The following is a 129,692-nucleotide window of genomic DNA, read 5'->3' as shown; positions in this document are numbered from 1 at the left end:
CCTAATAAATTATATACTAAAACATTCCTCTTGAATCACTCTATCTATTTAAAAAAACCGCTTCAAAATCCGTTGCGTAGTTTTAAAGATTTAAGCATACAATCACATAGGGACAGAGAAATCGACTTTGTTTTATACTATGTAGTGATGATAGTGATATACAGATTTCATCAAATCAAGTTTCTCTTTACAAATGAAACTCAAAAACGTATTCAAGGCCGTAAAATCACTTAGTGTTCGTGATATATGTAACTCAGTGTATTACGTTTCTTGGATCTTGTAGTGTTTTCGTGTTCCGTTATAGAAAAAGCTAGACTCGATGTTTTTGTGTTCGTTCGTAGTTATATCCCAAATTCGCGTGCTTAGGAATATTGTTTTGGAACACAATAAAGTGAAATATTTTTTGAGATTTATAGTAATGGACGTGTCTTGTCCACTTTGTAGTGTTATGTTCGTACATTTTTATTTTGTGTAAATTGATGTTATTAGATGTCCTTCGTGTTTTAATGATATTACATATAACGTAAGATTGGGCTTAATACTGTTCTTCTTCATTAATAGATTCTATTTTTAAAGTGAAACTTTTATTACATCGTCTCAAACTTTTTGGTCTGTGTAGCGCATGTCGCGTGACGCACGATACGTACGATAAATATCGTACAAATACGATAATTTTTAGTTAAATGTCTATAGTGTGAAAAAAAGTTTCACTTTTACCGTGGTTTCATAAAACCACACAACATTTTTTTTTTTTTCATTTGTAGTAGTTACTTAATTAAAGTTAAAAATTTTATTGATTTTGCCTTTGAAAAAGGTCCTTCATACTATATTTTTCGTTGTATCTATTTATGTGCTAATTTAGTAGTTGAAAATTATTTTTGTTAGTTTTAAACTACTATATACTCTACGAATTCTACCTTTTTGGTAAGTTGTTCAAAAGGCCCAAACTTAAAAAGAACTGATTTTTTAAAAATCGTTAGAATTTTATATGTAATATCATGACTCTATCATTGTTTAGTGTATCTATAAATTATACTCTAGGTTTTGAGTGAAAATTGATGATTGGATGAAGATGAGTCTTATAAAAATAAAGATGAAGGAAAAATACCAAAGATCTTAAACTTATAACTGTTTTTGAGGATACACTTTTTTAAACTACTTCAATTAATTTAATTATTTCTACAAGTTCAGAACAAATATTCCTTAGATGACTGGATATTTTAAATAATAAATAATAATAAAATAATAAATATTTCATGACAATTTTCACACACGGCACGATCTGATCCCATACTAAGCTTTCGCTTGTGTTATGGAAACCAGATGGCTGATAAACATACATATACATATAAAATGTGATTTCAAGCTATTGCATAGCTTCTATCGCGGGCCTTGAGCGCGGGGACCGAATCCAGAAATTGCGTAACGAAAAACCTCACGCTCCCCACTCTGGCGGGCGGAGGTGTGGCTTGAAGGCATGCAATAGCTTTACCGCGGCAGTCCCCGAGTGCCACACGTCTTTTTCATTTTATGATTGAGTCGAATCTTTCTAACGATTACACTGTATGCTTCATTGACTTGATGATGTTTTAACTATAGATGGTTTATCGAACAAAAAATCCATCAATTTTCACATCAAAAACCACATGTAACACACAGCAATAATAATGCAATAGGTGTCGTAGTGTTTGATTTCTTGTACCGCTAGTATAATGTTTACGATAAAAGTTTATCTTTTATCATTTTTGTTCTTGTATTGATAGAGGTTGAGAAGTATAGAGGGCAGATGCAAACGTTTAGTTTGGTAATAAACGGGTTTCGAATACCGGTGTCCAGATATCGGTATTTTGACCGGAAACGGTTTATTATCAAAACGATATCTATAACCGCGATTTTGATTTCGTTCCCGACCCCCCCTTCTTTTCTACCGTCCATGGATGTTGTCTAATAGATTAGATTAATATAATTTGCATTATTTTTTCAACAAAACGCACATTTTTTGTAGTTACCAACCGAGCTTTTTTTTAATAATAAAATAAAAAAAACAAATGAATGTGATTCTTCGAACTTAACCTTCGACCAGAAACGTGTTAGTGATTCCCTTTCCGAGGTTTCTATTTTTTATTATATCATGCATAATATATAACACGATGTATAAAGCTGTTTCTATGTAGGTCGGTACAATGGGAACCCATTACCAGCCATAGAAGAAATCTTTATTTTTTCTACCCCCGTTTAGTTGGTTATTTGGTTTCTTGCATTAATTAGAATGATTGTAGTTTAAAAGAAATAGTGGTTTAAGTGAATAGAATAAGTCTATTGCTTGGTTTTGTTAAAACTATTCTTGTTTATGTTTTCTGAAAACAATTTTTATGTTTGTACTTTCGCGTTTTGAGGAAGCGGCCAATGTTGTACCGCCTCGTTGACTTCTCGAAATCACTGGGATCAATTTTAGTTACATTTAGTTGTATCTGTACGTGTTTAATACAATTTATATTATCTATGTTTACCAAAACCGACTCCGTAGTGTTTTTTACGTTTTTTAATTGGTCGCTTCCCCAACGCGCGGCAAGATTGTTAAATTTGACATTTTATAGTTACGCGGGTTTTTGACAACTTGGAAATGTGTCATTTTTGACGTTGACGTTTCGATAAGTTATCTGTGCTGCTCTTGACAATTTCAAATATTGTTTGTGATCTGATGTTGAGGCAAGAGAAATAACTGATGTGAAATTTATTTTACATTTCAAGTAGTCTAAAATTCGTATACTGTCGCCTGCGTTCGTAACAGTTTGTATCAGCGGTAGTTCTAACAATACTACAGATAATGTAATTTACGTAGTACAACAACAGCTGTACCTATATTTTGAGTTACATTTTTAATTCAATACATTATTTCTTTTTTTTATTGTAACTAACTATTTTTAATAATATATTTTTGTTATAATTTTTTGTATGTACTGTATGTATTTTAAGTCTACACTTGCAATAAAATGACGTCACTAAAGTAACAGGTTTCAGTAACAGCGATTTTGTGTAACATGTTATTTCACTGTGATTTTTAGAACGCTGATATAAACTGGTAAAGAACAAGGCCGTACCCTTTTAGGAAATACTCCGTACCTACGTAGTATAATATAGTTAAAGTTAGTTTAAGTTATAACAGATAAAGACTTGAATAAAGTCAGAATTGTGTTTTATTTTACCCTTTTTTCCTTTAATTAAGTAAAATATATTTAATGAATACTATGTTCACTTTTTATTACATGAAGGTTTTTACCTAGAAATCTTTATATTCGAATTTAAACCACATATAATTACAATACTTACTTTAACTACCTACTAGTATTTGTACACACCAACATAAAGTGTACCTAACTACAAGTTTCATCAAATTAATTCAAAAAGTTGGTGTCTCTTATCGTATACTAGCTGCGCCCCGCGGTCTCACCCGCGTGGCTCTGCTCCTGTTGGTCTTATCGTGATGATATATACCCTATATAGCCTTCCTCGATAAATGGGCTATCTAACACCGAAATAATTTTTCAAATCGGACCAGTAGTTCCTGAGATTAGCGCGTTCAAACAAACAAACTTCATCTTTATTAATTAAATTAGAAAAACGTTGTGGTTTCCAATACTATGAAATCTAATATGGTTTATAAGTATTTACTGCCACAGATGCATGAATATACTACCAGTATCATCAAATTAATTCAGAAAGTTCGTGTCTCTTATTGTACAGTGACTTATTCACAAACGTTGTTAAACATGAGAGTTTTCATAATATACTATGAAATTTAATAAGTTTTATATTAACGTTCACAACTAGAAAGGTAAATAACCACCAATTTCAGCAAAATAAATTCTATTCGATATCCTGTTAGCATAATATTATGACACATGCGATTTCTGAAAGCTCCAGAAATAAAGTTCCAGAAATAATAATTTTATATATAGTACTAGCTTCCGCCCACAACACCGTCCGCGCGGAAAAATTAAGATTTAATTTTTTCTACGTATTTTTCCGGGATAAAAAGTATCCTATTTTATGCCTAGGATAATAAGGTATAATTATACCAAGTTTCATCGAAATCGAACCGTTAGTTTTCACGTGATGCCTGAACATACAGACAGACAAAAATTTTTTTAATCACATATTTGGGTTTGGTATCGATCCAGTAACACCCCCTGCTATTTATTTTTTCAATATTTTCAATGTACAGAATTGACCCTTCTACAGATTTATTATATTATGTACCTATAGATAGGTAAGAAATCTTTCAATAATTTGACTATATCGTCTTATTCTTCATTGATGTTTCTCTTATACAAACCACAAGCTTATTAGATAATTTTTATAAAATATACTGCTTATCTGAAAATAGCTGTGCCAGTTTCAAACGCGGACGAACCAGAGGACAGTGTGGCTAGTGTGAGTTTTCATCGAGTACGAAACGTTACCATCGCGTCTACGTCACAGCGAAATTTGTATGGGGAATCAAAGCTTCCCCATACGTCCGCTAGGGGCGCTATTCGATTTCCCATACTAATTCGGCTGTGACGCAGACGCGATAGTAACGTTTCGTACTCGATCATAGTACTCGATCAAACTCACACTAGGGGTACAGAACTAAGTATTTCAATAGCTCTTGTATTACTCTGATGCTTACCTATATTGCTGTAAAGTTTCATCCAAATCCGTCGTTTTTGAGCCAATTTATAATATTAGTATAGATAGTGTCCAGCGGACAAAGCCACCGATAAAACACACATTCTTTATTTCACCCTATACATTAAATAACCTGGATCCAGTTTAGCAATCCAAATTTCATTAAAATCAGTGCTTAGTAACAGAAAGAACGTTTTTTATATTAATATTAATTAATTTTCATATATTCCGTTAATAAGCTCGCTGTTGATTACGTGATCATAGTAAATTAATAGATGAAACATTCTTAAAATAGTCACATTTTTAATACAGCGCCATCTATCGTAATTGATAAAATTCGAAGTGTTTCATACGCATCATAATCATGGGTACCTATATTATGGTCTTATCGCAGAGGACTCCCCCTAGCCCCTAGATAGTAGGTACTAAAAGGTAGGTATAAAACTATTTAGAAGTCGCTGTTTTAAAATTAATCATAGCAAAAACTATACAGTTTCCTTTACATAATAATATGTGCTTTTGTTCTCTGTAGAAACTACCTAGTAAATATTGTTAAGTAATAAGCTTGGTTGCACCATATTTTAGTTATATTTAAGATAAATGTCATATTTAACAGTAACTAACGGTCACATACAGTGACTTCGAAGGTTTTTTAAATCAAATTACATCTCATTTTTTTTTTTGACGCTTGACATAATATTTAACGTTATTAACATTAAAGTTAAAGTTAGTGTTAAAATCTAGACGTCGTCTATAAAATTGTCAAATGGGGCAACTCATGATATTTTCCCGAACTATTAATAATTTTACATGTTTGTTCTCGCTAAAGTAACTTAATAATGCATTTTGACGATTCAAAAACGCTCCTGAAAGAAGTCCAGATGATTGAATAAATGTTAGACTTACAGTTTTCGTTTTTAATTATACGGCATGATTTTAAAAGAGCAACTACCTATGTAGTTTCTTGCCGGTTCATCTCCATAGATACTGCTTTCCGAATCGGTGGTACCTACCTAAATGTAAAAAAATATGTAATGACGATTCCAAAGCGCTTCTAGAAGAAGCCTTATAAATGAATAAATGTTTGTAGTGTAATATTTAGTAAAGCGTTTAAAGCTCGAACTAGTTGCCTATATTTCTGGGAAATGACTTGACCGATTTTTATGAAATTGTATGTTACCTAAGTAATAAGTATGTATATTTGTCGCAGTTATATGATTGAATCTACTATTAAAATGACTAAAGTGGTTTACTATATCTTTTATCTTGATTGAACGTTATTTTAGCAGTCATTGGTTTGGATAAGGGGCCATCCCCTATTATTTTGTTAGGTTATTTCACTGTTAGATAGTCCATTTATCGAGGAAGGCTATAGGCTTATTAGGCCAAGATAAATAGGAGCGGAACAATGCGGGTAAAACTGCAAGGCACAACTATTGTTTAAATAAAACAAACAAATTGTACAAATTAATTTTTATTTACAAGTTTATATAAAAGTATAAATTAAGTACAATTATTACAAATTATTCATCACTCAATCGACTTCCGGTGACTGTCAAAGTAATACGTACAATTGTTGTGCTCCGCTATTTAAACCTCAATCATCTGTATAAGTTATCCATATTCAGTGAAAAGTGTAATTATTCAAAAATAAACATCGAAATTGCACAAAAATCATCGGGAACTAAGAAAAGATAAGTTTTCAACAATTGAATTTACTAATTAATAATTCCATAATTCAAAGCATTTCGATAACCAACAGCTGTTATTGACAGATGTCACATATTTGACAAGTGTCAAATACATACTGCCAACATAAGGAAAATATCGGGAGTTGCCATTCGAAAAAGATAAGGGAAAATATAAAAGTCGGGTGACACGATATTGACCATAGACTAAAACTAAATTTTTTTAAAATGAATAATGAAGCACTTTTTGACAAACTTAAAACCGAAATGCAAAACCAAACTAAAGAAGTCTTAAATAAAATGGATGAAAAACTAGCACCTTTCACACGAGAAATTGAAGAATTACGATTAGAAAATAAAATTTTAAAAGAAAAAATAGCGAATTTGGAGAAAAACAGCAGATCAAACAACATTATTATTTATGGTCTTAAGGAAACAGAATCATCCCAAACAGATCTTTTGGAAAAAGTAACTCAGAAACTTACTACCCATCTGAACATTACGGTTGAACCTAAAGATGTAAATAAGATTTATAGAATCGGAAAAAAAGATACTGTTGGAGGGAAAACTAGACCAATACTCATGGCATGTGTTAATGGTTGGTTGAAAAATACAATTATGAAGAATAAGAAGAAACTTGGTGATGTTTACGTATCGGAAGATTTTCCTAAAGAGGTCTTGCAAAAAAGAAGAGAACTACACGAAAGGGTCAAAGAAGAACGAGATAAAGGGAATTATGCGACTATTAACTACGATAAACTTATTATTAAAGATTATTCTACACAGACAAACAACCGGAAAAGGGATCTATCCATATCACCAAGTACCCCAATCCAGCCAGAGAAAAACGTACCGACAAAAAATAAGAAAAACGCATTCACACTAATGAGAGGCCGATCCAACTCTACAACATCTCTAACTGGAAAAGTAGAACACAACGCATAGCAAATACCTATCAGCCACCGGAACAATATAACACAAACCACTATAGAAGAACTTAAAAATACTTTCCCCAAGCCGGTTGGTCACCGTGGGGACAACGACCAACACCCTCACCCCTCAAAAATGAAGCGCAACCATCTGTTAAAAATCTGCACCTACAACGTAAGATCCTTAGCATCACAAGAACGATTAATTGAACTGCTGCATGCACTGAAAAGCGTAGACTTCGATATTATAGGACTGAGTGAAGTAAGGAGAATGGGCTGCAAAATCGAAGAATTACAGGAATACATACTCTGCTATACAGGAGAAACAAAGGGACTATATGGCGTAGGATTTTTAATCAAAAAGCATTATAAAAATTGCATAGTAAATTATAGTGGAATATCTGAAAGAGTAGCGGTATTACAACTTAATCTAAACAAACAACTTCTTACACTTGTTCAAGCATACGCACCTACCGAAAAAGCGAGCGAGGAAGAACTTGATAGATTCTACAACGATCTTAGGACGGCCCAGGAAATCGAAGGCAAAACCGTATTCGTTATGGGAGATTTCAACGCCCAAATAGGACAACCATCTAGTCATGAAAATTTTGTAATGGGTAAATTTGGATATGGGAGACGGAATGCTAGAGGTGAAAGATTAATTCAATATGCTTGCGAACAAAAACTGTTTATAATGAACACATATTTTAAAAAGAGGCACAATAGGAGATGGACTTGGGTGTCGCCAGACCATAGAACGAGAAACGAAATTGATTTTATAATGTGTAATGAACCTAAAATTATAAATAATGTAGAAGTTCTGAATAAACTGTCCTATCCGTCAGACCATAGATTAGTACGAGCATCTCTTTCATTAAAAATACCGAAATTGAGCAGGAAAACTTTCAGATCGAAACATAAGTTACCTTCAACTGACCAAGAAAAAATGTTCTACATAAAGCTACTGAAACAAAATTTAGAAAATAAAATAAATCTCAATCATGATACAAAAAACATACAATATTTCTACGACAAATTAGAAAACATAATCTCAACAAGCGTTATTAAAAAACCTACAACTAATAACAGAGACAATAAAACTCACATACTAAGCGAATCAACAATAAAACTACTAAACAGGCGAACAGACTTATTAAAAACTAAAAATAAAACAAAAGAAATTAAAGAGGAACTTAAAAAATTGTTTAAATTATCAAATAAAGAAATAGCAAGAGATTACAAAAACCATAGAAGCAAAATTATAGAGAAAAACTTAGACAAATACAGAAGCATCAAACGAGCTAACAAAGAACTTATTACACATAAAGACTGGATACTTAAACTAAACAAAAAGCAAGACACAACTAAAACACGTCAGGATATTATTAACTACGCAACTTCATTTTATAAAGAATTATATAAGAAACCAGAAATAATGATACAAACTACACAGAAAAAGTCCTTGAGTACGCAACATAAGGAAGATATTGTAAACGAATTTGTTAGTGAGGACGAAGTATTAAAACATATCAAAAAACTAAAATATGACAAAAGTCCAGGCCCAGATAATATTACCAATGAAGCTTTAAAGATAGGTGCACCAGTACTCACTCCATATCTCGCACAACTTTATAACTTAGTACTTCAAACCGAAAATGTACCTAAACAATGGTACAGCTCAGAGATAGTTTTGCTCTACAAAAAAGGTGATCCATTAGATATTGCTAATTATAGACCTATTAGCCTTCTATCTAGTATTTATAAACTTTTCACATCCATACTTTTGAGTCGGTTAACACCACTAATAGATTCCCAACAACCAATTGAACAAGCAGGCTTTCGTTCAGCCTTTTCAACTATAGATCATATCCACACGTTAGACCAAGTACTAGAGAAATATAAAGAGTTCAATCACCCGCTTTATGTAGCTTTTGTTGACTACTCAAAAGCATTCGACTCCATTACTCACTGTTCAATTTGGAAAGCGCTCGAATCATGCAAAATAAGTACCACATATATAAACATTCTAAAGAACATCTACTCTCATAGTGTAAGCAGAATACGGTTAGAAAACAAAGGAGAAGAGATACAAATCGGACGAGGAGTTAGACAAGGCGACCCCTTATCGCCAAAGCTGTTCATCGCAGTATTGGAGGACGTCTTCCAGAGTATTGACTGGAAAAACAAAGGGCTGTGGATTTCAGGCCGATATCTTAGTCATCTAAGATTCGCAGATGACATAGTTCTATTTGCCAACTCAGCCAACGAACTAGAACAAATGCTACAACTGTTATCGAACTCCAGCCAGGAAGTAGGCCTACATATGAACCTTCAAAAAACTAAAATAATGACCAATTCTCGAACTAAACTAATACAAATATCCGGTAATAAAATCGAATATGTTAACAGCTACATATATCTGGGAAAGCTAGTATCATTTAACGAAAACTGTAATGAAGAAGAAGTTGATAGAAGAATTAATGGGACATGGAAAAAATTTTGGGCTCAAAAAGAAATTTTAAAAGGAGACTACCACATAGGATTGAAGAGAATAGTAATGGATACCTGTATTTTACCTAGTTTGACATACGGGAGCCAGACATGGACATATACAAAGAAAATTAAAAACAAAATTACCACATGCCAACGTTCAATGGAACGAAGTATATTAAAAATAAAAAAAATACAGAAGATTAGAAGCAAAGACATAAGAAATAAAACTAAACTAACAGATGCTCTCCGCCAAGCTCTACATCTCAAATGGCAATGGGCGGGGCACATATCGAGATATACAGATAACAGATGGACATTACTGACAACTAAATGGGCAGGACCAACAGGAAAAAGGAAAAAAGGTAAACCAAGAAAGCGATGGGCTGATGATTTAATAGAAACGGTGGGCAAAAACTGGATGAAAATTTCACAGGATAGGATTACATGGAAGAGGAGAGAGGAGGCTTTTACCCAATAAGGGGTCCGTGGAAATAAGAAAAAAAAAAAATTAAACTAACATTAGATACTAAAATAGATTAAGTTAAACTAACAACTAACAAAACATTTGAAATGTAAATTTTGATTTATTACACGGAATAAATGAGCTTTATTATTATTACAAATTATTGTAAAATACATGTCAGTACAGACAAGATGGGCCAGTTTCACGATTTGTTGATAAAGTGACTGCTAGCTACACTTTTTGACATAAATTTTCATACGATAATGGTATATTTAACTGACAGATAACTTTAACAAAACATATACATTAGTTGTGAAACTGGCTAAAATTGATTAAAAATTGAATACATTCAGTCAAATTTTCGGTGTCTTATTATTTAAAATTTTGTGTCATAGTTTATTTATTTTTTTATATTCGTGATGGTTTACAAACTCAGGTGGTTAGGTGTCTCAATAGATACTAAAATTCATATTATCTACTTACCTTTAGAGTTAGCGCGCAAGAGCAACTTTTGTCTCCTTCACTATTTAGTCTCTCCCATCAACTCTATGGGGAGTTGCGTCGCTACGTGCGCGCACTTTCTTACTAGCCCATAGAGTTGATGGGAGAGACTCAATAGTGAAGGAGACAAAAGTTGCTCTTGCGCTCTTTATTTTTTAGAAAATCTCATAACACAATCTACATAGTACTAATAGAACTTGGAGTAACATACTTTAATAAAATAATTCTTTGAGTGATGTAACAATTATTTTTAAAAATTGTAAAAATAAAGAGCCGAATTATTTAGGTGCCGAGCACACGTGTCAGAAGTGAAACTTCTTTGACAAGATTCAAAGATACTAAAATCGTCGCCTTACTCCATGACGTGACGATATTGCCATGACGCAACCTTGAAAGTTTACACTCAATGCGCCTAAAGAAGTTTCACTTCAAAAATACATTTTCCAACTTCATTGGACGCTAAATATTGTGTGTCCAGTAAAAATCATTTATTTATAATAACAAATACATATAAAATGTAAAGTTTGTCATTCAGGATCAATGACCCTTTCAAATAAATAAATATCTAAGTACCTACGCACTATGTTATGTTCACTGCACAATTTAATAAACTTATAAAATTATCAAAGTCTTTACAGATACTCTAGAAACCTTTAAATAAAATTGCAATATACCTGTCTTGTTTTTATGATTGACGTTTCATGTGAGCAAGAGCAGGACACAGCTATGGTAGAAAATGGTAGAAATTTATCTATGTTTAACTTTTTATTAGTAAGTCCGTAAATAACTAGGGTCACAATACTGCCCAAATTGTCCAATGCAAAACTCTGCCCAATATATTAAGCAGAGTTTCCTAATGACTAATACAAATTTGAACATAACTGCCACGAAATAAGGTGTTAATTTCAATGAATGTTTTATAAAACTTACGGACATTTTTAAACGATCTTTTAATATTTTCTCAGTTCTTTATATTATGTCACTACTTGGCACAGGGTTTTTCAAGTGATTACTACACTTTTTTTTAAGTGAAACTTCTTTATCGGGGTTGGAAAAAAATTTAGTGTAAGATTTCTTCGTTACGCGTGACATTTTTCCGTTACGCGCCATCTTTTTCTTATCCCTACCACGCGTGATTCGACGTATTTCTGTAAAGTTGTATATAGTAAATTATTTTTTGAAAAATAAGGTCATAAAGAAGTTTCACTTCTTACGTGTGTACACTAGTACACGCACACATTTTTTTTTATTATTATTATTTGAGCAGGAGTTATCATGATGTCTTATAGCAGTTTTATTTCTAGTGTGAGAAAGTGATGGCGATATACAACCTATATAGCTCTGTCATTTTTCCACACTGTCAATAATACTGCTAATCTATACTAATATTATAAAGCTGAAGAGTTTGTTTGGACGCGCTAATCTCAGGAACTACTGGTCCGATTTGAAAAATTCTTTCAGTGTTACATAGCCCATTTATCGAGGAAGGCTATAGGCTTTATATCATCACGCTAAGACCAACAGGAGCGGAGACATGCGGGTAAAACCGCGGGGCACAGCTAGTTAATTATAAGTCTAAGACTGCCAACTATGTCCACCAAATCCTGCCATCATCCACATTTGCATTATGATCATCATACGGTCTTTTTTCATAATTATAACCCTCAGTAGTATAATAGTTATAATTATTCTGATTCTGATTCTGATTCTGATTCTGATTCTGATTATAATAACCGTTGCTGTAATATTCTTTATTATAATCGTTGGGATATCTATTATTGGTATCTGTATTATAATTATTATAATCTGGCTTATTTGTTTCCTGTCTTTGTGGTCTATATTGTCCACTGTCACTATTCTCACTCTTTTTATCATTTTCTGCGTTATAAAATCCAGAATCGTATTGATTCTGATTCTGATTATTGTAATTATTCTCTCGATGATTGCTACTTGGATTTACAGTAGTCGTAATAATATTCTGTCCTCGATTATTGTTATTAGTATATTGTTCATTATTTCTATTATTCTGAATATTGTAATTGCCGTAGTTGCTTGTCGTTGTAGAAACTTGTCCACGATTCTGATCATTATAATCATTTTGATTATAACTATTATAATTCTCTTGATATCTCACTGTAGTTGTTTCGCGTCGATTATAACTTCCAGAATCTTGATTCTGATTCTGGTTTATGTTAAATTCTCGTTTGTCTGTCTGTCCGTTGAATACTACAGACGCGATGAACACGGGATATACTTTGGCATATAATGCTGGTGTGTTCGGAGCTCCGCAAGATCTACCGAGTGACGTCACAGCAACTACGCGCCAAACGCAGCCATCTTGGATTTGTGCTGGACCGCCTGAGTCACCCTGTAAGATAATTTTATATGAACAATGGATATAATTGTTTTATTTATATTAAATACACACTTATATGTTTATATTTATGATAAATAATTTTCGTTGATTAAAGAAAAAGAAAAAAAAAATGTTGTTTTATTTAGAATATTAAAAATCCTAAACCTGACTAATATTATAAATGCGGCAGTAACTGTCTGTCCGTCTGTTCTACACTTAACCACTGAACCGATTTGAATGAAATTTGGTACAGATATAGTTAGAGACCTGAAAATGACATAGGATAGGATAATCTCGGATATACCACGGAAACGGGAACTGTGCGGGTTACGCGGGTGAAGCTGCGGGCGAAAAGCTAGTACACAATAAATCACTACATAGTATAAAAGAAACTTTAGTACATCTATACAGGTTGTCCCACTGTTGGTATACTAAGCTCAAAGGAGTACGTAAAAAATACTTATAAAATTCCAGACACATTTTTTTTTTTCAAATAGATGAATTTTTAAAACCCTATGTTTGTCGTTTAATATTATGTTTCCATAGACAAAATGCTCACTTAGATAAGCGGTATATACCGGTTGCGCGAACTCAGCGAAGTTAGAGAAGAAAACATGGATTTTCAGGAAAAATTAAGCAAACAATTTTTGACGTAATTTTGTTGTTTTAAGTATTTTTCGTGATCAGTGTATGCAAAACTACAAGTACCTTCGCGCTTAGTATACCAATAGTGGGACACCCTGTATATAAAACATAATCTATACATATAATAAATCTGTAGAAGGGTAAATTCTGTACATAGAAAATATTGAAAAAATAAATAGCAGGGCGTGTTTACTGGATCGATACTAAACCCAAATATGTGATTAAAAAATTTTTTATCTGTCTGTCTGTCTGTATGTGAAGACATCACGTGAAAACTAACGGTTCGATTTCGATGAAACTTGGTATAATTATACCTTATTATCCTGGGCGTAAAATAGGATACTTTTTATCCTGGAAACATATGTATAAAAAAATTAATCTTAATTTTATTCTACGTAACTATGTTTCCTTAATATAAAAATTCAGAATATTTTAAGAACTTGTTTATTGTCATTTAAGTTAGTGCCGCGGTAGCGCCGGCGAATATCAGAAGCGAATGGTTTTTTCAATAGAAAACAGTTAGGTTAGGTAAAGGTTAGACTTTAATAAACAACGCCAAAAGCGAATCGCTTTTTAAAAAATAAAATTGATTTATTTCAGGAGTATTTCCCATAAAGAAACAAACTGGTCGCATTTCGTGAAACGTTCACGATTTAACGATCTGGCCAAACTAAATTGGCCATTTCAAATGAGCAAATCTACGATGGCCTGGCGCGCGGAAAATCTATACTAAACTAGCTTACTGCCCGTGGCTTCGCCCGTTTTCTTTAAAACGATTTGAGATTTAAACTATCCTATGTCTCAAGTTGGATCAAACTGCAAATGGTGTGCGAATTTTATTATAATCGGTTATGTGGTTTAGGAGTCCATTGAGGACAAACATAATGACACGAGATTTATATATATATTATAAGATTAATTAATTCAAAGCTGGCGAAGCCGCGGGCGGTAAGCTAGTTTCTAATCTACACTAATATTATAAAGTTGAAGTTTGTTTGTTTGAACGCATTAATCTCGGGAACTACTGGTCCGATTTGAAAAATTCTTTCGGTGTTAGATAGCCCATTTATCGAGGAAGGCTATAGGCTATATATCATCACGCTGCGACCAATAGGAGTGTAGCCACGGGGGTGAAAGCGCGGAGCAGCTAGCAACAAACAATACCTGACAGGTATCCTTCCTGCCCCGCAGCCTTACTTACTGCCCGCGGCTTCGCCCGTTTTCTCTAAAACGATTTGAGATTTAAACTATCCTATGTTTCAAGTTGGATCGAACTGCACATGGTGTGCGAATTTTATCATAATCGGTTATGTGGTTTAGGAGTCCATTGAGGACAAACATTGTGACACGAGATGATACCTGACAGGTATCCTTCCCGCCCCGCAGCCTTACTTACTGCCCGCGGCTTCGCCGGTTTTCTCTAAAACGATTTGAGATTTAAACTATCCTATGTCTCAAGTTGGATCGAACTGCACATGGTGTGCGAATTTTATTATAATCGGTTATGTGGTTTAGGAGTCCTGCATTGAGGACAAACATTGTGACACGAGATTATGGGTGATACTATACGAGCGGTTTTCCCGCCGCGGGATTCCGCTTCTGAACCGCACTAGTCACAATTTAATATGAAAGTTGTACGCTGCATACTACACTGCGCGGTTTCCCGTCGCGGTTCACAGGCGGGACAAATTCGACCGCCGCATGCAGCGTCAAACCGCCGCTGATAACCGGCGCTTTAAACTACACGGGCGGTTTCCCGCTACGTTACATCATTGTGATGTTCAAATGAACAGAAAACAGCGATAAACCGCGTCCCGTGCAGTTTGATGGTCTGCGGCAGCTTTGGCGAGCGGATTCCCGCGGCGGGAAAACCGCTCGTATAGTATCACCCAATACCTGACAGGTATCCTTCCCGCCCCGCAGCTCGGCCGCACATATGTGCGTGTCGGCGCGCGGCCCGTCGGGCAGCTTGCGGGACGCGCCCAGCACGCGCCGGCACTCCGACATCTCCCACACTGGGATCGATACACTGCGCAGTTCGAACGATTGCTCTCCTCCTGGATCAAATCCATACTTATATTAAAAATGCGAAAGTAACTCTGTCTGTCTGTCTGTCTGTTACTCAATCACGCCTTAACTACTGAACCAATTTGCATGAAATTTGGTATAGAGATAGTTTGATACCCGAGAATGGACATAGGCTACTTTTTACCCCGGGAAATAGGATATAGTTTTATCCCGGCAATCCCACGGGAACGGGAACTATGCAGGTTTTTTTTGACTGCGCAGGCGAAGCTGCGGGTGAAAAGCTAGTTGAATATATTTAAAGATATAAATTTTTAAAAAACTAGATTTCCGCCCGCGGCCTCTCCCGCGCAACGAAAAACCCGCATAGTTCCCGTTCCCGTGGGATTTCCAGGATAAAAAGTAGCCTAATATCCTTTCTCGGATATCAAAAATATCTCTATAGAAAGAAAGAAAGAACTATATATATATATATATATATACATACTAAATTTCATGCAAATTGGTTCAGTAGTTAAGGCGTGATTGAGTAACAGACAGACAGAGTTACTTTCGCATTTATATAATTAGTATGGATAGAAAAATTCGATCACTCAGCGGGACTTGAACCCGCATCCTTTCGCGCCATTCCGGGGCGGATGCCTCACCAACTCAGCCACTCGTGACCCGCCTGAGCGATCGAATTTATTCTATTCTTTCAGTTTTTTCTATTCTTTAGAGTCCCGCCTCCTGATTGAATTTTTTTTTTCTTTATAAATTTATATTTTTTGAATGCCATAAAACCAAAAATATCAAATTCAACTATAAGATTGTATGTGTATTTAGTTAGTGAGGATGTTTGTCACAATTGGGCTGCAATAAAGGACGAATAAATTAGATATATCCTAGTATTTTCTAGTGTTAGATTTTACGCGAGTATACATATTTTAGAAATTAAAGACTTTTTAACGGATTTAAAAAAAATGCGTCTGAAATTTTTAAAATATTTTTTTCGTACTCAGTATATGTAAAACTATAACCTTCTTTGAGCTTAGTATACCAACAGTGGGACACCCTGTATATACAAAAAAAATTAACTGTGATGAAAACTTACGGAACTCAGTTCTACCCCATCCAGTCGCAATTATGGGCTTGCCTGGTGGCGGCGGTCTGCCCAGACAAGCCGGTCTGATCACTTCGGAAAATCTGGAATAAATAAATTAATAATTTATAATATAAAAATGAGGCATATATTATGTAGTTACATATTATGTAAAATTAAATTGTAATATTGACATGATTTTAAAAGAGCAACTATGGAGTTTCTTGCCGGTTCTTCTCCATAGATACTGCTTTCCGAATCGGTGGTAAATGTTAAAAAAATGTTATGAAGATTCAAAAGTGCTTCTAGAAGAAGTCTTATTGAATAAATCAATGTTGTTTGAGGTTTTGAGTTTTGATGCTAAGCGCAAAACTCGAGAACGGCTGAACCAATTTCGGAAATTCTTTTATAATCATATTCCTTTGTTATTAACGGATTTTGATACGGTTTTTTTATAGTTAAAGTGATACTCGGAGAAGGTTTTAGTATATTTTTCTTTTTTATATTTTATTTATATAATGTACTAGCTGTTCCCCGCGGTTTCACATTGCTCTGCTCCTGTTGGTCTTAGCGTGATGATATATAGCCTATAGCCTTCCTCGATAAATGGGCTATCTAACACCGAAAGAATTTTTCAAATCGTTCCTGAGATTAGCGCGTTCAAACAAACAAACAAACTCTTCACCTTTATAATACTAGTCTCTCTTCAGCTTTATAGAGACAAAGCGGACGAAGCCGCGGGCCGAAAGCTGTTTAATTAATAAAATTTATTATTAATATTTTATTCACTTTTACTTACGTCACAGACTTCTCCAACTTGACCAAAGCCAAATCAAAGTAAGACTTCGGCAACTTATACTTAGGGTGTCTAGTTACAGACGCCACTTTGATCACTAACGCCCCAGGGTCGTTTAGATACGAAGACCCTAATTGTACAGCACGGGGTGGACCTCTGAAATAAGAATTTTAATTGTTATTTTTATTAATTAAGGATTATTTAGAACTAGCTTTCCGCCCGCGGCTTCACTCGCGTTTTCAAAGGAAAACCCGCATAGTTCCCGTTCCCGTGGGATTTCCGGGATAAAACCTATTCTAAGTAATCACTCTATATCATACTCTTTCATGCAAATACTACTGAACCGATTACAATGAAATGTTGTGTGTAGCTGAAGACCCAGAATGGTTATATAAAATTAACACAAGCGAAAGCTTAGTATTGGATCAGATCGTGCCGTGTGTGAAATTGTCCTTTAATTTTTATGTATTATTATGTAGTTAGGTATATAATATTGTTCATTATCCTATTAGTTTATATTACAGTATATCATTATCTATATAAAACGGGTTTCATTTTTATATGTAATAAAAATGAAACCCGTTTTCCTTGGTCACGGCATCACGCGTGAACGGGTGGACCGATTTCGATAATTCTTTTTTTATTATATTCCTTGAAGTACGACGATGGTTCTTATGTAGAGAAAACGTAAACATGTACCACGGGCGAAGCCGGGGCGTACCGCTAGTAAATAAAATAAAATTATTAATAACTTACGTAGCAACCGTATTATCCTTATCTTGATATGCACAGTGGGCTGCTGTCAGAACATATCTGTCGCTAAGCAGACTGCCTCCACACTTCCAGGAATAACCACCAGACTGTAAAAGAAATAACAAATTATTGTTTATTTATAATTTACAATTAGAATTTTTTCTATCTATCTTATATATATAAATCTCGTGTCACAATGTTTGTCCTCAATGGACTCCTAAACCACTTAACCGATTATAATAAAATTCGCACACCATGTGCAGTTCGATCCAACTTGAGAGATAGGATAGTAATTTAAACATGTGGGTACCACGGGCGAAGCCGGGGCGGACCGCTAGTAGGTATATATAAAAATGAAACCCGTTTTGCGTTGTCACCGCATCACGTGTGAACGGCTGAACCGATTTCGATAATTCTTTTTTTATTAGATTCCTTGAAGTACGAGGATGATATAGAGAAATCGTAAATATGTACCACGGGCGAAGCCGGGGCGGACCGCTAATTCTTTATAAATTTAAAGAAATAACAAAGATTATAAAAGAGCGTGTGTGCCGAGCACCCGTGTCAGAAGTGAAACTTCTTTGGCAAGATTCAAATACCAAAATCGTCGCCTTACTCCATGACGTGACGGTATTGTGATGACGCGATGAAATTTTACTCTCAACGCGCAAAGAAGATTCACTTAAAAATATTATTTGTAGTAAATATAACTTCACGCTATATGTATAGACTGCTGCAAAGAAAAATATTGGAAAATAAATAAATAAATATTTCAGGATAAATTTCACACACGGCACGATCTGATCCCATACTAAGCTTTCGCTTGTGTTATGGAAACCAAATGGCTGATAAACATACATATATAATTTTAAATAAATACTTATTTAGATAATTAACACCCAGACACAGAGCAAACATCGATGTTCATCACACAAATATTTGCCCCGGGTGGGAATCGAACCCACGACCTCTGGCTTGGAAGACCACTACCAACCAAGCCAACTTCGAATTAATACCTAATTAATAAAAAGCTGTATAAAAACTTACTATACTCTTCGGCCAGCCTAGAAGTGCCATGTGAGGGAACTCCTTCACGCTGACCACCTTACCTCCAACTACCAACGGTACCTATGGAAATAATCCATACTAATATTATAAATGCGAAAGTAACTCTGTCTGTCTGTCTGTTACTCAATCACGCCTAAACTACTGAACCAATTTTCATGAAATTTGGTATGGAGATATTTTGATAACCGAGAAAGGACATAGGCTACTTTTTATCCCGGAAAAATGACGCAATCCCGGAAATCCCACGGGAACGGGAACTATGCGGGTTTTTCTTTGACTGCGCGGGCGAAGCCGCGGGCGGAAACCTAGTAAGTTATAATAACTATTATTTGTAGGTATTTACTACAAAATATAATAGAAAAAAGAAACAAATCAAGTGATAACTGCGTTAAAAACAACCGACTTCAAACTTGCACTTGCAACATTTACAAATACAGACAAAAATGCTCATAAAATTAAAACTACTGGGCCTATCCGAATAAAATTTTTATGGGACGACACCATCCCGCATCCGCATACCGGCCGAATTGATAACCTCCTCCTTTTTTTGAAGTCGGTTAAAAAAACACGCTCTAAGCTGTATTCTCAATGATTCTTGGCAGGTGTACAGGTTCGAATTAAATCTGTCCGTTTAGGGCTGATTTTCCAATCCTTGGTTAAAAGTTATTCGTTGAATAACGTATTAAACTACGATTTCAAAAATGTATTCTAATTACCTGTATTTGACAATTTACAGGTGAAATTTTTATATTATCGTGTAATACTTTATTGGACGGATAAGTTTTAACCAAGGATTGAAAAATCAGAGATTTTACATTAATTCTGTTTGATAAAAAGTGTCTAATTATAAGACAAATTTACGACTTAGATAAAACTTATTCATTTAACTATATTTTATTTTCTTTTTTGATTATTTTAATATAATATAAACTTTAATAACAAGAGAAACCTTTTAAGATAAAGATATAATTTTAATTATTTCTTAGTATAAAAACATTATCTTAAAGTTAAGATATTGTCGTTTATAAATTTAATATATTTTTCATTTTTCGTTGTTTTTTGGACCCTGAAATTATATTATACTAGCTTACCGCCCGCGGCTTCGCCTGCTTTGTCTAAAACCTAATAAATTATATACTAAAACCTTCCTCTTGAATTACTCTATCTATTAAAAAAAAACACATCAAAATCCGTTGCGTAGTTTTAAAGATTTAAGTATAGGCAAAGAGACATAGGGTCAGGGACAGGGTCAGAGAAAGCGACTTTGTTTTATACTATGTAGTGATAGTGATAGTGGTAGTGATAGTGATAGTGATAATGATAGTGATATTAATAGTGATAGTGATAGTGATAAAAAAATACCTCAGAAGGAACGCACGAAGATACGTTGACTCTCACAGGCCGTGGTGATGGTACCAACGGTATAGCTTGTAGTTGCTTCACATCTAGCGATTTGTATTTTTCGCACACTGAAAATATAATGTTCAATAATTGTATCTATACTAATATTATAAAGCTGAAGAGTTTGTTTGTTTGTTTGAACGCGCTCATCTCGGGAACTACTGGTCCGATATGAAAAATTCTAACGGTGTTAGATTTATCGAGGTAGGACAACGAAGTCTCAACTCTCTATAATAGGGTCCCGTTTTACAGTACGGAACCCTAACTAGGGGAAAAAGTCGAATTGATTTGATACTTACTTCGTTCAGCCACTTCTAAATATCTCAGTTTCTCTGTATCACTCATATAGTCTTCGTCTGGTCCAATTATCAATTCCGGGCTAGCATTTTCGACAAACTGCGGCGCGTGTGTTGGCGGCCTATTCGTTATAGGTGGACCATTTACTATGGCTGGTCTTACACCATTTACGAACGGATTGCGTGTTGTATATTCTGTGTATCTATTTATATTTCTATCACTATTGAAGTAAATAGCATCTGGACTAGGTTTCACTGTGTTCTTTCGTTTTGGCTTTTGCGTACTGTAGTTATTGTGTACTGTTGTCTTAGGTCTAGTTTTTGCATGACTAGTTTGTGTGTGCGTTCGTCTGTCTCTTTCTGTTTCGACTGGGTTGTGTGAGATGGAATGATTGCGTTTTGGTTCTGTCTGTGTTCGGATTCGTTTCGTTGTGACGTCATATCTGCCTTGTATTGGATGTTGGATCACAGGTTGGAGCGCTGAGAAGAAATCTGTAAGGGAATTTGAACGTTATTTAGTTTAGAATAAGATCTTATTTTTGAGTGTTTAGCTTGGCTTTGGATTGAAAACTACCTCCTATTATTTTTCATTAATAATATTTGATTGCTTTCAATACTGAATACATGTCACATAAAAATATTCGAAACTTCGACGTTATATTATTAATTAGTTTTACAAGTGTAAGTACCTAAATGATCAGAAATCAGCATTAGAGGAAAATTTATTATTAAATTATTATCCGTAGAAATTAGAGGATAATATTATAAAATAGCTATTTTCACAACCACCTTCTAAATTAGTTCTGTTATAGCTTATACTTACATCACTTTAAATAATAAATGAGGAATTTAAATAGACAAAGTATTTTATAGTTTTGTATGAATTTAATTATTTTATTTATAACTATATAATTAATAAAATAACTTACCAAAGAATTGTCCCGTCGTCTGCGTTATAACGAGCAGAAGTAACGTTGATTTGAGGACCTTACAATCCATGTTGTCATTTTATTCACCTGCAATTGATATATTTTATTAATTTATTACATTTTCTTAAAGATTTTAGGTTTGACAAACTATATGCACCCATTTTAGGGTGCTTGTCCACCAACGTGCGAGGTTGTATAGCGAGGAATGTGTAAATAACCAATCATATCGCTTCATTTAGTATGAAGTTTGAAGTGGTACTATTGGCTATTTACAAACACATTCCTCGCAACAAATACTCCCACATTATTGGTGTAAAAGCACCCTTAAGGTTTTTTTTAATCCACATCAATCGTGTACAAAGGTAAGGTAAATTTAACTTTATTCGATTCAGCTGTTCCTGAGATACGTGCATTCATACAAACAAACTTCAGCTCTATAGTAAATAATTGAATATAGAGTATTGATAAAAGTATATCCACTAGATAATTCATTTAACCGCAAGTCGTAATAACGGCCTTGTTCAATGTTATTGGAATAATTAATTATAAGGAAACCTTTATTTGTAAATATCACTGTTGTTTGTATAGAAATTATTTTAAAAGGATCCCTAAAAATAGCATTGAGAATGCCACAATTATATCTGTAAGATAGGTACATAACACCAATCTTCGAATAGTAAATCATACACTAGATATACACTAGATATTATACATTTTGATAATATAGGAAAAATTAAAACAGACGTTGCAAGCGATCAACCATGTCAGTGTTTAATTATACTAGGTACCTCTCTTTTATACATGATTTTGTTGTTTATTTATGTTGGAAAAAGAAATAATTCTGCACTTTATATTAATTTACTTTGAATTGTATATATGTAGTCAATTTTAAAGTAACGTTTTAATTTTATTTGTTTAGATTTCAATTAATTTTATTTCATTTTGATTATTATATTGTTATTTAAATTTTTGATTATTTTAAAATGTATTTTATTAAGTTAAAATGTATTTAATGTGTATATTTTTTACACGCTTTATATTAGCTTCACCTGTATGTTTGTATGTTTGTAACCGACTTCTTTGGGCGCGATTTTGGCCCACTTTAAACGGCCAGATTTCGTTCAAACTTTGTAGATTTATTGAGGACCGATGACAATACACTAATTTGATAAAATTTTCTATTTTTTAGTTCGGTTTTCTATAAAAAGCGTGTTTTTTAGTTTTTTTAAACTATTAGGGTAAACTTGCATAATTCGTACCTGCGCTTAAATCGTACCTCGTCTATATCTCGGCTTGGGTAATAGTTACCAGCGTCTCTGGTGGCATAAAATGTCAATAATAGTCGGCCATATTGCCATGTGACAAATAAATACCTGTTACGTTGCTCCCGACTAAAATATTTATCAAGTAAGTTTTTTCTTACTTTTTGAGTAATTTTTTCGCACACTTCACAAGAACTGTCTTCCAAGTATACCGTTCATAAGTTGTTTAACTGTTTATTTTATATTTATGCGTATATTTGTGAATATATTTCACATAGGGGAGAGCGGGGATGAAAGTCACATTTTTTTCTTTTTTTATGTAACTTCCAAAATACGTTGTTTAGGAATGATATTTGTATACCAAAGGATAGTGTAATTATTCTGGTACAAAATAAATAAACGTATTTTTGTATAATATTATCAGTTGTAGAAATATTTTGTATTTTCACTCCAAAGAAAAATGTGACTTATAACCCCGGGTCAGGGATGGTTGTCACAATGCCTAGGGTAGGTAGTCACATACTAAGTAGCAGGCAATTTATAAATAGAAAGTCACTTTTTGGTCTTATAATTTTACGGAATAGTTTTTAATTAAGAACTCTTAACCTAATGAAACCGTAGACAGTCTTTATTTCAGTCTGAACATTAAGAATCACAATTTTAGCAAATGTAATTTATTTATTTATTTATAACTCTTTATTGCACAAACTAAAATATGACAAAAATAACATTAATACATAAGAAAGGCATAGTTTGTACAAGAGACGGCCTTATTGCTAAGCAGCAATCTCTACCAGGCAACCTGATGGAAAGGAAATGTATGAAGTTAATGGGATAGTGCAAAAAGAAGAAAAAAATTAGTAGACCAGATGTGCATGTTTCTAGAGCCCAAAATATACAATCCTGGCATTGTACCCAAACCTCTAGATTTGCTTGCTGGGTATGGCGACAAACAGACTAAGCAGAAATCTTCATTCTCTTTCACTTCTTCACTGTTGTCAGATTTCTTCTTGTTTTTATTAGATTTAGAAATCTTCTTCTCTTATTTCTTCTCACTCAATACAAGTTTTGATAATTTATTTTTCTTAGCATCTTGCTCCTTCTTTTTCTCTTCTAAATAGGTCTTTTCCGGTATATCTGTCAGAATGACCGATTTACATTTTCTTTTATCACCTTGCTGTGACTTGCGTGGAGGTGCTTTTGGTAGTGGTTTCAAAATAAGCGGGGATACGTTCAGAGTAGATTTTACACCACTAAGACCTGGTATCGCTAGGGGCTCCCGGGTTCTTACTCCACTTGGACCTGGTATCGCCAGGAGCTCATTGGGAACTTGATTCTACAAAGATTCCCCTAGCATCGGACTTTCTATAAAATTTTCTGGCGTTAGGATAGATGGACTTCCAGCAGGTTCGTTAGGGCGATTTTCCGGTGTTGATTGAAAATTAACGGCAGAAACAAACAACCTCAAAACGCAAATAAAGTCAGCTCGCATACAGGGGGCTGGTTGTCACATGTGACAATCAGCCCCCGAAAATTTGTGACAACGAGCCCCATAACACGTTTTAGAAAAATAACATTGAAAATAAATTCCGATTAATGAATATCTAAAAAACTATACTACTATATTATAAAACACATTTCATCATCATCAAATGAACTGAAAGATTATTACTGTAAAACAAGAACGTATACTTACGAGGTTCGACACAGCAGCACAAAAATTTACTTTTGCTATGCGAAAACAATAAACACTTGTGAAGCCCTCACGGCAGATCGGAGCGGTCTGACGCGAAGTGGGGACAGCGTTGTCACTATATCGCTTTTGCCACGCTGTTCAACAGACTTATTCGATAGTTCAGTTTTGTGTTAAGACCGCTGTGACAACCAACCCATGAGACAACCAAACCCGGTCTCCCCTAGTAAAGCCGGCTTGTTCGTTGACAGTTTTTTTTGCGGCAAATTTGAAATTCTTTTGATACTTGTGCCTATTTCGTACTCGCAGCAACTTCTTAAAACGTACCTGTACGAACGAACGAAAACACCTCAAAAAGGAAACAAGAAAAAGAAACAAGAACAAGATGAAAATGACAGTTGGTATTGCAAAATATGTCAAGAAGACGTTAAAGAAAACATGATTAAATGCGGTAATTGTGAAGTATGGGTACCTACCCATACTTCACAATTACCTACATGAGCTATGTGCAGGGACAACTAAAAAAACAAAATGTTATTACTGCGATGACTGTCAGGATTTGGCAAAGACCATCCGCTGTATTAATAAGATTAATCTAGGTACATTAAAATTAAGAAAAAGAGGAGAAGATTATTAAGATTGTGATTTTTAAGACTGTAAACCAATGATAGGATCTCAAAGTACGATTTAAGAATATACTAGTACGATTTAAGATGAATAGTCTTAAATCGTACTTTTTTTAAGTTTTTGAAAATTGTTTATTTCTCAGAAGTTTATAAGATATATGTTGTTTTTTGTTGAAATACTAATAGAACATTAGTGAAATTATAATTACTTATTATAAATAACTGTGTATCATTGTTCATTTCCAAAAATTTTGAGGTTCTCCTTAAGTGGTACGAATTAGGCAAGTTTCCCCTATTATTTTTTTTTTTAATGTAATTAATTTTTGTAGTGCATGCAGTGCTCATTTTTTATTAGTTGTCCACCATGTCCTATATTTTTTGTGTATTTTTTATGTAAAACAATCGATGTACAGCTGCTAATGAGCCTTAATAAAATAAATAAAAATCTTTATGTATGTATGTTAATGACTAGATGTGCCCCGCGGTGTTACCCGCATAACGTATTGCTCCACTCCTATTGGTAGCTTGTTGATAAATAGACTATCTAACAGTGAAATAACTTTTCAAATCGGACCCGTGGTTCCTTAGATTTGCGCGTTCGAGCTAACTTTATAATATTTCTAGATTTCCGCCCGCCTGCTTTGTCTAAAACCTAATTATAAATTATTTATATAGGTACTAAAACCTTCCTCGAGAATCACTCTATCTATTAAAAAAAACGGATCAAAATCCGTTGCGTTGTTTTAAAGATTTAAGCATACATAGGGATATAGGGACAGAGAAAGCGACTTTGTTAGATAGTTACTACCTATGTAGTGATTTTTTATAACGAGCGAAGCCGCGGACGAAATGTTAGTTTATAATTATTATTTATTACCACGTGTTACATTTGCTCAACGCCCAATTAAGGCTCATAATTGCATTGCTCGTAATTGTCTTTTATGGCAAAGTAATAAACAAGTTATAATTTATTCATAAAAACCATATTATTATGAAAAAATATTGATCATAATCCTACTAATATTATAAATGCGAAAGTTTGTAATGATATGTGTGTGTTTGTTACTCTTTCACGCAAATACTACTGAACCGATTACAATGAAATTTAGCACACAGATAGAAGGTACTTTGATTAACACATAGGATAGGTCGGGCGGAAAGCTAGTATTTATATAAAAATCAATAGAACACTAGTTTTTTACAAATACAATTTGGCGCCATTATTTATTCTCTCCTATCCTATCCACAATATTACCTATGCGAAAGTTTGTGAGGATAATATGTGTATGTATGTATGTTTGTTACTCTTTCCGTCAAATACTACTGAACCGATTACAATGAAATTTAGCGCACATATAGGGTGTTACTAGAATTAACACATAGGATAGGTTTTATCCCGGAAATCCCACTATGCGGAACTATGCGGGATTTTCTTTGAAAACGCAGGCGGGAAGCTAGTACCTACATATGTATAATATAATTGCATGCAGAGATGAATCTTTCCGAATTTTGTTAAAACAATAAAAGGGTAAGATCGTGACCTTTCCTTGACCCATCCATTTACGAGATATTGACTGAAGGTAAAATGGGTTTTACCTACAGACAGGTATATTTTGCCATTTATTTTAATACTAGCGGTCCGCCCCGGCTTCGCCCGTGGCACATATTTCGCAATAAAAAGTAGCCTATGTTCTCTCTCAGGGTCTAAAGATTGTCTGTGCCAAATTTCATCAAAATCGGTCCAGAAGTTTATGCGTGACAACCATACATACATACATACAAACCTTTCCTCTTTATAATATTAATATAGACAACTTGAAGACCGCGAGTTTTTCTAGATTTTTTGGAACGAAGTTCCTTATCGCGCGTTGTGAAAGGGCGCTAGACGGAAAAAATTGTTACGAAAAGTTGTCACGACACTTTTTGCTAGAGTAGTGCGGCGTGCGCGTGGCTCTCGGTCTGTCTCTCTCTAACTTAACACTTCGTTCCATCCGGATGTCCCTTGACATCGCTCAAGTTTTTTTACACGCTTTATATTAGCTTCACCTGTATGTTTGTATGTTTGTAACCGACTTCTCTTGGCGCGATTTTGACCCACTTTAAACGGCCAGATTTCGTTTAAACTATGTAGATTTATTGAGGACCGATGACAATACACTAATTTGATAAAATTTTCTATTTTTTAGTTCGGTTTTCTATAAAAAGCGTGTTTTTTAGTTTTTTTTAACTATTATTATTTTATAAAGAAGTCGCCATAAGTACCTATCTTATGTAACATCATCGACTAAGATCCTACTTTATTACCTCGTTTAATTCAAAAATAAATAACCGATCCTTGATAAGTATATTAAGTTTGAATGAAATCTGTCCGTTTAAAGTGAGACAAAATAGGAATCGGTTACATACAAACTTCATACAAACATACATGTGAAGCTTATTATATACTAGCTGTGCCCTGCGGTTTTACCCGCAGTGCTCCACTCCTGTTGGTCTTAGCGTGATGATATTATAGCCTTCCTCGATAAATGGGCTATTTACACCTAAATAATTTTACAAATCAGACCAGTAGTTCCCGAGATTAGCGCGTTCAAACAAACAAACTCTTCAGCTTTATAATATTAGTATAGATTTATAGACACTTTCATATGCAATTAGCAAGCGTTGATTTGACATTACAAACAGACGGGTCAATTTTTTTTATTCACTCACTTACATAGCTGTAAAATAAAAACAGATTTCCGGTTTTAAAATGATACAGATTGTAACATTTACCACAAAAATACAGACAGAAAAAAACGTATGAACGAACGTGTTTCTTGAATAATTAAGAATTTATATTAAGTAGGTATATTGAATAAATAATGTGAATAAAAAATTGTTTTGCGACAGAAAATAACTTGGTTTTGAATGTTTTTTTGTAACAAGAAGTTCACTATGGCTTCGCTCATTTAAACTTAGTTGAAATAAATAACTATGAGAATATATAAATTATGCCTAACTAGATTTCTGCCCGCTTCACCCGCATTTTCAAAGAAACACCCGCATAGTTCCCGTTCCTATGGGATTTCCGGGAAGAAAGTAGCCTCATTATTAACACATGATTATTTTATAAATTTATTTTATTGAAATTCCCAAACAGATTCGACGCGGAGACCTTCAAGAAAAGGGCATATTTTTACCTCAAAGGCCGGCAACACATTCGTGGTGGCCCTAACATCGCGAATGCATTTTGGGCATCACTTTCCATAAGGTGACCCGCCAGCTCGTGTGCTCAAAAAATTGTCAGAATAAGAATCATCAAAATGAGTCGAATTAAAAACATACAGATAAACAAGTCTTTATTTTTAATAATATATGCGTATATATATGTAAAAACTATGAGTAGAAAGTACTTACAAAACCTGATTGAATTCGTTCTACTAATCTTATTAATTAAAAGCAGTACAGATTAAAAATGGACTGTTATAGAGCGGTCATACGTCCATCTTTTAAAGTAGTTAGAAAATAATATGCCAATCAATAATCTATAAGGTAAATTTTGTTTGTTAATTATTCACAAATTTTGGGTTGAGTGAATCGATTTTGATGATTCTATATTAATCATTATTGATCTTGGGTTTTTTAATTTTATATTCGTTTTAAATTAATAAAGGTTTGGGACAAAAATACTCTTCTCTTGCATTTTCAAAAATGTCGTATGCATTGCGCTATAGATACATGCATCAATGTACAACATAGAAATCGAATACATACGTATCACTACATAGTATAAAACAAAGTCGCTTTCTCTGCCCCTATGTCCCTGTGTATGTATAAATCTTTTAAAACTACGCAACGGATTTTAATGCAGTTTTTTTTCCTACGCTAATATTGTAAAGAGGAAAACTTTGTTTGTTTGTTTGTAATGAATAGGCTCATAAATTACTGGACCGATTTTGATGAAATTTGGCACAGACAATCTTTAGACCCTGAGAAAGAACATAGGCTACTTTTATTGCAAAATATGTACCACGGGCGAAGCTGGGGCGGACCGCTAGTAATAGATGGAGTGATTCAAGAAGGTTTTAGTATTATAATTTGTTATATTTTAGACACAGCAGGAGAAGCTGCGGGCGTGAAGCTAGTTTGTTATATAAAGATAGATCTATTGTAGCAACATGTTTTTTAGAAAAACAAAAAAGCGATATCCCTAGCGACACAGACTATACCAAAGGAAACGAGTATATCCACAGAGTATATATACCTATACAAAAATAAATGCCCCTATGGTGCAGTCCAGTTATTACTCATACAGCATGCATATACATTCTTCAATAATAATTTTTCAAAGAAATAATAGGTAAGTTGATTAACATCAAATATCAATTATATTGAGAACTAGCTTCCGCCCGCGACTCCGTCCGCGCGGATGTCGTGCGTGCGTGTCTTTGCGTGGATGGTTTATTTCTCCATTTTGAGTAACTCGGACAATGACATCTTATAAAAATCTATTGGACCCAAATACGGCTAGGTCTATAATAATACGCAACGTGTGTTCGCGGTACCTACTACAGAACAACGTCTATGGATAACTGAAAAATTGAGATTAATTTTTTTTCTACGTATTTTTCCAGGATAAAAAGTATCCTATTTTACGCCCAGGATAATAAGGTATAATTATACCAAGTTTCATCGAAATCGAACCGGTAGTTTTCACGTGATGTCTTCACATACAGACAGACAGACAGACATTAACGACCTTACATAAACGACCTCCTCAAACCTAACATGTTCGGTTATGCAGATGATACTACTGTCGTAGAGAGGTACCTGTCCAGCGCTCAAGCATCTCAGGTCAGTATCAGATTTGAACGGGAGGCCATGATTTCGCGTATCAACTCAGCCTTGCTGGACGTCACGAATTGGGCCAATGATAATCTGGTTGAATTTAACACTACCAAAACACAGGCGTGTCTTTTTACTGCGAAGCGGAATCCACTTCACCTATCTCCTTCTTTTCATGATGTACCGATAGCATTAACCCCCAACCTCGAATTACTGGGTATGTCGATTTCTGCAAATCTTAACTTTCGTCAATTCATTGAAGCCAAAGCCCAAGTAGCTGCCAAAAAGCTTGGCATATTAGCAAAAGTGAGACATTTCTTCACACCGGCACAGCTCCTTCAACTCTACCAAGCTCAAATTCGGTCGTGTGTGGAGTATTGCAGTCATCTTTGGGCGGGTTCCGCCAAAACTCACCTTGGTGCTTTGGAATCAATGGAGAGACGTGCTTGTAGAATCATTGGCGATCCCTCATTAATTCGTCGTGGCCTTCAAAGTCTTGACCATCGCCGGCAAGTAGCATGCCTATCGGTTTTCTACAGAATTCATTTTGGTGAATGTGCGAATGAACTCCACCACCTGGTTCCATCTTCCCCATTTCTTCACCGCACATCTAGACGGGGAATGGGATTCCATCCCTTCACAGTCGACATTCCTCATGTACGTACGCAGCGTTATGCAAATTCTTTTTTCATCCGAACTGCGAAGGAATGGAATGCTCTTCCATCGTCGGTGTTCCCCGTGGACTACAATATCCAGCTCTTCAAGTCCAGAGTGAATAGGTTTCTTCTGGGTAGACGTGCTCCTAAATAGATCGCATCACTGCTTTACATCAGGCTGGATAGCGGTCAAACGTCTACCTATTTATAATAAAAAAAAAAAAAAAAAAAAGACAGACAGACAGACAAAAATTTTTTTAATCACATATTTGGGTTTGGTATCGATCCAGTAACACCCCCTGCTAGTTATTTTTTCAATATTTTCAATGTACAGAATTGACCCTTCTACAGATTTATTATATACGTATAGATGATTGATTATTCTGATATTGCAATGTTAACAATGTCTTGTTTTTTCTATGATCTATATTTTTCTAGAAAAAAACAATTAAATGGATTTTTAACGATAAATACCTATTCGATTCCAATACGTATCTATTGATAGGTAGCTTATGTCACTAAGGAATAACTAACGGTAGATTTACATCAAACGAACATAGAGATAGAGCAAGAGCATTCTTTTGTGGTCTTTTAGTGATAAACGAAAACTCGAATTCAGTGCTATTCAGAATTAGAACATTGCATAGAATCTTTTCGAACGCAAAGAATGTTCTACGCCTGTTTACACTAAAAGAATTTAACCATAGTGGGGTTAGAATGAGCATTCGTTCGTTTGATGTAAATGCACCGTAACAGCATTTTTTTTAACTAAGCTCAGATACTAATTACTTTTAACTCTCTCCATTATTACTACTATTACATATTATTAAAGTGAAACTTTGTATGTTCTTCTTTCTTTCACGTCAGTACGGAACTATTTTATGATATCAAATTTTACCGCGAAACATGTCAATCCTAGTGGATTTCCTTTGCGTAGGCGAAGCCAGGACGAGCAGTTATCACTACATAGTAGGGTAATTGCGCTGGTTTGCCGTCCAGCTTCTGTTTTCGTCCATTTGACTGACCTGCTACAATCACGTGCGTAAAACTTGAATACAAACCTACCTTCCCGCGCAAGTTTGCACTTTTTACGGTCCATAATGTTTAAGCAACAGTACTATCAACATTAAAATTTGATTTGACAAGAAGAGAGTTCAAAAAATTAACGTAAATGTGGCCGCTTCGCATACGTGCCTTGCAGATGTCATCGCGCGAGAGAAAAATTTGCCGGCGAGAAAAGTTCATGGTAAGGTAAATCACTGTTTTAGCTAGTTTACGTAATGTTTTTGGTACGTATGTTTATTTATAAGCATAATAAACGCAATTATAAGTGTTTATCATACATTTTTATAATACTCTTCGAAATATTAAGTGGACGGATACTAGGTTACCAAATTCTCAAAATATTTGGTTTTCGTCCAAGTGGACGGAAACTCAAACAGCTACGTGAATATTTGTTAGGGTCATTTTACTTTATCGGACCTTTAAAATACTGAATAGTTTCTCCCGAAGTGATCTTTATTGCTATTAGTTTAGTTTTTTTTGGTTTCCGTCCACTGCTATGTCAGTGCTGCCAAAATAAAAAAATATTTAAAGAAGTGGACGAAAACTAAATTTAGCTTTAAATGTTTTAGTTTTCGTCCATGAATGAGTATTGGAGTATCCAAAAATTAAATATAGCCATTCTTTTGCATTACTTCTCGTCTATTTTTACGTATTGAAAAGTTTTCTATTCAGTATCTTCCTTATAAATAATTGGTGAGGGCCAGAGTGTTGTAGGTACCTAATATTGTCATTCATTCAGTCATGTATCATTCTCCTTATGTGAAGTAGAGTCAATTATTCGTAGCATAAATGGGGGTAGGTCAGACATAATACACTGTATTTTTCTTGATTATCATTCACTTGAGTATCATCTTTTATTCTAGGTCTGTTTTGCCAATGCAGTATTTTTTTATTATACTTACTCAACGTATCCTCAGAAAGATCTTATTGTTTTTAGATGGCCTCGAAGGAGTCTAAGAAATCTAGAAAAAAAAGACGCTGCGTACACTGAAGATTCTGTAGCTAAAACTTATTATTATGGCTGTGTGTTTATAGTACGTTTCATTTGATAAACAAAGTATTAGAATGAAAATTTTTGTTGTTAGAATGAATATTTCTGTTTTTTGATGTTATTTCTTAGTCCTGTAATTATTACTTGTTTCATTTACATTGTAAGGAACGCATTCCTTTCTTTATTACGAATGATTATACAGTCATCACTAACGCCTATAAGGACTGCCAAGTGCTACATAGATCTCAGTGTTGACTAGTTATATTGATTATTATTAGTAAAACCACAAGTAAAACTAAACCTGGGTAGTGAGAAATTGTAATGTTAATTAAATAAACGTATATATTTACCTGTAATTGATTTTAAACTTAATAGTTGACCTACCCTCCTTTTTCTACACGGTGGTCGAAAACTAGCTTACACTAGGACGAAAACCAGTTTTTTTGGACGAAAACTAGCATTTACCCTACTTTTGCAGAAAATAATTTAAATAAAAAGATACATCAAAATGATTTATTTTCCCTTAATATTATCTTAAAGAAGACTATATAAGGACTTAAAAAAAAAATTATATGTTTAAGGAAGGGTGCTCCAAAATATTTATTTCGTATCACAAAGTTGGCAACTCCTATAATTGGACGAAAACCAGCGCAATGACCCTATAAAACAAAGTCGCTTTCTCTGTCCCTATGTCCCTTTGTATGCTTAAATCTTTAAAACTACGCAACGGATTTTGATGCGGTTTTTTTAATTGATAGAGTGATTCAAGAGGAAGGTTTTAGTATATATTTTATTAGGTTTTAGACAAAGCGGGCGAAGCCGCGGGCGGTAAGCTAGTAAATTATATCCTAAAACCTGTGCTAAAACCTTCCTCTTGAAACATCTATCTATTAAAGAAAACTGCATCAAAATCCGTTGCGTAGTTTTAAAGATTTAAGCATACAAACGGACACACAGCCACAGCGAATTTGTTTTTTAATTTAGAGACGTTTAAAATATAAGTAATATTATAATTGTCGTGTGAAATCAGACATAAATAGACACGTTTTTTGCTAAGAATTAAGATACGTTGCTTGTAAAACGATTCCGTTAGAAAAATTTCCACACCATCAATGAGAACTTTTAAAACAAAGAAACATAAAATCGAGGTCTGCTGTTTTTATATATTTTTTGTAGTTTTGCCTGGTATGTATCTGGTTTCTGGAAATATTTGTATCAATACCGAATAGGTACCTATGCGAAGAAAAAAAAATTATGCCAATTTTAAGAAAAAAGCGCAGACAGAGAAATATAAAAATTGACACATTTTAGTTTAGTTTAAATGCAACTAGATTTCCGCCCGCGGCGGCTTCGCCCGCGTTTTCAAAGGAAAACTCGCATAGTTCCCGTTCGCGTGGGATTTCCGGGATAAAACCTATCCTATGTGTAAATCCAAGTTACCCTCTATATATGTGCTAAATTTCATTGTAATCGGTTCAGTAGTATTTGCGTAAAAGAGTACATACATACGTACACATACATCCATCCTCACAAACTTTCACATTTATAATATTAGTAGGACTACTACTAGTAACTACTTTTTTGAATACTTTATAGCGTAAGATAATATAAAACTATACTGCTAAATAGTAAATACTATAGTACTTAGTTAGTAAAGAATTTTTAAAATTTATTTCCTCAATGCAATAAAACAGGGGGTGAAAGCCGTTTGTACCATATTCGTACCATGAAAATTTATTTTAACCGCGCAGACGAAGCTGCGGGCAACAACTACCTAGTTGACACACAAAAGTTCATACAAAATATTTATTTTAATTATCTGTATTACCACAGAGTATTACTGCGATTATAACGGAAATAGGACTGTGTGATAACTCATTATTAACAATAATTTTGTTTGAATAAATATACCTACCTATCGTCGATGAAAATACTACGTAGCCGCTTGTCATTGTTTCAATACAGTACACACATATCAATTATCAAAATATATATTTATTTATCTATTAGGTCTTATTTAATCTATATCTATACGTAAAATATTGTTAAATTGATGATGATTGATGATGAAGTAAGTTGTTTTTGAGTGAAGTCAAAAGAGACAGTTCGATTTTCAAAATTCAACATTTGAAAAATGGTGGCAAATTTTTAACCTTTTTTTAAACCCATTTAGAAAATTCTTTCGCCATAAAATAATTATATTTTCTAATATATTTTTAAGCATCTCTTGATTGTACAGATTTTATTCAAACAAACACACATTCTTTATGTTTGTTATTATTGCAAAGTTACGGAAACGAAGGATTGAAACTATTAAAATATATTGTAATATATTCACATACCTAACAACGCAATTTTTTCCTCTTAATTTATCATAATTAAAAAAATCTTGCCTATTTTTTATTTAAATCGAAGACTTGATATGAAATAACGATTCTATCTATACTAATATTATAAACGGGAAAGCCTGTTTTCATTGTTTTATTTCAATGTTTGCTATCTAAAATAATAGTCGAAGAGTAGTACTAATACTACTAACTTTTCGCGTTTTGATCACGGATAAAACCGCAGGGCACAGCTAGTATACATAAAAAGAAACAAAAAGTACCTACTTATGTACATTATGCCAATTACAATTTATAAACAAACAACTTTTTACAACACTTATAAACTAATTAAAATACATGACATTAAAAATAATTAAAATAGATATACAACCTTGTTTTTAAACGCAGCAAATGGTCCTTATAATGCAATAACGAAACATATAATTATTGAATACCCACTTAATTAATAAATAATCTATGTACTTGTATCACTATCACAACACGACTGTTCCCTTCCACGGTTAGATATATACTGATGTAGGTACTGATGTTTTGTCGTCGTTGATTGTGCTTGCGCACGCCAAGGCTAGGGTTGGTAGTTTAAAGTTTTATTTTTAATTTATTATTATTTATTACAGTTAGAAAATGTTAAAATAACTTTAAACTACGGCCCATATGAACTTAAAGCTACTTTAATATTAACTAAACATAAAAACCTATCAAAATCTGTTGCTTTTTTTTAAATATCTAAGCATACAGACGCACAGGCAGCGGAACTCGACTTTGTTTTATACTATGTAATGATTAAAAGCATGTAGTTTTGTTTAACCTAAATTAGTAAAAAGTCTTTGTGTTATTCGAGACTAAGATATGTATCTATCTAGCTTTTGCATGCTGTTTTGCTTTGATGTGTTATACATACATTTTCCTATGTAGGTCTAGGTACTATTTTCTATTTTTGTAGTAATATAATATTTATTTATTATTAAACAAATAGCCTTATTTGTAATGGCTCTGGTAAATGGTACTTAATTCAATTAACAAGTTTTAGAACAGTTTACTCCAATAGACGAAGGAAAACATAGGGAGAAAATAGACTTTCCCAAAAATCAAAGTTTGAAGACATGAACATCTGCCCGCGCTTGGCCAGCGTGGTGGATTATGGCCTGTATCCTCCTATAGGAGGCCCGTGTCCCAACAGTGGGAACATAAATGAACTGATTATGTATTTATATAAAGAATTAAATAAAGTTTTATTATATTATACTTCATGCAACTATTAGCATAAAATACTAATTATATTCTGGTTTTGCTATCCACCTGTTCTATTCACATGCTTTATTTTTTTGCGATGACGTAACTATTTTAGAAGAGCAACAAATATACTCGCGTATAATAATATATGTATTAATTATACAACAAATTAACATAGTCTCTTGAGAAGAAACGATTATTGCCAAATTGAATAATTACCTGACTAGATTAAGATTTATCCAGAGTTATTTTAAAAGAATATTTTGTTAGGTTCGATATGCTCTTTGAGAATTTTTATTAAGTAAGTACCTACAACTATTTTTTTTTTACCTAAGTGAAAACTTCTTTAGCGGCGTTGGGTATAAAATCTTAAAATCGCGTCAGGACACGTGGCCTGATCGAAAAAGCGTAAGACGGATTTTATTATTTTTTTTAGCCTTTATATTCCATGCGTAAGACGGATATCATTCCAAAATATCAAACATGCTGAAATTTTCACTTCTGCCGGCACTCCCGGAGTGCAACCCGTCTTTTTTTTCTAGTACGAATATGTTCTGGGGAAAAACAGTATACCATTGTACTTAATATCTTATAACTTTGTGGATTACAGGAGAAAAATTACAACAAAAAAATTGTGTAGATGTATTAGGCTACGTAGGTTTCAAATATGGCATAACAATAAAACTATGGTAGGTAATGGCAGTTATCATTTTATTCTCCGGACGGTGATATGTGTACATTGCCTGCACTATAAAAATACAGCCCCAAGAAGTCAACTACCGATGTGGTTTGTTATAATAATTATCATCACGCTAAGACCAATAGGAGCGGAGCCACATGGATAAACCACGAGGCGCAGCTTGTATATAAATATTCTTCTACTTTTTATAAATCTGTCAATCGACAGCCCTAAACCGGGCGCCATTAATGAGTAAGTAAGGAGGCTGTCTCTTGTGGTAAGTTTAAGTGATATCTTGTACTTGAAGTTGCAACTTATATGCTGTTATGGTCTTGTAAAATTTTCTGATTTTTATACGTTAGTCATGGGTATAACATATTATATTACTTATATGATAATTGCTTCATTAAACTAGTAGTAGAAGTAGGCTTCCTTCACAGGTTTTTTTTGTTTTGTTGTGTTGTTATTAAGGCTAATTTATCTTGCTTGGTCTGAGCGATTTTTTGTATTTTATTTCTTTTACAAATATTTTTGGACATTCTTTTAGAAATTATAATTTTTTTAGTAGTTACCTTTTAGGTATTTAACTTAAGGGCCCTTATTAGGTGAAAACGGCAAAATGGACAGCTATCTTTGAACTAAAATTGAAAATATTGAAGTTTTTTCGCACTGAAATTTCTAATATTTATACAGAACGTAGATATGTGCGATAGATTTAGAAAAATTCTAAATATTTTTATTCACTTTTTGATAAAAATGTGAATGGCGCTTACGATTTTTAGTTTCGAGCACGTTTATTCCATACTCAACGCGGACCCCCGCACCCTTCACCCTCAGGCCGGAATAGCTGAATTTTCTCTGACCGACACCGACACCGCTAAAACGTAAAGTTTAGAATCTAGTGTGTACGGTGTACAGCTACCTTTTTATTATTTTTTACACATCTTGCATATATTATATTATATACCCAAGGCCTAACCTACTGCATTATATTATCTGTAATAGAACATACAGAAAATAATTTATAGGTACTACTTGAATAAACATAATATTACCTATAATTAGACCATAAAGAAAGCTGTATCATCAATAGGGTTTTCCCGTTCCCTCAACCGGTAGTTATGTTTTTTTGTGTATTACATTATTAACTTGTTATTCATGCGGTCAAAGTTTATATTGTCTATAGGACTGTTAATATTAAACTTTAGCGTAAATGACGAATTAACTTCCTGTAAGTGATAATATGTCATAGTGTTAGTTTCCGTAGTCATCGGAAATGGATTGACCGATTTTTTTTAGCACAATTCAATTAAACACCGATTACAATTATTAAATTTAGCACACACATAGGTTTTATCCCGGAAATCCCTCGGGAACGGGAACTATGCTGGTTTTTCTTTGAAAACGCGGGCGTAGCCGCGGGCGGAAAGCTAGTTAAATTATAATATGAGTTTATCTTAATAATTAATTATTATGTATATTGTGTATAGGTAGGTATTCGTAAGTTCTAGTTATATGGGTGTTTTGTCAGACGAATGTTGAAGGGTCAGCTTTTTGTGAATTTATTCCATCCTACTACAATTGTACTGTTTAATATTATAAATGCGAAAGTTTGTGAGGATGTGTGTGTGTGTGTTTGTTACTCTTTCACGCAAATACTAATTGAACCGATTACAATAAAATTTAGCACACATATAGAGGGTAACTTGGATTAACACATAGGATAGGTTTTATCCCGGAAATCCAACGGGAACGGGGATACATAACTATGCGAGTTTTTCTTTGAAACGCGGGCGAAGCCGCGGGCGGAAATCTAGTGAATTAATATTTGGTTCACAGGGGACATAACGAGTACGGTTTGGGAGGCGCAAATAATATTGTGTATTAGATAAAATCTAATTTCCGGACCATAAATAAAAATTACATTGACCCGCCCAAAATTGCATGCTGCGACCTCGCCTGTGAAAATGACAGTACTATTCTAAATGTTTCTAACTGTTTCAAACAATCATGGAACTATATGAAATTTGGTACAGAAATTATAGTCTGGATTACAATAGTCACAGATAATTTAATACTATAGAGTATAGAGTATATACTATAGTAGTACGTATGGCCTACTTTTTTGTAAGTACCACGCGAGTAACCGTTAGTTTACGATGTTATTATTTTTTATTACATGTAAATATAGACTGCAAAGAGCATCTAATAATTTTCTTTTGTTATTTCGAATATGGTACAGTTAAATTATAAACAATATCCATCTTTGATATTGTTTTTTATAGCAAATCACTACATAGTATAAAACAAAGTCGCTTTTTCTGTCCCTGTCCCTATGTATGCTTAAATCTTTATAACCCACGCAACAGATTTTGATTCGGTTTTTTGAATAGATAGAGTAATTCAAGAGAAAAGTTTTAGTAAGTATAGGTATAATTTTAATTTACTAGGTTTTAGACAAAGCGGGCGAAGCCGCGGGTGGATAGCGAGTCTATAATATAAAAATGAATCACAAAATTTGTTGGTAAGCGCATAACTGGACGGCTGAACGTAATTCGTCAATTCTTTTTTTATAATATTCCTTGAACTAGCTGTGCCCGCGACTTCGTCCGCGTGGAATAGCGACTGCATAGTAGTTACTACTTTACATACAATTATTTAGCAAACACGTACTACCATAAACAATTCATAGAATTGTTAATAGAATTTATAACTAATCTAAGCTAAAAAACTTACGTACTTTCCGCAAATCCGGGGCATTTTCCGGGGATATCCGGAAAATGCCTGTAAAATATCTGGAAAATCCCCCGGAAAATGTGTGAAAATGTCCGGGAAATACCCGGAAAATATCCGGAAAATGCGTGAAAATGTTCGGGAAAAGCGTGGAAAATGCCTGAAAAATCTCCGGAAAATGCCAGGGAAATGTCTGGAAAATATCCGGAAAAAGCGTGGAAAATGCCTGGAAAATCCCCGGAAAATGCCTGAGAGATGCCCAGAAAATGCCCGGAGAATATTCAAAAAATGCGTGAAAATGTCCGGAAAAGGCGTGGAAAATGCCTGGAAAATTCCCGGAAAATGTCAGGAAAATGTCTGGAAAATGCCTGGAAAATCCCCGGAAAATGCGTGAAAATGACCGGAAAAAGCGTGGAAATGCCTGGAAAATCTCCGGAAAATGTCAGGGAAATGTTCAGAAAATGCCTGGAAAATATCTAGAAAATATCCGGAAAATGCGTGAAAATGTCCGGAAAAAGCGTGGAAAATGCCTGGAAATCCCCGGAAAAATGTCAGGGAATGTCCGGAAAATGCTTGGGAAATGCCTGGAAAATGCCTGGGAAATATCTGGAAAATATCCGGAAAAAGCGTGGAAAATGCCTGGAAAATCCCCGGAAATTTCCTGGGAATTACCCAGAAAATTCCCGGAAAATATCTGGAAAACGCGTGAAAATGTCCGGAAAAGCGTGGAAAATTCCTGGATAATCTCCGGAAAATGTCAGGGGAATGTCAGGAAAATGCTTGGGAAATGCCTGGAAAATATCCGGAAAATGCGTGAAATGGTCCGGAAAAGGCGTGGAAAATGCCTGGAAAATCCCCGGAAAATGCGTGAGGAATTGCCCGGAAAATGCCCGGAAAATATCCGGAAAATGCGTGAAAATGTCCGGAAAAAGCGTGGAAAATGCCACTTCAAATTTGCGAAGTAATTAAAGCAGACAACCAAAAAAAGAAAAAGAAAGCTAAAATCTTTCATATTAAATGTATATGGGATATTCATATTTCATATTATGTACTTAATGTATGGGAGGGTTTAAAGATATTTTTTTTGATATTTCTCGATTTATTTAAAAAAAATGATTACGGCCATTATTAGGTTAAGTACTTTCGATATCAGTTTAAAGTTTTTTGTTATCTGTAATACTTACAAAAAAAAATCGTCTGTGCACACTGAACGATTACACCTTGTACATGAATGCCTTAGCAAATGTTCGCCGTGATTATTTAAATGATCATAATTTTTTTTTATTAATGAACCAATTGACATGAATTAAACACTAAATGACAAAAAAATTAACTACAGTTTTGGGTTCGGGATCAATTTAATAATTACACCTGCTAATATTTTTTTACATATTTTCATTGTATAAAATCGTAACATAATTTCCTTTATGTATTGTTCTATTAACACATAGATAATATCTTCCCAAGGTACTAAATTTTAATAAAAAAGTTGTTTTTGTTATTTATATCTAAAAAAGAGTATTTATATTAGACAGAAATAAACATAAAATTTTTATAAGTTTTATGGAAGCTGAATGTAATGCAAATGGGCAAATATAAAAGTAAAATTAGGTATTTAAAATAAATAAATGAAACAACTACCAATTACAGAAAAACTTATTTTTCGGTTGAAAATTGCTGGATCATGAGTATAATTCTTTATCTCTTACCTTGGGCAGTCTGGAAGAGATCGCTATTATGCGATAAGACCGCCTTATGTACATACCGTGTTAATCCATTTGGTATGATTGTAAATATTTTACTTGGTGTGGTACGTATATTACCACACCAATTGATAAATAATATGTACTCTGATCCCAGTACGATCTGTACCGCGATAGCCATAACGATAATAAAACAATCAGATGACAGTAAAGCACGATTAAAAATCATACTTGTACAGTAGTTGTGAGTGCAATATTTACGTTTCAAAATAACATTTTTTTTGGTACTAAAACGTAGGTAGTTTCTCACGCACGCACGCTGATACGTGGTTGGCTGCCGCTTTTCTCATTCCCGAAAAATATCCTCTAAAATTACCCAAGATTCTTCCAATGATTGTACCATACGTTGGAAATTAACTTTAGTCAACAATTGACCACGCGCCAGGATACTTATTTCTACTACATCCTCATGCAAATCGTTAATTTTTATGAACATTGAATCTGTAAATAAAAAAAATGAAAACATTACTTTACCTAATTTTTATTAAAAAGCTATTAACAAATAAAATTCTATCAAGAACTAAAGTGACCTTCTTTGGGCGTTTAATATAGTCTTGTAAGTTATACATAAAAATAAAATTTCATCATTTTCTTATTTTGTCGTAACTTCAATTCTAATTAAAAACATGAGTCTAACTATATAATAAATTAATAAAGAATAAATATAAAAGCTACAACTTACCTTTTGTGGGAACGCAAGAAGGATTTTTTTAAATGTCACAATTAACTGTTAATAGTGTCTTGTTTGACATCAAATAATAAACATCTACCCTCACTTGTAAAATTTTATTTAGTATATTCACATAAAATATAAGCACCTGAAGTGGACTCTGGGAAGACATGGGTTAAAAAGTTAAATAAATAAGTACAATTAAAAACCCCACCAACATCATATTATTTAATTTTTAATTATAAAGGACTATGCAAAAAATCGTCCCATATCATCAACAGATGCCAAACATATCTCATTAAATACATCTCGACATTATGATTATTTTTTACTATGGCGACATCACTGTAGGATATGGGGTTATCGTGCAATAAAAAAAAATATGTTATACTTATACAGTTTTAAAAAAATCGTCCCATATCATCAACAGATGCCAAACATATCTCATTAAATACATCTCGACATTATGATTATTTTTTACTATGGCGACATCACTGTAGGATATGGGGTTATCGTGCAATAAAAAAAAATATGTTATACTTATACAGTTTTATTAAGTATTAAGAACTGAATTAAAAATGTACTATTTAACTAAAAAAAAACTCGAGAGAGAACAGCCGTAAGACGTACTTTACCCTCCCTCCTTGCTCCGTTACCCCGACCGCACCCTTTCGACGCCTGCGCCCGCGCACCTCCCTCAGTCGTGGCTAGTACGTTCTGCTGTGTTCGCGTTGTTTATTTGTGCGTTATCGGCTTGTTTGCGACTATTATTAAGTGTCTACTTGCACAATTGTTTTTGTGTTATTAATACTTATAATGTCTAGTTGAACAATTGCTTTTTGTAATTATCGTCTAAAATGTAATTTTTTATTTTAAAATAAAAATACTTTATTTTTGTCAAAAGTCTTTTTAAAAAAAAAACCCCGTCGAATTCCGAACTAAAAATTGGTACTGACTTTTCATGGGACGTAATAATGATATTGAAACTTGTCCCATGTCTGTTGATGGGATGGGACACTGCCCATACATTTTTTTGCATGGTCCTTTGCAAGAAGCGTTAAACATGTAAATTGATTTGATTTTAATGAAGTCTCATAGATGGCGCTGTTTCAAATTTGTCTTTATACTACTAAGATTCATTAAACTGTTTTTCTGCCAAAATTACGTAAATGACGTTGTTTTTATAGTGTAAAGCTAGATAATAGCGTGGCTTACCCAAAAACAACATTTAAACATGAGTCTTTAGATTGTACGTTGTGTAATACAAGGAATACGTTAGAAAAATAAAGGTTCACAGCTCCTCCCCCGGAGGTGATAGCATGATAATGTGTATATAAAAGCCTCACCCGACCTGTTAGTAATATTCATGCAAAATTTGAAGTCAATCTATGCGGTACTTTTCGAGATTAGCTCGGACAAATATACAGACAAACAGACAAACAGACAAACCGACAAACAGACAAACAGACAAAAATTCTAAAAACTATGTTTTTGGCTTCTATATCCATTATAGATCATGGATTATGTATTCTTTTAAAAAAATATTCAATGTACAGTTTTGACTTTCCTACGATTTTATTAGATATATATGTATAGATTACGAGGATGGTTCTGATGGAGAGAAAACGTAAATATGTACCACGGGAAAAGCCGTGGCGGACCACTACTGCATTATAAAAATACTTTACTTGAACAAATGTTTACGAATATTCAGTTTTCTAAATATATTATTGATGCTAGTAAATATATTATTAAAGTTTGTCATATTTTAAGGTCTAAGTCGTCGAACATAATTATTACGATGAGTTTTTTTTAAAGAGATAAAAATATTGGGGGGGAAACAGAAATTGTCATCAGATCGAACTTTGGGTATTTAAAAAGAGATTATTAAATAAAAAACCATTTAAAAATAATAATCAATTTATTAAAATCACATGTATTAAAGCAGCCACTTTATTTATATATAATATTTACATAAAACTAAATCGAGTTTAATACACTTTTTATAACTTAAGAAATGCTGGACCGATTTAAGTAAAATTTTACAATTTGACTATTCTCTCTTATTAAATAGCCTGATGCTAACAGAATAAGTATTAAAACATTGGAAGATACAGGTATTATTATATATTGCCAGCATTTTTATTAAAAAAATAAAAATACTTATATTAAATTAATAAAAAAGACCTTACACAAATATTTTAAATCGAATCTAGATTATACATGTCTATAATATGTCAAAAATTAAATAAATTACTATGTGAGAATAACATAATTTGGGATTGATTATGTTTACGTATATATAGATCGCCTCCTTGGTACAGTGGTTGACGCGTGAGCGTAACACCGAGGGGTCCTAGGTTCAATTCCCGGTGGAGACGAAGAAAAAAAAGTCTCGGTCTGGCAGGTCACAGAAGGCTGATCACCTACCTGTCTCTAAAGAAAATCGATCAGTGAAACAGATGTATAATGCATCTGCCCCTTACAGGCCGATTAAAAAGAGCTGGAACGTCAACACACTTACACATTGCACATGTGTAGTGTCTGTGAAGACGCGCGAGGCGTGACGTCATACTGCATACGCATCATGAAAAGTCTGCCCGTCTCTCTCGCGCGCAGACTAGCTTATGAGAGTGAAGGGGACAACTATTGTTTTTATTTTGCAATTGTTTATAAATACAGGGTGATGTAATTTAAAGAAAGACGTTAGGTATACTACTAATTATATTCGACGAGATACTTCGCACTTCGGCACGCGGATTAGAATATTTTTTTACTTTACCTAGGTTAAATTATGTAATAATTTTAATAAGTTTTGTAAACAAAATGTAAACGCCGTAAGATTATCAATATTATTACAATTGATTATGAGAATAAATAATTAAGTTCATCGATTGAGTTACTTTCAAATTGTAATTTTACATATAAATTATGAGAGCTTTTATATTATCTACAACGCACTCATTTAACAATTCAAGTCTACACTTAAACTAGAGTCGCATTTATTTTTGAACATACTGTATAGTAAAATTGCATAAGTGTGAGTACTGTGAAGATGCCAGCTTTCCTTAATCGGCCTGTACCCCACTACGGGGACATGGGACTTAACTTATGTTTATTTAGAATATGGTTTTTGTCTCAAAACCTTATAGGATATGAATATGATTATAATAAAATGATAAATTAGTATCCCATTTTCATTCCAAACAGTGAGTTACCGTTTCTAAAAATTTAACTGAGATCGATACAGTAATCTACAGAAAGCCACCAGATTAAATAATACAATTAAATCTTACACTAGTTTCAAGTATAAAAAGTTAAATGTAGTCTATCACTATTGGAAATTTATCATAATCCGTACAACCATTACGGCGTTACAGATATACATTAGAAAATAGTATAAAACTTATTATTATCACATTTGTTACCAATTGTATCTTTGGTTTCCAACGAATTATTCACATTTAGTTCAAATACAGTAAACATTTTATTTGTTCGTTTGTACTAACTAACCTCCGAAACTACTGAACCGATTTGGAAAATTAATTCTGCAATAGAACGCAAGTTTTCCTGAGTAACATAGGGTAAGTATATTTATAGTTTATATCATGTCAAACCAAGCGAAGCCGGGACGAGCGGCTAGTTTGAAACAAACTTATAAAAGCTGAGAATTTTAATTCTTTACTGTATTAAAATTTCATATGCGTAAAAATACATTTAAAAATGTTTGTGACTTAATTTTTTATTTATCCATATTATAATACCAAAGAAAAAATAAATTAATGAAAAACCAACTTTAAAATTTATTTACAATAACCTTTAAAAAAATACTTTAATTTAATACCCTCCATTTTTCGAAAAAAAAACTTAATTATAATTTGCAAAATGACGTTTAAATCGTGCTCAAATAAAGCTCAACTCAAATTTAAATTGCGTTTAAATTCAACTTTGCAACTTTAATTCAAATTGTTGTTAAATAAATGCTCAATATTTCATAAATCATATAAAGTGACACTTAAATCACGCTCAATTTTCGCTAAAACCATGCTTAAATAAAGCTAAACTCAAACTTAAATTGCGCTTAAGCTAAGTTTGCAACAAACCATTGCCAGCAACTTTGCTAAATAAATGTTCAAATCGCGCTCAAAACTAGCATAAAACATGCTCAAATCACGCTTAATTTGCTCAACAACCAATATGTTACCATCAAATGTGCAACATGTGGATTAAAATGTTGCTAAACAAAAATTGTATTTTCAATATTACATAGATCATCTAAAATGATACTCAAATCTCGCACAAATTAAGCTCAAATCCCGTTCAAACCCAGCTCAAACTCAACTTTGCAACATTCAAATGTGTTGTAAATACAACACAATATTCAACAACATGTTGCTCAAAATGTTGCTCAATATTTTAACAGAAGCAATAATCTCTCTTTTTGTCTTCATCTCTTTGCAACTGCACTCTCGTTTCTTCTACGTCTTTCATTACTCGAATATCCGCCGCACAATCTTCGACTATCTTTTGGAAGAGTTCCTCTGAAAATGTTTAATTATTTTTATATGAATAAAGTTTAAAAAAGCTAAAAAAAACCGCATTAAAGAGATGAAATTATTATGTTATTGATCCTTGATAAGTGTTCAAAGTTTGAATTAAATCTGTAGGTACGTTAAAAGTGGGTCCAAATCGATTTTTAAGGAGTTGGTTACATACAAAAAGCATGTTAAAAAAGCGCAAATAGACTAACAGACAAATAGTTCAACTGTATATTACAAAAAAAGGACATATAAAAAGATTATTTATTCGTTTGTCTGTCATTCACGTCACAGTAGAGAATTTTATGTTATATTTTTTATCTAGCTACAGTGAGGAGGCTAAATGGACACATAGAACATTTTTGCCGTGGTAAAACTTTAAATTAAAGTGCATTTGAATCACTCCGACATATTTTTTATATTAGGTAATTTATTATTTAAATAAAATATAGTGTAATAGTTAATAATAATACCATGAGAATTTTTTAAGAGAATAGATCTGCTTTTCTATATTCTTAAAATACTTCTAATCAATTTGAATGCTACATAACTAAGAATTATCAATACTTACCAACATTTTCACCAGTTTTACTACTAGTAAGAAAGTGTCCATGTAGACCTTGTGAATATGTCTCTATGATGTCTTCTGGCACTTCCCGTTTGGATATAGCAGAGTCGAGTAAATCTTTTTTAGTACCACAGAGGTATACTTTGCAGTCCTGGAAAAAGAGACATAAAATATAATTACGTATAATATTATAAAGCTGAAGATTTGTTTGTTTGAATGCGCTGATCTCAGGAACTACTGGTCTGATTTGAAAAATTTAGATAGCCCATTCATTGAGGAAGCAATATATTATCATCTCTAAGACCAACAGGAGCAGAGGACTGCGGATAAAACCGCGAAGCACAGCTAATTTGAAATAATTATTATTGTTTAGAAATCTAGTTCGCATTTCGACAAGGAATTTTTTCATTTACCTGACGCTTACATACAATTAAAATTTATAATTTTAACATAACGCTAAACTTCCATTGAATCAACACCACAAACGTCACAACGTCACAAAATGGCGTAAATCAATCCTATTCTTAATTACCGCAAAATACACTCATTGCATATTAACAATATTAAAGAGCAACTGTTGAGTTTCTTGCCGGTTCTTCTCCATAGATACTGCTTTCCGAATCGGTGGTAAATGTTAAAAAATGATATGACGATTCAAAAGTGCTTCTATAAGAAGTGTAATTGAATAAATAAATGTTTGAGTTTGAGTTCATTATTTAATAGGTACCTCTTCAACAGTCCTCAATTCTTGCAACCAATGTCGCAACCGAGCCCAAGATTGTATACAAGACGGCTCATAACAAATGATCGCTGCGTGCGCTCCCCTGTAGTACATACGCGTCATTGCTTCGTATCTGAAAATATATTATATATTATATACATACTTGTAAAATTATACATTTTTAAAGAACTAGCTTTCCCGAGCCCGCATTTTGAAAGAAAAACCCGCATAGTTCCCGTTTCCGTGGGATTTCCGGGATGAAACCTATCCTATGTGTTAATCCAAGTTACCCTCTATATGTGTGCTAAATTTCATTGTAATCCGTTCAGTAGTATTTGCGTGAAAGAGTAACAAACACACACACACATACATCCTCACAAACTTTCGCATTTATTATATTAGTAGGATAGAAAATATTCGATCACGAGGCGGGATTTGAACCTTGTTACCTTACGACAATCCTGGGCGTTATCGAATCTTAGTTTACAGTTTTACACCGCATCCTATATATAAATATAAATATAACTAGCTGTGCTCTGCGGTTTTGTCCGCAGTGCTCTGCTCCTGTTGGTTTCAGTGAGATATGATTGATTGATATGATTCATATTATATAGTCTTCCTCAATAAATGGGCTATCTAAAACCGAAAGACATTTTCAAATCGGGCCAGTAGTTTCTGAGGCTAGCGCGTTCAAACAAACAATCAAACTCTTCAGCTTTGTAATATTAGTATAGATATAAAACACATACCTTTCACTGCCTGCAGTATCCCATATTCCTACATTAAATGGTTTTCCATTCACATACATAGTTTTTGCACAGAACGCTGCTCCTATTGTCTGAAAGTATCAGTGATACCTATATTATTAAGAAAAAATTATACTTACATAATTTTTTTTTTTTTAATTAATATTATTTTTTGATAAAACAATTAGTTGTGACTAAACATTTATTTAGGTTAATGATAAAAATTACAAAATAAAATATTACACCATAACATGAAATTTAAAATAAAAATTAAAAATTAAAAACATGTTCATTATTTTTCAAGACTTGTGTAGATTTTTCAAGTGAAACTTCAAGACGCGTTGAGAGTAAAATTTCAAGGTCGCGTCATGGCAAAACCGTCACGTCATGGAGTTAGGCGACGATTTTGGTATCTTTGAATCTTGCCAAAGAAGTTTCACTTCACAATAAATTAAAAACTACACAACTATGTTTTAATTATTTTTCAGATAAATTCACATCATATCCAAGTCACTTTAAATTTGATTTTCAAACTGAACTTTGATGAATCCACATGGAATAGTTGTTTAAAATACAATTGACGTAATAATTCGTCAAGCTGACGAAATACATTTATCATAAAAAAACATCAATAAAGGTAATAATTGAAAACATGTTGCATAAATACCATGACATAGCATTTGTTTACAAAACAAAATAATTGTTTTAATTTACTTACGTTTTGATAAGGCGTTGTAGCATTAAATCTGCAACTAACGAATCTTAACACTAAGCTCGTCTTCCCTACATGTTCGCTGCCTAATAAAACTATTTTAAAATCGCACCGACTCATTTTTATTATTCTTAAATCTAATAATTTGAAAATGGTACACAATTCTTCAGCTTAAAAATAACTAGGAGTATTAATTAAGGCTTCTTGAATCATGTCTTTATCTCTCTAGGTCTTTAAAATCAATAAAATTTGTAAGATTATTTAAATGATCTGATTTAGCATAAATTCAAAATACAAACAAAAATGAGTAATAAGTAATTGAGTACCTACCTAATCAATCATGATTTTGACTTTTGACTGACATTTGACAAATTGAAAATGACAGGTCTCTTTTTTTTTCTCCAAGACCGTGATCAAATTTTATTCAGTATTGCCAGTATACACTATATAATTTTCTAAGAGCAATTAACCTATAGAGTTCTTATATTAAGACAGAACAAAATACATATTTTCTAATCTACTTACTCTTAGTCAATAACAGCATAAGCCAGATTGAGATAGCGATAGAGTATCTGCACTGTCTTCAAACGTAGCGCGCCGGCAGTCAGTTTGTTTTCCAACCAGCTGGTGGGCTCAGTGCGTCAAGTGTTTTTAACGAAATATTTAGAAAATATAAAGTGTACAGTGTTTCTTTTTATTTGTCAGTGTGCTAAAATAACTATTGTATGTTTAGCAACCGGCTATCACTAGTCGAATGGGAGTTTTGGATAAAAACAATGTAAAAATATCTTTCCATCGGTAAGTGATTTTCAGAAAATTGATAAATATTTATGTTTTAAACCTATTTGAAGGTTTTATCAAGCGCTTTTTTGTAATTTTATGTTGTAACTGTAACATTTACCCACTTTATGGGGTTGTGGAATATAAAATAATGAAATAATTTTTAAAAAACGTCACAATAATATCACGTTTGGCATTTTGTTTACCACCGTAGTGTTGTAACACATCTAGCGTATATTATCGATTTATGACAAAAAATCTATTTCATATTAACGTTGATTTATTTATTTTGTTTCATAAATCAGATTTATATGTAGTTGTTGTTGCAAATAATAGATGTAAATTTTTTACCGCAGGAAAATAAAACATACCACGTGGTTGTTTTATTTGCCCTATGTGTTTTAGTTTTCGTTTGTTGTTTATTAATTTCTCTTTCAGATTATTAATAAATTAATTTTGTTTTAGATTTCCAGAGCTAAATAAAAAATGGGTATATAACGTGAGACATGAGTTGATTGGACGCCGCCACAATTTGCAATATTGTGTTCACTGCATTTCGAGCCTACGTGTTATCAAGATGGATACTCTAGAAGAATTGTGCAATCTTACGCTTACGTTTTTTTTTGTTCCTGTAGATAATAAATACATTTGATTAAAGAGAGTGAATTTTTATTTTGAAATTTTTTACACATAAGTTACCTACTTTAAATGTGTAACTATGTGAAAATTAAACGGTTGATTAAATGACAGTTCTCATAGATGAGAAACTACTATTGAAATACATACTTAATATACATGCGTTTTCAAAGAAAAACCCGCATAGTTCCCATTCCTGTTGGATTTACGGGATCAAAAGTAATTTTTCCAAATTTCATTGTAATCGGTTTAGTAGTATTCGCGTGAAAGAGTAACAAACATCCATCCTCACAAACTTTCGATTTATTAGTAGGATGTTAGGAAAATGTTTTCATTAAGACTGTCCTTTTATTAACTTGTTAAAATGCTGCATGATTCCTTCATGCTGACTGTGCCTTTCTCCTCACTCCTTTAACTTTATCATCATTTCCTTCTTTATTTTAAATTACATTTCAAGTTTTAAAATTTCTTTTATAATGTACTAACTTTCCGCCCGTGTTTTTAAAGAAAATCCTGCACAGTTCCCGTTCACGTGGGATTTCCGGGATAAAACCTAACCTATGTGTGTATGTACAAAATTTCATTGTAATCGGTTCCGCAGTGAAAGAGTAACATCCCTTCTCACATAATTTCGCATTTATTATATACGTAGGATTAAACAAATAATGTATTCAACTGAAATTAATTATAAGTTTTGTTTTTTTATTATATATTATTTCACGAAACCGTAAATGCAAAATACATTCACGATTTTATCGATTGAAGCACATCCCATCACTATCACCTTCTATCTATCTAAATACGTACCTATAGTAAAAATGGTGCCATTACTATGTTGAAACGTAGCTTGTTGTCTATAGCTGTCTCATTCTTTCATACGACGTTTTCCTTAGATAGAGAGAAACAAATATATGTAAATTGTATACGCTCGATACAAGTACTCTATAGGTTAATTGCTCTTAGATAATTTTTTATAAATTTTAATATAAATATCAAATTGAACTGAATTATCTTTTACAAGAAACATCTAAAGATGTTTTTGGCTTGTGCTTTCAAAACAACAAGTCAATAGCACTAAGATAGCACTGCTATAACTGATGATAAATATGTGCAATTATTGTATGAATACTAAGGTGACAGTCCAAGCAATGGTAAATAAACGTTTAATTTTTTCATTTTACAAATTAATATTATATCTTCAACTCTTTGACAATACTCGGATATAGAAATAGACATTTTGACTGTGCATTTTGAGGTGATACTCTTGAATAAAAATTAGAATATGTAGTGAAATCCGTTTAGAGTTGTCCCAAGTATAGAATTATCGATATTGGTATTCATTCATTCACTTCATTCCATGCGAAGGTGTTAGATTGATTTTTGCCCTCTAAACACATAATTCAATGATTAAAATAGTATAGAAAGTAGGAAAGTAGATTATTCTCTATCTTGTATTATATGTATTGTATTACGATAAAAATTATCATTTAGATATTATCTTTTTGTTACAACTAACTGGGCAGCTGGTACTATTATGTGGTGTTGATTTGTTTTGAAGTGTTTTATCGATTTTTTCCTGATAACGTATTGGACCTATTGGTGTAGGCGTTTGTATCAATTCTTTGTATAGTTAAATAAAATTTCTAAAGTATCTAATGGAAAAATGGTTTTGTTAATGAATTCCTTTTACGTAGGAAAGTGGCAGGGAGCGCCCGGTGGCCGACTGTACTGGACATCTTTGTTCAATATACATCCCATGACTGAGACCACAGGCTGAGACAATAACAACAACAACATTCAAGAAAAATATTTGCTGAATAGTTGTTTAGCATAGCACCGTTTCATTGTCATAACAGAAGACTATGTATCTAGCTAATGTATTTATAACGTCAGAAGATAATTAACGCTGTAATTACCAAGTAATTAATTACTTAATGAATACTGTATAATGATAGAAACTTGTTTTCAAAGTGTTAAAGAAAAAATGATGCATGCTACTGGTATTTTTGATTGAAAGGTGTTGTAATATTCGATTATGTGCGAATAAATATTTACATTAATACTATCACAAACTTAACGATGTAACTATGAAAAAAGGACACAATGCTGAGAAAAAATTATTCACTGCAAAAGCGATTTCAGACACAGTGTGTTAATTTTTTGTGTCGTTTTTTATATATTATCAATTTATTAAAATAAATTCATAATCGATTATCGGAAATCAGTGCATTATTTATTTATTGTTTAACCAAGAATTAAACAAGATTCTTTATAATTTTTTCTGTTCGTTCCAGCTAATCTCCGATAATTTTCCATAATAAGACGTACGCATAAATTAAATAATATCTATAAATGCCACATAACTACATAAAATGTCCATATTATCAGTGTTGTATCGAAGCGCATCGGAAACGGCTAGATTTAGAATTTTTATGTCTACATTGTGTGGGTCAGAAATTTGATAATTATTTTTAATACCCCTAAGTGAAAATGTAAAAGTAATAGTGACCTGGCAAAATAATGGGCGAAAGGCCAGCTTATAATGTGTAATGCTTACAAATGAAATAAAAAAAAAATTAATATATTTTATTATTATAATAAAAAAAATATATTTATATATTAAATTATTCATTACACCTACGTACCTCAGTTGCGTAAAGAATACACTGAAAAGTGTAAATCATTTGAAACATATTTTAAGTTCATAATAATAAATGAATACCTAGTATCTTGAATAAATCGCGTTTTGAATCCGATTTATTAATCCTAAACATTCGCTAAGGACATAATGAATATACCACAGAATATACTTATTCCTAGATTTAATAAAAAAATTGATAAAAGATGTTTCGTTTCAGCATGGGCATATCAATATGAGTCGCAATGAAATGTAATAACATATAGCCCATACTCTAATTTGACATTTTCCATTATAGGGAAAGGTCATGGATGAATAGGTATGAATGCAACTATATGCGGACTGAAATGAATAACGTATAGGGTTTATAAAAAGCTCAGGAACATTGAATATGTTACGTATTATTATGAAATATTCTGATGCTAAAAGACAAATGACTGTGATGTTACTTAATTTCCTTATTTTGATGTCTCTATGAGTATTACTGGCTATATTAATTTACATAATCAATTGTAAATTCAAGTTTGTTCCGTTACTATCTAAAAGACATAAGTTAAAATTAATTAATTAAAATAATCGATAGGGTGTGAAGAACTTGAAGTTGAAAGGTCAATGAACTAGAGATACCCGTCTAATAACCCTCTTGTCTGTCTGGTGCATAAGTGATAAAAATAAAAAGGCTAAAATGAAAACTAAAATACTCAAATAAACTGTTTACTACCATAATGCCCTACACCTAAACGCAGAATTTTACCTGTTTCTGAACATTAGCGATGCTTGATAAAAAGGGTGTCTAAAATTAAGTTGAATGCAAACATTTATTGACTCATGCGCTGGAATATCCACTTTTTGGTTTAAAATATAGCCAAATAACTGTAATATTATCGTGAGAAACAATATTAATGAAATAATAATCAATAATCTGCTATAACTAGAACCTAAAAATGTCCAAATGTACAAAAAAAAAGTTCTCGAAGGAAAAAATAAATAATCCTAAATAAACAATACCATTTTATTATTACTAAACAATTTCATAACAAAATAAAATTATACACAGGAAAATCGTTTTATAACTCGTTAACTCTAGATCAATAAAAACGTGAGCGAGTGAATAAACAACCGAGCAAGGTGAAACCACACAAAAGGAGTAACCTCGTCACAACTCATACTACGCGATAACAGGCGTGTTATCAAACTTGAAGTAATAATACAATGCCAACTCAGCGGGCCGACCTACCTATAACTATCGTTTTTGTACACTGCTTCCACCAATACTTGTCTCTCCCACACCCATGCGAATGTTGCTGGTTTAGTCTACAAAAAATAATTTTATCGATAACTAAATAAAAACTAAACATATATATTCCATCACTAAAAAAGTTTTACGATTTTTATTGCGTATTTTATTATTTTTTTAATTTTCTTTTTACGAATTTGATGATTAGGCTATTACACAACTAAATTACGGAGTCGTTCTCTTACTGTTTATTTACGATTTCCTTTCTATATCTCTTAAAACAAACACACACCATAATAGACTTTATTGGGTTGAGATAAAGTTTGTATTTCAATGTCAAAATTGTAACTGTTCCGACGTTTGTACGTAATCTGTAAAATGGTGTCACGTCATATGAAACTGACAAGATTATACGCAATGTTGCCATCGCGAAAATGATTTTGTCTTTTTCACTCTTCTCCAAGGCAGTAGCATCACCTTCTTTCTGAAGTAATGGACGTTGGGACAGTTTTTAGGTTTTGCAAATTTTGTTTATATCTACGACAATCGCGCTTGTAAACTTTTGTTATTACTTTTAAAACGGTTCCCATTGCACAATTATGTAGTGCGTGTATTAAATAACTACTGTAATAGTGTGTATAACTAGTTTTCACGTAGGTTTGATTTGCACCATTTTATGTTCAATTGATTCGACGATACTAAGCTAAATTTTTTCTTACGACTATTGTTTTATACGCATTATCGTTGCTAAAATTAAGTTTTAACTTCATTCTAAGATATATTATAAGTGGTTTCGTGCAAGTTTTCTTGTGTCGTATTTCTACAAGTTATTCGTGTAATAAAATGGATTCTATGTAATAGGTAAGTAAGTTCTTTATAGGTTTTTGTCTTGATAAGAAATGTAATTATACTTTGCACGAGGCAAGTTTTAACAAACATTAATGTTTATTGGAAAATTCTGTCATACTTAATTTTTGTCTTATTTATGCCTGATGAAGTATTGTGTTGAAACTAAGACCAGAATATGAACTAAATTGTTATTTCATCTTATATGAAAGCAGTATAAACCAAAAAAACCTTGCCTTGAGTTCTAAAATTAAAATGTAATTAATAAAAGTAAACAATAGGAAAAACTCTTTCAGATATTGAATTTGAGGAAAGTGGAAAATCATATTGATTATTAATAACTTTGTATGTACTTGATATAATCAATATGGTTACAAAATTGGTAATTTATAAGCCTGTATTGATTAAAAATATTGTGAAGTAAACCTAAATGACAACTTTACTGACAACTATTCATCCACAAAAATATTAAATCCGAAGTTACCTACTTCTAACAAAATATTTTAAAATTTGTTCACAATATATGTGCAAATAAACTCTCATACATACTTTTTAATAATAAAAAACATGAATTGAATTTATACATGAGCTAAATTTCATTCTAAACTGATCAGCTGTTTTCAGATGGAAGAATAACAATTGATCCATACATACTTAATTGATGCATGCCAATGTTTACATTTTGAATGTACCTTAATATCCTCAAATTTCCCCGCGCGGTCAAAGAAAAACCCGCATAGTTCCTGTTCCCGTGGGATTTCCGGGTTAATACCTATGTCCTGGGGTAAAAAGTAGCCTATGTCCTTTTCGGGTAACAAAATATCTATACGAAATTTCATGCAAATTGGTTCAGTAGTTAAGGTGTGATTGAGTAGCAGACAGACAGACAGAGTTACTTTCGCATTTATAATATTAGTATGGATTAACACGCTTTTATTAACTTCACCTGTATGTTTGTATGTATCTGACATGATTTGGAATTCAAATAACTCCTTCAAATGGACAGATTTAATTCAGACTTTGTACACTTATCAAGAATCGTTGACAATGCTATAATTCAGTTTAAACATGGTTTTTTGATTTTAATTATATTAATGTTTGAAAAAGAAGTGCCAAGGATATACAAACATACAGGGTGTCCCATTATTGGTATGCTAAGCGCGAAGGGACTTATAGTTTTGCATACACTGATCACGTAAAAAATACTTAACAACAACATTACGTCATAAATTGTTTGCTAAATTCTTCTCTAGCTTCACGCAGCCGGCATATACCGCTTCGCTTATGTGAGCATTTTGTTGATGAAAACATAATCTTAAACGATAGCTCACGTGCTGGTGGCAAAGTTGGGCGGGTTGCTTGTTATGGGTACACATAGAGTTTTAAGAATTCATCTATTTGAAAAAAAATGCGTCTGGGATTTTATAAATATTTGTTACGTACTCAGCGTATGCAAAACTATAACCTCCTTTGAGCTTAGTATATCAACAGTGGGACACCCTGTATAACTTGTCACTTACTATAGACTTACTCTATTATAACACATTCCAGCTGATCACAATGGCCCTGTGTGAAAGTCAGCTAGATTCAGTCATGCAACTGCAAGATGCAAGGGAGAGCAGCTCTCCGGACAAGAAGCCGAAGGTGGAGCCGAACGGAGATATATACGGGTTGGATAATGGTTAGTGTCATATCTGTACGTGTATAATATCTATGGTAAATTGGTTGCGGGGAAAGATTTTATGTTGAATGAATGAATGAATGAAAAATTCTTTATTGCACACAAAATACAAGATTACAAAATAAGAGTGATACAAGTTATAATAAGTACAGAGTATGTACAGAGTATGTTCTTATGTTATGTTGTTAGGTATGTTGTATGTAGAAAAAAGACTCATAAGGTTCCAGCCCTTTGGTTTTTTTTAAATACGATTACTATAAGAAAGCTATGTATTATTTAACATTTTTTCTATTCTTTCTAAAATTTCTTTAAAAATGTATATTTAAAAAATTGATGTTATTAGTAGATTTCCGCCCATGTTTACAAAGAAAAACCCACATAGTTTGCGTTCCCGTGGGATTTCCGAGATAAAAAGTAGCCTATGTCTCATTCTGGGTTTTCAGCTACCTACACACCAAATTTCATTGTCATCGGTTCAGTGGTATTTGCGTGAAAGAGTAACAAACACCCATCCATCCTCACAAACTGTCGCATTAATAATATGATATGATGATTACTTACATATAAACTATATTTTCAGCTCCCCCGCTACCCCTCAGCGTGGACTATCGTTCCCCGGTCTCGCATTTTATACCGCCAGCGGTAGAATTATACGCAGCGAGACACAAACCGGAGATAAGTGTCGGTATGTTATTGAAAAGTACCCGCATTTGTTTAATTTTTAAAGTACCCGCCTTTAGTACGTTTTTGGAATAACGATATTTTAGAAAAAAAATTGCGGGTAGTTGAACGGACAATCATTGATTTAAGATTTATTTTTGGAATAAATAAAACTTGTAAGTTTTTATAGCAGTTGTCCAGTATCCATATCTTGTGTTAAGTATGTTTATCAGCCATCTGGTTTCCACAACACAAGCGAAAGCTTAGTATGGGATCAGATCGTGCCGTGTGTGAAAATTGTCCTGAAATTTATTTATTTATGATCATTAATTATCAAAGTCCGTCTTTACTTAATATTAAATAACAGTTAAAATATAAAATTTCGTTGTTTCACAAATGTTGATAAATTTAATAAGCATGCGAATTTAGTATATTTTTGTAGATTTAACCCATTAAGCCCCGAGCGGCCCGATCAGGCCACGACACAATAGATTTTCTATTGTGTCTGTGATTCCGGGGGCTGAGTTATTAAATTTAAGATAGAGTCAATTAATTTTCATTGTACCCATGTTTTAGTATAAGATGTAGTTTTAGACTCTATTTAAATAATTAAAATAATTATACTTGGGTTATGAGTGAGTCATAAGATAATGTAAGTCTGATCACATACTTGTTTGTGAAGAAAGTCGATCAGTGAAACAGATGCATACATCTGCTACTATATTGCTTAAAAGTAAAATATTATGGCCGGTTGCAGAGCTTCACCGACCATCAGTGCGTACGTCAGTCGCGCTTGTCATATGTATGGAAATTCATAAAACCGTTCATAGCTAGACCGACCATACGCACGCGTATTTCCATACATATGACAAGCGCGACTGACGTACGCACTGATGGTCGGTGAAGCTCTGCAACCGGCCTATAACTTGAGAATACACATAAACTGAGCTAGAAGCGGCATACGCGTAAAAACACGTTCAATACAATAACAATACAATACAAAAAGTATTCCGTTGTTTATTTCCGTTCCGTTTGAAGTAAGCTAATTAGCCGGGTTGCGTTTAGTCGGTCACGTTGCTAACACTTTTCGTCTAATGGTTTAAATGTATATTCTATCTTTGTCTAACGCGGAACGGCCTTAACTGCTAGTTTGAACGCATATACCGCCTCCACGTTAGTTTATATATGTATTCTAAGGGCTTTACTAATAAAAAGTTAAACAATGGATAAATTTCTACCATAGCTGTGTCCTGCTCTTGCTCACATGAAACGTCAATCATAAAAAGAAGACAGGTTATTGCAATAACTAATCCATTGCAAAGCGAATGGGTAACATTTTATTAGTAAGACCGTAAGATTACCTACCTATAACAAGGGAATAGAGGGGATTACAGGTCTCGTCAAGTAAAAAGAACGCTGACGGTTAAGCTGCGCATTGGCGATTTATCGGTCTATTTGGTGTTATGAGGTGGTATAAGAATAACAAATAGGTAATTGCGAAGCCACGATTCGCGAGCCTAGTTCAAAAATAAAATAATCGGCACATAGCTTACGTGCAAAACTCGGTCCATGCGCAAACACACCCCATCACTTTCATCCAGCGTTCTTTTTACGTGACGCGTACTGTACCATAACGTGTTATTACGAGTGTGGGAAAGTGATGGCGCAATACGACTTATATAGTGCTATCACTCTTCCACATTGGAAATAATGGTATTAGACGTAAGATATGTTTGCAGTAGTTAGATATAGGTAGCATGTAGTTTTTGTATGACGTAGTATTTTAAATGTGTATCGTATCATTTTTTTTAAATAATTTTGTATGTGAAAGCATGTTATGTTTTTGGTATTATTGCATTTTTAAAATTATTTTTTTTTTTCATAAAATATAGGTAAAGAAGAGACGAATATTGGTTACCCTTTTTTGAGATTATTTTTAAAATGACATGTTTTCATAGGTTATAGATGGTGGATCATAGACATTAATCGTCGTACCATAAAATATAGTTTCGCATCACAGATTATAACTAACGCATTATAGTCATAAGTCACAATATCATCACATGAGACATAATAGGTTTTAGTCACATCATAGACCAATTATAGTATCGTAGATTGATCATAGACTAAAGACTTCGCGTCATATAGACCATAGAGCGCAAATACAGATTCTCATAACATTGGCTACGCGAGCAGAAAGTTAATTTTTCGATATATCATGAACTAGCTTTCCACCCGCGGCTTCGCCCGCGCTTTCTTAGAAAAACCCGTATAGCTCCCGCACCCGTGGGATTTCCGGGATAAAACCTATCCTATGTCCCGGGGTAAAAAGTAGCCTATGTCCTTTCTCGGGTATCAAAATATCTCTATACCAAATTTAATGCAAATTGGTTCAGTAGTTAAGGCGTGATCGAGTAACAGACAGACAGACAGACAGACTTTCGCATTTATAATATTAGTATGGATTGACTTTATATCCGCTCTTGTATCATTGGAATCTTCTCGTCACATATTCATAGTATTAAATACATTTTGTTCTATCGTTTCATAGAGGATAGGCATTGCATCATAGACAAGCTTATATTATAATTTATAAACTATTCACATCATACTCTATACTCTATAGTCATACCACTGTCGTACTATAGACTAGACTAGATTTCCGTCCGCAGCTTCGGCTGCGTTTCCAAAAAAACCTGCATAGTTCCCGTTCCAGGTAAACAGAGGTAGAAGCGGCATACGCTTAAAAAGACGTTCCGTCTGAAGTCGGCTAAATTAGCCGTGTTGCGTTTAGATTGCTAACACTTTTCGGTTTAAATGTTTATTCTATCTTTGTCTCACCACGGAATACGTGAATGCGTACTTTGTTTGTGTGTGTAGAATGTTTATGTAGATAACGCGGAACGGCTTTAACTGCATGTATACCGCACCTACGTCAGTTTATATATGCATTCGAACGGTGCATTTACATCAAACGAGCGAATGCTCATTCTAACCCCACTATGTCAAATTATTTTAGTGTTAACAGGCGTAGAGCATTCTTGCGTCGTTCTTAGTGCGCTCGAAAAGATTATATGCAATGTTCTAATACTGATCAACACTGAATACGTTTTCGTTTACACTAAAAGATCATGAATGTTCTAAAGCAAAAGCATTTTCTAGAGCTAGAGTTGCTCTAGCTCTATGTTCGTTCGATGTAAATGCACCGCAAGGGCGATAGCATAGTTTGCATAGGTTGCATGATAATTTTTAGCTTTTTTTTGTTCTCTCGATAAATTCGCGTAGTGCCAGAGAGCGTGCTTATGCCGGCGAAGCGAAAGCGCGGCAGGCCACGTGTTGATAAGACGTCGCCGGAGTATCTAGCGAACTTGGCGGCGAGGCGGCAGGCTAAGGAGATGGGTATGTGTGTGTTAGGGGCGATAGGGTTGTCGCTTGCGAGTTTTTGATAGGGTTGCGAAAAAAAAAATTTTTTTTGGGATTTTTTGTTGTTTTTTTTAGTTGTTGGTGGTGGAAGGTGTGTAGTAATGAAAATTGAAAGATTAAACATCGAAATCTTATTGAAGTTCTTAATTATGAGAGGAAAATGCCTTAATTAATTGAGAACATCAACGATTGGAAATAAAAAGTTGAGTTTTAAATATATTGTTAAATCACATTATTATATAATATTATGTAGTTACCTTAAAATATCCAAGTGACAACCCTAGCTGTAGTGCATGTGATTTTTTTACGTAAGTATAGTACAAGTAGAAAGTGCATTTTAGTATTAGTAAAAATAATTTAGATTTATTATAAGATTCTATTTTATGATTACTTGTCGCATTATTTAAACAGTGTTTTATATGTTCAAGTAACTCTTGACAAACGTTGTCCCATATTTGTGCGAATTTTAAATTGTTATTTTTTCTGAAATTTTTCGTATTTTCACTTAATTTTAAATCTTTCTGTTCTATAAAACATAAAAAGGATATCAGTAAAGTCTATGACATTTGTTTCTACACAAAAATAACAAAATATTGTTTAAAAACTTCGACAAGTAATTGTGAATAACTATATTTTATAGATTAACTGTATCTAGGCGATGCTTGTTTTAAAATCAATTTAGAGCAGTGAGAGTAATTTTATTCGCCTGTTTATTATGTGTGACGCTTTACATCAGTTATTTGAACCGATTTTGATGATGTTGTTGGGAAAGGTGTGTGGTAAAGCTAATAAAGTTTGGTGAAAAAGTGAGGGTAGTAAGAAAAGTCACGCAAGTATAGACTGGATCTTAAGCTAGTTTTACTATTAAGGTTTACTATGGTAGTAGGATAGAAAGAATAAATATGGTTGATTGGTAAGTTAAATTATGTCAATTTGGAAACTACACGATCACTATTGTCCGATTTCTTTTGCAAGAATTCAGCTCGAAAACTATTGAACCGAATTCATAAATTTTTCAACGGCACAAGCTACGTTTGTTTGTCCTTTTTGAACGTCGCAACGGAGGGATTTTATAGCTTCATGTTTGTATCTTTGAAATGGTTGGTCTCCTGTTGGCCTTAGCGTGATAATATATATATTATTAGCCTATATTACTCGTGGATAATGTAGCTTTCGAATGGTGAAAGAATTTTTAAAATCGGTCCAGTAGTTTATGAGCCTATTCATTACAATCAAACAAACAAACAAAGTTTTCCTCTTTATAATATTAGTGTAGATTAGTGTTGGTTTCAAATAAATGTTTTTGAATTAAATATGTTTCTCTGCAGCGGCTGTTCTCTCTGTAAATAGTCCATCAGAGAGTGGGGAGAAACGAAAGCGTGGTCGACCCCGCGTCGATAAAACTAGCCCGGAGTACTTGGCCAGGAAACGGGCAAGGGAACTGGGTAAGTGAGGTTCTAGGAGTGTCCTAATACTAAAGTTCCTAATACGCACTATCCTAATGCGAACTATCCTAATACACACACTACTAATAAAGGAAGAAAGAAATAAATTTCTAATTCTCAATATCGTAATAATCCTAATCAAAACTATAATGGTTACTATCCTTATCCTAATTATTCTTATACTTACTATCCTACTGCTATCCTAGTAAAGAAAGAAAGGAAGATTTAATACATACTTTTCCTACCCTTCCTATCCTAAACTTTCGTATTCGTATTCCTTACTAAATCCGAACTATCCTAATACTTAATATCCTGATATTTACTATCCTAAACGTACTATCTTAACACTTACTTTCCTAATCCATTTTTTCCCATTTCTATGTCGAACTATTCTATTATAGAGACAATTTCTTCTATAACAATACAAAGTCCCTATTATATTGCTACAGTATAATATCACTACGATTTTATTTCTCTTAAAATTTGTATGGTCTGTTTTAAAACTGTTTCCTTTCAGAAGCACTGGAAAGGAAGGCGAAAAAGGAGTACAGAAGACGTACTACCGCTGGTGAGTTGAAGATATTAGTAAATTTATTATTACTAATAAAAAAATATACAGAAAAACATATAACTAAAAATGTTTTTTGTCCGGATAATTATAATTATTCAAAGTGAAACAATCGAAAAATTTATATTGTCCTAAATATGTACACTGTATTGGGTGTTGATTTAAAAATTAAATTAAAAAAAAATTGTACATATGCATTACATTAAAAAAACACAATACTATTATATAATAATTGAATAAATTAGCTCAAGATGATAGAAATAAATTGAGTCGAAGTACTTTTTCAATATCTGAGTAAAGAAGCAAAATATTGGATGGTTACATTTTTAATAGTAATGTTGTCTATGCCATTCCGTTTTTATTTAAATATCTTTAGCTATCTAACTACTGAACTGTTGTATTCTTACCTAATATAATTTCCACATTTTTGAAGTGAAACTTCTTTATCGGGGTTGGAAAAAAAATAAGTCTAACATTTTTTTCGTTACACGTGACATTTTTTCGTTACGCGCCATCTTTTTCTTATCCGTGTATCACGCGTGATTCGACGTATTTCTGTAAAGTTGCACATAGTAAATTATTTTTTGAAAAATAAGGTCATACAGATGTTTCACTTCTTACGTGTGTACACTAGTACACGCACACATTTTTTTATGATCAAGATGAAGTATTGATTGGTCATGAAAAGTATCATGTAAACTTTTCAATGTATTCCCTAAAATTCAGAATTGTACGTAAAATATAAACTAAAGTAGAATGAAAAAGATAAGAAGAAAGAAACAACAACTAATCATCAATGAAAATTCAATAGCGCTGCAAAAAAAATTATCTTAAATGTTGAAGATTTACAATTTAAATGATGTAATAAATAAATGTGTACATACTAACAAATCTTCCTAAAATCAGCGAAATGCGTGAAAAGCCAGAACACGAACAACGCGCGTACGAAAAAAATTACAACGACAAACAATAAAATTGGCAACAATCTAAGAAAGATTGGCCAAAAGGTGCCGCAAAAGATTGGCGTGAGAAAGGTTGGCGAAAAGAAAGGAGTTATTAGGAGGAATACGAAATTTATTAAAAGAAAAGGTAAAGATGGTGCATGAGGTTTGCATCGTAGATATCTCGATGATGTGGTAGATTTTGGTGTGCCTTTTGATTAGGTTTCGGCTTCGGGTATTTTTGTTTTTTTAATAGTTTTGGGCCTAACGATTTACATGTGTCTGGGTGAGGATAGAGCCAAGAAGAATATAAAAATACAATCATCTGTGCCTTAAAAATATAATATAATAACTGATTTTTGATGAAATTAGCTTTCCGAATCGGTGGTTATTAGTAAAACTATGTTATGAGTTATGACGTTTCAAAAGTGCTTCTAGAAGAAGTAATTGAATAAACAAATATTTCAGATTTAGTTTGAACATTGTACAAGAAGCATTTGCTTATAAATATGACAATTGAAATGATTAATATTCGTCGCATACCTAAAATATGATGAATCACAAGTCACTCTGTTAAGTAAATGGTAATATTAAAACAATAATTTGCGTCTTAAGTAAATATAATTGAGGTTTAGAAGTACCTTTTTAATTATACAATGCTATTACGCTGGGCCCAAATTAAGCATGATCTTTTTAATTAGGTAGACTTGTAGAACTGGGATTTTTCGTTAAAATTAAATATTCAAAATATTTGTGCATGATTAGATCAATAAAAGGTTATTTATTGGTTATTTTTTCAAATATTTTGTGATGATTTCAAATAGATTCTTTCAATTTAAATGCTTTTATAATTTCGACGTTTTGTAATGTGTTTAAGTTTAATTTGTGACTTTCATAAATGTTGAATAGCAGTGGACCGAATGTAGAACCTAGAGGGATGCCGATTGACGTTTTTTCGTGATGTCTATGTTTTTTTAGTATTTGTGCTTTTTAAGATATTGATTCGTTTTTGAATAGACTAGATAATAATTTTATAAGAAACATGTTGAAATTTGTAATATCGTGAGTGATTGCGATAGAAGACATAGTAAAAAGCTTTGTAAAAATCTTTAATAGCATTTAGGTCAAATTAGTTATGAATGAAATAGGATTGTATAGCCTTATATTATTCGTTATTTCAGAAAAAAAAAACATGTTGAAAATCTTGAAATTATCCTGGTTACGTGTACGTTGGCAAGTTACATGCCGGCAACTATACAGTTACCAAAACACTCTACCTACATCAAATTATTATTTTTTTATTTGTTTTATTCATATTTATTTATTTATACAATAGATTCAGCGGCTTCCTCGTCAGCAGGCGAATCGACGCCGCGCGCAAAACGAAAGTACACTAAACGTACGCCTAGCACTAAGAAAGATGGGGTGAGTGACTCATTTTGTGTTTTATACAAATTTAACACCTATTAAGGCAGTCTGTAAGTATCTTTTGCTCTACAAAAGGTGGAGCATAAGGGTTTTTGACATATTATTATGTTGTTTAGGTATGGATGAATAACAACCAAGTTTTAGAATGTTTTAAAATTGATTTTTTTAAATGACTCTACTACTCTACTTTGTGACAAAAATGTCTATGAGAAGTATGAAAAACACAAATAATGAAATAATTTTTCAAAACGGACCCGTGGTTCCTGAGATTTGCGCATTCAACCAAACTCTTCAGCTCTATGATATTAGTATAGAATATAGATTATTATTGTATAGATGATGTTCTTTTGAAGTGAAACTTCTTTACCTGCGCGTTGAGAGTAAAATTTCAAGACCGCGTCATGGCAATACGGTCACGTCATGGAGTAAGGCGACGATTTTGGTATATTTAAAGTTTAAATCTTGCCAAAGTTTCACTCCTGACACGTGCTATCAGCATGATCAGTGTTACCGCTCTTTTTTTAATTTTAATTGTAAATAAATAATAAATAAATACACTTTATTTAGCACCAAATAAAAATAAAAAAAAAAACACAATAAAACAGAAATAAAAAGACAATATTATAATGTTAAGCCAAAAAGGCGGCCTTAATTCTAATTTTAATTGTATTTATTTTACAGAATTCTTCGACGGAACGCGTCAAGGGCAAACGAGGAAGACCTCGTAAGTTAGATCAGCTGACAGCTAAAAACCCACAGGAAGGGAGTAAGTAAAGATAATCTTCTTATATATAAAATTCCCCTGTCACAATGTTAGTTACCATAGTCCTCCAAAACGGCTGGACCGATTCTCATGAAATTTTCTGTGCATATCGGGTAAGTCTGAGAATCGGCTAACATCTATTTTTCATATGTACCACGGGCGAAGCCAGGGCGGACCGCTAGTCTTCTATATAATAAAAATGAACCGCTAAACGATTTGGTAAGCGCAAAACTCGAGAACGCGCGTTAATTCTTTTTTTTAAAATTCTATTCGTTAAAGTACGAGAATGGTTCTTATTGAGAGAAAACGTGAACATGTACTACGGGCGAAGCCGGGGCGGACCGCTAGTCGATAATAAAAACCTCTGCTTTATGGATAAAATTAAGCTTTTCTATTTCGGATTCTTTTTTATTAAATAAATATATAAATAAACTAAAAGGGAGTCTAATTATGAACTCTATCGATTTTTGAAGTGAAACTTCTTTAGGCGCGTTGAGTGTAGAAATTCAAGGTTGCGTCATGGCAATACCGTCACGTCATGAAGTAATCTTGCCAAAGAAATTTCACTTCTGACACGTGTGCTCGGCACACACGCTCTTGTTTTTTCAAAATGTTTGTATGTGTGTCCGTCCGTTACAGAAATACGGGTGCGCAGTAATCTGATGCCGTTGAACACTGAACCTATACCCGTGGACAGTGATGATGAGCCGGATTTGGGTGAGATTTTAGTTTTATAGTACCTAGCGATTAAAGTGAATTAATCGATACGGACTTGAAACATTTGTCAATCGAACTTGAAACACATGTCAATTTTAAAATTCATCAGGCGAATCCCTGTCCCAGTAATATACTTTCTTAAGCAGCAATTAATGCAGCAAAATAAGACAAGTATCTACATAATTAAAAAAAAAAAAATTATTAATATATGATGATTTTTTATTCACAAGTATATGCATTCGATTCTAGATGTCAGATTTCGATTTTTAGAGTAACGTCTCTGGTATTTAAAGAGAAAAAAGGTTTATTGACACAAAATTGTAGCGACGTCAGTTCTTTAAATCAGAAATTGTTTATCATGTTGAGAATGGTTTATCAGTAAAATTAAATCTTAAATTTACTTGTATCGGTCATTATTATTATAAATATGTAATCGTAATTGAAAAAGTTAAGCAAATGTGCAGTTCTAACAAAACGAAATAATATACTATTCTATGTCGTCGTTACTAGGTTACGTTTTTGAATTTTGTTGAACTGTCAAATGTTGCGTATTAAAATGGCTCTTATAATAAATTGCTAATAAAATTTTAAAGGATTTTTTGTTTGTCTATTACGATTTAAATTAAAATTTACGAATGAATTTTATAAAATATTATACAATTTGAAAGCTTCGACATTTCAGTAGTAAATTTCCGGGTAAAATAAAATTCACAGCAAATTCCGATAAATATACAAAAGATTCTAAAATGACAAATTTTGGTATGAAATATTAAAATTATTTTTAAATACATTTTTTGGATTCTCTATACGGGTAAAATTATTAAAATTTAATATCTTTTTTAGGTTCACCAAGCCAAGCGTCAGATTCTCTAAGTTTAGACGAAAACCTACGCGCGCTAAGGCACATTCACGAGAAATACGCTAACATAGATAAGGTGAGTTTTAACTGGGATTTTTTTTACCGATTTTTATGTAAAATATATTTTTTTTTGTAATTTCTCAATTTAGTTACAATAACTTATTTTTTAAACCAATTTTATTAAATAATTTATGGTCAAAATGTTGCCAGTAGTAATAAATAATATTTTCAGGACGATTTATACGAAGCCCATTTGCTAGCTGCAAACTTCAAAAAACCACCGATGGACCAAGTGCAAAGGCTCAATAGAGATGATGATGATGTACTCTCTATACGGAGTTCTGAAGGTAAGGAAAAGGGAAAGGGATGAATTTCCTATAACGCGTTTCGTTAAAGAAACGAATCTTAAATGGCGGCGCTTATCATTCCCTCTCGCTTACACACGGCCGTACGGTATGCAAAAAAATATGGTAAAGTAAAATGATACTAAAATGTATTTGATTTTCCCTATAATATTTTTTGTCATAAATTTACAATGAAAATTATGTATTTGCGATAGTAAATAATATTTTATTGGAATTTAACATAATATTTTCCTTGGGAAAAGTTGTTCAGTTTTATGGGCTCATTACGAGTATTATGGGGATTTTGTTTCATTCTGTATACGTAAATATGATAATTCATATAAATACACAAATACCATAACAAAACAGTTTGTCAACAAACAAATAATTTTTATTTTCTTTTTTGCTGACCCTACCATATGTCAATGTCAGATTTGGCCGCCATTTAAGATTCATTTCTTTAATGAAACGCGCTATAACATATGGATAGTCGGATAAAATTACAGAAATTCTTATTTTCTTCCATATTTTTGCCTAAAATATTAATTTGTAGCGAAACTTCTTTAGGCGCTTTTAACTTTCTTTGAGAATAAAATTACAAGGTCGTGTCATGGCAAAACCGTCACGTCATGGAGCAAGGCGACGATTTCGGTATCTTAGAATCTTGTCGAACAAGTTTCACTTCTGACACGTGTGATCGCTCTTTTTTAAATACATTTAAATAAATACGGGTAAAAATTATTAAATTTAAAAAAAAGGGTTGAAAAAATTCTATCACTCAACGGGATTCGAACCCGCGTCTTACGGCGTGTTCATGTATTGCAAAGTTGATAATTTTGTTGTTTATAATGTTGATGATATAAAATTATTTGAAAAAAACCGAAAAATAATAGTAGAATAGTGCGTGTTGCAATATTTTATAAGAACTATCTCTTTAAAAAGTATATTTTTAATTTATTATGTTCATTTTTAATTTTTCATCTGTGCAGGATGTGCGTCAGTCAAAGAGATGGACACAAGAGTTGAGAAGTTGGAGGACAGCTCGAATTCCGACTCGGATTCCAGTTCAGAGTCGGGTAAGTAACAGTACAGTACATTCCAGCACAGTGCAGTACACTACAGTGCAGTACACTATAGTACAGTACACTATAGTACAGTACACTATAGTACAGTACACTATAGTACAGTACATTACATTACAGTTCAGTACATTAAAGTACAGTGCACTATAGTACAGTACACTACAGTACAGTGCACTACACTACAGGACAGTAAATGACAACAAATAACACTAAATTTACATTTACTTTTCCATTTACATTTTACGTTTTACATTTAACATTTCAACAGCATTAATTTATGAAAATTTACTCTAATAAAAAAAAAATAACCTACCAAACTTCACCTTCCTTAAGGACGCTATAACGTATTTTTACAAAAACACGCTGTTTTTCGGTACCATTTTAACTTAAAGCAATTACACGTGAGAACATAGTAATATCTTAATTTAAAGATAATATATTCAGCTCTACGTTCATCTTATAAAAATTGTACGACGTCATACAAAATTGTCGCTGAAATACGTTTTTTCCATCACAATAAACGCATAAAATGCAAAAAAATGGGGTCTAAACCGGTACCATTTTAGGAAAATTAAGAGCCTAATCTATCTTCTTAACTATATCTTATTGAGGGATATGTAGTCCTTTATATATGGTGTAATTTTTATGAATCTAAATCAAAATTTTATTTCAATAATGAGCTAAATTAAAAATACTTGTCGATTTCTTCATACATTTTGTTCTCGCGGTTCGTCAGACCGCGCTCAGAAGCGCTCTTGGAAGGGACGGGTGTATCGCTCCTCGTGCCAAAAATAAAAACGAAATAAAAAAGATTATTGTGCGTGCACTGTCTTTTTCGTGATTTGAAATATTTGATACTTTTTATGAGTAAACTGTATAAGTTTCATATTCCAATTAGGTATTTGTAATTTAAAATTATGTTTTTAAAATTACCTTGCCTGAGATCCTCTTTTTTATGGGTTGTTGAATAGATTGGTGGGGTAAAACAATTCAAGATGGCGTCGATGAAAATTTGGCTTTTTTTCGTGATGGGTGTCATTTTCATAGTTTTTGGGGTAGCTATTACCGAATATGAGGTCAAAACTGAAATCCAAGATGGCGCCGACGAAAATTTTACATCTTTTCGTCATGGGTGTCATTTTCATGGTTTTTGGGGTAGCTATTAACGAATATGAGGTCAAAACTATAATCCAAGATGGCGCCGACAAAAATTTTACAACTTTTCGTCATGGGTGTCATTTTCATGGTTTTTGGGGTAGCTATTAACCAATATGAGGTCAAAACTGAAATCCAAGATGGCGCCGACGAAAATTTTACAACTTTTCGTCATGGGTGTCATTTTCATGGTTTTTGGGGTAGCTATTAACCAATATGAGGTCAAAACTGAAATCCAAGATGGCGCCGACGAAAATTTTACATCTTTTCGTCATGGGTGTCATTTTCATGGTTTTTGGGGTAGCTATTAACGAATATGAGGTCAAAACTATAATCCAAGATGGCGCCGACAAAAATTTTACATCTTTTCGTCATGGGTGTCATTTTCATGGTTTTTGGGGTAGCTATTAACCAATATGAGGTCAAAACTGAAATCCAAGATGGCGCCGACGAAAATTTTACATCTTTTCGTCATGGGTGTCATTTTCATGGTTTTTGGGGTAGCTATTATCGAATATGAGGTCAAAACTATAATCCAAGATGGCGCCGACGAAAAATTTGACATCTTTTCATCATGGGTGTCATTTTCATGGTTTTTGGGATAGCTATTAACGAATATGAGGTCAAAACTATAATCCAAGATGGCGCTGACGAAAATTTGACATTTTTCGTGATGGGTGTCATTTTCATGGTTTTTGGGGTAGCTTTTAACGAATATGAGGTCAAAACTAAAATCCAAGATGGTCGTCGAATTTCAAGATCGCGTCATGGTAATACTGTCGCGTTATGGAGCAAGGCGGCGATTTTGGTATCTATGAATCTCGCCAAAGAAGTTTCACTCCTGACACGTTTTCTCGGCACACACGTTCTTTTTTATTTTATTCTCTTCGTTTAAATGTTTTAGATAAACTTTATTTTAAATAAAGTTTAGCGAATATATTTAAAGAATATATTTAAAGTTACTAATATCTGTCAGAATATTAACATGATTGCCACAGAGTTGCGTTTTATATTAAATTTCTAAATATGCATTTCAATGTTCTTTAAAATTGTTTTTTTAAGACTTTCTACAAAACTGTGGTTGTTAACGTTTTTGTTATTTTATTTAAGTTTACTTTAAAGGAGTAAGAAAAATATACCTAATTATCGACGGTTACATTGGGGATTTGGTAATAGCTGTCTCAAAAACCTTGAAAATGACACCCATGCCGAAAAGATGTAAAGTTTCGTCGACACCATCTTGGATTTTAGTTTTGACCTCATATTGGTTAATAGATACCCCAAAAACCATGAAAATGACACCCATGACGAAAATATGTAAAATTTTCGTCGGCGCCATCTTGGATTTTAGTTTTGACCTCATATTCGTTAATAGCTACCCCAATAACCATGAAAATGACACCCGTGACGAAATGTTGTAAAATTTTCGTCGGCGCCATCTTCGATTTTAGTTTTGACCTCATATTGGTTAATAGCTACCCCAAAAACCATGAAAATGACACCCATGTCGAAAAGATGTAAAATTTTCGTCGGCGCCATCTTGGATTTTAGTTTTGACCTCATATTCGTTAATAGCTACCCCAATAACCATGAAAATGACACCCATGAAGAAAATATATAAAATTTTTGTCGGCGCCATCTTGGATTTTAGTTTTGACCTCATATTGGTTAATAGCTACCCCAAAAACCATGAAAATGACACCCGTGACGAAATGATGTCAAATTGTCGTCGGCGCCATTTTGGATTTTAGATTTGACCTCATATTGATTAATACTTATTTAATAGCTACTCCAACTCCTTGAAAATGACACCCATGACGAAAAGATTTCAAATTTTCGTCGGTGCCATCTTGGATTTTAGTTTTGACCTCATATTGGTTAATAGCTACCCCAAAAACCACCCACATTTGCAAATGTGTTTGCTACTTAGGAAAAGTTCATATTTAAAGATATAGGTAATGTGAATGTGTGGTAACGAATTTAATTTATTTCATTCCGACTGTTTCTCGGAATAACATACATTTACTAAGAATTGCTTACAATGCCGGGTTTAATATATTGCCGGTAACATATAATATTATGTATGATAATAATTCTTAAAAAAGTATTTTATACATTTCTTAAAAAGCTTCGATATTGTATACAATAATACAATTCATATTCAAATTGTTGTAAAATAGTCACACTTTTTTAAGTTGGTTGAATACACTAAAATACTTATAAGGATCGTACCTACTAATAATAGTAACAAAATGAATTTTTAAAGTTCCCAGTAATCTTCTGGAATCAATTTCAATAAAAATATAAAAAAAAATAATATCAAGTATGAAGATGGTCTATAAAATGGAATGCGCTATGTTTACGTGAGCGCGATGTTCCCGCGAACCACGTGGCGACGTTAGATACCTAAATTTGAGTAACGCAGATTTGTGACAGCGTCCTTAAACACTACAACTCTCTTATTCAATTACCGATTCACAACACTAAAATCGATTCCCCACTCCAATAGGCAGCTCGAGTTCCGGTTCGAGTTCGTCCTCGAGTTCCGATAGTTCCGATTCGAGCAGTTCGGACAGTGAACACGAGGATGCGACGCCGAATGCTAGCGCTAGTGTGGATAATACTGGCGATGATAGGTATGTAATACATATAAACTAATATTATAAAGCTGAAGAGATTGTTTGTTTATTTGTTTGTACCTATATATAATAATATAATAATTTATTCATTTATTCAAGTAACTAGGACTCAATTTGTTAGTAACAATTAATAACTTAAAAATTATGTTAGTAAGAATACTATTTATTATACAATTTATTACAATTAATTACAATTTATTATGACTGCTAGAAATGCACTCCACCGCTACAAAGCTATCAAGGAAGCAGACAGTTTGCAGCAGTGGTTTACATACCAGCAGTCGAGCCGACTCGCTATACAGCGCATGATTACATTGGGGCTGTCCCGCACACGGCGCACCAGGGATGTGCATCTCTTTCGCATTGTAGCGTAAAAACAATCTATACGAGCTTCTGCAAACATCCCTGATGCGCTGCAATAACGGGGCAGCCCCATTAACACCCGGAACGCGTTATTATATTGAACACGGAGCGAGCTGTAAGAATGTCGAGTATGACTTGCCCATAGGCTGCACGTGTAGAAAGATGTACAATACGCACGAAATAGGGTTTTTTTAACTTCAATAGAACAACGTGCAAACCTACGAGCTATCATATTTGCCCTCACTGCCAGTGCCCGTCGTTCCCTTTCAATGTCATCATCGTCTCTGAGTCCTGGGGTCAATATGTGTCCGAGATATTTGAATGTAAAGACCCTCCCCAATGGCACTCCGTTCAAACGTATTGGGGGTAAAAAATGCGTAACTCGGCGCCCAGACTCAAAGACCATGACTTCACTTTTCTTAGTATTGTAGACCAATCCATGAAGAACAGCGTACTCTTCACAGATGGCCACTAACCTTCTAAGACCGCAGACTGAAGCACTCAGCAACGCCATATCATCTGCGTAACTTACATTGTTGATACAAACTCCATCAATATGACAACCAATCCTTTCGTTGCTGAGTGATTCAATCAGCTCATTGACATACAAATTGAAAAGCGTGGGCGAACTTAACCCCCCCTGCCTCACACCGCATTGCAGCCCAAACGGCTGAGATAAAGCCCCCGCCCATCGGACTTGATTGATCTGGCCTCTGTACCAACATTTAAATGTGTTAATAAGAGAGGACGGTACATTAGCTTTCTTTAACTTATCCCAAAGGATATCATAAGAAACCAGATCAAACGCCTTCGACAGGTCAAGGAAGCAAGCATATATTGGCGTATTTCGGTCCGTATAGTACTTGACAGCCCACTTTAAAGACAATATTGCACTTTCCGTAGAAAGTCCCGATCGAAATCCAAACTGATTTTGGTGTATTTCTACGTACCTGTTTAGTTGTTCATTAAGCAGGCTGTCAAATACCTTTGCAATTACCGTAGCAAGAGAAATAGGCCTATAGTTGGTCTGGTCCGCCAAATCACCTGTTTTATTTTTAACAATTGGCACTACGATAGTTTTTGTTAAATCACTGGGAAGATACTTATGCTGAATACACAGATTAAAAAACATTGATAACACTCTCGATATGTGAGGCCCTGCATACTTTAGGTGCTCAATACTTAGACCATCATGACCGGGAGATTTTCCTTTAGACATCTTACTTATTATTTGCTGAATTTCTAAAGCAGTGACTTTAAATTCCCGATCATCCTGATCCACAGTATCAGGCACAGACAGACTCGGACCTAGTGGAGACGTTACTTTAAAATGCTCTTTGAAGAGGTTAGCAATACTAACAGGATCATTAGCACCACCTACAGATACAGGGAGGCCATATTTACAGTTCAGTTTATTTGTCTGTTTCCAAAAAGAACGAAAATCTTTACGCGAATGATGTGACGCTAAGTTGTCCATTTTGATTTGTTCTTCATGGTTCTGACACCATTTAAGACGTGCTTTTAATTTTTTTTATATAATTTGATGATTTAATTTGTAAAAAAAAAAAATTTGCGCACCATTTACAATGGCAGTATATGTGATAATAAATATTGTATATACGCCTTGAATTAATCATATACCAAAATAAACATATTTTATATGATTTCAAATTGAAACATTTATGTATTTATTCAATTAGACTTCTTCTAGAAGCACTTTTGATTCGTCATTGCATATTTTTAATATTTACCACTGATTCGGAAAGCAGTATTTTCCTTCATGTTTTATACACAATATGATAGTGTCTGTTTGTTTGTCTTCCTATTTCGGCGCAACGGATCAATTTTTTGATAGGATAGATGATGATATATTTTTGTCCGTAGATAGTTAGCAGGCTTGATAGGTTACTTTTTTACTTTTGGAGAAAGTTGACGATTTAGGTCACTTTTAAGGGAACCTTCTGCGAAAAACTACTTTAAACGTATATATTAATGAATTTTCAGTCGTTCCTTCCACATTTAAGAGAATTTTCTGCGAATCTAATCTATATAATACTAGCTTACCTCCCGCGGCTTCGCCCGCTTTCTCTAAAACGATTTGAGATTTAAACTCAAGTTGGATCGAACTGCACATGGTGTGCGAATTTTATTATAATCGGTTATGTGGTTTAGGAGTCCATTGAGGACAAACATTGTGACACGAGATTTATATATCTATATAATATAATATAAATAAATAAATAAAAAATAAAAATCTTTATTAACCAAAAGTATAGAACATACAGTGTTACTGGAGATCCAAACTAGGCTGTTGCCTGTGTCTTGGATCTCAGAAACGGTATACATTTATGTTGAATTACATAGGAACACATCGTCATTAGAATAGGAAAAAAACGTATTTATCTAACAAATGTGGAGTTAGGAGTAATAGGGTTGTGTGTGAGGGTGAGTATTGTGTGTGTGTGGAAGTGTGTGTGTGTGGTAGTGTGTGAGAGTGGTAGTGAGTGTGTTTATGTTTGTGAGTGTGATCAATACTTTAATCTTATATTACAGTAAATGAGTACCTTTTATATTCTGAAAACTAGCCAGAATAAAATTTATCCTTATTGTATTAGTTTAAGTTATTATGTTTAAACCAGGTCTTCGGTATCGCTGTAGGATAGTTCATGAAGCCAAGATTTCATTATTTTGTTGCATTTGTGCATGTTACAATATTTCAGTGATTTCGTTTTACAGACATTATTGTAGGTATGGATAAGTGAGTACGATGGACTTCGTCTAGCTATTTTTGAGTTATATGCAGGAAGTGGGATTCTAAATTTTCTTTTCCTTAGTAGTTCCTCGTAATCGGGGCGTGAAGAAACAGATTTATGCGTTAGGTTAACTGCTGATAGTACGTATAGTTGACGAACTCGATGAACTTTGAACTCCCGATACAGTTCGTTCGTTGGAAAGCGGAAAGGCTTTTTCAGAGTTACTTTAATTAGTGCACGTTGAGCTCTCTCCAACTGCAGAAGGTGAGATTTGGCGGCGCTTCCCCAGATCGAAATGCTGTAATTTATTACGGATTGACAGAGAGATACGTAAACTTGTCTTAAAATGGTAATGGGGGTACAGTTGCGGAGTTTCTTCATAATGAATATGAGTTTTCTTATTTTTACTGATACCTCTGTTATATGTTGACTATAGTTTAAATTGCTGTCTAAAGTAACGCCTAAGTACTTTATAAACGGAATGTACTCGATGTTAGTACAATTGCATGTAGAGTGAGTTGTGTTCAGGTTGGTGCAAGAATGTAGTTTAATAGTCTGGTTTAGTAAAGGATTGGGGCGGGTGGATTTTGAAAAAGACAAGAATTTAGTTTTTTTAGAATTTAAGGTGAGCAAATTTTTATTCAGTGCTTCTACTATGGTTAAAAGTCCAAGTTCTGTAATATAATATGTATTACTAAATTTCCAGCCGATCGTTCGGCGCCTGGTCCTACACGCGCACGTCCGGTACGAACACCGACTCGGGATCCGACTCGGATCCGGAGCGGTCTACCGACGCGCTGTTACCGCCACCGACACTACCGACAGACGAGATCAGCGAGAGCGATAACGAATCGCCCGACAAGAGCTTCCAGTGTCACATATGCAAGAAGTGGTATTCGACAAGGGTTACGCTCAAGTGAGTATCTATACTAATTAGGGATGCGCCGAATACCGAATACATATTCGGTATTCGGCATATTCGGCATCTTTTTCACTATTCGTATTCGGCCGAATTATTCGGTTTAGGTGCCGAATATATTCGGTATGAGTATTTCTACTTTCTTGGCTATAGAACTAAATAAATAACTTCATATTATGAATGATTTATGTCATACTATACACAAGTCAAAGAAATCCTATGAAGAATGTTTGAACCTAAGGTATAGGTACAGGGTGTAATCGTTAAGTGTGCACAGGCTATTATTCCGTAACTATAACAGATATCAAAAAACCTTAAACTGATATTGAAAGTACTACACCTAATGAGTAAAATGACGATAATAATTTTTTAAAAATAAAACGAGAAATATCCAAAAATGTTACATGAAACGCTCCCATACATTGTCCGATACAATGTTCGAGACGACATCCTCGATTTGGAATACCATTGTATTCCACATCGAGCTCTATTTACAGTTTCTAAATGAACTTTCATTAAAATTTGCGAAATAATTATAGCACAAAATCAAATAACAAAGCAAAACCTTTCATATTAAATGTTTGAAATAGTCATATTTCATACTAAATGTATGGGAGCGTTTCATGTAACATTTTTGGATATTTCTCGTTTTATTTTTAAAAAGTTATTATTGTCATTTTACTCATTAGGTATAGTACTTTCAATACGAGTTAAAAGTTTTTTGATATATGTAATAGTTATGGAATAATCGCCTGTGCACACTTAACGATTACACCCTGTATAAAATAAAACGATCATTACATTTCAAACCAACGTTTATTTTGTAAATTTACATCAACATAATTTAATCATGTTTATTATTAGAACTTAGTCAGTATTTAATATTTATAATACTTTAAATCCTGAAGTCTGAAGACAATGGTTTTAGTCCCAATAGAAAATGACATTACGTCCGCTCATATTGCAAACACTAACTTAAAGTAAAAATATAAAATTTTTAAACAATTTAAAAATTTTAATAATTTGTGCGAAGTTTCAACACAACTGAGACGGCACGGAGTGCGCGGGCGATATACGCGGATGGCGGGCGGTGAGGTAAGGCTCGCTCGCCACCGAGCCGGCAGCTACTTGCGACCCGTTAGAACCGGTTTACGCATCAAAACACGTCAAAACATTGAACCGAATAATTCGGCCGAATATTCGGTTCGGTAAGGTTCTAACCGAATAGTATTCGGTATTCGGTTATTCGGTGAAACCACTATTCGGCGCATCTCTAATACTAATATAATAAAAAATGTGTGCGTGTACTAGTGTACACACGTAAGAAGTGAAACTTCTTTATGACCTTATTTTTTCAAAAAATAATTTACTATATGCAACTTTACAGAAATACGTCGAATCACCCGTGGTAGGGATAAGAAAAAGTTGGCGCGTAACGGAAAAATGTCACGCGTAACGAAAAAATGTTAGACGAAATTTTTTACCAACCCCGATAAAGAAGTTTCACTTCAATAAAGAGGAAATGTATGTATGTATGTATGTATGTACGTATGTATGTATGGTTTTCACGCATAAACTTCTGGACCGATTTTAAAAATTCTTTCACCATTAGAAAGCTGTATCAGCAACATAGGCTATATTGCATTTTCAAAAAAATTTGAGATCCTTACCAAAAATGCAAGAATGTAACCCAAGGTGTAAAAAATTGCTTAATAAAAATTCTGTCATCGCGTGCGCTGCGGAATCTATTCCTTGAAGTACGAGGATGGTTCTTATGAAAAAAAAAAGTAAACGTAGGTATCCCTATCATTTCTATATTTGACTGAGTACTGACCGGTTGGCATGTATGTTTATCAGCCATCTGGTTTCCATAACACAAGCGAAAGCTTAGTACGGGATCAGATCGTGCCGTGTGTGAAAAATTGTCCTGAAATATTTATTAAGCTATTGCATAGCTTCTATCGCGGGCCTTGAGCGCGGGGACCGAATCCAGAAATACCGTAACGAAAAAACCTCACGCTCCCCACTCCGACGGGCACGGAGGTGTGGCTTGAAAGCATAGCATGCAATAGTTTTACCGCGGCAATCCCCGAGTGCCACACGTCTTTTTTTTTAATTATATGTTTGTTTATCAGCCATCTGGTTTCCATAATACAAGCGAAAGCTTAGTGTGGGATCAGATCGTGCCGTGTGTGAAAATTGTCCTGAAATATTTAATTAATTTATTTATTTTTTACGTAGAATCCATCGTCGTGTCCACCAAAACCGTGGCGGTGGGGCTGCTTCCCGTTCCCGGGCTCGGAACGATCGCTACGAGTGCGACTGCTGTAACGAGACGTTCGCGAGACGCGAGCGACTTGCAAACCACAGGTGAGCTGGCGTGTCAGAAGTAGAACCGCTGTATTCGTAGGTCGCTGGTTCGCATCCGGCTCGAAGGACCAGAATGTACGGACTGCAATTAATTAATATTATATTATATGAAATAAAATAATCATTTAACTATGAAATCTTGTAATAAACGGAAATTATAATCTACACTAATATTATAAAGCTGAAGAGTTTGTTTGTTTGAACGCGCTAATCTCGGGAACTACTGGTCCGATTTGAAAAATTCTTTCTGTGTTAGATAGCCCATTTATCGAGGAAGGCTATAAGGCTAAATATCATCACGCTAAGACGAACGGGAGCGGAGCCACGCGGGTGAAACCGTGCGACACAGCTAGTGAAGTGTATAGTTTGATGTATATTATATTTTTAAGATTCGGTCTTGAATATTACACGTATCATCTAATTACTATATAGAAGATTGGTAATTTTGCTTTATACCCGCACTTAAATACCTTTTCTAGGGCTGAGGCACACCGCGGCGCTATGACGGTGCGCTGTGAGGTGTGCCGCAAGTGCTTCGAGGACGAACAGGAGCTAGCGCAACACGACAGCACGCACACCGCGGACGAGCGGGCCGGTGCGTATGTACACATGGACACATGGACACACGTACACATGGACACATGTGCACATGGAAACATGGACACACCGCACACGTATACATACACACACGCATACATAGACACACGTATACATGGACACACGCAAACATGGACACGTATACATGGACACACGTACACATGGAAACATGGACACACGCACACATGGAAACATGGAAACGTATAAATGGTCACACGTACTCATGGACACACGCACACATGGACACACGCACACATGGACACACGCAAACATGGACACACGCAAATATTCACACACGTACACATGGAAACATGGACACAAGTACACATGGAAACATGGACACACGCACACATGGAAACCTGGAAACGTATAAATGGACACACGTAAACAACACGGATACATGCACATACGCAAACATGGACACACGTATAGCCGGACAAACGTATACCTGGACACACGTATACATGGACTCCTGCACACAATGTGTACACATGGACACACGTATACATATGGACACACGCAAACATGGACACACGTATACATGGACAAAAGTATACCTAGACACATGGACATAAGTACACATGGAAACATGGAAACGTATAAATGGACACACGTACTCATGGACACACGTAAACAACACGTATACATGGACATACGTATAGCCGGACAAACGTATACATGGACTCCTGCACACATGTTTGTGTACACGGACACACGTATACATGGACACACGTATACATGGACACACGTACTCATGGACACACGTACCCATGGACACACGTACCCATGGACACACGTATACATGGACAAAAGTATACCTGGACACATGGACAAAAGTATACCTGGAAACATGGAAACGTATAAATGGACCTGTCCAGATATACGTTACACATGGACACACGTACACATGGACACATGGACACAAGTACACATGGAAACATGGACACACGCACACATGGAAACCTGGAAACGTATAAATGGACACACGTACTCATGGACACGTAAAAAACACGTATACATGGACATACGTATAGCCGGACAAACGTATACCTGGACACATGGACACACGTATACATGGACTCCTGCACACACATGTTTGTGTACATGAACACATGTATACGTGGACTCACGTACTCATGGACAAAAGTATACCTGGACACATGGACAAAAGTATACCTGGAAACATGGAAACGTATAAATGGACGTGTCCAGATACACGTTACACATGGACACACGTACACATGGAAACATGGACACAAGTACACATGGAAACATGGACACACGCACACATGGAAACCTGGAAACGTATAAATGGACACACGTACTCATGGACACACGTAAACAACACGTATACATGGACACACTTACACATGGACATACGCAAACGGACACACGTTTACCCGGACAAACGTATACGTGATACATGGACACACGTATACATGGACACGTGTAACATATGAAAACATGGACACACGTACACATGGACACACATACGTATGGACACACGTACTCATGGACACACGTATACATGGACACTCGTATTCATGGACACACGCAAACATGGACATACTCATACATGGACACACGTTTACCCGGACTAGGGCATGCACCCGGGTTTACCCGGTTCTGAAAAACTTTTTGATGATCTTGAGAACCGGGTCTGAAAAGTATGAAACCCGGTTCTCCCGGTTCCGACCAAAATATTAAAATATTAAGTATTATTTATATTTTGCTGCATTATTTTAACAAATTTATGCTATCTGGCAACGTCAGACTCACGTGCATCGCGAATTTTCGTGCCACGCCTCAAGCGTGCCTCTGATTGGTTGTCTAACCTTAGATGCTATAAGTTTCCTACGGTTGTATTACCAAAAAAAAAATTATTTTTTGAGGCTTTGAAAATCACAAAAATTAGGCTAATTAAATATTTTTATTAGATTTGTCGTGAATTTGAAAAGCTGTTGATTTTACTGTCTGTCATATTATAATGATCCAGTCATGTTTTTGTTTTTGTTTTCGAGCTCAACGCCAAGACCTACAGGCTCGAGATACGACGTACAAAAGAGTTCCTAGTTTTAGGTATCTGGGTTGCACTATACTGACTCACATTCCAGGGAGGAAGAAATTAATATCCGTATCCAAAATACCCTGAAATGTGGTGCAGCCTTGCATAAGGTGCTCGCGTCCAGGCTTCTGAGCAAAAACACCAAATTGCGTATATCCAAACGGTCATAAGACCAATACTTATGTATGGGTGTGAATCCTGGACCCTGACCCAGAATGAAGAACGCAAGCTTTTAGTCACCGAAAGAAGGCTTCTTCGCAAGATCTTTGGTCCCACCAGACGAGAGGATCGAAGCTAGAGAGTCCGAACAAATGCCGAACTAGAAAAACTAATGGCCAAGCCAAGCAAGAAATAAAAGCACATCGGCTCCGTTGGCTCGGTCATGTAGAACGAATGGGTCAGGAACGAGGACTGAAGAGGGCATACTTGGGGCGACCCCTGGGCCGACCGCCGCAAAGTATAGATAGGGAGGCGAGGTAGCTAAATGGCGTAATTCAACGGCGTCGTCGAGACTTATCAAAATCGAAAGAGAAAATAATTTCGAAAAGAAAAGCTTCTATGGTAAAAACCATTTTAGCGGTGGGTTGGGCGTGTACGGATTTTCAAAAATGTAAAAAAAAACAGTTACTTGGGCATTCTCGAGCGCGTCAGATATTCATACTACGTATGCCCAACCCAAGTGCCTCTGATAACAACGGTATACTAATCTGCTGGTTTGCGTGGTGGGGCTAGGCATATAAATTCGTCAAAAATGCACAAAAAAAAAAATTTACTCGAGCGCGTCAGATTTTCGGAAGGGGTGTTAATTAGACCCCAAGAAAGCTCCCCTTAAAAAAACTGACAATTACGGCATGACGATAAGTTACGATGAATTTTTGAAAATGCAGAAAAAAAAGTCCTTTTGAAATACTCGAGCGCGTCAGATTTTCATAGGGGAGGTTTATCTAGGTATCCTGAAAGCATATTTTCTTAATCTGATAAAAATGTTGGTGGGTTCTCTTAATCTGACCGAAAAAGGTTTGTGGGGTTTCTTTTTTTTAATTATCGTTATTTCATATCAATTTTTCTTACCAATTCAGTTTTCGAGATATACTCAAAAAACCGGGAGTTTGAGTTTTTATGATGCTTCAAGTAAAAAAAAATTAAACATTGGACAAAAATGAAAAGAGACCTTTTTTTGTAAAATAAAATTACCTTTTTTGTTTATTTAAACTTTTTTTTTTGAAAAAGTAAAGTTCGCGACTTATATGCTGCAACGCGTTTTTCGGAACACGAAATGGCTCCTCCAGACTTCCGGTCAAGCGGAAACCGGCAGATTTTGTGTTTTTAGTAAGTTTTAGATTATATTCTTCAAAATAAAAATAAAAAAAATCGCGCTCGAGAATGCCGGGTTAACGTATTTTTTTTACAAGTTCGCGACCCTATAACTCGGAGGCGTCAAGGACTTATGGTCAGATTAGTTAAATTTAGTCTTAAAACACTAAAATCAACCCCCAATATCTTAATCTGACGCGCTCGAGTATTTCAGACTATCGATTTTTTTTTACTAATCTGATCGTCTATCCTAGGCGCGCGTCACTACATATAGAGCTAAATAGTGAAAAAGGTTGTTCTATTAGGTCTAAGGTATCTCTCATATCTTAAACTGCCACCCTTGAGTATTGCAGAAAATTCCCCTCTTCGCCTCCCTATCTAATAGGTTTGTTCGGAGCTTTTTTTGCTTTACAGTTTGCAGTTAATGAATGAGGTTTAAGTTTATATGTGATATTATGATAACAAGGTACTTTTATAAGACTGATAAATAAAGAGAAGTGTTGAAATTTTGTTTCATTATTAATTTAATAAAATAAGACACAAGCCGCGTAAAATAAAAGACCCATCAGGTACTTTTACAGTTACTTTTGTTTAATTTCGTATTTTTTCCGAGGTATTATAAAAGAACCGGGTAACCCGGTTCTTCCCGGTTCTGAGCTCGATTTGGAACCGGGTTTCAAAAACTTGGAACCGGACTCGGTTCTGCATGCCCTAACCCGGACAAACGTATACGTGTCCAGGTATACGTGACACATGGACACACGTATACATGGACTCCTGCACACACATGTGTACACATGGAAACATGGACACACGTATAACATGGACACACGTATACATGGACAAAAGTATACATACATGGACACAGGCAAACATGGACACACGTACTCATGGACACACGTACATATGGACACATGTTAACATGGACACTCGTATTCATGGACACACGCAAACATGGACACACTTACACATGGACACCTATACATGGACACACGTATACCCGGACAAACTTATACGTGTCCAGGTATACGTGACACATGAACACACGTATACATGGACTCCTGCACACACATGTGTACACATGGAAACATGGACACACGTATAACATGGACACACGTATAACATGGACACACGTATACATGGACAAAAGTATACATACATGGACACAGGCAAAATGGACACACATACGTATGGACACACGTACTCATGGACACACGTACATATGGACACACGTATACATGGACACTCGTATTCATGGACACATGTTAACATGGACACTCGTATTCATGGACACACGCAAACATGGACACACTTCCACATGGACATACGCAAACATGGACACCTATACATGGACACACGTATACCCGGACAAACTTATACGTGTCCAGGTATACGTGACACATGGACACACGTATACATGGACTCCTGCACACACATGTGTACACATGGACACACGTATACATGGACAAAATTATACATACATGGACACAGGTAAACATGGACACACGTACATATGGACACACGTATACATGGACACATGTTAACATGGACACTCGTATACATGGACAAAAGTATACATACATGGACACAGGCAAACATGGACACACATACGTATGGACACACGTATACATGGACACATGTTAACATGGACACTAGTATTCATTGACACACGCAAACATGGACACACTTACACATGGACATACGCAAACATGGACACCTATACATGGACACACGTTTACCCGGACAAACTTGTACGTGTCCAGGTATACGTGACACATGGACACACGTATACATGGACTCCTGCACACACATGTGTACACATGGAAACATAGACACACGTATTCATGGACACACGCAAACATGGACACACTTACACATGGACATACGCAAACATGGACACCTATACATGGACACACGTATACATGGACTCCTGCACACACATGTGTACACATGGAAACATGGACACACGTATACATGGACACTCGTATACATGGACACACGCAAACATGGACACACATATGGATATATGCAAACATAGACACGTATACATGAACAAAAGTATACCTGGACACATGGACACACGTATACACGGACATATGGACACACGTATACACGGACATACGCAAACATGGACACACGTATACATGGACTCCTGCACACACGTACACATGGAAACATGTACACACATAAACATGTACAATCATGAGCATTAATATAATAATATGTTTACCAACAACAACGACAAAAACGCTTGTCTGTGTGCGTGAGTCCATTTCGAACGTTTTGTATGAAGTTTCCCTACTGTATGTATTCGTACACTGTGTTAATATCTTGCCGCACCGTCGCAGGTCGGTGCAGCACGTGCGGGCTGCGCTTCCCGCGCTACGAGCTGCTGCGGCGGCACGTTGCGGCCGCGCACCCGCCGCCCGCGCGCCTGCCGCACGCCTGCCACCAGTGCGGCAAGCGCTTCGGCCACGCGCACTCGCTCACGCGGCACATGCACAACCACGCCAAGCAGCTGTACCGGTGCGTCGTGTGCAAGGTGAGTGTGTACCGCGCCTGCCGCACGCCTGCCACCAGTGCGGCAAGCGTGCGGCATGTGTTAACATCGATTTATATCTACAGACATTGAGTGCGGCAGATACGTGCCGTGATAAACAACGACAGACACAATTTATGTATATGTAACGTATACAGGGTGACTGGTAAGACGTCAGACGCATTTTGACAGGAGCTTCTAATCACGAAACTGAACAACTTTTGTTCTACAAGTTTGCTGAATTCGTAGAAAAAAAATGGACTTTGTATGGCAGGAAATCGGTCAGCTGATTAGCGAAGTTTCCTTACAAAGTCCAATTTTTTTTTACGAATTCAGAAAAGTTGTTCAGTTTCGTGATAAGAAGCTCCTGTCTGAATTCGTCTAACGTCTTACCTTTCACCTGGTAGAAACGTGCCGTGACAGACATCCCGGATACCGACAGATACCGCCATCGGCGTCCGCTCTCACTGGCGGTTACTGCATAGCTTTCATCAAACACTTCTCTATTGAAGATTTGTCCATAATTGCATTATTGTTAGAAGAAGAAGATAAAACAAAAAAAAGAGCAAAACGCATCTGTACAGTGTACATCCTAGTAGTGTAGTTCTGATACTCTATTCACCCTGCTGGCAAGGCACACACGTTCAGATATGAACCGCGCAGACAAAATATTATAAAAAATAAATAAATAAATAAATAATTATTCTTTTCGAGAATACTGGCCGGTCACGACACGTAAGTTATGTGACAACCCTACGCTATATGTAATGTGAAGCGCTGACGGTGTGCTTTCGTTCGTGAGAACGTTTTATTCCTTTAAATTATAATATTAGAATAAAAACATATTGTGAAGCATCGTGCTCATAATAACACGTATAATGTAATTTTACTTTTTAATTAAAATCATTTAAGAAATATGATTTTTTTTATTAATTCACTGGAAAGTGAATTTAACTGGCGCAGTCGGTAGGATACTTGGGTCGCCCGCGGGAAGATATCCGAAATGAATATCGGTTCCGAGGCCCCGCGCGGCCGACCGGTTTTTTTAAAAACCCAAGCGAGTATCCAGAACATCAGCAGTATCCAGCCATCGATACAGAAACCATGTCAATGTGAGTTGCACAGAATTATTTTATTGTGTTGCTTTCCTATATTATATTCCTATATTAATTTTAGAATAAACCTTCACGATTTTCCATCCTAGGAAATCCCGGGGTACCGAGGCTGTTAATACCCAACAGTCCTCGAGAAATAGTTTAGTTGATAGTATTAGAAGTATTGATAGTTTTAATATGTCGTTTGACACGGAAGAAATTTTTAAATGCTTAAGGGTGGTCCCAGATTTTGATGGTAACCCCCATGTATTAACAAAATTCATTAAAATATGCGACCAATTAGTTATTATAACCGTACATTATTACTATATAAAATTAGGGTTCAACATTTAAACGAAAAATTGGATAAGGCTTCGTCCTTGTTAGAAGCTTTAAAACCAGTGTAAAACGTAGATTGATAAATGGTTTAGATTCTATACAGAATTAGCGCAATTCCTAGACTCCTTAGACGATAATATTAATGATTTACTTTTAGTAATAAGAAATATAGAGGATAGTTTAGCTTTTATGCGTACATCGCGAGCGCACCATGTTATGTTAGGGATAGATATATTAAGTATTATATTAGTTACTTTACGTTTCTTTTACGATTCAGAACAAATTATTAATGTAGATCTCCGCGAATAATTCGCACTGGATCATACTTTAGTAAAAATAGGATAGTAATTATATTAAGATTCCCCATTATAACTCCTCACACTTTAATCGTACAAATCATATCATCATACCTCCCTATCCCTATATAGCAACCAATAAAGATATTTATGTGCACATAGAGGCTGAATGCCCGAAGTTCAATCGAAGAGCAATCGGTTTCTATGTGAAGTCGACCCTAAATCATCATACAAGAAGTTCACCCGACTGTATTGCAAAACTCATCACCACGCAAGAGATATCCAGCGACTGTGAATCCACCTGCCTAACATTAACTAAGCCAGCAATGGAGAAATTGGACGACAGTCACTACATCATTATTTTTCCTCATCTCACAAAGGTTAAATTATCCTGCAAGCGTAAGGAATAGCTTCATCTCCAAGGCAGTTTCATAGCAACGTTACCTACAAACTGCTCTCTACGTACTGACGACCTCACTATTACAAATATTAATAATGAAATTAAAGATACACCTACAAAAATTTTAATTGCACCAATCAGTAATATTCCGACGAGAACGCTAAAAAACCTTGGGACTGCACTCCATCTACCATACGACAATACCACTTTACATCTTTAGCTACTGAGCGCAGCGGCCACTTCAATGTTCCTGTGCTATCGTCGCTACAAATCAAAGAAAATGAATATTCAGAAAACACAGAAAACATCAGCCCCAGAAGTTGATCCTGCCGCAACATTTTCACTCAATGTCCTAAAATAGTTGCGGATCTGCGGGGGGAGGAGTTATGTGACAACCCTACGCTATATGTAATGTGAAGCGCTGACGGTGTGCTTTCGTTCGTGAGAACGTTTTATTCCTTTAAATTATAATATTAGAATAAAAACATATTGTGAAGCATCGTGCTCATAATAACACGTATAATGTAATTTTACTTTTTAATTAAAATCATTTAAGAAATATGATTTTTTTTATTAATTCACTGGAAAGTGAATTTAACTCGTATCTGTAAGCGTCTGTACGGCCGTGTTATGATAAATATAAATACGGTAGTAACTCAGGCCCCAGAACCACAGACACGATAGAAAATCTATTGTGTCTGGGACCGATCGGGCCGCTTGGGGCTCAACGGGTTAATAGTTACTGTATGGAAGAATATCATTTTTCCTGCCACGGCACGTGTCTGTCACACTCAATGTCTGTAGATATAAATCGACCTTAACGCGCCTGCCACACAGTGTATGCGGTGAGCCGAGTGGTATGGGGAGTAACGAGGAAAGTAGGGAAACATAGTGTGGCCACGTTACTCGTCATGCCACACCACACACAGAGTTTTAAGAATTTGAAAAAAAAATGTGTCTGGAATTTTATAAGTATTTTTTACGTACTCAGCGTATGTATAACTATAACCTCCTTTGAGCTTAGTATACCAACCGTGGGACACCCTGTATAAATAAATAAATATAATAATACATCCACTGTTGTTGGCTCGTTGTGATTGTAAACTGTACATATTGCCCGCAGGCGTCCTTCGCCCGAGCTGACCAACTCGCGCAACACTTGAACAGTCACCTCGCGAACTACAAGCGTCTCAAGCGATAGGCGTCTTTTTTGACTTTTTGAGAGCCAGCAATTGTTTTCCCATTTTGACCTTTATTTCTCAGTCGTTAGGTTCGAATTTGTATGGCAAGGTGTATTGTGAAAAGAACGTATTGGATCATTTGATGTTATTAAAGTGAAACTTCTTTATCGGGGTTGGAAAAAATTTTGTGTAACATTTTTAAGTTACGCGTGACATTTTTCCGTTACGCGCCTTGTCTTATCCCTACCACGCGTTATTCGACATATTTCTGAAAAGTTGCATATATAGTAAATTATTTTTTGAAAAATTAGGTCATAAAGAAGTTTCACTTCTTACGTGTGTACACTAGTACACGCACACATTTTTTATAGTTAAATTGGTCGTACTTTATGTACACATGAAATATTTGATGGAATAAAATATGTTTTAGTCAGTTGTTGATCCAATAGGTATTTATTGTGAAGCAATAGCAAGTTGAAATTGTCGAGAAAAAGTGATGAACAGAAAACGATGCGGCTCTCAAAAATGTGTAGTGTTGGATGTTTTAAGTCATAAGTTAAAGTGTTAAGATGTTAAAATTATAGGCCGGTTACACACGGGGCGTTTGTCCCGAGACCTAGGTGGGCGTGTTTTTTGTCTGTGTCTCATTTTTGTTTATTTTTTCCACACTAGAACCAAAACTGCGACAATATCTATGTATAATATCGTTTTTGTCTCCTGGGTATATCTTTTGTTAACATAAATATGTATGTAAATAAATATAACTATGGGGGTATGTATGTACATAATATATTGTGTAGTACTGTAACGTGCGAGATGGGATTGTGTTTTATGAATAAAACTAGCTTACCGCCCGCGGCCTCGACCGCTTTGTCTAACACCTAATAAATTATACTAAAACCTTCCTCTTGAATCACTCTATCTATTAAAAAAACGGCATCAAAATCCGTTGCGTAGTTTTAAAGATTTAAGCATACAAAGGGACATAGGGACAGAGAAAGCGACTTTGTTTTATACTATTTAGTGATGAATACTAAAGTGGCTTAAAATTTGTTCTCTCGTTTTTGGGTAATGTTCGAAAAATGACAGAAATCAAACACATCGTGGAATCCAATATTTTTTTTTGTATATTTATCGTTTTTAATGTTGAAAAGTTTGTCTCTCTGTTCATCAAAACACCATAAAACGCAATCCCATGTTGAACATGAATAGGTATAAATTAAGATACACGGAGCGTTTCAACCGCGGCGTGTTCAAGCCGTACAAGTACTATAGAGTGAGACAGATAGTAACTTAGGACGATTTAAAAGAAAGTATGTAGTACCTATGCAATAAAAAATTGTCCCAAAAAAATTGTTATTCAAGAGACATTCCATCTCTTTCTAACTTGGAAAAATCTCTATGTATAATACATGTATGGTTCAAGCTTAATTCACGATTCCCATATTTTAAGCAATTTTCACAATATGCAAATATATATTTAAGGCCGCTTACATACGAGGCGGTTGTTTCACTAAAGAGCGTATTTAGATGATACTGAAATTTACCAAAAAAGTGCTTTTTATGTACTAATAATTTTATCGTTATTTTTGCCACTGTAGAAAATATCCGGTTTATTATATGATGAGTTCTTTCAAGTTACTAAGTATAGTTGAAAATTAGAGTCCCAAATGTAGTTAGTTAATAGTAAAGAAGGTTAGGTATAGGTTTCTGATTCAATTTTATATGGTTTCTTCCGCTAAATGTAATTTTGTAGAAGGCATGATCACCTACTTGTCCGTAAAGAAAATAAATCAGTGAAACAGATTATGCATATGCATATACATCTACAAAAGAAACTAGTAAATATATGATAATAATTGTGTAAATTATTCAATTTTCTTCAAAAATTTCAATGAAATGCAAGATTTCGTTCAAGTTAAAATTAAAACTTGCTTCGTAACTTGATATTGGTTAATAGCGACTTAAGTTTTATATGGAAGCTTATTAAAATCTATTTTTCTACTATAAAATGTCCGTGTCGTGTTTTAAATATAAGCGATGATACATGCGAGCGTTTGGAACGCGGCGTTTTACAACACAGCAGGTATAGGCGGTTGAAAAACGCCGCGTGTTGTTTTTTATTATTTTGTACCTATATATTTTGTCAGTTTGCACTTAGAATTATGGTGTAACGAAGTGTATGCTTTTATCGATGTGAATGTCGATCTAAAAAAGCTAGCGTAGCGTTTGAACTTATTAAACATTGACGTAACTGTACTCGTAGTGAAAAAAAGAGTATGTGTACTTATGTACACGCGTTAGAAGTTATACTTCTGTGGCGTATGGAAAATACTAGAATATACAACTTGAACATAGTTATCAATTTTCATACCATCTAGAACTAACTTCATGCTGTTAAATTTATGTGTCGGTTTGCGCGCGCATCGTAAACATTCACTCTCATCATTTTTCTCCATCGCGCCAAAAGAAGTATAACTTCAAAAAGTGCCTATATTATGGCAATAAATTACTTTTTAAATGTATGAAATAATGCTCCTTCCACACAAGGCCCTTTGAAATACTGCAACAGGCTCTGTGCAGACGAAACATTGTAATTGTGTAACTCGATCTAGCTCTTTTAGATCAACACTAAAATAACTTGTAAGGTTATTTATAATCTGTTAGACGGTAACTTTATATTTGTTAATTATGAATTATTTTGTAGAAAAATTGTGTTATAGTTAGGAATAAATGAAATTTTTATGGTGCGACAAGGACGCACTTATCGCTATGTATTTTGCTAGAAAAGGACAAGAGGTTTGTATGAAATGCGTTTAGTGTCTTTTTATGTGGCGATGGTTTTGTTAAGGAGTAAAAAAGTGTAAATTTCGATTACGAAAAATGTGGGTAGTTAGAAAATACGTGTATCGCTGTCTCTTTCCAACACAGTGTATTGTACTATTTCCTTCTCTCTCTCTCGCTTGAGTCTTAACAATATGTGTTTTTTCGCACGCGATGTAACATAATATGTATATCTCTTTTTATCCTTTTGAATCAAAATACGAAAGTATCTACTGTCCCTGTCTTATATAAAAATTGTTGTTTTCGATTTTTTATTGAAACAGACTTATATATTTACTCATTTATTTTACTTATATATATATATTATAAACAGACTTATTATCCTTTTGACTAAATCAGCAATAATATCTATGTATATCAAAAATTAAAAATTTTACACTAATTTTAGGTATAGGTAACTAATATATATGTATGTGTAAAATGTACACCTTATATAAAATATTATAATAAAAATGACCCAAATCAGGGATATATTTCTAATTTTCTAGTGAAAGAACTACATATTCGAAACTATACAATCTTTCCTACATTAACAATCAATTATATTACGTTGTGTTACATTTTGAAGTTTATTCATTCCTTCATTCAACTATTTTAAGGCCGGTTGCAGAGCTTCACCGACCATCAGTGCGTACGTCAGTCGCGCTTGTCATATGTATGGAAATACGCGTGCGTATGGTCGGTCTAGCTATGAACGGTTTTATGAATTTCCATACATATGACAAGCGCGACTGACGTACGCACTGATGGTCAGTGAAGCTCTGCAACCGGCCTAAGAAATACAAGCTAAGTAATACGAGTGTCAATTTCAATTGATAATAACACTTTTAACAATTGAATAAGGTCCATTTTCAAATGTACATATTTCTTTTGTATTACTTATATATTTTTTTATATTATTGTGCAAAATAATGTTTTTGTCTACTATTGTCGAATAGATGTAGAGGATTTGATGTAATTTTCACGAATAGATAGTCGGCAGTGTAATAATTGTCAAATTGTTTTTCGAATGAATGTTACGGGTTTTTTTATGTACAACGATGGCCGAATTATTAGGAACACTTGATTATTAGTAATTTTTATGTTTTTAGGTTTATAATAATATTATAATGAATCTAAATTAAGTTTGATATCTAGGAATTATTTATTTTATAAACAACTTCTAAAAAATTATTTTGTTTTTTAAGTTTTATTTTGTATGAGTTTAATTCTTATTCAAGCGCGGCGCAGAGAAATCTTAGAAACAAACATCGTGAAAATCAACGATGCAATGTGACTAACACGACTTTATTTTGTGTATATTATTTACAAATACGGAAATGAAATAAGGGTGTTTATATAAATCAGGAAACTAATAACGGTGTCCTTTTTTCAATTACACGTGTGGTGTACAAAGAAATAATTAAAATAATTATAATATTACGTTATATATAAGTAATTATACCAAAATTAATTAAAATCAACGTTAATATGAATTGTTCCTAATATTTTGGCCATCTACTGCATATATCATTTGTTAAAATTATACGTATCATAATTTATATTATAATAGTGTTTCCATATATGTGTCCGGCAGTTTATTGTGTTTCACACTAAAATAATTGTAATGTTATCAAAATGTTTTCACTAAATATGCTCGTTAGAGAAAATGGCGACGTAACGTGAACGGGTGATGTGCAAGATACAGACAGACACATACACAATATTATTAATATTATATTATATTAAATATAGAGTTTTATTTAATATGTGTGTTTTATTTTTTATGCAATCCCTGGATATGTGAAATTAATCGAAGTAATTATCATCTCAAATACGTTTTTTTACCCATTTAAGGGATGAGTTTTTATAATATACTACGGCTTAGCCCGTGCTTTCAAATAGAAACCTGCATAGTTCTCGTTCTCGTGTAATTTCCGGGATGAAACATCTGTTACTCCAAGTCACCCTCTATATGTGTGCTAAATTTCATTGTAATCGGTTCAGTAGTATTTGCGTGAAAGACTAACAAACAAATACATATCTACACATAATATGTATCATACATTGTACATCCATCCTGACAAACTTTCGCATCTATACTAATATTATAAAGCTGATGAGTTTGTTTGAACGCGCTAATCTTAGGAACTACTGGTCCGATTTGAAAAATTATTTCGGTGTTAGATTGCCCATTTATCGAGGAAGGCTATAGGCTATATTATATCATCACCCTAAGACGAACAGCAGCGGAGCAATGCGGGTGAAACTGCGCGGCACAGCTAGTTTATCTTAATATATAAATCTCGTGTCACAATGTTTGTCCTCAATGGACTCCTAAACCACTTAACCGATTATAATAAAATTCGAACACCATGTGCAGTTAGATCCAACTTGAGAGATAGGATAGTTTAAATCTCAAATCGTTTTAAAGAAAGCGGGCGAAGCCGCGGGCGGTAAGCTAGTAATATTATATAATTATAGAAGTAGGATAGGATAGGATTCTTAATTGTATTACGTATAAACCTACTAATATTATAAATGCAAAAGTTTGTGGGAAGTGGGTGTGTGTGTTTGTTACTCTTTCACGCAAATACTACTGAACCGATTACAATGAAATTTAGCACACATATAGAGAGTAATTTGGATTAACACATAGGATAGGTTTCATCCCAAAAATCCGACGGGAACGGGAACTCTGCGTTTTTCTTTCAAAACGCGGGCGGAAAGCTAGTTACTTCTATAAAATAAGTTCAAATTCGATAAATAAATAGTACAGAAATAAAATATGTATTTGCAATACGCTGTTAAAGTTTTATCGTGCTATATCTGAAATTCATAAAAATGGTTGCGATATAATAGACATGTTCTTGTTAACTTCGATTTTTGGTAAGTTTTTCTGAATACAAAATATATTCTCAACGAGCGGTACGGCTTCGCCCGTGGTACATGTTTACGTTATCTCTACATAAGAACCATCCTCGTACTTCAAGGAATATTATAAAAAAAGTATTAACGAAATCGGTTCAGCCGTTCTCGAATTTTGTTCAACACATTTGGCGATTCATTTTTATTACATAGAATATTATTTCTCTTTATAGGTTACATTTTCCAACCTTTATATAGTTAGTTATAATTATTCTTTACACGCTCTCCGCCTGCGGTTTCGTCCGCGTAGTCAATGAGAAACCCGCATAGTTCCCGTTCCCGTGGGATTTCCGGGATACAACTTATCTTATGTCCTTTTTCGGCTATATCTGTGGCAAATTTCATCCAAATCTGTTCAGTGGATCTGTTGAAAAAAAGAGCGTGTAAAACATTTCAACAGAAAAGCGGGAAAACCGGAAAAATCATTTTCTCATACATCGCCTTATTTCGTTTGGTGTTTAAACTATGAAGGTGGTAACTAATCCATACTAATATTATAAATGCGAAAGTAACTCTGTCTGTCTGTTACTCAATCACGCCTAAACTACTGAACCAATTTGCATGTTTGGTATGGAGATATTTTGAAACCCGAGAAAGGACATATGCTACTTTTTATTGCGAAATATGTACCACGGACGAAGCCGGGGCGGACCGCTATTTAAACATAAGGTGGCGAAACGGAGTTAGCCGGTTTTGCTACATCTATACATATAATAAATCTGTAAAAGGGTCTATTCTGTACATTGAAAATATTGAAAAAATAAATAGCAGGGGGTGTTACTGGATCGATACCAAACCCAAATATGTGATTAAAAAAATTTTTGTCTGTCTGTCTGTCTGTCTGTATGTGAAGGCATCACGTGAAAACTAGCGGTTCGATTTCGATGAAACTTGGTATAATTATACCTTATTATCCTGGGCGTAAAATAGAATACTTTTTATCCTGGAAAAATACGTAGAAAAAAATTAATCTTAATTTTTCAGTTTTATCCATAGACGTTGTTCCGTAGAACCGCGAACACACGTTGCGTATTATTATAGGCCTAGCCGTATTTGGGAATTGGGTCCAATAGATATTTATAAGATGTTATTGACAGAGATACTCAAAATGGAGAAATAACCATCCACGCGAAGACCGACATCCGCGCGGACTGAATCGCGGGCGGAAGCTAGTTATATAAATAAATTAATACAATATTTTAAAAATAATTACATTATAGTTTTAGGTTCATTCTACAAAGCCAACTGTTACACAGAAGATTATACACCAAGTCAAGACCACGCAATCGAACTTATAAACTTTTTAGATTTACTAAATAACAGAGAAGTTGATAGCAATCAGTATGATACTCAAAAGAAATCAAGATATTTGGAAGGTGAATTTTTGAAGTGAAACTTCTATATCGGGGTTGGAAAAAAATTTAGTGTAACATTTTTTCGTTACGCGCCATTGAGATAATATTACTACGTATGGAGGAGACACCACGAACAAAATCTGTGCGCCATTTTTTGCTCTAAGTTTTAAAAATTATTATCTAGCTAGGTACCTACCGATCAAAGTTATTCCTTTGCACTTCTCCGTATTATTTGTATTAGATAATTTTGTGCAATATCGTAACACACACAAAGGCATATTTGATGCGTTTCACTTTAAAACAAATAAAAAATGAGCGAGCAGTTAAGCCATATGGCTTATGCTGAGCGGAACATAAGTGATGTAGGCGGTGTCGTCTCCATATGTATATCTCAATGTTACGCGCCATCTTTTTCTTATCCCTACCATGCGTGATTCAATGTATTTCTGTAAAGTTGCATATACCTAGATAGTAAATTATTTTTTGAAAAATAAGGTCATAGAGAAGTTTCACTTCTTACGTGTGTACACTAGTACACGCACACATTTTTTTATTTAGTTTACAACAGTTTAAATTAGAATTTTTCTTGTTAAAAATATTCACGAAAGATTAAAAATATTCATCTTCGGTTATTTGGTTTTTAATGCAGCATTTAGGTAGTAGGTACTAATCTATCTATACTAATATTATAAAGCTAAAGAATTTGTTTGTTTCTTTGAACGTGCTTATCTCAGGAACTACTGGTAATGGTGATTTAAAAAAAATATTTCGGTGTTAGATAGCGCATCCCACAGACAAACTGCATGTGCAGTTTTGTGGGACTTAGACTTAAGTTATTGTAATAATCTGTAATAATAATTTCAATAAATAATAAAATAAAATAACTAGCTTTCCGGCCGCGGCATCGCCCGCCTTTTCAAAGAAAAATCCGCATAGTTCCCGTTCCCGTGGGATTTCCGGGATAAAATCTATCTTATGTGTTAATCTAAGTTACCCTCTATATGTGTGCTTAATTTCATTGTAATCGGTTCAGTAGTATTTGCGTGAAAGAGTAATAAACACAACATACACATCCTCACAAACTCACATTTATAATATTAGTAGGACTAGCTATTTAGAATTTTTCAAATATATAATAGTACATTTACTATTATATATTCTGTGCCAGTAGTTCCCGAGATTAGCGCGTTCAAACAAACAAACAAACTCTTCGCTGTATACCTAATATATTAATATAGATTAGCACGCTAGGACCGATCGGACCGGAGCAAGGCGTGTTTTGTAGGGCATAGCTAATCTTAAGTCTATTGTATACTTATAATAACATACTTTTCAATTCAGAATCATCACAAAACAACAACAAAATACAGGATCTAATAAAAGTACTGCAAAAGAATTATTATATTGATAATGAATATGATAACAAGGATAGACTACATTACATATTTAGTAATCCTGAAGTTATAGATGAGTATAAAGCCAATTTGGATAATAAAAAGAGGTAAATAGTCTTAATTTAATGTTTGTTTTTACTCGAGTATAATGCGGGCTACGCACATAGCTGCAGCAGGGGCAATATTGGAATTGCACCCTTAATTAGCTCTTTAATTGTGATGTGTATAGGCAAGCAGGGGCAATTTAGGGAACAGCTGAAATTGCTCCCTGAGTATAATGCGGGCTATGCACATAGCTGCTGCAGGGGCAATATTGGAATTGCACCCTTAATTATTAGCTCCTTCATTGTGATGTGTATAGGCAAGCAGGGGCAATTTAGGGAACAGCTGAAATTGCTCCCTGAGAGATTGTCCTTTCGGCAGGTGTGTGAGAAACCCGTCTAAACTATTTGACTGATTTTTATGGCGATCATTTTATTAAATAACCTTATTTCTACGTTTTCAATATTATACAATGAGATGTAGGGTTCAATTTTTAACACGTTACCTGTGTTTATTTTTTATATTTACTTTTGTTACTTTGATTTTGGTCCAAAATAAGGTATTTTTATTTGTTTGTTTGTTTGACCCATTTTGATTACTATTTTATTATTTGAAAGCTAACTCGTGGCACTTTGTCTTAATTTAGTTGGGATTAAATTAATAATATGCAAATACATTTTAAAATACATTTTTATTGCGAGTCTCGAACCACCGGCGATTTTTATCAAAGTCGAAGGATTCAACCATTGAGCTATTATTGCTCTTACGAACTACCTACCTATTTCACCATGTTGTTTCTTTTAATATTTTTAGATTATCACCAGTACTTTATAATGACGAAGAAGATAAGTCTTTGAAAGAGATACTACAAACATTAAGAAGGAATGCCGTGTTTCGTTTGAATAAACGTAAGATATATATTCTACAATATCATCTATAATTCTATAGTCTATACTTTTTTTTTGGTAATAGGGAAGCGCTTGACCACAATCTCGCCTGATGTTAAGCTGAGATGTGGTCTAAGATGGAATGCGCTTCCCTAGAAGGTAGGTTCACTCTACGCTTGAAGACCCCCAAATTGATATACTAATATTATACAGCTGAAGAGATTGTTTGTGTGAACGCGCCCATCTCCGGAACTATACTGGTCCGATTTAAAAAATTCTTTCGGTGTTAGATAGCTCATTTATCGAGGAAGGCTATAGACTATATAACATCACGCTAAGACCAACAGAAGTGGAAACACGCTGGTGAAACCGCGGGGCGCAGCTAGTATGATATATTATACATATCATATTATAGTCGAGCCAATTTAATAGGCAACATTTGACGTCTATCAATTTTATCTTCGAAGAGAGGTAACCTGCTTAAAAACATCGATTAAAGTGTATTAATCGATACGGATTTGAAACATTTGTCAATCGAATTTATGAATTTATGATGATTTTTATTCACAAGTAATCAATGCATTCGATTCTAGATGTCAGATTTCGATTTTTAGAGTAACGTCTCTAGTATTTAAAAAGAAAAAAGGTTTATTGACACAAAATTGTAGCGACGTCAGTTCTTCAATTCAGAAATTGTTTATTATGTTTAGGATGGTTTATCAGTAAAATGAAATCTTAAAATTACTTGTATCGGTCATTATTATTAAAAATATGTAATCGTTATTGAAAAAAGTTAAGCAAATGTGCAGTTCTAACAAAACGAAATATCATGTTAGGTATTCTATGTCGTCGTTACTAGGTTACGTTGTTGAATTTTGTTGAACTGTCAAATGTTGCCTATTAAAATGGCTCTACTATATTTCATGGTTACGGTCAAATTGTACAGTAAAGTCACAATATAGAGATACAACCAGTAGGTAAACTCCATATAACACGTTCCAAATGGCTCACGCACACAGGCAATAACGACGACATAGAATAATATATTATTTCGTTTTGTTAGAACTGCACATTTGCTTAAGTTTTTTCAATATATCTAAATTTATAAATAATATAAGTTTTTTCAATTACGATTACATATTTATAATAACCCACGACCTCTGGCTTGGAAGGCTAACCGGTCAGTCTTAATGGCTAAAAAGCATTCTGTATGTTTTACTTGTTATAAAATTAACAAAATTACATAATTTTCAGCTGAAGACATCTCTGGCAATGCTGTTGCACTTCGACTAGGCAAAAAAATTGGTCAATCGTTAGAAAATATAGAAGATAAACCAAAATATAATGAGTATAGTGACAAAGAGCATTATCCAAAGAAAGATACAGATTTCAATGCAGCACGCGATACAATAACAAAAAAATATAAATGGGCAGATAGTTTAGAAACTGTTAAAAAAGATAGAAAAAAGATCAGACAGAAAAAGATTGAAGTAGAGAGGCCTAGACCTAAATTTAAACCTAAGAAAATTGCACAGGATTCGCTTCCTTATAAAAAGATTAAGAAATATACGTCGTACGGACGAACTTCGGTACCTTATGTTGGTAAATTGGGAATTTATGAGGAGAAATAAATGAATGATTTATTTTTTTATTTTATTTCTGTTCTTGGATAACATACTAACAAAGACTTAGGGTGCTTCTCCACTAATAATGTACGAGGATGTGTAGCGAGCAATGTGTTTGTAAATAGCCAATAGTATCGTTTCAAACTTCAAACTAAATGAAGCGATATGATTGGTTATAATTACAAACACATTCCTCGCTACTCATCCTCGCACATTATTGGTGGGAAAGCAACCTTATTATGATTTCCTTACAGACTACAGTTTCTCAGTTATACATCCTTCCTCTATGATCACAAGTTGTCGTCACCACAGTTGTCACAATGTTTGCTCATTCGTGTGAAAACCACTGATCGGATTTTAATGATTTTTGACAGTGATGTAGCCTACGTTATTTTATTAATTCTGTTTCTCAATTTATTATCTCGCTTCTTTGCCTTCTCCCCTTCTTCTCCCCGTGGTTGCCTGGCAGAAATGACTGCATAGAGATAAGGCCGCCCTTTGTGATTTTGTTTATTGTAAATTGTTATTTTATGTACCTGGTTTATTGCACAATAAAGTGTTAAATAAATTAATTAATTAATTAATCATCACATAATAAATGTTTAATAAATATACACATCTATCTTTGTTTATTTTGTGTTTTAAATTAACTAAATAAAGTTATATTCAAATTTATATCATTTTTAGTGGCAGTAAATATATTATTACCTATTTCTTTCAAAACTGACTTACATTTTACTTTTACATCGTAAAATATACGATAAAATTCAAATATACGTTCAAAAATGATTTCAGTAGACTGGTTTGGAATACTTTGTATATTAGGTAAGTTTTATTTATAACTAGCTTTCCACCCGCGGCATCGCCCACGCAGTCAAAGAAAAACCCGCATAGTCTCGCTCCCGTGGGATTTCAGGGATAAAATTTATCCTCTTTCTAGTGGTAAAAAGTAGCCTATGTTCTTTCTCGGGTATCAAAATATCTCTATACCAAATTTCATGCAAATTGGTGCAGTAGAGTAACAGACAAACAGACAGAGTTACTTTCGCATTTATAATATTAGTATGGATTCATATGAATAAAAACATACTCCTCTATATACCTACACCTTTTCATCTTGCTATATTGAATTAAACTGGTGGTCGCACAATGGTCGATATTTCATACTAGCTGCGCTTCGCGGTTTCACTCGCTTGGCTCCGCTCCTGTTGGTCTTAGCGAGATGATATATAGCATATAGCCTTCCTCGATAAATGGGCTATCTAACACCGAAAGAATTTTTCAAATCGGATCAGAAGCTTCTGAGATTAGCGCGTTCAAACAAATAAACAAACTCTTCAGCTTAATCTATACTAATATTATAAAGCCGAAGAGTTTGTTTGTTCGTTTAAAAAATACGTTGTTAGATAGCCCAATAATCGAGGAAGGCTTTTATAGGTTAGCTATCATTACGCTAAGACCAACAGGAGCGGAGGCGCGGGTGAAACCGCGAAGCGCAGTTAGTATTAAATACATTGTGATTCATAAATAATTATTTTTTTAGTATTACTAACAGAATCAAGATCTAGAAAATACGATGTCGATTCTGAAGCCAGAAAGATTTACGGCCAAGATTTGAAGTCAGTTTTACTCCGATTCAGAAAAACTCCGGATTACATACAAATATTGAATGAAGAAGTAAGTTGATTATTAATTACTTACTTCCCTACGTAATAAAGATAAATTAAGTTATAAATTCATATCAATCCATACTAATATTATAAATACTCTGTGTTTTTTACAATGAAAGACGACAATTATTGTTTCTTTTATGACAAAAAACTGACAAAAAAAAACGTCTTACCGGAAAAAAAATTTAGACAGGCGCGGGCCGTTCTCATAAATCTGGTTTTGTCGTATTGCACATAGACAACTATTAAAGTCACAGATTCCTAGTTTAAAGTAAGACCACAGGTAAGACTGTGTTTAAATTGTTTTGTGGTAATACCACAGACCTCTAAACATATAGTTTCTATCTTATTCTAAATTTAATCTTTCAGCTGTCAATACTACACGAGAAATTAAAAGTGGCCATGCTCCAGTATTCTTTCTACTACGCTAAAAAACTGAAGGAAAGGGTCGAACAAGTGGTGTGCGATAATTCGACGAATGGGGTGCTACGTACACAGTCGACTAGTGGAGATTATTACACGTACATGATTTTTTTTAATATGACTTAACACGACATTAGTTGACTTGGCTTGTAATCTATACTTAATACTTAGACTTAATATTATAAAGCTGAAGAGTTTGTTTGTTTGAACGCGCTATTATCAGGAACTACTGGTCCGATTTGAAAAATTCTTTCGGTGTTAGATAGCCCATTTATCGAGGAAGGTTATAGGCTATTATCATCAGACTGAGACCAACAGGAGCGGAACAATACGGGTGAAACCGCGGAGCAAAGCTAGTTATTAGATATTTTTTCACCAACAGCCTTCATGCCCACGGCACGAATTCAAGTCTCCCGTTCATTCGCTCTTTAAAGTCTATCTTATGTTAATATACATATACCTAAACTGTATTATTTAAAACTTTTTCAATAAATATTTTTTTTCTGTTTTCCATTTCTATCGCTTTTCCATTCACATCTTCGTTCAGAAATTTATCTTATACACGTTCAGAAATTAGTAATCATTCGTTCGTCTCATCATGCTACTTTTATGTAATTTCAACAGCAAATACATCGGCATCCACCGCAAGCCAATAGTACGACAGCACACACACAACATGTCCGGTGTGGAACGTCTAGAGCAGTACGTCAGATTGAACCCCACTCTATCACTGAATATGAGGAATAGGATGGTGGACCTTGGCTTTGAATATAGCGGGTGAGTTATCACATTAAAGATTTTGACACTGACAGTGACGTTGACGTTGACCCTGACAGTTATTTTAACGTTGAGCGGCAAATTTCTTAAGCGGTGGTCTTCACCTGCGCAGAAGCAAGATTCAAAGATACTAAAATCGTCGACTTACTCCATGACGTGACGGTATTGCCATTGCCATTGCCATTGCCAATTTCAAGGGCACGTCACCTTGAAATTTTACTCTCAACGCGCCTATACAAGATTCACTTCAAAAATTTTATTTTTTTACAACTGAGATACTTATTAAGAACTTTTACCACAGATTCGAAAGATCACTTCTACTCCTACTACAGAAAAAAAAGCAATAAACTTGATAGACTGTTTAAAATATAGTTATTTCTTCAGGCATGTTATCCACGGTATCATCAAATCAATATCGCCTGATGAAAACTCAATGTCTACAATGCAGGCTATGGACGCTTCAGAGAAAATATATACCACACATAGCTCGCATCAAGTAAAGTATTGAATTTTCAAATACGTTTAGCATTCCAAAATTCTAACTTACTGATCATCTATACATATCTGTGCGAATATTATAAAGCTGAAGAGTTTGTTTGTTTGAACGCGCTAATCTCAAGAACTACTGGTCCGATTTGAAATATTCTTTCGCTGTTAGCTAGCCCATTTATCGAGGAAGGCTATGCTTTATATTATCACGCTAAGACCAACTGGAGCGGAGCAATTTTTCAAAAAGGGACGCTAGATGGCGCTGTATTTTTTAACTTATATAATTTTTATTATGTTACAGGTAACCCGATACCCGACAACGTTGGAAACTACAGAAAACCCAGCTTTATACAGAAACTTTAATAAAGATACGCGTCATGTTTAATTTTTGTTTGTTATAATAAAAATTATACACTCATAATGGATTGTTTTTTATTTCGTTACTAGGTTTCCGCCCGCGGCTTCGCCCGCGCAGTCAAACAAAAACCCCGTTCCCGCGGGATATCCGGGATTGCGTCATTTTCCCGGGATAAAAAGTAGTCTATATCCTTTTTCGGGTACTAAAATATCTCCATACCAAATTTCATGAAAATTGGTTCAGTAGTTTAGGCGTGATTGAGTAACAGACAGACAGACAGAGTTACTTTCGCATTTGTAATATTAGCACTTTCGCATTTATATTATTATAAATAGGTGTTTCTTTTATATCACTAAAGAGTATAAATATTAACATAAAACACTGAAAAAAACCCGTCATTTAAAAAAAAATTGATTGATTTTTTTCCTATTAAAAAATACCGCATCAAAAGGGACAGATAAAGCGACTTTGTTTTATACTATGTAGTGATGATGATGACTACAATTTCTTAGGCAGCCTTATCACTTAAAAGTGATCTATTCTAATCAGAAAAACTATTTAATTTAGCTTTTAATACATACGCAAAGTGCAGAATAATATTATTTCATTGAAACTGCAATTATTGAATATTGACGTTATAATAACAAAATATTATACACCTTTATCATTAAGCAAACACAGGTGTAATTCAATAAAAATAATTAGCTATCGATAAGTTAAAGAAAAAATAAAAATCCGATTGTTATTTTATACGAATAAAGAAAAAAACATGTTTGTAAAAATTATAATTGTTTGTATTATGTATACAACTATGTGTGTTTATACTTTTATATATACACACACTAGCTGTGCCCCAGGTTTTACCCGCATTGTTCCACTCCTATTCGTCTTAGCGTGATGATATATAGCTTCCTCGATAAATTGGCTATCTAACACCGAAAGAATTTTTCAAATCGGACATCATGAGATTATCGCGTACAAACAAACAAACTTTTCTGCTTTATAATGTTAGTATACTAGCTTTCCTCCCGCGGCTTCGCCCGCTTTGTCAAAGACATAATAAAATTATATACTAAAACCTTCCTGTTGCATAGTTTTAAAGATTTAAACATACTTAATTACTTATGGACAGAGAAAGTGACTTTGTTTTATACTATGTAGTGAAGTATAGACCTATGCTTCGCCCGTCCGATTAGGGCCCTTCTGGCCTCCTCCACTCAAGCGACAGCTCAAGCCGAGGTTCGTGGTCCCCGTCAAGGGGGGACGCCCTTGTGCATGTCGCTACCAGGGTGAACCTTCAGTTCACCCCCGCGTCCGCGTTAAAATGTAGAAGCCCTTCTGGCTAACATTGAGAAACACCTTACAAAAAAAAAAAAAAAAGACCTATGCTTATCATCTCTAAAAAGACTTCTTTAGTCACAGTGGAATTATTTCAGAACCAAATTATTTAATTAATTTTCCATATTATTATAATATTGTTTTAAATAATAATGATTTACGTACCATCTGTGCTAATAGCATTGTAATTTTTTATATATAAGTCGACAACAGAAGTGCAATGTATTATAATTTTTAACTTATACACGTATCATGCGTTTAAAAATTGTATTTCTGCTGGGTTTAGTAAGTACAATATCTATAATATACCTATCTAAAAATTTGCTAAAAATGAATCGCAAAATGTTGGTAAGCGCAAGCGCATATCTAGAGAACGGCTGAACCGATTTCGTTAATTATTTTTTAGAATATTCCTTGAAGTACGAGGTTGGTTCTTTTAGAGAGAAATTACACAAATATGAAATATCTATAAGAAAAATTAAAGTAATAATAAAAAAATATGTCAAAATCGATAAGATTATCACTTAGTTTTTTCTAGTGACTTTCTGTTTCTACAATCTATGTTCCTAAGCACGGGCTTTATTTTTTAAACTAACTTTCCACCCGCGGCTTCACCCGTGATTTCAAAGAAAAAACCCCGCATAAATCCCATTCCCGTGAGATTTCCGGGATAAAATCTATCCTATGTGTTAATCCAAATTACCCTCTATATGTGTGCTAAATCTCATTGTAATCAGTTCGTAGTATTTGCGTGAAAGAGTAACAAATACACATACACATACACATACCTACACATCCTCACAAACTATCGCATTTATAATATTACTAGCGGTCCGCCCCGGCTTCGCCCGTGGTACATGTTTACGTTTTCTCTACATAAGATCCATCCTCGTACTTCAAGAAATATAATAAAAAAAGAATTATCGAAATCGGTTCACAACATTTTGCGATTCATTTTTATCTAGACACGCGGCAGCGTGTCAAGCCGAGTTCAAGCGAAGAGAACTGGCGAGCAGCAGCCGTGTGTATATTTACACGAACCATTTCGAGCCACTTTTCACCCTCTTATAACTCGAAAACTATTTGAGTTAAATAAACCAAATTTGGTACATATCAAGAAGACCCCAAGATAAACAAGAACCTTAAATTTCATAAATACAGATTAAACAGTTGCGTAGATATTAATATCCAAAAATCGCAATTTTTAAGACTGACTGACTTATAGACTTAAGCCGCGTATAAATTAAGCGCGGCAAACCATCGAACATAGGCGCGCGCGGCGGCCGCGCACTATGTAGACGGGATCGGCGCGCGCGGCGACGCGAACATTGCCGCGCTCGAACGTGCCGCGGGGCGATCCGCTCTCTGTCGGTTTTTGAGACCGCATCAAAGGAGCTTGAGGCGTTCGCTCGCGCGCCGTGTGGACGGTTTTTAGTTTTGGTGATTTGGCTCGCGCGGCGTATACGTAAAAATGGACAACGAAAAGTGCCGTTTACTAATACAATTGTATGGCGCTAATGAATTTTTGTGGAACAGCAAATCCTCCCAATACCACAATAAATCGCTGAGGTATGATGCGTGGGTAGAAATCAGTAAGAAAATGGATATACCTATTCCTGACTTGAAAAAGAAAATTCTACACTTTTGGCGTCCTACAGAAGAGATGTTCGTGATGGATCGCCTGCCGCGCGCGGCAACTACGTTCAACTTAAAATATATCTAGATATTGGCTCGCGCGGCAAATGAACGTCAACTCTGGTCGAACATTGGTTCGCGCGGCTGCCGCGCTTAATTTATACGCACCTATATACAAAACCTAACCCACTTCCAGATGACCTAGAAAGTTCAAATTTTGTAGTCAGCTAGGTAATAGTGAGTGTACAAAGGAAAAAATCAGAAAATACTGAATTTATTTGTATTTAATTTTTTTTTCAATGACATTAATTTTGTTTGTATGGAAAAATGGAAAAGTTTAAAAAAATAGAAAATAGTATATTCACCTTACTAGTCTTAAAAAATAGATCAAAACTAATCAGTGGCCGAAAAAAATTTTGAAATCCATCAATAAATGACTGAGATATAGATTATTGAAGTTTACATATTTTAGGACGAAACATCTGTAGATTCGAAGCGCCTCTGACATCACACTCACTCGCGCTAGTATCGCTAGGGCGGATTACTTCGATTGCATGATTTCTTTATTCAAAACTGTTATTAAACGTAAAATAAAAGAAAATTGTAATAAAAATATTGCTCATACAGTTAAAAATAATATATAGGTAATTTTACATATTCACATTTATTTATTCTTTATTTATGAGTGTTTAGTTTAGTTTTAATTTCAGTGTAAATAAATAAATAAATAAAATCTTTATTTTGCTTTAAACATGGTATTCAATGGTGATACTGTGCCTACCAATATATTGTTTATAGCTATGTCAGCAATATTTGTGTTACCATATTAGGATTCGCAACCGATCTGCGAATCTTAATATGGTATACAACGGTCAGTCACTATCCAACCAAGCTCTGTACGCACGTCTCTAATAATCAATGTAATATCATTTATATATAAAATATATATATTCTTCTAATTGCCTTTTCATTCAACAACAAGTAACAACCAACAACGAAATAGGCAAAATACAATTATATTAATAAAGCACAAACATGTTCAGCCAATACAAGCATGCAAAAATAATTACCATAAATGGTGTAATGGAGGAAGGCTTCGTCGAAGGTCGAAATGATTTAATTTGCGTAATATTAATATGAGTGAAACATCTTTAGGCGCGTTTAGAGTAAAATTTTAAGATCGCGCCATGGCAATACCGTAACGTCATGGAGTAAGGCGACGATTCTTCTACAACGATCTTTGCATCTTGGTAATAGTGTGTGTACAAATTCACACTGGATGTTTGGAAAATCATGTAATCTTTTAAACAGAAAACGAGTTTAAAAAATTGCAGATAATGACGGGGCAATGTGCGCTGACATTCATAACATATAAGAAAATATAGAAAACTAGCGGTCCGCCACGGCTACGCCCGTGGTACATATTTCGCAATAAAAAGTAGCCTATGTCCTTTCTCGGGTATCAAAATATCTCCATACCAAATTTCATGCAAATTGGGTCAGTAGTTCAGGCGTGAATGAGTAACAGACAGACAGACAGAGTTACTTTCGCATTTATAATATTAGTAAGGATAATACTAAACAAACCATACAGAAAAACCGCAAGAAAAAATAAAAAAATCGTATATAAGAAGTATTATATTCATAAAGTAAATCAAATTTGCAGAGTAATTTTCTGTACAAAAAGTAATGATATCCCACCAAAAACATAAATGTAAAATTTGGAGCCGAGTTCAATCGTTGACTTAATTTGCCAAAAAAAGAAATGAGATCTAAATGTGTGCCAAGTTCTGCAGACAGTCCAGAAATTTATTTACAAAGATGTATTAAGTTCTTAGGTTGACTGAAAACTCAATTGTTTTATTTTCCCTTAGAGAACAATGTTTATTCCAAAATATAACTTTTTAAAGGAGATTGCCCAAGTGACTATGGCACTTGGTATCGCAATGAAACTTATTGTGTCAAGATGAAATATAGCTCAATTTAAAGCTTGATGTTAGTACTTTTAGATATGATTAAAGATTTTATGTAAATAAGCCGCAGTTCGCAACAACAAAAATAAAACAATAGTTTTATTCAACACTTCAAAAAATACTTTATCGAGTTTAAACTAACGATGAACGTTAAGTTTTACATTTATTACATAAGTAATATTTTAATTTACAAGACAAATGTGAAAAGTAAATCGTAATAAACATTATTTTAAAATAAATAACGTCGAACAATGCGTCGAACACATTCATTTCAAATAGAAACATAACATGACGCTTGCAAGAGAGATAGATATATGTGTCAAAACAAAAACTTTTACTTTTATTTCTATTTATTCGGTATAATTACGACTTACTATTGATAAATATGATCATTATAAATACAAATAAGAATTAACAATATCACGAACACGTGACACAACTAGTATTTTACCAATTCCATCCGTGGTCATACATGTTTCAAAACAAAAACTTTTACTATTATTTCAATTTATCCGGTATAATTAAGAATTAATAGTGATACATATGATCATTATAAATACAAATAGGAATTAACAATATCACGAATACGTGGCACAACTCAAATTTTACCGATACTACCCGTGGTCATTCTCCTTTGAATAATATAATTATTTTCACAAAGCAAACAACTAATGACCTATTGAACCCCATAATTTGATGAGGCTAGTTTTTAGAACCTCACAAAATATAAACAGTATGTAAAACTAGCCTCATCAAATTATGGGGTTCAATAGGTCATTAGTTGTTTGCTTTGTGAAAATAATTATATTATTCAAATTTAAAAAGTTATATTTTGGAATAAACATTGTTCTCTAAGGGAAAATAAAACAATTGAGTTTTCAGTCAACCTAAGAACTTAATACATCTTTGTAAATAAATTTCTGGACTGTCTGCAGAACTTGGCACACATTTAGATCTCATTTCTTTTTTTGGCAAATTAAGTCAACGATTGAACTCGGCTCCAAATTTTACATTTATGTTTTTGGTGGGATACAGGGTTACTTGTAAAACACCAGCAACATCGCAGGACAAGATAGCTAACATCACAAGTAACAACATTTGTTCTACGACTTTTGATAATTTGTTATATTTTATTTTCATACAAAAATAAATATTCATTTAATTTTCCGTTTGAATATTATAAACTCTACGCGCATCTAAAATTTACGTAAACAGCAAGCGAACGAGAGGGGGAAGGGGGCGTCGCGTCGTCCTTTCGATAATGAACATAGACTTACAAATGCTAGGAGAGTACAATAAAAGCTTAAAAAATCATTTAAAAATAATTTACTGCGTTATGCCAAACGTCGTAGAACAAATGTTGTTACTTATGATGTTAGCTATCTTGTCCTGCGAGGTTGCTGGTGTTTTACAAGTAACCCTGTATATAAGAAGATTACAGTAGGATTAAACATAGGTGGAGCTGCTACAAGAACTATCATAAAACAAAATAAATTGTTCATGTTTTAAGTGGCTATTTATATTATAGGTGGCAGTAGTGTCATGTACTCCAACCTTCCTTCATGGTCATCATGGAGTCGGAAAACATCATGGATCGAAGGTACTTCAAATCTATGTTTTAAAGTTAATATTTTATCATTTAAATGCAAAAAATAAAAAGTGATTATTTGTCATTAAGGGTGCTTGTTCAGCAATAATGTGCGAGGATGTGATGAAGTTTGAAGCGATACTATTGGTTATTTACAAACACATAACTCGCTACGCATCCTCGCACATTATTGGTGGAAAAGCACTCTTAAGCCACATTCCAAACATAACTTAAATAAAAAATAAAAATATTTTTATGTTGTAATTGTTGTAAAAAAATATTATTTTTATGTTGTAAATGTTGTAATTTATTTTAACTTTTCTAGCCAAGAGTGAGCATTTCAGGCGCATTGGGCTTTCTTTTCAAAAAACACAGACGTAAGTTTATATTCCTTTTTGTTGTTATTTTACAGAATTTACGTGATTTTTAATAAAACTTCAAATACATTTTCTTCAAAGCAGCAATTTTCTCTACTTAATTATTATACACGCAAAATCACTCCTTTAATGTCACTATATATATTTACTAGATGTTCCCCGCGGTTTCACTCGCATAACTCCGCTCCTGTTGATCTTAGCGTGATGATACAGCCTATAAGCCTTCCTCGATAAATGAGCTATCTAACACTGAAAGAATTTTTCGAATCTAACCAGTAGTTCCTGAGATTACGCGCGTTCAAGCAAACAAACAAACTCTTCAGGTTTATATTAGTATAGATTCATAGTTAACTTTTAAACAATAATCTCTTTATTTACAGCTAATCCAAAAATCTGTGACGAACAAACACAAAAATCACTTCTAAGTTACAGTAAGTATTAGATAATTTGATATAAGTAATATACATACATATATGTATATTCACATATAAGTTTCTTCCCGTGACATCACTCGCGTGATCAATTAATCTTGTTTATCAGTGTAACAAAATTTACTAAAATCGGTTCAACAATTTTATAAAATATATTTATCGTTTTTTACAGAAAAACCAACTCACATCAATGGCGTGTTCAACTTAGTGATAGATTGTAAGTATAATCTCTATAACGCATTATATTAATTTTAAAACAAAAAATTAAACCGACTTAAAAACAACAAACGGGCACTCAAAAACGAACCCCCCTTTTCGTGGAAGTTGGTTAAAAATGAATTCTTATTTCGTTTGGTTTTGGAATCAAGCCAGACAGTTTTCGGTAATTATTATTCATTTTAAATATTATCTTTTGTTAGATACTTAGTATAAAGTAGTTAATGAAAGAAAAATAACTACTTACTTAGAACCAAAATATTAATAAATTACGAAAACTTAACTATAAGCCACCTTAAGTAGTTCAGTTACTATTAAACATGTATTAAAGTACCTAATTATAATTTTATTATAGTGTTCCAAGGAATTGGTGGTGTTATAGACCAGAAATATAGCGGATGTAAGTATAAAAAATATATTTTTCTTTTTTTTATGCGTGAAATGTCATTTTGACAGGTCACGCAAAAGAAGCTTTGTGTCTACGTAGGTATACATAACGATGCATTTTTATCAAGCGAGCGAATATTCATTCTAATCTCACTCTGTCAAATTCTTAGGCCGGTTGCAGAGCTTCACCGACCATCAGTGCGTACGTCAGTCGCGCTTATCATATTATGTATGGAAATTCATAAAACCGTTCATAGCTAGACCGACCATACGCACGCGTATTTCCATTCATATGACAAGCGCGACTGACGTACGCACTGATGGTCGGTCAGCTCTGCAATCGGCCTTATAGTGTAAAAAGGATTACAACATTCTTTCGTTGTTCTTGTGCATTCTAAAAGATTATATGCAATGTTCTAATACTGAACAACACTGAATACGAGTTTTCGTTTACAATCACGAAATAATGCTCTATGTTCGTTTAATGTAAATGCACCGTAATATGTAAAATCTTGAGTTCAAAATGTGTAGGTAATTAGCCTAGTATTGTGATACCACAATTTTTCTAAGTTATAAACATATAATTTTTGCTATGTAATTATCTAAATATATACTTAATTGTACTTAATGCCTAATTTTTTAACCTAATTTTCAGATGGATCTCTACTGACTAGAAGTAAGTTTTAAATGTTTTCTATTGAACTAGATACCTATATAAATCAATATATTTTTTCATTTAAAAATCAGATAATTTTATAAAAGTATTTTTTACGTGTAATTACTTTCTTTACAGTATCAATCGCTTTGAGCAGAATTTCAGTCTGTCTGTCTGGAAAACACAGTTCGTATTGTTTCTTTTTTATACTTCATCTACATAATCACACATGCGCACGTACACACACATGCAAACATATTTTTTCATTTATTCCAAAATGATAACTTTAAAAAAAATGCGTGTCTGTAAAATTTTCATTCTTATAATGATATCAAACATTAATTTTGCTTTTTATATTGAACTAGCTTTTACGCCCGCGGCTTCGCCCGCATTTTCAAAGAAAAACGCATAGTTCCCGTTCCCATGGGACTTCCGGGATAAAACCTATCCTATGTGTTAATCCAAGTTACCCTCTATACGTTCTAAATTTCATTGTAATCGGTTCAGTATTTGCGTGAAAGATTAACAAACATACACACACATAAGTACATCCATCCTCACAAACTTTCGCATTCATAATATTAGTAGGTACCTACTTAGTAGGATAGGATATAGGATTAACTAACATCGCTCTCACAATTAAAACGCATCTGACGATTTTTTAAACTAATTCAATTGTTTATATAGCATCTTCAATATACAGGGTAACTTGTAAAACACCAGCAACCTCGCAGGACAAGATAGCTAACAACATTTGTTCTACGACTTTTGATAATTTCATAGATTTTATTTTCATACAAAAATCAATATTCATTTAATTTTCTTTTCCGTTTGAATGTTATAAACTCTACGCGCATCTCAAAAATTACGTTAACAAGAAGCGAACGAGAGGGGGAAGAAGCGTGCGCGGGCGTATCGTCTTTTCGATAATGAATAGAACATAGACTTACAAATGTTAGGAGAGTACACTATAAGCTTAAAAAATAATTTATTGCGTCGTCATGCCATTAGTCGTAGAACAATTAATTTTGTTACTTATGATGTTACTATCTTGTCCTGCGAGGTTGCTGGTGTTTTACAAGTAACCCTGTACTTATAATTTGCAGAAAACGTCCACCTCTGCTCCCGTGACTTCCCTCAATTCGGTGTAGAGGGATGTGGGAGCAACATACATGACATTAGAACGAGATTCAATGTGAACAATTCACATAAATTAGTTCTTGATTTCATTAACAAGTTTACAAATGGACTGGGTAAGTAACAAAATATATTTTTTAACCGACTTCAAAAAAAAGGAGGAGGTTATCAATTCGGCCGGTATGTTTGTTTTTTTTTTTTAAAGTGAACTGTGAACATCGTCTCAAAGTTTTTGGTCTGTGTAGGTATACGATATGTACGATAATTATCGTACAAATACGATAATTTTAGTTAAATGTCTATAGTGTGAAAAAAGTTTCACTTTTACCGTGGTTTCATAAAACCACACAACATTTTTTTTTTATGTATGTACACCGATTACTCCGAGGTTTCTGAACCGATTTACGTGATTCTTTTTTTGTTCGATGCGGGATGGTGTCGAATTGGTCCCATAAAAATTTTATTCGGATAGGCCCAGTAGTTTTTATTTTATGAGCATTTTTGTCTGTAGGTATTTGTAAATTTTGCAAGTGCAAGTTTGAAGTCGGTTGTTTTTAACGCAGTTATCACTTGTTAATTAATCTATACCAATATTATAAAGCTGTAGATAGCGTTTGTTTGTTTGAACGCGCTAATCTCAGGAACTACTGGTCCGATTTGAAAAATTATTTCGGTGTTAGATAGCCCATTTATCGAGGAAGGCTATATATCATCAGGCTAAAACCAACAGGAGCGGAGCCACGCGAGTGAAACCGCTGAGCGCAGCTAGTTAATTATATGAGCTGAACGATGCAACTTCATCAGCTTTCAAAAGTAATATTTTTTAAAGCTTATCCAATGTTTTCCTTTTTTCTATTGTTGGCAGCATGGTGTTATATTATATAATCTATAAATGGGACATTCATTTGTTTTTTTTTTTTCAGGGCTCAAATCGACGAAGGGACTCGTCTATGTTATATTTAATATTGGTCTTGATTTATCAAAAATACTTGATGGTAAGATAATAGATACAATAAAATAAAATTAAAATTAAAAAAAAATAACTATTTGACAATCTAAATGTTTTCTAAGGGCGTATTCAGAAAGAAAGCTTGAAACTTATAAGCGCATATAAGCGCCTATCGGCACTTGTCAGGCGCCATATAAAATTTGTTTTGGTCTGCTTCAACCTGCTTCCTTTGTGTAGAACGAACTAGCGTTGACAAGCGCCGATAAGCGCTTATATGTTTCAAGCTTTCTTTCTGAATACGCCCTAAGACTGACTTTTTACATTTTTTTTAACTTGTATATTATTATTTTCAGATGGTCAAAACATTGATCAAAAGACATTCAGCCTTCTTATTGTTAACGGTTAGATGCGTACCAATCTATTACATGTAATTAGCCTCTGTATAAATTATTATTTAACGGTACCTATATGAGAACAATAATTACACTTTTTTTCAGTGAGCATTCTTATGGGCGCCTTCGGTAATGGAATCAAAACAGATTGTAAGTAGTTATATATTAGCACAGACTAATAATAATATACTACGTATACATATTAGGTACTAGATTTTCGCCCGCGTTTTCAGAAAAATCCGCATAGTTCCCGTCCCTGTGGAATTTCCGGTAAAAAAGTAAGCTATGCCTTATTCAAGATTTTCAGCTACCTACATATCAAGTTTCATAGTAATCAGCTTAGTAGTTTTTACGTAAAAGAATAACAAACATCCATCCTTCCACCTACAATCACAAACTTTCGCGCTTATAATATTTATTAGTAGGATATGAGAAGAAAGCACAAAAATTATTAATTTTCATCTTATATTTTTATTGTATAATGCCAAGATTTCTTTCATACTTACATTAATATTATTCCTTTGAAATAGTGTTAATGTCTTCGTCATGTTTATTTATTTATAAATTTATAAAGAATAGAAAAAATTCAATCACAAGGCGGGATTCGAACCCGCATCCTTTCACGCCAATCCGTTTATTTATTTGAACCATTTATATATTGCGATTCTAATAATAGGTATAATATATTATATAACACAATATTTTTACATTACACTAAATACAATGTTTTCTACAGTGGGAATTACCATAGCGTACGGTATTTTGAAGACCTGCCATCCTATATTAGTAAACAATGGATATCAAGGTAAGGAAACACATGGTAAAGTTACTTATTTTAAAACAAGTAGCCACATAATATTATTTTCTTCTCCATATAAACTGCTTTCCGAATCGATGGTCAATGTTAAAAATATGTTATGGCGATTCAAAAGTGCGTTGATAAGTAGTCTAATTGAATAAATAAATGTTTGATTTTGAGTTTGAAAGTTCTATAAAATCGGTCCAGTCGTTTTGGAAATAACATAAAATAAGGTAACAATGAATAGACTTACAGTCAAACTTACAAATGTTGCTTTGTTGTAATAATTATACTAGACATCACCTTTTATTTATTAGGTACTCATAAAATAAAAACATGATCTATCAGTTACTTAAAACATCATCAAAAACGTTACAGGAGTTCTCACCCATTGGAAGGATATAAAAACAAGAATTGACAAATGCAACGGTAGCCCTGGGCCCTTCAAACCTGACAATAACAATGATGATGATGCTGATTTAAGTAATAATGATGATGCTAATTGGGATTGTGATGATGATCAAGATACAGATGTTAATACTGGTGATAATAACGCTGGTGGTAATAGTAATAGTGGTGGTAATACAAATACTGGGGGTAATCAAAATGCAGGTGGTAATAGTAAAACAGCAATTGGACACGGTAAAGGCAAGGTAAGGCATAATTTGATGTCAAAATGTTCATCAATCATATTGCCATATCAACTAATTAATTTTATATTTGTTTTCAGCTAAAAATAACGATATCAGGGGCACTAAGTTTCATTTTTAAGATTTTCAAACGTAAGTATATAAAACGTATTTTCGATACTAATTTCACTATCGGGATAAAGATCTAATCTAATATCTATCTAATATATATTATAAAAGCGAAAGTTTGTATGGATGTATGGATGTTTGTTACTCTTTCACGTAAAAACTACTGAACCGATTACAATGAAATTTAGCAGGATAGTTTTTATCCCGGAAATCTCACGGGAACGGGAACTATGCGGGTTTTCCTTTGCAAACGCGGGCGAAGCCGCGGGCGGAAATCTAGTAAATATATAAAATATTCAATACAAGAAGTAGGATTTAGGACGAAAAACAAATCAAAACAAATTTTGCTTAAACTTTTCGCGAAAAAGATTAACAAACATTCATTTATTATCACAAACTCTCGCATTTATTGTAGCAGTCGATATTTATATCTATGTTATAGTGAAATCTTTTATCTTGGGCACTCGTAGGTTGGACTGGAGCTCCTAGGTTTGAGTAAAAATACTTCAGTCGAAGGGCGAAATTCAAATGTATTTCGAGGATTGCCCGATGGCTTTTGACAAATTTAAGATAATCCAGTACTTCCGCGAAGAGTTTGTGTTTCCGGATTTGACTATAATATCTATAAAAATCTAACAAGTTCCAAATAGACTAAAAAACGATTCAACCGATATAAAATTTTGCATAATACTACTTAGACTCTTGCCGGTCCCTTTCTAAAAAATATTACGTTTTTCATTACAGCCAACACAGATGTATGCGACTCACAAACACATAAATCTCTTTTGGTTTATAGTAAGTATAATTATAATTTCTTTATTGTCCTTTTCTATTCATTATTAAAGATTGTCATTTCAAACAGAATAACTAGACCGATTTCGATTTAATGTCCATTACTTAGTAGTAACAAAATACTATCTAACAGATTCGTACTGAATTCGATTTTTACTAAAACCCATTGAGGTACAAATTACGCATGATACAAGTAAACTCACAACTCAAAATCAAGCTCAAAAATTGTCCGAAACAAAACTCTGCTTACATGTGTAGGCAGAGTTTTCTGGTAAAAAGTAAGCTAGAATCTTTATTTTAATCATTAGCAGTAAGAAAAAGTTATTTTTTTGTATTCTTTAGTAGTATTTTTAACGTAAAAAATATTTTAAATTACAGAAAAACCAACGGATATCAATGGAGTCTATAAATTAGTAGTAGACTGTAAGTATTTAATAATATTAATCATAAACTAGCCTTACCCCGCGGTTTTGCTTGCGCGTATTTCAAAGTATTGAAACACGCAAACAAACAGATAATAATTAAATTATTTTTTTTCAGTTATGCAAGGGTTTGGCGGAGTTATTGATACTAAATACAATGGATGTAAGTATAATCCTACCAAAAACATAAATGTAAAAATTGGAGCCGAGTTCAATCGTTGACTTAATTTGCCAAAAAAAGAAATGAGATCTAAATGTGTGCCAAGTTCTGCAGACAGTCCAGAAATTTATTTACAAAGATGTATTAAGTTCTTAGGTTGACTGAAAACTCAATTGTTTTATTTTCCCTTAGAGAACAATGTTTATTCCAAAATATAACTTTTTTAATTTGAATAATATAATTATTTTCACAAAGCAAACAACTAATGACCTATTGAACCCCATAATTTGATGAGGCTAGTTTTACATACTGTTTATATTTTGTGAGGTTCTAAAAACTAGCCTCATCAAATTATGGGGTTCAAAAGGTCATTAGTTGTTTGCTTTGTGAAAATAATTATATTATTCAAATTAAAAAAGTTATATTTTGAAATAAACATTGTTCTCTAAGGGAAAATAAAACAATTGAGTTTTCAGTCAACCTAAGAACTTAATACATCTTTGTAAATAAATTTCTGGACTGTCTGCAGAACTTGGCACACATTTAGATCTCATTTCTTTTTTTGGCAAATTAAGTCAACGATTGAACTCGGCTCCAATTTTTACATTTATGTTTTTGGTAGGATATCATTACTTTTTGTACAGAAAATTACTCTGCAAATTTGATTTACTTTATAAATATAATACTTTTTATATACGATTTTTTTTTCTTGCGGTTTCTCTGTATGGTTTGTTTAGTATTATTTTCTATATTTTCTTGTATGTTATGAATGTCAGCGCACATTGCCCCGTCATTATCTGCAATTTTCTGCAATTTTTAAAACTCGTTTTCTGTTTAAAAGATTACATGATTTTCTAAACATCCAGCGTGAATTTGTACACACACTATTACCAAGATGCAAAGATCGTTGTAGAAGAATCGTCGCCTTACTCCATGACGTTACGGTATTGCCATGACGCGATCTTGAAATTTTACTCTAAACGCGCCTAAAGATGTTTCACTCATATTAATATTACGCAAATTAAATCATTTCGACCTTCGACGAAGCCTTCTTCCATTACACCATTTATGGTAATTAATTTTGCATGCTTGTATTGGCTGAACATGTTTGTGCTTTATTAATATAATTGTATCACCATTGAAGACCATGTTTAAAGCAAAATAAAGATTTTATTTATTTATTTATTTATTTACACTGAAATTAAAACTAATACTCATAAATAAAGAATAAATAAATGTGAATATGTAAAATTATATATTATTTTTAACTGTATGAGCAATATTTTTATTACAATTTTCTTTTATTTTACGTTTAATAACAGTTTTGAATAAAGAAATCATGCAATCGAAGTAATCCGCCCTAGCGATACTAGCACGAGTGAGTGTGATGTCAGAGGCGCTTCGAATCTACAGATGTTTCGTCCTAAAATATTATGTAAACTTCAATAATCTATATCTCAGTCATTTATTGATGGATTTCAAAAATTTTTTCGGCCACTGATTAGTTTTGATCTACTTTTTAAGACTAGTAAGGTGAATATACTATTTTCTATTTTTTTAAACTTTTCCATTTTTCCATACAAATAAAATTAATGTCATTGAAAAAAAAATTAAATACAAATAAATTCAGTATTTTCTGATTTTTTCCTTTGTACACTCACTATTACCTAGTTGATTACAAAATTTGAACTTTCTAGGTCATCTGGAAGTGGGTTAGGTTTTGTATATGTCTATAAGTCAGTCAGTCTTAAAAATTGCGATTTTTGGATATTAATATCTACGCAACCGTTTAATCTGTACTTATGAAATTTAAGGTTCTTGTTTATCTTGAGGTCCTCTTGATATGTACCAAATTTGGTTTATATAACTTAAATAGTTTTCGAGTTATAAGGGGGTGAAAAGTGGCTCGAAATGGTTCGTGTAAATATACACACGGCTGCTGCTCGCCAGTTCTTTTCGCTTGAACTCGGCTTGACACGCTGCCGCGTGTCTAGATGTTGAATTTATTTACTTTATTAAATCAACGTAAATAATAATGAATGTTATAATTCATATAGGTAGGTATTTAGTTCTGTTTGTATGTGTAAATAAAATTAAGTTATATTTTTCTTCAATATTTTTTTTATTTTTCAGATGGATCCCTTCTTGTTCGAAGTAAGTTTTCACTACACATTAAATAAAAAACACACATTTTTGTCTAGTTTTTAATTTGAAATATTAAATAACTAACTACTTAAGTAGTTATTTAAAGATTTGAATCATCTTTCATTTCAAAATATAAGTACAAGAATGAAATGACGATTGTAGAGCCTACCTATATTATTTCTTTTTCAGTGTCAATCGCTCTCAGTAGAATATCTATCTGTTTATCCGGAAAGAACAGTAAGTATTTTTTATTATCAAATTAGCTGCTCCGCGCGGTTTCACCCCCGTGGCTCCATTCCTGTTGGTCATAGCGTGATGATATATAGCCTATAGCCTTCCTCGGTAAATGAGCTATCTAACACCGAAAGAATTTTTCAAATCGGACCAGTAGTCCCCGAGATTAGCGCGTTCAAACAAACAAACAAACGATGCGCTACAACCAACAGCAGTGGAGCCACAGGGGTGAAACCGCGTGAAGCAGCTTGTAATTAATAACTGTTAATTTACAGGTCACATTCCGTTCTGTACGCGAGATTTTCCACAATACAACATAAAAGGATGCGGTACCGACATACAGAATGTTCGAGAAAGATTAAGTGTTAGTAACTCGCATCAATTAGTCATTGAATTTATAAATAAGTTTACTAATGGACAAGGTACGTTCCTGCATCGTATATTTGAAGATTTTTCGCTTCTTTAATAGGAATAACTAATTTTATTATTTTTTATAGGACTCAATTCTACTAAAGGATTTGTCTACATAATGTTCAAATTCGGACTCGATTTAGCCAATATTCTTGGTAAGTGAAAACAACAAACGTAAGAACTTTATAATTAAGACAACTTATTTCCTTCCATTCTACGAAACATTAGAAAGAATTAATTACCTAAATCAATCTATCTATAACTTGAGAACGAACATCGAGATTAGTGATGCATAACTAAGTAAGAGATTAGTAAGACAAATTTAATTTGAATAATTTAAAAGTATCTATTAGAATTATAGTTATTAGGTAAATGGTAAATACCTACTTTTTAAACAGTAAATTATTTTTTTTAATTAAGTAACTCGTTTATTTTCAGATGGTAAAGTCATTCATCAGAAATCATTCAGCACTCTTATTATTAATGGTAAGATTTTAATAGTCATTTTGTGTGGAAATAACTTGTTATTTTTTATAACTTTCTAACTAAGTATCTTTATTTTTTCAGTGAGCATTCTTATGGGTGGATTTGCGAACGGTATCAGAAGTAATTGTAAGTCATTTTGAATATTTTGTCAATAGAAATATATTTCATTCCCTTTTTAAAAATTATTCAAACGATGTAAGAAATCAAATAGAATTTAGATATCAAACTCGTCACGATTATGTCGATTTATTTTAATTTTTAACACTAATTATCGTTAGTTAGACTTTTATGAACAAACGAAGTCAATTAATTTGTGAAATTATTTTCTTTACAGTGGGAATAACTATTTCATACGGCATCTTGAAGACTTGTCATCCAATTCTGATCAAAAATGGATATCAAGGTAATAAGTATTTTGTTTTATTTATCTGTGCTTGAATCGGCAAATACCGTTTAATCTGATAAAAAAAAGAATCGTGTTACGTGTAAACAGATAGCCATTTTTTCAAACTATTACAGATTTCGCAGGATATTTCTAGCGATAAGTATATTTGATAGTTACTGTTTTAGTTTTCCCTATACAGTAGGTACTTACAATTAAACACAATAAAATTAAGCCGTTTTAAAAAGGGATACCTTCTAAATCTTAAGGAACAAATAAAATCATTTCCTCTGTAAATCCTGCTTATTATCTTGTAGATGTCGAAACTCCAACGTCCAATATTACATACAAAAAGGAATTTCCAAACTATACATTTTTAAAACCTCCCTAAATTGTTACAGGAGTTCTCACTCATTACAAAGATGTAAAAACAACAATTAAATCATGCAACGGCAACCCTGGACCGTTTCAACCAACAAATACTAATGATGACGACAATGACTTAACAAATAATGACAACTGGGTTTGTGATGATGATCAAAATTCTGGTGAACAGAATTCAGGTGAACAAAATAATGATACAACCAATGTTGGTTATAGTGGATCAGGAGGAAGTAATTCAAATACGAATACAGACAATTCTACTAATTCTGGTACAGTACCTTCTGAAAACAACGCAAATGCTGCAAGTAATACAAATACAGATAGTTCTACAAACACAGGAAACGATGCTAGTAATACAGGTGGAACAGTTACTTCTGAAAACAACGCAAATGCTGCAAGTAACGCAAATACAGGAAGCAACTATAGTACTAGTAAGACTGACAGTGAAAGTAGTGCTACTGTTAATAACGGTGCTAGTAATGATAACAATGCAAGTAATAATGGTAACTATAGCAACGATAACAATGGTGTCAATCAAAATAATCAATATAGTGGTACTAATACAGAAAACAGTGAAAACACAAGCTATAATACCAGTGGTAGTAATACCAACGTTGTCAATGGTGGTACTTCTAATACTGGAAACAGTGAAAATAACAGTGCTACTAACAACAACAGTGGTACCAACATTAACAGTGCTACCAATAACAACAACAGTGGTTCTTACAGTAGCGGCACTAACGACAGTGGTGCCTATAATAGCGGCACTAATAACAACAGTGGTTCTTACAACAGCGGCACTAACGAAAACAGTGGTTCCTACAGTAGCGGCACTAACGAAAGTGGTACCTATAATAGCGGCACTAATAACAACAGTGGGTCTTACAACAGTGGCACCAATGATAACAATAGCGGCACCTACACAACTTATGAGAATTGTACTACACTTGACAATGACTATAATGGTGGATATGATGAGAGTAATTCTAATGTTCAACCACAAAGTGGTATAATTTATTGGGAATATGTACCAGAAACAAATGAATCTACACAACAATAATATTGTGTAATAATTTCATTTATCTTATGTGTTTTGTTAAATAAAACGAACATAATCAATTTTACAGATTTTTCATTTTTTATCTGTTTTTATCCTGTCTACAGTTACTTAATGATCTTAGTTGTCTAAGGTCTACAGTCTAATTGTCTATGGCCTCTTGTAAAATTTATTATTGCAAGATACCTACCTAGTTTTTTTTACATTAAATTATATTTTTGCTATTTAGTTTATTGAATGTAAATTTTTACCTAAGAAATATTTTGTTACGACCATTATGGTAATAAGTATTAGGTATGTGTTTTATTTAAGCTTAATCTCCGTTGGATGAATAAAGTTTTAAGCGTTTCCTTTTGAGTTTAATTTCTAAACTAGCTTTTCGCCCGGGGCTTCGCCCGCGTTTTTAAAGAAAAACCCGCATAATTCCCGTTAATGTGGGATTTCCGAGATAAAATCTATCGTGTTAATCCAAGTTACTCTCTGTGTGTGCCTTTCATTGTAATCGTTCAGTAGTATTTGTGTGAAAGAGTAACTACCATCCATCCATACTTTCACATTAATTTTATAATATTTAGTAAATATGCTGTTTTTTTAGGCAGATGGTCATTATTAATCACATTTTTAATGATCGTAGAAAGAATTACAAATATAAAGATTCTAACTTTATTTGTAGGTAACTAGGTAGTTTTCAGAAAAAGGTTTTTAGACTGCAATTTCAGAACTTTACCGAAGTAGGTTCTTACTATCCTTGTGTCCGAACTCCGGGCTACCTACTTTTTACCAACTGTGTTTTTACCGCATTCTCATTTCCATGCACAATCCATAATTTTTTTCACTCCGATAGATGGCGCTATATTAAAAATGTGACATGTATGACCCCAGAGCAATAAACCTAGGTTTATTAATTATTGCTCTGAGTGTATGACTATAATTTTAATTATCTATAATAAATTAATATTCCTTAATCAACTTAATTTTCATTAATTACGCAAGCACAGTCTCGACATGAATGATAGTTAGGTAGGATAGATAGGTATTTTAAAATGGTAACAGCCATTTATAAGCTTCGCCCTTTCACTCTCACGCTAAAACAGATTACATCTCGCTCGCTCGCCTACACTAGTCGGGCAAACCTGACTAGTTATAAAACTTTAAAAATAACGTCATCGTTTTATTTAAAACTAGCTGCGCTCCGCGGTTTTACCCGCATTGCTCCGCTCCTGTTGGTCTTAGCGTGATGATATATAGCCTATAGCCTTCCTCAATAAACGGGTTATCTAACACCGAAAGAATTTTGCAAATCGAACCAGTAGTTCCTGAGATTAGCGCGTAGAACAGACACTCTTCAGCTTTATATTAGGACTAGCTGGTGCGTTGTGCGCGGGCTGCAAGCAGCCCGCGAGCCCCTTTTGCCCCTGGGTTGAAGCAATAGGGCAGTCATTTGAAAATATATTCGGATTTCTGTCCATTTGTTACATCTGCTAACAGCGATTCCACAGTCAGTCGTTAATGCTTATCAATTCCCCATTCAAGTATTTTCCACTCCGGGAGGCTGTCCACCTTCGAGGGAGCGTAGTGCGCGGGCTGCAAGCAGCCCGCGAAGCATCCCAGGGCAGAAATCTTCAGTCATTTGAAAATGCATTCGAATTTCCTATCCATTTGTTACATCTCCTAACAGCGATTCTACAGTCAGTCGGTAATGCTTATAAATTCCCCATTCAAATATTTTCTATTCCGGGGGGCTGTCCACCTTCGAGGTTGCGTGATGCGCGAGCTGCAAGCAGCTCGCGGCTCATCCCAGGGCAGAAATCTTCAGTCATTTGAAAATGCATTCGAATTTCCTTTCCATTTGTAACATCTGCTAATAGCGATTCTACAGTCAGTCGAAACTGCTTATAAATTACTTATTCAAATGTTGTTAAATTTTTGAAACGTCTTATCGATAGCGGGCAGTGACTTTTCATAATAAACTGTTCAAGAGTTAACCTAACACGCTCGTCGCTTCGCTCCTCGCTACCTATTTGAATATTTAGGCCGGCCGCTGCCGCGACTCGCTCGCTTCGCTCGCTTGGCTCGTGCGATAGGTAGTTCAAAAGTTAACCTAACACACTCGTTGCTTCGCTCCTCGCTACCTATTTGAATATTTAGGTCGGCCGCTGCCGTGACTCGCTCGCTTCGCTCGCATGGCTCGTGTGGTAGTTCAAAAGTTAACCTTACACGCTCGTCGCTTCGCTCCTCGCTACCTAAACTGCTTATAAATTACTTACTCAAATATTGGTAAAATTTTTGAAACGTCTTATCGATAGCGGGCAGTGACTTTTCATAATAAACTGTTCAAGAGTTAACCTAACACGCTCGTCGCTTCGCTCCTCGCTACCTATTTGAATATTTAGGCCGGCCGCTGCCGCAACTCGCTCGCTTCGCTCGCTTGGCTCGTGCGGTAGGTAGTTCAAAAGTTAACCTAACACGCTCGTCGCTTCGCTCCTCGCTACCTATTTGAATATTTAGGTCGGCCGCTGCCGTGACTCGCTCGCTTCGCTCGCATGGCTCGTGTGGTAGTTCAAAAGTTAACCTTACACGCTCGTCGCTTCGCTCCTCGCTACCTAAACTGCTTATAAATTACTTATTCAAATATTGGTAAAATTTTTGAAACGTCTTATCGATAGCGGGCAGTGACTTTTCATAATAAACTGTTCAAGAGTTAACCTAACACGCTCGTCGCTTCGCTCCTCGCTACCTATTTGAATATTTAGGCCGGCCGCTGCCGCAACTCGCTCGCTTCGCTCGCTTGGCTCGTGCGGTAGGTAGTTCAAAAGTTAACCTAACACGCTCGTCGCTTCGCTCCTCGCTACCTATTTGAATATTTAGGCCGGCCGCTGTCGTGACTCGCTCGCGTCGCTCGCTTCGCTCGCATGGCTCGTGCGGTAGTTCAAAAGTTAATAAATATTTTCTACTCCGGGAGGCTGTCAACCCTCGAAGTTGCGCGGTGCGCGGGCAGCAAGCAGCCCGCGGTGCCGTCTTTTGCCGATGCTATTCAATTACCCTTCCTACTATGGAAATTTCCATACAAAATTTTCGAAAAAAAAAATTTCGCTTTTTAGCAAAAATTTTTATGTGCCTGGAAGCGGACCAAGTTTTTAAACATTTTTTACCTTGGTGACCCCAACCTAAGTGCCACCAGTTCAGAGAGCCGTTGAATTTCATGATGTATGGAAAATGGAAACCGGGGGTCGGAGAGAAATTCTGAGTATGCAGTTTTGTAAATCTGACGAATCAGAGCACAGAAGTCAATTTTCAGACTGATCGTGACGGTACCGGCGCCACCATCTTGCTTTGAAAAATTGGCCATTTTTTGAAAAAAAATTGCGTCCAATTTGAAATTTCTCGATTGCCCTGGTAGCACCCCATCTTCCTGATCATTTTTTAGTTCTACACCCCCCACCTATCTGGCGCCGTTTCAGAGAGCCGTCGAATTTCGCGTTGTATGAAACTCGGAAACCAGCGATGGAAACTCGATTATGAGTATGCCACCTCAATGTGCGGCTCGATTAAAGCCCCTGTGCCAAGTTTCAGCGCGATCACACCAGCGAGGGCCGTTTTAGAATTTGTATGGCGGCGGCCATTTTTTCCGCCATTTTGAATTTTTTTCGCACTCTGTGGTAATTGCTCGAGGTCTACTACAAATTTAGTTCGAGCACCCCAGATGTAGCTGCTACCGTTTGCGCGGGCCGTTGACCGTCTTCGAGAGGTGAGGGAAAGTTTAAGATTTCGGATTTTTCTGGATATCCTGGGAGCTGGGCGAGTACGAATGAATCATTGGTGTATTTCTCCATTGCACCACCTCGTCTAAATTTACGTTTTTATGTTTGCGCCAAAAATGGAAAAATTCCAAAATTGAGCGTCCCACTGTGGCTCCCTGGTAGCGTCCCAGGGTGGTGATCATTTTTAGTTCCGACACCCCCCACCAAACTCGCACCGTTTCCGCGGGCCGTTGGAGTTTACGTTGTATGGAAGTTGGAAACGGGGGCCCGGAGCCACTCGAACGGGGCACCGATCGATTTGCCAGCTTGAATAGAGCACGTGTGCCAAATTTGAGACGTAAGGATTCATAAACGGCGATTTTGGCAAAGTACGGCGGCCATCTTGTTTTTGCGAAAATCCCCATTTTTCCCCCTCCCCTGGTAATCGCCACCAGTTCTGAGCATTTTTTGTTCAGACACCCCCCCTCCAGGTATCACCGTTTTTGCGCACCTCCAGGGGTCCACTCTCTTGTCCAGGGTGTTGGAGATGTCAATATTTTTCCTCTGGTCACTCGGCGCACCTCTACACGATCACGTCATTATCCCCCCCACTTTCCACGTAGTTTCCGAGAAAAGCGATGTCAGTCAGTCAGTGAGTGAGTGAGTGGTAGTGTAGCTTTATATATATGTAACTAGCTGGTGCGTTGTGCGCGGGCTGCAAGCAGCCCGCGAGCCCCTTTTGCCCCTGGGTTGAAGCAATAGGGCAGTCATTTGAAAATGCATTCGAATTTCCTGTCCATTTGTTACATCTGCTAACAGCGATTCTACAGTCAGTCGGTAATGCTTATAAATTCCCCATTCAAGTATTCTCCACTCCGGGAGGCTGTCCACCTTCGAGGGTGCGTGGTGCGCGGGCTGCAAGCAGCCCGCGAAGCATCCCAGGGCAGAAATCTTCAGTCATTTGAAAATGCGTTAAAATTCCCCGTCAATTTGCTTTTATCTGCTAACAGCGATTCCACAGTCAATCGGAAGTGCTTATAAATTCCCCATTCAAATATTTTCTATACCGGGGGGCTGTCCACTTTCGAAGGTGCAGGTGCGTCTCATCCCGGGGCAGAAATTTTCAGTCAATTGAAAATGCATTCGAATTTCCTGTCCATTTGTTACTATATGCTAACAGAGATTCTACAATCTACAGTCAATGATGAAAAATCATTGATTCCCGATGAAAAATACACTAAAAAGTATTAAATAAAAAATAACTACGTTAAAAAAACCGACTTCAAAAACGGAAAAGTAAAAAATAAAAACGATTTAATATACCTACTTAATTACTACATAATATTTAGTTGTGCTATTTACCTTACTTGCAACTCAAGAACTACATTATTCGCAATACAAAAATACGCTATTTTCAATACAAAAACAGAGAGTAGTGTGCTACTATTGGTGTAAGTCCTACGCTTATAAAGCGTGAACGATTAGCTTATTCACTCAATAAAATATTTATTTATTTATTTAAAAGACATCACATGCCATTACAGGACAATGCCCAATGCGACAGAGATACAATTTTATAAAACAAAAAAAAACTTAACTAAATTAAAATAACATACATAAATTAACAAAGAAATATAAGCTTTGAATAACTTCTTAACAAAAACAGATTAACTGTACTATCACCCTTGCGAATTCAGTTTAATATGTGTGAAGATGTATAAAACATATTGAAAACTTCAGTCTTTTTAGTAGCGTCGATTAAAATCAAATTCATTATGCATTAATATTCCCCGTCAATTTGTTATTATCTGCTAACAGCGATTCCGCAGTCAATCGGAAGTGCTTATAAATTTCTCATTCAAATATTTTCTATTCCGGGGGGCTGTCCACCTTCGAGGGTGAGTGGTGCGCGAGCTGCAAGCAGCTCGCGGCTCATCCCAGGGCAAAAATCTTCAGTCATTTGAAAATGCATTCGAATTTCCTTTCCATTTGTAACATCTGCTAACAGCGATTCTACAGTCAGTCGAAACTGCTTATAAATTACTTAATCAAATGTTGTTAAATTTTTGAAACGTCTT

The 129,692-nt window shown here is 34.1% G+C and overlaps 7 protein-coding genes and 2 long non-coding RNA genes across 12 annotated transcripts; 7 read left to right on the top strand and 2 right to left on the bottom strand.

Annotated features, from left to right (window-relative positions):
• Nucleotides 1-6,659: 6,659 nt before the first annotated feature.
• LOC123704509 lies at nt 6,660-7,304 on the top strand. The gene has a single exon (XM_045652888.1). It carries the CDS (start codon nt 6,660-6,662, stop codon nt 7,302-7,304), a length of 645 nt encoding a protein of 214 aa, XP_045508844.1.
• Nucleotides 7,305-12,083: 4,779 nt separating this feature from the next.
• On the bottom strand, nt 12,084-36,056 carry LOC123704566 (ovochymase-2-like). 2 transcript variants are annotated; one of them, XM_045652944.1, is made up of 10 exons: nt 35,931-36,056; nt 22,096-22,182; nt 21,170-21,658; nt 20,832-20,938; nt 19,449-19,529; nt 18,405-18,508; nt 17,652-17,804; nt 16,865-16,956; nt 15,643-15,803; nt 12,084-13,113 (listed from the first exon to the last, which is right to left on the bottom strand). In XM_045652944.1, the coding sequence occupies exons 2-10, from the start codon at nt 22,163-22,165 to the stop codon at nt 12,334-12,336; spliced, it is 2,037 nt and encodes a 678-aa protein (XP_045508900.1). In that variant the 5' UTR covers nt 22,166-22,182; nt 35,931-36,056; the 3' UTR covers nt 12,084-12,333. The 2 variants fall into 2 exon arrangements, with proteins under 2 accessions (XP_045508900.1, XP_045508902.1); XM_045652946.1 differs by lacking the exon at nt 21,170-21,658.
• On the top strand, nt 30,444-31,310 carry LOC123704508. The gene has a single exon (XM_045652887.1). The coding sequence runs from the start codon at nt 30,444-30,446 to the stop codon at nt 31,308-31,310; it is 867 nt and encodes a 288-aa protein (XP_045508843.1).
• Nucleotides 36,057-45,476: 9,420 nt separating the features above from the next.
• Nucleotides 45,477-50,229, bottom strand: LOC123704705 (ras-related protein Rab-24-like). The gene is made up of 5 exons (XM_045653142.1): nt 49,930-50,229; nt 49,215-49,303; nt 48,472-48,598; nt 47,748-47,895; nt 45,477-47,179 (listed from the first exon to the last, which is right to left on the bottom strand). Exons 1-5 carry the CDS (start codon nt 50,041-50,043, stop codon nt 47,055-47,057), a joined length of 603 nt encoding a protein of 200 aa, XP_045509098.1. The 5' UTR covers nt 50,044-50,229; the 3' UTR covers nt 45,477-47,054.
• A 5,469-nt stretch (nt 50,230-55,698) lies between these two features.
• Nucleotides 55,699-92,385, top strand: LOC123704571 (zinc finger protein 90-like). 3 transcript variants are annotated; one of them, XM_045652952.1, is made up of 18 exons: nt 55,699-56,075; nt 57,612-57,741; nt 58,322-58,426; nt 61,687-61,800; nt 63,153-63,269; nt 63,790-63,837; nt 66,115-66,203; nt 66,888-66,972; nt 67,609-67,686; nt 68,530-68,621; nt 68,778-68,892; nt 69,879-69,965; nt 73,636-73,762; nt 77,588-77,797; nt 80,042-80,170; nt 80,650-80,765; nt 86,495-86,688; nt 89,938-92,385. In XM_045652952.1, exons 2-18 carry the CDS (start codon nt 57,621-57,623, stop codon nt 90,013-90,015), a joined length of 1,905 nt encoding a protein of 634 aa, XP_045508908.1. In that variant the 5' UTR covers nt 55,699-56,075; nt 57,612-57,620; the 3' UTR covers nt 90,016-92,385. The 3 variants fall into 3 exon arrangements, with proteins under 3 accessions (XP_045508908.1, XP_045508907.1, XP_045508909.1); XM_045652951.1 differs by having other exon boundaries at nt 63,787-63,837; XM_045652953.1 differs by lacking the exon at nt 61,687-61,800 and having other exon boundaries at nt 63,787-63,837.
• A 3,291-nt stretch (nt 92,386-95,676) lies between these two features.
• Nucleotides 95,677-98,469, top strand: LOC123704745. The gene is made up of 3 exons (XR_006753168.1): nt 95,677-95,707; nt 96,967-97,122; nt 98,443-98,469. It is a non-coding gene; the product is annotated as an uncharacterized LOC123704745 (long non-coding RNA).
• A 53-nt stretch (nt 98,470-98,522) lies between these two features.
• On the top strand, nt 98,523-101,069 carry LOC123704714. The gene is made up of 3 exons (XR_006753165.1): nt 98,523-98,602; nt 99,351-99,445; nt 100,679-101,069. It is a non-coding gene; the product is annotated as an uncharacterized LOC123704714 (long non-coding RNA).
• A 726-nt stretch (nt 101,070-101,795) lies between these two features.
• On the top strand, nt 101,796-104,793 carry LOC123704706. The gene is made up of 6 exons (XM_045653143.1): nt 101,796-101,874; nt 102,593-102,726; nt 103,089-103,240; nt 103,767-103,919; nt 104,304-104,415; nt 104,710-104,793. The coding sequence occupies exons 1-6, from the start codon at nt 101,835-101,837 to the stop codon at nt 104,791-104,793; spliced, it is 675 nt and encodes a 224-aa protein (XP_045509099.1). The 5' UTR covers nt 101,796-101,834.
• Nucleotides 104,794-117,132: 12,339 nt separating this feature from the next.
• Nucleotides 117,133-123,939, top strand: LOC123704507 (probable serine/threonine-protein kinase clkA). Its single transcript, XM_045652886.1, has 12 exons — nt 117,133-117,285; nt 117,374-117,425; nt 118,572-118,616; nt 118,734-118,778; nt 120,909-120,929; nt 121,110-121,157; nt 121,430-121,576; nt 121,652-121,720; nt 122,004-122,051; nt 122,133-122,177; nt 122,386-122,454; nt 122,835-123,939. Exons 1-12 carry the CDS (start codon nt 117,133-117,135, stop codon nt 123,875-123,877), a joined length of 1,785 nt encoding a protein of 594 aa, XP_045508842.1. The 3' UTR covers nt 123,878-123,939.
• Nucleotides 123,940-129,692: the final 5,753 nt, after the last annotated feature.

This window comes from Colias croceus, chromosome 30 (genome assembly GCF_905220415.1).
Source record: "Colias croceus chromosome 30, ilColCroc2.1".
NCBI lineage: Eukaryota > Metazoa > Arthropoda > Insecta > Lepidoptera > Pieridae > Colias > Colias croceus.
The sequence above is the reverse complement of the archived record's forward strand: the minus strand, read 5'-3'. Positions and strand labels throughout refer to the sequence as shown.

Excerpts from the sequence above, each read along its gene's own strand:
- LOC123704705 (XM_045653142.1), bottom strand. The coding sequence starts at position 50,043 with ATGAGTCGGTGCGATTTTAAAATAGTTTTATTAGGCAGCGAACATGTA. Across the intron at positions 48,599-49,214 it reads GATACTGCAGGCAGTGAAAG|ATACGAAGCAATGACGCGTA; the intron begins GTATGTGTTTTA and ends ATATATTTTCAG. Across the intron at positions 47,896-48,471 it reads AATTGAGGACTGTTGAAGAG|GACTGCAAAGTATACCTCTG; the intron begins GTACCTATTAAA and ends CTCTTTTTCCAG.
- LOC123704507 (XM_045652886.1), top strand. The coding sequence starts at position 117,133 with ATGATGATGCTAATTGGGATTGTGATGATGATCAAGATACAGATGTTA. Across the intron at positions 118,779-120,908 it reads TGATACTAAATACAATGGAT|ATGGATCCCTTCTTGTTCGA; the intron begins GTAAGTATAATC and ends TTTATTTTTCAG. Across the intron at positions 122,052-122,132 it reads CAGCACTCTTATTATTAATG|TGAGCATTCTTATGGGTGGA; the intron begins GTAAGATTTTAA and ends TTATTTTTTCAG.
- LOC123704509 (XM_045652888.1), top strand. The coding sequence starts at position 6,660 with ATGGATGAAAAACTAGCACCTTTCACACGAGAAATTGAAGAATTACGA.
- LOC123704508 (XM_045652887.1), top strand. The coding sequence starts at position 30,444 with ATGTTCGGTTATGCAGATGATACTACTGTCGTAGAGAGGTACCTGTCC.
- LOC123704571 (XM_045652951.1), top strand. The coding sequence starts at position 57,621 with ATGGCCCTGTGTGAAAGTCAGCTAGATTCAGTCATGCAACTGCAAGAT. Across the intron at positions 57,742-58,321 it reads TATATACGGGTTGGATAATG|CTCCCCCGCTACCCCTCAGC; the intron begins GTTAGTGTCATA and ends CTATATTTTCAG. Across the intron at positions 58,427-61,686 it reads CAAACCGGAGATAAGTGTCG|TGCCAGAGAGCGTGCTTATG; the intron begins GTATGTTATTGA and ends AAATTCGCGTAG.
- LOC123704566 (XM_045652944.1), bottom strand. The coding sequence starts at position 22,165 with ATGGATTGTAAGGTCCTCAAATCAACGTTACTTCTGCTCGTTATAACG. Across the intron at positions 20,939-21,169 it reads TTTAGAAGTGGCTGAACGAA|TGTGCGAAAAATACAAATCG; the intron begins GTAAGTATCAAA and ends TTATATTTTCAG. Across the intron at positions 13,114-15,642 it reads GCGGGAAGGATACCTGTCAG|GGTGACTCAGGCGGTCCAGC; the intron begins GTATTGGGTGAT and ends ATTATCTTACAG.
- LOC123704706 (XM_045653143.1), top strand. The coding sequence starts at position 101,835 with ATGATTTCAGTAGACTGGTTTGGAATACTTTGTATATTAG. Across the intron at positions 102,727-103,088 it reads TACAAATATTGAATGAAGAA|CTGTCAATACTACACGAGAA; the intron begins GTAAGTTGATTA and ends TTAATCTTTCAG. Across the intron at positions 104,416-104,709 it reads CCACACATAGCTCGCATCAA|GTAACCCGATACCCGACAAC; the intron begins GTAAAGTATTGA and ends ATTATGTTACAG.